The 121,896-nt window shown below is 38.9% G+C and overlaps 2 protein-coding genes across 3 annotated transcripts; one reads left to right on the top strand and one right to left on the bottom strand.

Moving 5' to 3' along the window:
- Positions 1-34,639: 34,639 nt before the first annotated feature.
- Positions 34,640-76,489, bottom strand: IBTK (inhibitor of Bruton tyrosine kinase). Of its 2 annotated transcripts, none has more exons than XM_032215011.1 (29): positions 76,277-76,489; positions 71,384-72,028; positions 70,519-70,615; positions 68,835-68,959; positions 67,784-67,894; positions 66,667-66,837; positions 64,559-64,676; positions 63,275-63,455; positions 61,204-61,327; positions 60,462-60,636; positions 56,649-56,820; positions 55,446-56,051; positions 54,737-54,823; positions 53,717-53,799; positions 53,589-53,626; positions 51,439-51,535; positions 50,738-50,839; positions 50,262-50,379; positions 49,530-49,590; positions 48,100-48,227; positions 46,937-47,049; positions 44,446-44,603; positions 42,543-42,706; positions 41,442-41,534; positions 40,908-41,051; positions 38,758-38,880; positions 37,460-37,531; positions 37,240-37,372; positions 34,640-36,772 (listed from the first exon to the last, which is right to left on the bottom strand). In XM_032215011.1, the coding sequence occupies exons 2-29, from the start codon at positions 71,729-71,731 to the stop codon at positions 36,647-36,649; spliced, it is 4,068 nt and encodes a 1,355-aa protein (XP_032070902.1). In that variant the 5' UTR covers positions 71,732-72,028; positions 76,277-76,489; the 3' UTR covers positions 34,640-36,646. The 2 variants fall into 2 exon arrangements, with proteins under 2 accessions (XP_032070902.1, XP_032070901.1); XM_032215010.1 differs by having other exon boundaries at positions 37,460-37,534.
- Positions 76,490-93,660: 17,171 nt separating this feature from the next.
- On the top strand, positions 93,661-98,705 carry TPBG (trophoblast glycoprotein). The gene is made up of 2 exons (XM_032216442.1): positions 93,661-93,746; positions 95,138-98,705. Exon 2 carries the CDS (start codon positions 95,378-95,380, stop codon positions 96,560-96,562), a length of 1,185 nt encoding a protein of 394 aa, XP_032072333.1. The 5' UTR covers positions 93,661-93,746; positions 95,138-95,377; the 3' UTR covers positions 96,563-98,705.
- Positions 98,706-121,896: the final 23,191 nt, after the last annotated feature.

The raw sequence follows: 121,896 nt of genomic DNA on the forward strand, positions 1-121,896 counted from the left end.
AGCAAGATGGAAATTGTTTTTGACAATTGAGAGAATTGAGAAGACTTTAATCCCCCATAAAATCTTTGGAATTTCAGAGGAATCCATAGACCACAGATGTCTGCCAAAGGGAAATTCTACTGAAAAGCTAACGCCTTTCCAGATACCACATTTAAACACATACTATTGGTGTCATCTAATGGGTGAACTCTTTCTTTGAAAGAAAATGTAAGATATTGCTGATGTGCCAGCCGTTGTGCCATATACTATAAGCTGTGTTCATAGCATCCTAAAGAAATGAATATTTGCTAATTCTTTATTATAAGGTAGAGTGAGGGCAAATTGGTACCTACTGATTGATTGATCTCCAGGAAACTTAACATTAAATCTCTAATCGCCTTTGGGTTCATATTTTCTGTTTAGGTCTTAATGTTGCAGAAAGATCGGTTCTGTGTAGAATCAGACTGTTTTAAAAAAAAATGGTCCTAGGCCAGTACAAAAATGCAGTGGATCTTGAGTGGGAAACATCCAGCAATCCTTCTTAATAATTCCTAATAGAGGGTTTGTGGTTAGCTTATAGCTAGACTTGCTGAGAGATAAGGGAGAAAGAAAACAGACCTTTCTTTCAGATGCATGAATCATTTCAAAATATTTTCTTGTGCCACTCATTAAAATTTTATTGGAGTAAGATTATGACTAAAGCAGACTCAGGATGAATGCAGGAGACTCAGGCAGTTGGTTGGGATAGTACATGTTTAACCATGTTACTTAAATACCTAGTTGCTGTGTTTGCAAAACTTGGATATTTTAAATTTGGTTCCTTTTTTTTCATGCCTTAGAATAAGAGTATCAAACTCAAGGCCCCGGGGCCAGATCCAGCCCGTGTGGTGCTTAGATCTGGCCCACGGGGCTGCCCTAGAAACAGTGAAGAACTGTGGTGCTTCTGTCAGCGAAAATGATTTCCTGAGTCCATTTTCGGCTGCCATGGCCTTCTGCAACCCTCTGCCAGTGAAAACTGGCACGGCCCTCCCAAGCTCCATTTTCATTGGCAGAGTGTTGCAGGAGGCGCATGCGCAGAAGTGTTGCACGTGCTTGGGAGCGCACCCTAACCAATAGTAAAAAAAAAATTGGCAACCCACCACTGAACTTATTGTATAAAAACTGGAAACAAACCCCACACTCACTTGCACTGAAGACGTTACCAAACAATCAAGCTCAGAGAGCACCAAGGACTCCCCAGTTCAACCCTGAGCTACAAATATTCTGTTTTCTTGGAACCATATATGGAGGGCCCTAGAGAGTCAGCAAGTGTTAGCATCGTGTCCATGGATTCAAGATATGTTGCAGGTTTACAACTTTTATTGTTGGCTTCTGCAAAATCAGTTGATTTATGCCTGTATATATCTACCCAACTCAATGTCTAGTTAGCCAGATAGAATTATGTTCCAGTCCAACTGGATAATTTTTCACTTGAATGCTATTTAGTTAGTATGTCTGGGAACCATTCCTTGTTTTATCCCTTTGCTGAGTCTTCTTCTTAGGAGGTCTTCATTCTGGTATTTTTCCATATACTGCTTAAGCTGAGACTTTCCAATACAACTTTTCCCACTAAATGGCCTGCTTGAGTAGTCTCATGATGTCACATTTTTCAAAGATGTCCATTCATTCAATGACAAAAATACATGACATAAGTATACGCCACCCCCCTCCAAATAACTACACTACCTTTACAGATTTTTAAAAGAAGACACGAATAACCTTTTTCATTTCTTGCCAGGACTGGATATGATTTGAAAGCAGAGTTAATCCTTCCAAGAGATTCATGGTCTGCCAAGCTTAAGATGAACAAATTCAGGGGGGTTTCACGCAAGAATGAGTTTTCCATTTGAGTGAAAATGCTAAATGCTATAACTTTTGTTTTTTAAAAAAAGTTTTGTATGAAAGTTTCAGATCTTAAAATTATCTCCAGTCCAGAATAAGGATGACCTCCTAAAAGAAGCTTGTAAAATTCTGAATGGATAAGTACAATATATCTTCAATGTCTCATCATATCTTTTCTTTTTCTCCCTTAGGTTTAGTGGGGGAGGGGTTTTCCAAAATAGTTAGAAAAGTGTAGGCTACATAAATGCTACCTTAGACAAGAAACCTGAAAAAAATCAGAAGGATGAATGTGGAGCTAACATCCAGAATTTTCCAAGTAACGACCAGTGGTGTAAGCTCTGTGATTGGAAGGTTTTAATAGAACTATCCATTGCAATTGGAAATCAAGCTATCTGTCTACTTCTAAAGTAAGTGTTCTGACCCCCTCCTCCATCCAGTAACGAAAGCCGAGACAAGCTTAACTAGAATTAGCAAGACCAGAATCTCGGTGGCTGACAGCCAAGCAAAACAAACAGATAGGGACCTTGGCAGCAAGTCCGACAAACCTTGGCAGCAATTCAGACAAAGCTTGGCAGCAATCCAGCCTGCCAAGGTAGTTACGTTCTCTTTAGTCAAAGCGTTGACTTCTGCAAGAAAGGCGTGTCACAAACAGTCTTTTTTATAGTCCAGAGAGGAGCCTAATGACCATCAGCTGAGCGCAATTACCTCCTGTAATTGCATAATTGTTCTTGACGCCAAGTAGCTCGATGGCGTGCATCAGGAACAACTCACTGCTGGTTTCTGGATCACTCTCCCTTGTCTCCTCCCCACTGGTCCAAGGCTCAGGCGCCACCTGTTGGCCAACCAGTCTCTCTGCGCCCTGCTCGGAGTCGGAACACTGTCCAGGGTCCTCCACATCCTCCAGGGCCGACTCATAGGGCCCCTCGCTGTCGGAGTCTGGTGGCAGCTCCAACGGCTCCTGCTGGGCCACAACAAGAGACTATAGTAGAGTATAGGTTTTAGTTCCTTCGATCCCTTCCTTTTCTCTTAACGCTTGAATTTTCTTTCTGTGAATCAGTTGGGGAGAAATAAATATATTTTAATGTCTTAAAATTAATAATAAAGCAACAAAACAGATCTACTTTCATTTGTGTGTCATATGAATCAGGCCAAATCAGATGAGGGATTTGTCCAAATCGATGCACTCTTTGACATTAACTCAACAACTATTGAGTTCCCTAAATGCCAAGGAAATTCATATATATATGCAACAGAAGCACCATGTAGATAAAGAACACTAATCTCTTTACCAAGGAGAGTCATAAATTTGATCATGAAAAACTCCCTGGTATGTAGTTACTGGGGGAAAATGTTGAAATTCTACTAGTCGTGCAGAATATGGCAGGATATGATAGTCATGAAGAATGCTAAAGTGAATAAATTGAATTGAATTGAATTGAATTGAATTGAATTGAATTGATTATATTTCTATGCCGCCCTTTTCCCCTAAGGGGACTCAGGGTGGCTCACAATCCAAGTCAAGGGAGGGGGTACAGATAAGGAATAAAAAAGACAAACAGAACAATACACAATTTAAAAGCACACAACAATCATACCATTCGAGGGGGGGGGGGGCAAGCTCTTTAGCCCCAGGCCTGTCGGAACAGCCAGGTTTTAAGGGCTTTGCGGAAGGCCTGGAGGGTGGTGAGGGTTCGAATCTCCACGGGGAGCTCGTTCCAGAGGGTCGGAGCAGCCACAGAGAAGGCTCTCCTCCGGGTGGTCGCCAGTCGGCATTGGCTGGCGGATGGAATCCGGAGGAGGCCTAATCTGTGGGATCTAATCGGTCTATTGGAGGTAATTGGCAGCAGGCGGTCTCTCAAGTACCCAGGTCCAATACCATGAAGGGCTTTATAAGTGACGACTAGCGCCTTGAAGCGTATCCGAAGACCAATAGGCAGCCAGTGCAGCTCGCGGAGGATAGGTGAACCGAGGTGCACCCACGATCGCTCGCGCGGCCGCATTCTGGACAAGCTGAAGTCTCCGAATGCTCTTCAAGGGCTGCCTCATGTAAATCATATCTGAGGATTTTTTAGAAATGTTACTAGGGTTTGTGGATCTGATTTAGAAATATAAATCACAGGAGGATTCCAAAATGTTCATCTCAGCTGCAAGTTTATTTCATTTATTTATTTTATTTTATGCATTTGTCAAACATGTATAAGATAACAGATATAAGTATAAACATATTATGAATGCATGAAATGGACACGAATAAATGGGGACATTAGGACAGGGACAGTAGGCACTTTGGTGCGCTTATGTACCAAAATCATTTTCCTTTACTTGGCTTCTAATATGTGGCAGAAAAGAGAGAATAATATATTACTCATATGCAGGTAGTCCTTGACTTACAACAGTTCATTTAGTGCCCATTCAAAGTTACAATGGCTCTGAAAATAGTGATTTATGCCCGTTTTTCACCCACGCTCACATATTTATGATGGTTGCCGTTTTCAGGAGTCATTTTGCACTCACTTCTGACAAGCAAAATCAATGGAGAACCCAGACTCACTTAACAACCATGCTACTAATTTAAGAACTGCAGTGATTCAACATAACAAATGTGACAAGAAAAGTCGTAAAATGGGACAAATTCCCTTAACAAATTTCTCACTTAACAGCATAAATTTTGGGCTGGATTGTGGTTGTAAAGTTGAGGACTACCTGCTCTATGGAGGACTTGAGAGACCGCCTCCTGCCAATTACCTCCTCGCGACCAATTAGATCACACAGATTAGGCCTCCTCCGAATCCCATCTGCCAGTCAGTGTCGACTGGCAACTACGCGGAGGAGAGCCTTCTCGGTAGTAGCTCCGACCCTTTGGAACGATCTCCCGTGGAGATTCGTACCCTCACCACCCTCCAGACCTTCCGCACAGCCCTTAAAATCTGGCTATCCCGTCAGGCCTGGGGCTAAAGATTTAACCCACCCCCACCCGAATGGTATGAATGTTGTGTTCTTTTTAATTATGTATTGTTCTTATGTGTCATTGTTTGTATCCCCTTCCCCATGAGTTGTAAGCCGCCCTGAGTCCCCCCAGGGAAAAGGGCGGCCTATAAATAAACTTTAAACTAAACTAAACTAAACTAAACTATGCTCTTCAGATCCCTCAACCATTTTTCAATGAGGATCTCATGGAGGAAAACTCAGTGACTCCGTATTGAAAAATCATCTGCACTATAAAGATGCTTTGTTTCTTAGAGGCCCGTAGCCATTACTGCTTGTTAACAGGAAGATCAACAGAAGGTTTGCGTTCACATTGCTTTAACAAAAATACATTGGAAATGATCTAATGTTGAATCAAGGTAAATATCTTCTTCCTTTGGGATAACATAGGCTCCAAGGCAATATTTTAAAATCAGCTGCAAATAAGAAAAGTTTATTGTAATGATTCTGAAGGAAACACACTCTTCAAAATTATGCTTAAGGTTTTGTAAATCTGACTCAATAATGTATTCATCCTGATTTACAGGAATTGAGAGAGAGAGGAAAAAAATACCTCAGGAATTAAACTGGGCAGGGAAAGAATCAATAGCTGAAAGTCAGCTGAAATTTTTTGGATATTTATATTGGAAAGGAAAAAAAACTCAAGAGATTATCATAACTTCCAGCCTAGAAATGCCTAAACTAACAAATGTTACAAGTGTGAAACAGTAACGATGAATGGCAAGCCTTTAGTTCGGATTCCAGAATGCATGTGAAATCTTTTCAAAAGAAAATTGGTTTAGAGTTAGCCAATGAAAGAATTGTGGCTTGCATAATACGATTAAATGAACTCAACACCCTGAGAAATCTTTCAGGGGGGGGGGAGCATCCAGAGTGCAATGCCAGCAGCGAGAAGTCCAATCTTGGCTTGATCGAAAGGCTCTCAATTCTTTTTCCAGATCAGTTCTAGTTTGCCAAGTATTTGCCAAGTAAGAACCCAATATGAGTTGCTTTTGAGAATCTCTTAGATGGAAGCAATCTCTACATTTTATAAATGCATTAATGAAATTAAGTGGATGTGGGTGACCTTAGAAATGACTGCTGAAAAACAGGATTTGTGCTCATTAGGCATTTTTATACATAATTTATTCTCAGCACCGAGGAAGCAAAAATTGCCTTTGTTAGGAAGGTGTATCATCTTGTAAAAAACTTAATTTTCTCTGCCAGAGGATTTCAAAAACAAATTAAAATATGATATTAAATGACTGATAGAAACAAATAACTAATTTTATATGGCTTAACAAAAGATCAAGGATTAAATCTAAGATATTGTAAGGTTCAAAAGAACGAAGTAGTTTTGCCGAACCAAATGTCAATATTGTCAAGCTAAGATAACATGATGAATCGTGTCACATTATTATTTATTCCTTCATCAAATTTCTCAGTTGCACAGCACCAAAACAATTCCGAGCAACCTCTCAATAATATATATATATAATATTAGTTATTACTTAAAAGGAATCAACACAGCTATACTTTTCCCACTTCTCAACCTGAAGGGGCTCAACCACCACTAAGCCAAGGTCTTTGGGGAAAGCCATATTTTAAAGGGTTGAGTGAGTTGATTATTCAGAGGAATGCTATTCTAGAAGGTAGGTACAACATAGCCGAAGCTCACTTCATGGATCCTATTAGATGATGTTATTTTAATGACAGGATTCAATCACTTCAAGCCAATTTTGGGTAAACATTAAGGAAGAGAACTGCAGCTTATGCCACGTAGGGCTTTAAAGATAAAGATACGTGGTGGCAAAATGGTTAGAACACAGTATTGTGGGCTAACTCTGCCAACTGCCAGCAGTTCGATCCTGACTGGCTCAAGGTTGTCTCAGACTTCCATCCTTCCAAGGTTGGCAAAATGAGGAGCCAGATTGTTGGGGGCAATAGGCTGACTCTGTAAACCACTTAGAGAGGGCTTGTAAAGCTGTTGCTATCGTGAATTCCACTCAAAATCTTACTGTTAAAATAGGGTCTTTTAAAGACTTCATATATGTGTTTTCAATAAAAGAATTGGATTCTACAACATTGACTTATGTGAATTTCATGACGGATCTCTGGAAACAAACAGGCTACATCTTAAAAAGACCGGGAGGGAAGCATTTGGCAGGTTCCTTCAATCCAACCTCATGGGTGTTAAATATGAAACTAGAAAAAAAGTATGTCAAACGCCAACAAATATAATCCAAGAATTGAGGCCAAGAAAGAAGAAGGCCAAAGGTGGGTCTCAGTGTGTCTCACAGGAAACTATAACAGCCAGTAGGTAATGTCACTCAAAGATCAGATGTTTCTGTATCAATGCCCAAAGTATGGGATAAACAATGGGAACTAGCAAACCTAATTTAGAAAGACAGTTATGATGTATTAGGCATCACTGACATTTGGTGGGATGATATTCACAATCAGCACAAAAACACTGGGGGTTATAAGGAACTAACTCATTAATGAATCAGTGGCACTGTATGAAAAGAAAATCAATTTCCATGGAAATGTAAGAATTGGAGTATGGAAATCCTGCTGAAAATGTTTGAATAAAATTAAATTTTACACACACACACACACACACACACACACACACACACACACACACACCTTTCTGTATTGCCTCAGGGACAGGACCAGAACCAGAAACCAGAGGCAAAATCTAGCAGGTTCTGACAGATTCTGGAGAACCGGTAGCAGAAAATTTGAGTAGTTTGTAGAACTGGCAAATGCTGGCCCCAGAACGGAGTGGGAATGGAAATTTTGCAGTATCCTTCCCCTGCCACGCTCACCAAGCCACACCCACCAAGCCACACCACGCCCACCAAGCCACACCCACAGAGCCAGTAGTAAAAAAAATTGAATTTCACCACTGGTTGAAACTATAAGATGCAATAGCAATAGCAATAGCACTTAGACTTATATACTGCTTCACAATGTTTTACAGCCCTCTCTAAGCACAGAGTCAGCATATTGGACCCCAAATCCTGCTGGCAATCAGCAGAATTAGCTTGCAATACCACGGCTCAAGCTAGATATTAGGAGGCAATTCCTGTCTGTATGAGCTGCCACTCAGGGTAGTAAGCTACTGCATGAAGTGGTGGGTTCTTTCCACAGGAAATCTTTAAACAGAGGTTTTCGAAAGTCACCTCTAAGAGATGCTCCAATAAAACTTGTTGGTATCTTTCAATTCTACAGTTCTAAAATGTAGCATTGACACATGCACACATATGCTGAAAAGGACGCCTTGGGCCCAATTGAGCTTAAAAATAGAAAAGGAAAGGAAAGTTTGCTTGGGGGAGAAAAGGAAAAGGGGATAGGAAAAGCAAGTTAGAAAGATTCACCTTTCCTGCCAGTACTGGTCTTTATTAGGGTGTTTGGTATACTTTATAGAGTTATCAAGGAAAAGGGATTTTCAGCAAAAGGACAACGGCTGGGAAAGAAATCACATTAAAGAACTGTTTCCAATCACCAGTTTTAGCTGTTCTTGGCTAAAATGGGGAGCTGGAAAACAGATTGCCAAGATCCTTTGGATATTGAAATAATTGCTATTCATAGGTGGCAAGTGAAATGACTGAATTAATTAGAGAGAAGAAAAATGTTTCCCCAGTAAAGGTGAAACCACATTAAAAATACATTTCACTACATATTAGGCTGGCTGGCAACATGATTTGGATGTTACAGTGAAAACCTAATTGTGGAATATTGGACATTTTCTCAGATAATAATTGCACTCCATTAGACAAAATAGCAAATATAATTTGATTTAAGATTTATTCAACATTATGATGGTACAGATTGGTTGAAACTAAATATGCTAAAGGCCATTACATTTAGAATTTAAGACAATTTATAAACTATTTTATTTTAAAATATATTTTTCAATTGTAACCAGTCACTTTGTTTTGATTTTCCAAACGTTCAAAATGAGAACTCTCAATTTCGGTGAACTGGGAAGAGTTGATTTTTGTTCCCCTATGTAATATGCATAGGAAATCCATTTCAATTTATTGTGGATGCTTCCAGTCTACAGACCAATGGTAACTTACATTAATAAAAAAATAGTTACAAAACAGAATCAAAATTAAAATATAAGATATAAAATAAAAATGGAAGAAAACAGTATACTAATAAAATTACAAAAATAACCAATCCCCCGTTCATTTGATACTAATGAAATAAAAAGATAAATTAAAATAAATATGGTAATAATAAACTGTCTATCAAATACTCTTTGAAAATGTTCTTGTGACTTCCAGGATGTTAAGAGAGAATAATCAAGAGTTTTCCCCTGGAAGTCAACATTAGATGGATCAATTAAAAATGAATTTGCTCAAATGAACTTTTAATTGAATCTCTTCATCAATCTCTTCACATAATCCAAGTGATTACATTATGCTGTAATAAATACTAGGAGAAAGGTCTTCTATATCCAATGGTAATTTTGCATTAGTAGAAAATAGATTCTGTGTCATGCCCCCATCGGAATCGGAATCTGCAGGGGAAGATGAGTGGAACAAGAACTGACAGAGATGGAGAGGCCGGCTCCATTGGCCTTGAAGGAAACTGGAGAAAGACAGAGTCAATCCAGGCAAGGCTTTTCTGAATTAGTAAGGCCTGCAGACAGGGAGAGCTCAGGAGAAGAGCAAGGACTACCCCCTCCTGATCCGAGAGCAAAGAGGGAAGAGAGAAGGCAAGATCAACGCTACGAGGGAGGAGAGTGGGGCACCCCCTTTCAAAAGGCACACTTGGGGACTGAGATGCAAGGAGGTGCCAGTGGGAGGGGCACTTGTTGGCAATAAGCATTGAATCTGTGGAACCTCATCTGCACTTGCCACAGCCTGGAGATTGCTGTACTCTCTTACAGGGCTTGCCAGTCTGCCTGCTTCGCTGAACTTCTTGCTCTGGTTACTGTTTAACTAACCTGTCTTATTGGATGCTGGCCCTGGTTGCAGTTTGATTAACCTGGCTTACTGGACCACTTGCAGCCAGAAGACTTCTGAAGGTGTGTGTGAGAGCTTTGCTTCAGGACTTGTAGTGAATGTGGGAACATTTGGGGGCACAGTTGGAGCAATAAAGGAGAGTTAGACTGTTCTCTGGCTGTGTTGCTTTCGTGCCACGCCCCATTCACATTCTGCTAAAATTTATCAAATTCAGTTTCTGCTACTATGCCTCAGATACTTCACTATGTAATGGGACAGAGGGGTTTCAACTTGTAAAACTTGAAGTATTTTCTATTAATACAAAGTCATCAGTTACAACATGAAGACTGGCTAGCCTGTGTAGCAAATCTCAGGTGACCTTTATTCAATCCAAAAAGGGGAATAAAAATGCCACATATTCACCAAACAGAATGTGGATAATCTGAAAGAATTATGGCCTTCAGTTGAATACAAGCTGAGATCTCCTGCTATCAGAGATTATACAGGTTGCAAATTACCAGTGATGCTGTCCATATTTTGCAATTCGCTCCTTCCCAAATTATGCTCGACACCTTCCATCAGCCTATATCAAAAGGCAGGCCATAAATAATGTTGTCAATAAAATAGCAATCACATGTTAGATACTGATGGGTGAAAGAATCAGTAGCTTTGCCATCAACCTAATTCAGCAAGTATATGCTGCATTCGTTACACTGGCATGTAGCAGAAATAATCTAAAGTGGCCATAATTGAATACAACAAGTGGAGTGAACCCAAGGCACAAGAATTCAGAGCCTATATATTGATACCAGATGTTTTCAGTTGGCAGATGTTCCTCAGATGTAAGAGCTGTCAATGGGTTTTTTTTTTTCAGAGTGAAGAGTATGCAATGTCTCTAAACACTTCCTGTTTTAAAAACTTGGACCTCAATTTTTTTAGCAGGAGTGTCACAATGAAAGTTTGACATTTCCATAACGGCTCCACTGAAGTAGCAGGGCACAGCCAAAAGTTTTCATGCCAACTACATTATTCTGCCGAAGATGGACAACAACTTTCTATAATGTAATGCGGTTATACGGTCCCATGTGTTCTACCAGTAATGGTAGAATAAGAGAATAGCAAGAAATATTTCACAGAGAGAGGGAGACAGATAGGCAGACACACACACACACACACAGAGAGACACACATTCTCCACATTACAATTTAGGATACCAATTTAGTGCCTCTATTCTTTGTCAAAGATACAAGTCAATCCAGTTCTAAATGAAGCTAAAGTCACAGCCCTTTTTCCTTCTCCCGAGGAAATAATATATAGCAATATTCATGTTGGTGTTAATGGTGTTCATGCAGCTTGGAAGGAAATAGGTTCTGTGTTTTGTTTTGTTTTTCCCCTGATAGGAGCTGTGTTCCTTCACAGCAAACCTTTGGGGGGTAACAAGCAATTTGTGAGGCCAGAGCTGAAAAGGTTTGAGATACAGTTTTCTCTTTGAGGCGTCTTCTGATTCTTTCTGACACCCGAATTTCTCATCCCCAAGCATTGAGCTTTAGAGCCCTTCCCTGATTCTGGAATCAGTCACTGATTCCAGAAATTTGGAGGAAGCCTGTATAAGACATTTATTTAGAATGTCTGTGTAAGGATGCTTGAAGACATAGCAATAGCACTTAGATTTATATATGCTTCACAGTGCTTTTACAGCCCTCTCTAAGTGGTTTACAGAGACAGCATGTTGCCCCCAACAACCTGAGTCCTCATTTTACTCACCTCGGAAGGATGGAAGGCTGAGTCAACCTTGAGCCTGGTGAGATTTGAACTGCCAAATTGCAGGCAGCTGGCAGTCAGCAGAAGTAGCCTGCAGTACTACACTCTAACCAGTGCGCCACCACGGCTCTTTCAGCCTGAGAGTTGCTTGTGCCTGTAACCAAGGGCATTCCCAGAAACTTCCTCTGATCTGGAGATGTTTAAGAAGACACTAGATAACCATTTGCTTGAAATAGTATAGGGTCTCCTGCTTGAGCGGGGGGTTGGACTAGAAGACCTGCGAGGTCCCTTCCAACTTTGTATTTCTGTTATTCCTCATGCTGAAAGCAGCCAAGCTTGTAAGAACATAAGGAAAATATAAAATCCGTCCCTCTTGTCTACAGATAGTCCTCAACTTACAATCACAATTGGGATCAAAATTTCTGTTGATAAGCAAGGAAGTTGTTAAGGAAGTTGTGCCCAATTTTATTATCTCTTTTGCTATAGTCATTAAGTGAATCATGCAGTCGTGAAGTGATTGCAACAGTGGTAAATTTGGCAAATACCTATAGCCACCATGATTTCACCAGATGCTTGCTACCTAATTGTTCACCAGTTCTGAAAATAGCCACAGCCAATGTCCAATATCCCTAAGAAGCTGGCAGAATAATTTTGAGGGATGACTCCTCCAATACTTTATAAATTGTTCGTTTGAAGTGTGTTGGCTTCTGCTTTCAGTTTCTAAAACTCAATAATACGGTGGGAATAAATAAGAAAGAGACACTTTGAACATTGAGCAGAGATGATATTCTCTTTTCCAATTGCCTGTGTGTACTTGGTATCATTCCTGGCATGGTAACTTGGAACAAATTTCTTGTTTACTAAATGTTTCCAGTCTAAATAAATAACTCTGCACCACAGTAGTATATTCTATAAATAAATACAAATTGAGATATCCTTGAAACTTACTGTTCTTGAAAACACTTGGTCAGGGAACAGAGATCATTTTTAAAAAATGGGGGGGGGGGGAACTAGTTTTAAATAAATCCAAGATTTTGTCCTAATTCATCTTCTCAAAAAAAAAAACCCTTCCAACAGATTTGCTGAAAATGAAAAGTTCTGGAACTATGATATTCTCAGAAAGCAGAAAATTGAAATATATAAAGAACACTTCTATTTTCCAGGCTCTTTTGAAGCTGTTTCCAATTGTCTTTTGCGTTACCATGTCAATTAGTACACTAGTTCCCTCTTCTTTTTTTCCAATACTTGATCACAACAGTAGCTCTAACATATAACTGGATAGGGCTTCTTTCATTTCATTTCCTTCCTTCCTTCCTTCCTTTCTCTTTTTCAGTTTTAGGTGTTCATTGTCCATAAATCCTCCTTAAACTGAACAGTTCCATAGCCTGACCAAAAACTAGAAGTCTCTAACATTTCATAAATAAAACATTTTATTCATCCCAAGAATCAACTGGGGTGCTTTATCGCTTTTCTGATAATACATGGTTCTAGGCTGTTTACTTGTTTTACAGTATGTTCCGCCTCCCCCAATCTGATACCCTGAGGAGGAGAAAGAAATCGTTTTCCTCACATTGCCCTCACCTGGAATCAATTCTGCCCCCAGAACTGGAGAGAAAAGCAGAGCTGCATTTCATATATTAGATGCCAGAGATTCTACCGTGGAGTATCTTCAAAAGGGCCAAGTTGGATTCCTCTGGGAAAAAACTTCCATCATTAATGTTTAGCGCCATAAGATCTAGAGGTATTGGCTGCTGGAAGTATGACCTGAAGGGAGGATTTGATTTTCTTTCTTTTTTTAAAAAGAAGGTTTTGTTTTTTTGTGGGGAGAAAAACAAACCTTTCTTAGATACTGTAACGTAGCTGTATTCATTGATTTTGTCTGTGATTTTGGTCACCAGAAATGAACTGAGTGTTATGATCATTAGATTTGTTTGTTTGTTTACTTGTTTATTTATTAAATTTATCTCACCAGTAAAGTGATTCCAGGAGGTACACAAATGGTAAAAAGATAAATATAAAAGCAATTAGAATTAAGAAGAGTTCCATAAAAATGAAGACCATTGGGACAAATAGAATGGGAGGGTGAGATCTTTTTCTTACTCTGGCAATCACCTAAAAGAGTGCCCTCTAGTGGCAGGGTGATACCATGGAAAAACAATACTTCTGAGCATTGGCCCTTTGACTTCCCCCAAGTGGGGAATAATCAGCTGCTTCTCCTGACAAAATTGTAAGATGGCAGCCAAGGCACAAGACATTGAGGTGTCTTTGTGTTAACAACAGCACTTTAAATTGCATCCAGAAGCTAAGTAAAAACCCAGTGTGAAATTTCTATTAAAGCTAGTTTTAACCAAAGACATGTAGAAAACATTAAATGAAAATTGGCAAAATTTGAGCCCATCAATTTTAATTCAACAGCCTTTTGCTCCAGGCGCATATAAACTATGCCAAGAAGATATTTTCTTGCAAAAAGCTTTATTTGTGTACAATTAACTCCACCTTTGTTGAAGAAGGTTCTCTCTGGTGGAATAAAAATCCTAAACAGCCAAAATTCTGTAAGAAAGATTTTTGTATTTGATACCAAAAGTTTCTTCTTTGTGACATAAAAGATCAATATTCCAAATAACAAAAATTCCTTGGTTAGTCTCCTGAATTATTGTAATTAATTATCGGAATCCCTTCCCCGCCCCCATGCTTTTTAAATGCAGTTTTGAATAAAGTTTTGTAGACTTGTTTATTCTTCTTCAAAAAGATGTTATAAAAATATTAAATTAATCATACATTTTATCAGTTAGACTTTTTACTTTTAGTTTGTCTGCGTTAGAAACATTCAATCTGCAGAATGAGCCAAGGTGGGGCAGTGGTTAGGGTGCAGTACTGCAGGCCACTTCAGCTGACTGTTATCTGCAGTTCAGCGGTTCTAATCTCACTGGCTCAAGGTTGACTCAGCCTTCCATCCTTCCGAGGTGGGTGAAATGAGGACCCAGACTGTGGGGGCAATATGCTGACTCTGTAAACCGCTTAGAGAGGGCTGAAAGCCCTATGAACTGGTATATAAGTCTAACTGCTATTGCTATTCTGAGTTTGCCACAATCAAAAGATATGGCGGTGGTAGTGGTTTGGTGGTTGTCGTCGTCGTCGTCATCATCATCATCATCATCATCATCATCATCATCATCATATCATCACCGTGTCCTGAAATGCTCTTTTTTTCCTACACCCCTCTTAATTTTGTTTTTAAATTTTCCTCTATTCAACAAAACCTAGGAAGCCGCCATGCTGCAAAGTAACAAACATGCCTTTAGCATCAACATTATTTGATAAAATGCCTCTTGTACATTTCTATTAAAGAAATATGCAGTCCACTATGGGAAAAATAATCAACAATAAGCCTTGGATTGAAGTGTTCACTGAAAAAGAGGCTATGCCTTTGATGGCGAACCTATGGCACGCGTGCCACAAGTGCCCGCTGTGCCCCAGCTCAGTTCTGCTGCGTATGCGCATGGGCCTCACACCAGCCAGCTGGTGTGTGGGTCTCTGCTGTGCATGCGCAGTAGGTGGTGCGCATACAGGGGTTGCATGTACATGCATGAGGGGTGGGTTGCACATGGGGATCATGTGTGCATGCACAGGGCGCAGGGGGGTTGCATGTGCATGCACAGGGTTAGGAGCATGTGAGGGGGTAATGCACATATTGCATTATGGGTATGTGCATGTGCACGTGGCGCCAAAATATTAGCCATCTTTGGGCTATTCCCTTTAAAGCAGGACACTTAGTCACCCTATATTCAAGATGAAAAATGAATAACTGAGGAAGGGAAGGGAAGCCACTCATAAGCAGAGAATGTTTCCTCACCTTATGCCATGTTGAAGCCTAACAGGGGCCAATTTTAATCAGAGTATGACAGGGCTGCCTGCTTTCCTAATCTGAGCATCATTCAACATAGAAATAATGTTTTCTCCTCTTTCCCCAACATCTGCGTATCCAATTTGAAACAAGTCAACTGTCTACCAGTAAGGCAGAAAAATTCCAAGCCTCCTCCTTGTGCCAGTAAAATCCAAGAGTTCTTTTTCGCACATGGAAATATATGGAGCCCATTTTGCACAAAATTTGTCTCCTTCCAAAATATTAAGATCGTCTGGCTAATAGGCAAGTTTAAAAATCCAATATTTCCATTTGGAAAGGTTTACTGGTGTCCCATTTCCAAAGGACAGAAAGATTCCACAGGCATAAAGTCAGGTGTTTAATAGACAGCTCCTGTAACCTGTCCAGTTGAGCTGCAAATACTTGCTGAAGGGGGCTGAAGACTTCGGCCATTCGCTTTTTCCATTTTAGGCATTTAAAGTCCCAGGAATCCTCTATGGAATTTTCTCTTCAGAAGCAGTCTCTGTAAAGATCTCCAGAGATGAGAATCATACACATTTTCTCTTTCATCGCGTTTCTAAGGATAATAAAAAGGGATCACAGAATGCAGCAAAGAAAGATTTAGAAACCTTTTTTTTCCCTTAAACCAAAGATGTCTTGCTTCTCTACAGAAGAACCATAGAACACTTTGGGTTAGATAATTATAATGACCAGTTTATAATCCTTTTGATTAATCCAAATTGTTTTTATGTAACTCAACATGTCCAGCCATCTTCCTGAAATTATTCTGGCAGACAAGTTCAATGCATTATTTCAATGGTTGAAGATGTGGGTGAGAGAGTATTTTCTTCAACACCTTGAAAAATATGTCTCCCATATTTGTCTCTTTGACCAAGACAACGGTACATGGGTTGGCCTCAAGAGCAAAAATGAGGGAGAATTTTATTACTCCTCTGATTTCATCACATGATCTTTCTAAGCCTCAGCAGACACCGCAATGTTACACAAGTCCTATTATAGCACATGATGTACTGGTGGCCTTTTTGCTCTTCAGGATTTCCAATATGATGGAAAAGAAGAAATTGCCTCAGCTTATAAAATGGCCACTATAAAGTTTAAATCAGGGATGTCCAACCTTGGCAGTTTTAAGATTTGTGGACTTCATGGTGTCTGAGGAATTCTGGAAGTTGAAATCTATAAGCCTTAAAGTTGCCAAGGATGGACACCCCAGGTATAAACTATAAATTCTATATACAGCTGCATCTTTATCAAACATTCTAATATTTCCAAGGCGATTCCTACTGATTGCAGTGAGAACGTTGAACAGGATTATTCTCCTGAATCTGTTGAAAAACTATCTCCCTTTCTTTTGTTCTTCTCCCTCCTCAGCCATTAGAAATAATTTTATCAAAGTAGCTGAATTATTTCCATCACAGATGGGAGTAATAAGAACTATGGCCTAAATTACCTTTTATACCCTCCTTCTCCATTCCTTCTCCTTTTACAGCTTTAGACTTTAATTCTGAAAGCACAGATTGTCTCAATTCATAATGTTCTATAATTTGTACAGCTTTTTTTTCATGGAATAGAAAGTCTCATAATGAGAATAATTTTTAAAAGAAAACTCAGCAAAATCTCCTATTAAGATACAACACTATGAACCTAAAAACATGTACAAAATAATGAAGAATATGAGAACCAAAGAAAATATTACTTAGACGCTAAGTATGACAAAAGACAAATGGGTCGTACCGTTTATAAATGTTCTTTATCAATCTACATTTTCTTTTTCTGTAGAATTCTGTTCTTATTTGGAATTTTACTTTAAACAAACCCCTTTCAGTTTTGACACAGTGAGATATGATTACGAAGTGATAACTCCTAATCAGCAAAACACAGAAGAAACTTCTATTGTTTCACTCAAAACTGATAATTACAAAATATTTTACTAATATCTCATAGAACCACATTTGTGGGTATACACTTAAATAAAATCATAGCAGAGACTTAATCCTTCACCTTTCTAAAGTTCTACAGGGAATTTTCATCTTGAAGTTGGAGAAAGTTGAGAAAGAAAATGTGTCCGAATCAAGAAGTGAATCAATCGATGGTTTCTTATTTCTCTACTCACAACAATAGTTGATCCCAGGGGTGAAATCTTCGGCTTTGAAATAGAGATGAGCACCGCCCCCTAGAGTTGGGAACGATTAGCACATATATGCGAGGGGTACCTTTACCTTTACCATTGTTTGAAGAAATGCTTTCCTGACACTGTATTAAATGCTGAAGAGGATACAACACTCATCCCCTGCTACATATAATGTGCAATTCTTTAGGTTAAACTTGTGTGTTACACCAATCATTATTTATTGATAATAAATCAATCTGTATTTTTATTGTCAAATCACAGCTAAATAAAATTATATAAATTATGGTTTTGAGCAGAGATATCTTTCCAAAAGTCCTCCACATGGGAATCAAATCATAATAGTGTTAAACTTTCTGCTATGACTTTAGGCATAAATTGATCCCTTGAGCATTTCTACTGCTGTATATAGAATGTTCCTGTTTCGCTTGCTCTCACAGATATATTTTTTTCAGACTGAATCTACAAAAGAAGAAAAAAAGAAGAAAGAAATGCCGTGACTAAAGAAAAATATACAAAACTCCTTTTGTAAATGTGATCTTTGTAGGCAGAAATGACTCACTGGCCAAAAGCATTAAGTCAATCAACAAACCCACATAGATAAAATGGAAGCATTTTGTCTTACTAAGATAATTCTGATATGATTTTAACAACTGGCAAAACGTATAGAGTGAAAAGGCCTTAACAACTGCAAAGAGCTCAGAAGAGTAAGTTTCATATTGTTCCGTTCAATACATGCCTTCATAGCATTAATGTAAGCACTGGAAACTGAGTCTAAAACTGTGCAAAATGATGACAATGCAGACAGCCATAGGCCTTAGACTTATATACCACCCCACTCTCTATTTGTTTGACAACATCAGCATATTGCCCTCAACAATCTGGGTCTTCATTTTACCAGCCTCAGAATGATGGAAAGCCAAGTCAACTTTAATTTTCATCAGGATTGAACTCCAGGCTGTGGGCAGAGTTCACCTGCCATACATACAACATTCTAACCACTGCAATGAGCAGAAGATTCCAGTTTAAGCTTAAATTCACAAGATGGCTACATTTCTCTCTTGGATCTATAAAGGGAAGATAAGCTGCTTATATATTACAGGGCTGCTGATAGGCAGAGAGAATTTTTGTTTCAACCAATCATACGAAGTTTTGAGTTTGTTTTAAAACTTCACAAACCTAGTTAAGGTTTTGTTTTGCAAAATTAACTGGGACAGGGATATAAAAATTCAAGGAACAAGCCATGAAGTTGGAGCCTGTATGAATTAATCCTTGTTGGTGTTGTGTTATATCTAACATCCTGGAATGAAAAAGTAATGCCTGGGCACCATTTCCCAAAGTATTAAAAAAAAATCAATTGTCTTGTCTAAGGAAATTGCAGAGGTTTCTGGGTAGAAAATGGGGGGGGAGGATATGATTGTTTATTTTATTTTTATTTATTTTAAAGCAGAGGTTAAATCTGTGAGTTGCACCAGATAAAGCTGTCAGACATTCATCATTGTTTAATGTTTGGAAATAAAGGAATACTTCAACGGCAAAATCACTTTTTGCAAAATATGTGAAATGCAAGCATTTTTTTTCCAAAAAACAAAACAGAAAACTGAGTATGTAATAATATTTTATTATGAGCATTCCAAATGTCATACACTCAATGTATTTTGCATTTTCTAAAAGGAGATTTGAAGGAGAACCTGCAGGAGAGAATATATTACACGCTCTAATTCTTTGGAAGAAGATGATTGCTTGTTATGTCACCTCCATACTGATTACATTTAGGCCACATGAGTAACTTGGTTACTTAACTTATACTGTGTATTGGCATAACTGAATGCATTGAATTAGGTGATACTAATACTAACCGTCTTAGTATTGTACCAAACTGACTCTCTTAGACAAATAGGTTAGGGTCACCGCATAGAAAAAAAAATAAAATAAACCAAGGTAAAACTAAAAGCTGTTAGGTCTTTAACTTGTCAATCTGTGTAAAGAGAGCTAGAATTTGGAGGAGAAATTGAAGGCTACATGGGCAAATCCCTAGGGACGATCCACAACTCAGAACTGTACCTTAGGAAAAAAAGAAAAATCAGATATTCCATATCCGGCCAACACCACAAATAGATCAATTTAAAGAAGCGTGACTTAACCTAGTAGATAGAAATCATCTCTGTTCTTAAGCTCAAAAGAACCACTTTCTCTGCTTTAAAGCAATCATATACATGACAAACATGACATGAACTTCTGATGAATTCAGTTGCGGTATTTTTTCCCCCCTGACAAGCTTTGTGCTTCCCGTACATGCTTCAGAAAGTACAGTATTACTGTACCTGGAATTAAATTTGGCACCATTCCCACAAAAGCCATTTTGCAGGACAAGCATAAGTCCTACCGAATTCACTAGGACTGTCAAATAAGGATGCGGAAGATTGCAGACGTATAGAACAAATGCATACTTTTTTCCCCCCTACCCATTGTGTTAATAGATTAGTTTTCTTTCCTTTTTCGAGTTCCTCAAAACCACAAGAACTAAAAATAGGAGAGTGGGACGTGACGGCAAGTTGATCACTGTGTTTAAGATGAGGGTTTTCCCTTTATTGCTGGTTTGTATGAAAAGGTCACTCCAAAGTCAACTCTTATTATACCTTTGGGAAGGCTAAACGATGCCACCACATACAAAAATGACAAGTTTTAATTGTTTGTCCCTTTTCTTGAGAGAAAAGGCAATCCATTGCAAAGCCTGTTGCTAGAGATTGGGGGGTGGGGTTGAGGGGAGAGAATCGGTCCACATTTTGCATTTTAATGGAATCTGTCATGGTGTGCAATTATAAAATGAGAAGCAAGATTAAAACATATTCATGCTATGTTTTTTGGTATGAGAATCTTATTTTCCCAACTTTAAAGTCTAACTTCCATTTTTAAACAAGTGCATTTACATATATATATATACAAATCACAAACATTTATGAAATCATCATACATGCAGTATAACAGATTTTTTTTTTGCAAACTGCACTCAGCAACATGTCAAATAGCAGTGATTTAATGGGTATTATCTAATTAAAATGAACATTTTCATGACACTTTTTTTTAAAAAAAAAAGCAAACTAAGATAGAAACGAGATGACATGCAGCAAAATATGTTGAACTGCCAGGAAAACTGGCATTTTCATATTTCGCCATCCCCATCACAAAACAAATATCAGATTTTAGACTGAAACTTTTAAAAAAATCTTTCAAGTATCTTACATGTAGCATAACCCTTAAAACAGTGTGTTACATCAACTTCCATGTTGGCAAATAGTAACCCACTTTATAAATCAGATAGCAATTTAGTAATAATGTTGCTACATGAATATTTTTTAAAGTGGGGATTTAGATAGACTATAATAGTTATATGTCTCCTAATGGATGGAAGAGACTTCATTTTTTGCTCTGAGTAATCCGATTTGACAATTCAAGCAGAGAAACTGCACCTGCGAAGCTCTGCTGATTTAGACGGTAGGATGAAGGCAGAGGTTATCTCCTATTGACGCTGAGAAACAATTCAATATACCAAGACCGGAGTTGGCAAAAAATTTTAAATTAAAAAAACCCTCTTGCTAATGGCAAGAGCATATTGACACCTGTGGGAGAGCTTTTGGTCCTTTAGATCCCAAGTGTCATTCAGACATAACTTGGTATTGTCCCTAGTGCAGCTGTGGCACATGTGTTGAGTCCAGTCACAGCATGTAAGAGCTGTCAGTGAGCTTTGGCTCCTTCAGTCTATCCTTGATAATATACCTAATGCAATTGGCAGTCAGGTTATCCGTGGGACTATCTTTCTTTAAAGACATCTACCTGTCATACTCGGTCAGTAAGGCGGGCATGCTCTGACTCAGTGGTGGGTTTCAAAAATTGTTCGAACCTACTCTGTGGGTGTGGCCTCCTTTGTGGGAGTGGCTTGCCACCCATGTGACCGGATGAGAGTGGCTTGCCGCCCATGTCACCAGATATGAAGATGCCGACAACACTTGTCAGAACCACCTTAAATTACCTCACACACAGCACTGGCATGTATAAGAATATAATGTAAACTTGTTTTTTGAAAGGCATCTTTGGTTTGCGTTAAAACAACTTCAACACACGCAATGTTCTGATCGCACCACAAACGCAGTAGTCATCCTTACCTTTCACAGAGGCACTGAGTTTTATAAATATGAGCATGATAGTGTAGAATAATCATATCCAAGGACCAGTGGTGGGTTTCAAAACATTTTGGAACCTCTTCTGTAGGTGTGGCCTGCTTTCCGGGTCCACTGGTGGAACCTTTTCTAACCGGTTCGGTAGATTTGATGAGCCGGTTCTACCGAATAGGTGCGAACTGGTAGGAACCCACCTCTACTCTGACTCCATTCTACGAAATATTGCCGTCCGATGGGAACTAAGAAGCATGCCTTTTCTGTGGCAGATCCTGTCCTATGAAACTTTCTGCCTGCTGACGTTTGTCAGGCCTCTACCCTCCTAGTCTTCCAAAAAGCTTTGAAGACCCGACTTCTCCCATGAAACACTGGGATGAGAGGCTGTCTGATTTGGTGCCAGGTTTTTGTTGTTTTTCATGTTTTTCATGTGCTTAGTTTGTTCATTTTATTATGGTTTTTTTATGTTGCTTTTACTTCTGATTGGGAGTCACCCAGAGTCGGTTATAAGATAGGCGGTTATATAAAAGTCTTAAATAAATGATGGACCCCGCTTCCCTGACTATAACTCCTTAAGGCCGCTGAAATTACCTTCCAAAAGGCTGTAGTTTGCAGATGGAAGCCTCTTGATTTATTTTAGAGCTATATCTTGACATATTCCTTAGGTTGAGAGAAATAACTGATTGAAATGCCTCCAAGAAAGCCACAAAAATATATAACAGGAATACATAGAAAACATGCCACTAAAACAAACCCACACTTATCCCTAGCCACTAAATGCTTCCTTTAGTGAATGACATCATTGATGCGAGGTCTCCCAGCTAAGTCTTGGTCAGACCCTTGGAAAAGAGGGTTCCAGAAGTGGAGAACAGCCAGCCATTAAGGAGGATGGACCACTGAAGGAAGAAGACTAGAAGGTATCATTAACTGGGAGTAACTTAGCAATTAGAAAGCATGTCATTATATTCATATCATAGTGAAGGTATGCACTTTATAGAGCAAGACAGACTTAACCAAAGGGAAGAAGAAAAGAAAGGCACAAGAGAACAAGTGAGAAAATAAAAGAGGGACTAAGAAGAGACTAACAATCAAGAACTATGCCCCAATCAAGGAGCTGCCAAACAAGCTAGCATTAAGCAACAAACAACCTCCAAGACCATTCCCACCAACACTGACTGGGCAGGCGATTGGAATATAAATTGAGAACAAACCCCACTAATACTGATGATGTTACTATTTCAGGTAATGAAACACCCGCAAGAAACCAACTAACCTCGGATCAAGGACCCCTCATTTGAAAAGGGAGGTACAAATTTTGTCATTTATTGGGACAAAGAAGAGCTAAAACCTATCTGGGAACTTATTGAGTTCTGCCTATGCCCAGGTGTAGCCCATGGTGCCGAGACAATTAGATCCTTGAAGGAAAAAGATTTCTCATGGTGCCCCAGGCATGGCAAGAAACACCAGAAGTTGGAAACAAGTTTTCACAAGGGTCCTAATGCCTAGGATCGTTAACCAAATGAGAATCTCACAATAGAATGTCCCACCCTGCAGAAGGAAGAAGGGAGGAAGAAACAAAAGATGGGACATTATTAGGAGAACATTGGGACTCATAGTTTAGAATGGACTTCAATTTTAAATGGTTTGTTTTCATTGATTTATTGTCAGGCCTGCATTTATATTCCTTTTAGAATTTTGGCCTGCCACACTTTCTCTTATTTCATTATGCTGTTTCTTTAGTATAGTCGATGGGAGGGGGGAAATAGAAGGAGTAGGATTGTGGAATGTATTATTTTCATTCTTTACTAGAAGCCAAGGTCATCCTTTGTCTCCGCACTTTCACACCTGACCAGAATCAGCTGGGTGGAGACGCCAGCAATAGCAGTAATAGCAATAGCAGTTAGACTTATATACCGCTTCATAGGGCTTTCAGCCCTCTCTAAGCGGTTTACAGAGTCAGCATATCGCCCCCAACAACAATCCGGGTCCTCATTTTACCCACCTCGGAAGGATGGAAGGCTGAGTCAACCTTGAGCCGGTGAGATTAGAATCGCTGAACTGCAGATAACAGTCAGCTGAAGTGGCCTGTAGTACTGCACCCTAACCACTGCGCCACCTCGGCTTCTTCCTCAGCGTGGAAGAAGAAGATTGGGCCATGTGATGGATTGTGGGTGTGGGGACAAGATCATGAACTTTTAACTGGGTGGCATTCTGATGTCATTTCCAGTATTGGGATTAACACAGATGTGCCTAAGATGTCTGTCTTATTAAATTGGAACAAAAAGGATCGTTTTGCCTTGGACTCTAATTTAATTCTGCATGATACTTGGAACGCTGACATTTATTTTGAATTAAGACATTTTAATTCACTTATTCCTTCTATTTCCATCCCATACATAGCTGAAACTACCTTCCCTGGCTCTTCATTGGAATCATTGGAATCAGAAATAATTAAAAAATTAAATACATTAAAGGGGAGGGGAGGGATGGAATGATAAGCTCATTTACCTATTTTTTTTAAAACAAACATACATTTTCTTCATATCTAAACTGGCCTGAATAGAAACAAACTATTCAGTGGTTTGTGCAGACTCTATAATGCTGAGTTTTGAAATTTCTACCCAGATGCTGATCACTATAATAAAAAGTTATGTGGAAGACCCATTTTCTTTCTTTTTTTGGAATCTGATTTTTTCCCCCTTCAAGGGCAAAAGCTCATTCATCCTCTTGATCCTCAGAATTAACCAGCCTGATGAAACCAAAACCCTGGTTTCATGTAATACTATTGGCAAGAATATGCACCAAATAGTTTTAGTGTCATCTCTTGAGCCACTGTGTCAGTCAGTGGTGGGTTCCGCATCCCAGTGCAACTGGTACGGTGCAACAGGGCCAGGCATCCACCACATGAACGTGTGCAGCACATGTGCACACCAAGCGCATGCATCCTTACTTCCTGCGATGCTCCGCAATGCCTCCGTGACGCTCCAGCGGCTTGCCGGAGCATTCCGCAGGTGCCGTATGCTCCCTGCACAGAAGTGCAGAAGAGCTCAAATACCAGTAAGGAACGCGGGCAGGCGGGTGCGCCCTCCAGAGCACCGTACCGGAACAGTATCTGGTGCTCCCGGCAGGCACCAGTACACCTGTACCAGGGCGTACCAGTCGTACCCCACCACGGCACTGTGTCTAGTGTCTGAGAGGCAGTAGCAGTTTGGAGGAAGGAGGGATCGATCAGGGAAAGAATGTAGGAGACATGCTCCCAAGAGTCTGAACTAGCTTCGAAGTCCTTATGCCCTTCCACTTGGTCTCCTGAATCCGTGTGCAATGCGACAAGAACTGAAGCACAATAGATTTTACACATCTTCAGGCTGTTCTGCATATATTGAAATATAACAGTCCTGATTTCAAATAATCACTGTAATTTAAATGGAAATATATTTATCTTAACTGAAAGATAGGCAACTCCAAGGCCTAATTATTTCTTAATATGGGCTTTTCCCTTTACAACATGCTTGAGACAACCTTTTGAGTGGAATTCCTCAGAGGATTGCTCTCTAGCAGCCATCACAGACAATTATTATATTAAAAAACCTCCAAAATATCCTCATAAGCAGGACAGGATAGCCAGAAACTCTCCAGTTGATTATGCCCAATATTAGACTGAAACTTTGCTTTATCCTGGTATCGTTGTCAGATCTATGAACCCTTGTTTGTCTGCCTTTCTGTTTAACTCCCCCCCCCCCACAAAAAAATCTTCATATCCCAAAGACATGCTAGTCGTTTGTCGCATTTTATTAAGAAAAATAATCTGTGCTTCCCCCCAAAATGGAAAATCCATATGGTGATTAGTGGAGAAAGCCAATTTAAAAAATGTAGAAATGGCTTTAGAAGAAATATTTTAAGTGAGTAGTGCAAGAGCTTTTTCGCCGATAGACTTTTTCTTTTCTAAAATGGGGCCATGTAGGCAGAAACTTCATGGCCTGAAAGTAAAGGTACAGCATCATTGCAAATGCTGTGATTCCTGTGCCCATACAAAGTTTTAAAAAATTATCAGGTGTGTGTGTGTGTGTGTGTGTGTGTGTGTGTGTGTGTAGAGGGAAATGAGCAGACTTGGGTTTTTTTTTGTCAAAATAATACATAAATAAATCAGACACAGAATGATCTTCCTTCTGAAAGTTAAGAAGAGAGGCTTGAAACTCATCTTAAAAAAATGTTTTTCAGTCACCTCTAGTTCTTCGTTTTTCAATGCTGGGGAAATCTGGGAGCTGAAGTTCACATATCTCTCTGTTTTAAAAACACAGAGCTAGATGTATTGGATTGCAATACACAAAATTCCCATACAAATGGTGTCGGCCCTGGTTTCAATGTTGAGCTGACACTATAGGACTGTTCCTCTTTTCACAACCAATAAGGGATTTGCACAGGCCAAGTGAGTGGACTTTAGAATATCTAAGTGAGACTATTTACACTCAAGTGCCCTTGGACTCAAACTCTTGAAGCTTCATTGGCAATAATACAGAAATCAGGTGACATTGTCACCATCCCATTCCATGCCCCAGTAATTCCCTGGTAATTTCCCATCCAAACAGGCCAATCCTGCTTAGCTTCTTAACCCACATAAAGCCAGCTACATGCAGCTATTTTGCAAAGATTATCTCTGCTACCATGAGTTTTTAATAGCCCAACATCATTGTCTTGATAGGAAAGCTGGCACCCCTAATTCTAAGAAAAAAACTTGGCGATTCCAATCAGACACTAGTTGCAAGAAAATATAATTTCCCTACTATCAGATAATGCTGGGTCCCATTTGAGTAATCTGGGACAAAATACCAAAGCCACACCAAGAAGGTAACACCCAAGAATCCAATCATTTTAGTAAGTTGTGGTTATTTTTCCCCAGCAGCAAGAACATGATTGATAACTACATTGGCTACATTACCCTATGAGTCATTTTACAGCACATGTAAAATCTCTTTTGGAAGGCCTTTCTTGACTAATACAATGTGAAGGTGGTTAATAATGGGAACATTGGTTCAGGGGTCATGCTGAAATAAATGTTCTGATGTAATTTGCCCAATATATAAAGAGAACAGGGGTTTTGAACCCTGAAAATATCAATGATAAAGATGGTGAATAAAGATGCACGATTGTAATCTCCATAGATGCTTTGGCTGAATGTGACACCTCTTGCAATATTGACACATAATTTTTGTCACCACAAAGATTTCAAAATTATTCAGGAATGAGCTTTGTGGGTGAGAATTCCTTTCTTCGGATTCTTGGGGTGTTATCCTTAGTTGGATAAGCTGTGGAGGGGAGAAACAGCATAAAATACTTTGGTGGCAATGTACCACAAGGTATTTCTAATGTAATTAATTCAAACTCCAATGCAAGAAAGCAGCTGGTGATGCTAACACAACTTTGCACAATTGTGGAGCAGAAGCAATTACTTCAGCAAAATTAGACTTATGAATTAAGATGTCCTGTTTTATACATAGAACAAAGCTTCTGTACTGGCTTTGGCAAAAATTCCTAACAGTCACATATACATCTGGACAACCCAGGTCTGCTCATAAACATAAAAGAAAGCAAGACAATTGGTTCCAAACTGAGGCTTTCCTTCAAAACCATCTTCTCAGATGATCATTTATCTGAAACATTCTTGGTGGCTCACTGCAGCCCTCCCTTTTTAAGTATGAGGAATGGCTAGGAATGTCACCTGAGCCTTTCATTTCCTTCACAGAAATCTATCCCAGGCAGGGACCCTCTTCCTAAATTTGTCTGATTATCATTTATTCCCACTTTGAGGAATGAGAGCTCCACATCCACAATAGTATCAAAGCCAAACTAGTAACCAAACATTGCAAACTGATGGGGCAACTGTTGAGGATTACCTTTATTTGACTGTTACATACTGCCAATGCGTTTGAATTTGTTTTGTGGGATTGGATAGCCCTCCCAGGCCTTAAGAGTCAGCCTTCTTATCTATCACCAGAGGTGGGTTCCTACCAGTTCGCACCTATTCGGTAGAACCGGTTCGTCAAATCTACCGAACCAGTTAGAAGAGGTTCCACCAGTGGACCCGGAAAGCAGGCCACACCTACAGAAGAGGTTCCAAAAATTTTTGAAACCCATCACTGGTGGGTATGTAATGTCCCGCAGTTATCTACGCATTAATAATGATCTACTAATATTTCCTTATACATTTTAGGGACCTTTCCTTATTTAATTGATGTTTTCTTTCATACTTTTGGATTTCTAATTTCTGTTTCCGTTAGTTGGCAATTGCTAAAACCAATCCCACATGAAAAAGTATTCAAAGCCTTCTTGATTTTAATTGTCAATTTATTTATTCCTGCACATTGCAATATTTATTCATTTACATATGTTTTTCCACTGTTGTGCAAACACAATTCCAGCTGCTGCTAACATGTGTAAAATTAAATATATATTATACTCCCTTTCAAATAGCCAACAAAATATTTCTGGTTTTAATTCCATATCTTGCTTTACGATTACTTCTAACCACTAACTTCTGAATAGCTACTTGGACCGACCTAAGTACTAATTCATAATTTCATATCCGGTCACATGGGCGGCAAGTCACTCCCATCTGGTCACATGGGTGGCAAGCTACTCCCACAAAGGAGGCCACACCCACAGAGTAGGTTCCAACAATTTTTGAAACACACCACTGTCTATCACCCAGCTCAAATGTCAGTTCAAGTTATACTCAGAAAATTCAACTCTTTCTCCCAGTATAGTTCCCTTTGAAAACAGGTGTTCAAAGCTTCCGGATGAAATCACTCATCTTGCATATAACTTGAACTGTACAAGACTATTTTTTCCATTCCAAGCATCTTTCCATTAACGTTTCTACTTTGGTCTTCACCTATTGTTTCAGCCTCTTTTATTATGAAAAAGCACATCACTTCTAATGAAGTGTCAATTCTGCTCACTGACATTCAGCAGATGTGGCAAACAGCTGCCTACATGAAATTGAGAGAAAATAGCCCTCAGGAATGAGTCATAATGCAGAGTGATACAGGTGATGATTCATACTGACTGAAGCAAAATGGTTTATGTTCTCAGTGAAAACTCACTTGCTACTATTAAAAAATTTGACTTTTTAAGTGGAGAAATGAAAGCAGTGTTCCATGATTCCTATGAATCAGAAATTGAGATTACAAAAATCCCTTAAAAATAGGCATATTTCCTTGGGCATATATTTAGTGAATTAAAAAAAATATTCACCCTCTTTGTTTCTCATTCCATGTATATTTTATTATGAGCATCTGATCAAAAGCTTCCAACTGATGTTGAATGGAAAGACAAGGGGGAAACAAAAGGGAATAAGATGAATCTAAGGATTAAAATATTAAGACAGTAAAGCCATGTACTAAGCCAAAAATATTTCCTGTGATCATCTCCAATTTAATGTGTAATTGTCAAAAGCTTCAACTTTCTAAAATGTTTATATATTGATTGCTTCACTCAGAATACCCATGTTGAATTACTATGGTTGCATTTTATCCATAGTTGGTAACAAGGTTCCTGTTCCGTTGCATGTTAATTTTAAATTTCTCCAACTAAATATACTGCAAAGTGTGTACTAAAAATGCAGATTTTAAAAAATAAATGTTATTAGCATAGCTAATTTATCACATCCCGCTCAAAATGGGAACAATGTGTAATTAGTTTCATTGTTTAGTTCAGTCTATAAACAATCTCATTGCCATGCAAATATGATCAGAAAGTCATATATCGGGGATGGTGTTGCAAATCCTAGAATGTGTAGGCGGTTGGATTCATGACCACTTGGCTCCCTTCCAACTCGGATTCATACAAATGTGTAGGTTCGATCCAAACTTTAAATATTTAATTTTTTCCTACGTAAATAAAGACATCTATATTGTGGTGAAATCTGCAGCTTGAATGGAGTGTGGAGTTAGGAGACTGACTAGCTTTGAAGCCAAGCAGGAGAGGAAGTGACAGATAACTGATCCCCCGTCTGGGGAACACAGAGTGGGATGGAGCCCATTAAATGGCTCATGTGATGTGTTGTCGCCAGGACGGGGTGGGGGTGGGGACTTATTTTATTATATTAATTTATTATATGATTCTTTTATTGTTTTTATATGAGGTTTGTATATTCTTGTAAGCCGCCTTGAGTCGCCATGTGCAAATAGGCAGCAATATAAATTTCCTTAAAAAAAAAATCCTGGAGCCCTATCTGGTTGTTCCCAAGAAAGTGCAATCAGTCTGGCAAGATTCTTGTAAACAGGCAAATAGCAATAAAGAAAATTCTCTAATTAACTCATGGTGTCGCACTAGTTCCTTGCTCCTGATAGAAATGAAATCAAACCATAAGAATATTTGTAATAGATTGCAAGCAGCAGCTTTTAAATACAAAAACGCCACATCATAATTTAATCAGAAGAAAGGTTTAGGCCAAAGATAAACACTGCTCTAAAGAGTAATTTAGTAATTTCAGAATAAAAGCAAACAAACAAAAACTCACATTGGGCAAAGAAACTAAAGTGCTATTTGGATTAATCTGACCCCCTCCCCCCCAAAACTACACCCAACCCAAAACTTAGTCACTAAATAAAATGGGATTAATACTGGGACCCAAACATGAAATTCCTTTTGTTAACTCTATTTTGAAAATGCTAGTAGCAGGAAATGTTGTAAATTCATAGAAGTGTGTTTTCTACCACTTGCACTATAAATTAGGATTAAAACATATAGCAATAGCAGTTAGACTTATATACCGCTTCATAGGGCTTTCAGCCCTCTCTAAGTGGTTTACAGAGTCAGCATATCGCCCCCACAGTCTGGGTCCTCATTTCACCCACCTCGGAAGGATGGAAGGCTGAGTCAACCTTGAGCCGGTGAGATTAGAACCGCTGAACTGCAGATAAGAGTCAGCTGAAGTGGCCTGCAGTACTGCACCCTAACCACTGCGCCACCTCGGCTCTATCAACCAGGAAACTGTGACAACCTGCTATTACCAATGGCTCCCTTACATCTTATCTCTTAACAGGCACTATCCTCTCATTACTCAATTAACAGAAGTAGTCAGTAATCTCCTTTAGGAAATATTTCACAAAGGTGAAGGGGGGGAGACAGCTAGTGTGCTGGCAGAATCTTTAAAAAAGAGGTGGGAAAAATGTCTGACAGAAAAACTGATGGCTGGCAAGATGGATTTGCTGCTGAAGACTGGTAGCTTGAATCAGCTGGTGAACCTGAGATAGGCTGCAATGAATTCCACTACTGAGTAGCAAGTCCAAGAAATGCCAAGCAAAAGTAGAGCATGGCACAAAATTAGGGAAAATGTTAAAGACTGGGGACAATGAAGGGTCAAGGGCTACCTGACAGTGTGAGCGGGATCCAAGGAGACCGTGTTCTTCTAGTCATGGAGACAAACCAGAATAAGAAGGGAGAATACTAGCCAGCAAGTTATATCCTTCTCTTAAATATAGAGGTAGGTAAAGGGAATTCTAGGAATGTGTACATGGAGTTGTAGTGGTAATGGTTAGAGTGCAGTATTGCAGGCTGACTGTGTTAACTGCCAGCAGTTAAGATTCTCACCAGCTCAAGGTTGACTCAGGTTCGATCCTTCCAAGGTCAGTAAAATGAGGACCCAGATTGTTGGGGGCAATATGCTGACTCTGTAAACTGCTTAGAGAGGCTGTAAAGCATTGGGAAGCAGTATGTAAGTCTAAGTATTGCTACATATGCATTCAGCTAATATAACAGCTTGGGAACGTTTTCAGCACAGAAAAAGTTAACTTTTAAAATCTCAGGTCATTGTGGGTACCTTCCAAGTGGGCAAAAGGAAGGCAACTATCTATTTGTAGATTATGCTTCCAAACTGGCTGAGGAAAGTAAATGTTCCTTGTTTGAGTTAATCTTCTAAGGTTTTTTGTTTTTAAGGGAAGGGGAGAAAATGCACAAGTAGTTGTCTTGCAACAAATCCTGTGCATTTACAAAAAGCTATGATACATACAACATTAAACATACCAAAAATAATACATCTTTTAATTGTAATGATGGAAAACTTAGACGTGCTTTTGAACAGAACTACAACATTGGAAATAATGCTTTTATTTTGTCCTGTCTCATATTTAATAATATTCAAGAATGCATGGGAAGGATTAAAAAAACACCGTTATTGTGGTTAAAATCTGATACACACATCTCTTTGAAATGATGGCTAATAAGATATCAATTATAAACCTATCATATTATGTTTATTTCAAACAGTGGGATATTTGTGGTAATGTCAGCAGTGATAAAAGTCCATTACTATCAAAAAGCGGACTGTTCAGTTTTTAGAATTTATATAACTATAACAAATGCAAAGACTAAGTAATTTTGTGCACCCTAGAGATTTCTATTCTTGCATGCCCTATAGATATTACTAAAACAATGGGGGGATCTAAGTTGGCATGCACAGCTGGGAATATTCTTTTGTGCTGCTTATCCTGATTTTAATGATTTATTTTCAACTCGGTATGTCTTTTTTTTTTTTAATGAATTTGGAACTCTATAAAGAAACTGCGACAGGCTCATTTCCAAAAGAACATTGTAATGGCAAGAACAGAAATGTATAAAAATTTTGGTAAGACTTCAAAAAAAAGAAATGCAGTAAACTTCAATCACTGAGAAAATTGGAACTATTTACAAGTACCACCTAATGCTTTAAATGGTGCAAAACAGATTTCTTTGTAATCCAGAGCATCAGTCTATTGGCAGAACCAATTCTTCTTCCTTTTCCCAGATCCCTCAAATGGCTCCATGTGAGATGGTCTTAACAGTTTCAGACAGGATGTCAGATGATGTGGAAATCCACTGTAATCTTCAGAGATACTTTTTTTTCATTATAAACATATATCTAAGCCACATAATCAACAAATGCATAGCAATCTTGCAGCTCCTTGCATTTTTAATATCAAAGTATAATATGAGCACGTTAACAATTATGCTCCGAATCTTGAGAACGAGGATAGCTTCTGTCTGAAGGATCTGCATCTTTATTTCGATTTTGCTGACATTTTAAAACATGCTTTCTTTGGCAAGTTTCTTTTTAAAAAAAGCATTTGTGTGGGGGCAATTTTTAAGATTTATTCATTTATGAATCTGAGCAGTACATACACAGAACACTCTTATTTCTTCAGGATTACCTTGTAAAATTAATCGCAAGCCCAAACTGCTTGTGTACTGTGATGCAATTCAACGTGACTGACAGGACCTCTGCTCATTCCTGGGCAGCACCACCCTCTTCTCAATCTGGTCTGCAGGGATCATCAATCTTCCACAATACATTTTGAAAGCACACAGAGTTTTACTCTAATCTCTGTATTTCATTTTGTGATCCTTGTACTGTATTTCCTACTTTTCATGTATTATTTTAGTAGATTTTTCCATCTGATGTCCATATTTTAAAATCCTATTTTGTCTGTGCTTCACAGAATAAACATGTCAGTTATTCCATTGCAGAAAATGACTTTTGCAAGAACACTTGATATCAAGTTACTTGTGAAGATGGGTAGCTATATAAATTTGACAAATATAGTGCATTCAGAAAGCAATAGCAATAGCAGTTAGACTTATATACCGCTTCATAGGGCTTTCAGCCCTCTCTAAGCGGTTTACAGAGTCAGCATATTGCCCCCAACAACAATCCGGGTCCTCATTTTACCCACCTCGGAAGGATGGAAGCCTGAGTCAACCCTGAGCCGGTGAGATTTGAACAGCCGAACTGCAGAACTGCAGTCAGCTGAAGTAGCCTGCAGTGCTGCATTTAACCACTGCACCACCTCGGCTCTTATAAAAGTATTCGGACCCCCTTCATTTTTGTCAAATTTGTTATGCTGCAGCACAATTCTAGAGTTGTTGAAATTCTTTGTTTTCTCATTAAATGATTAAATGTAGCGTTAGAAAAAGGTTTCTACAATTTGGTGTAGATTCAGCTTTAGTACTTTCTGCTACAGCTTGAAAAATATATTTTTTTCCTCAACTATGAAATGTTACATTTATAGCTTTCTCAGAGGATACTTTTGGCTTTATATGAAGACTTTCAAAAAGGGCCAATGGCTCTATACCAGGGGTTTCAAACTGATAGTCGGTGAGGGCAGGATGCGTCATGCGCAGGGCCACACCCACCCTAGCAATGCAAAGGGAAAAAAATGTCGCAATACGTCCTGTGATGGTAACATGACACTGCAGGTTTGACACCTGTGCTCTATACAGTCAATGTACTTTATTTGGCTGATGGAGTGGATATGCAAAAGTGGATACTTCTTTCAAGGAAGAGGATAGCAGGGTTGCCATTATTTTTTCCGTGAAAGTGCTTTCATAGCGAATCCTGTGACAATCAGAAAAATTACAATTGGGCATTTTCTGAAATAAAAGTGTTGAGGTTTTTATGCTGAAAAAAGGCTGACAGTAATTTTAAGGTATTATTGGCTACTAAAGGCAACTTAATTGTCCAATTGATAGGGAAAATAATTAATGCATCTAGAATCATTCTTAGGGAGTCCTGGATTTAATGAGAAGTTTTGGAATAAGTATTTAAATTACTTACAGATTATCTTGGAAAGTATGCCTTGCAATTCCTGTATTTGTAAGGAGCTTTTACAATCATTGTAAAAAAAAAACATGCTTTATGTTTTATCTTGAAATGATATTTACTCACTTGTGTACCCTTAGACAGAGTGGTTTAATAATGATAAAGCTGCAATTCACTTTGTAATCATTACGCTGAGCTCCATGGTGCTTAGAAATCTAGTGATTAACTCTGAACCCAAAGTATTTATTCATGATTTTAAAATTACTCAAAGGTCTAACTGTTAATTTTGCACTTTGGGATGAGAAACCTTTTTTTTTAAAGACAGTTATCACCATACTGCACAATTGAACTACAGTTTATTATGTCGGAAAGGAAGTGTGAAAATTAATGAAAGTTATGATGAATAAGAATATGTCACTACTACACCCTAGTGGTGTCCAAAATAATTCAGATCTGAAATGTCCCATTTTAAGTTTAAAATAGTCATTTCAACATCAGCTGAAGTGTTTTGACACTGCTATAACTCAGAGCTTGAACTGTCAGAAGCTCAGCATCAGAAAATGTTTTTGAGCTGCTTTTTGGGCCAAAACAACTGTTTCCAATCTGCCCCATTTAAGTTCACCCGGGTATACCACAGAATTATTTAAAAGGTGTACCTTTTAACTGAACATGATTTAAAAAAAAAAAAACGAAATCTAAGGAAAAAAATTATACTAGATGAGAAAAATGGCCTACTTAGAAGAAAGAATAATGTCAAAACAGTTTTTATAAGCAATCTGGTAAGTGCATCTAGCATGAACGTTTTCTTTTTTACACCCAAAAAAGGGGATTTCTGTAGAAAGATGAGTGCTGAAGCCATTATTTGTGAAGACATCTGGTGAAGGAGTAGTCTGTGGAAAAACATCGCCTTGAGAAGAGCATTCAAGAGCTTCTCCAGTCCTACTCTTGGGGTTGATTATTTAATTGCAAATGCAAACGAAATTAAATTCATTTTGTACCCATTTTGCTTGATCCTGCATAAGTACAATGAACACACTGAAAATTTCTGACACTGGCACAGAAGATAAGAACTGCTGTTTTGAGATTGCCTGTTGGAACTTGCTCTTCGCTCTTTATTGCAGCTCTGTTGACAGAGTTATTTTTATGGTTCAATCACACACACATCATTAGACAGAATTACATGATTATGGATAAAGATGATTTCTTCCAAGGACCATTAGTGGTCAGGAGGGGAAGTCCACTTGGCCACAGGTTACTATGGAAGAATCTGAAATAATGGAAAGAAATCATCCTACCCTTTTTCCAACTTCAGCCATAATTTACATCATTTTTTAGACTTTGCAGAAAGGCTTTTGAATAACAAAAAACCAACCACAATCAGGGCTTTGAAGACCCAGTATTCGATATTATACGTATACATCCAACACAGTGCTGATCGATATCAGCAACTTTTAAGATGTGCGGACTTCAACTCCCAGAATTCCCTGTGCTGGCTTGGTAACTGTGGGAACTGAAGCCCAAACATCTAAAAGTTATCGAGACTGAGAAACACTTAAGTAAATTGTCCGATTTCCTTTCGAGCTTTAACACTTAGCTTGCTTCTTCCTGAAAGGTATTTTTTTCAAGTTAACATGTGTATTTATCAGATCCCATTCTGTACATCCTTCTTGCAAGACCTCATCTGAAAATTAGCTTTAGAAAAAAAAAGTAGTAATAGTAATAATAGTAGTAGAAGTAGTAGTAGAAGTACTAGCAGTAAATAGTATCATCATCAACACTATCATTCTTATAACAATGTAAGCGCTTGCATTCCCGTAAGGCATGGAATTAAGAGCACTGTCCAGAAAAAACCAAAGACTATAAATCCACAAAAATACAGACATCAAATACCCGTTTCTGTAACAGCACTATTTTTCTTCCTTTTCCATACCAAAGCATTTTTAAATAATCTGAAATTCAGGTTGATCACTTTTAGTCCCGTTAATTTCACAAGTATACATGAGTATGAGAAATCAATTACTACCAACTGGAAAAGCTATTCAAAATATGGTACTTATTATTGACAACTAATTATATGAGATATATGACCTGCGTACTTTAAGTTTAACCATGTGTAATATTTTTCAACTCCAAATAGTGGGTTAAAAGCATCAGGTAAATGAGCACAATATAGTATAGCAATTTGATAAAGAAATTGCACATTTCAAAACAGATACTATACCGAAAAGCAGTAACACATCTTACTATCCTCATTCTTATTTTAGAATCAGCAGATCCATGCAAACAACAAATAGCCTCACATTTATGAACAGAAGAATTTTTTTTTTTTAAATGAGGGTGAGGGCATCAATGCTTATTCCACATAGGAGCTGCAATTGGCCCCTGTGGAGACCTTTCAACAACCACAAACTCATCAGGGTTGCCAACTGCTTGGTAGTGGATTAACAAATCCTGAATAGCACGTTCTTCAATCTGAAATGAGAAGGGAGGAAAGGAAGGGAGAAACTCTTAGGAATCTGTCAAAAACTGGAATAAGAGCAAAAACTCACAGGGCAAAACATACAGGGCAGTGACTAGATCTTTATACTGAAATGTTTAATGGGATAAATCACACCTTATTACTTTCAATTACGGATTCTGGATTCCACAGTTTTTGGGCAATCCATAAAGTTTTAACAAAACACAAGAAGAGAAGCAGCCATCAATTATATCTAGTTATGCTACTAAAAACCATGACAATTTAGTATAATCTGGGTATGAATTGCTAAAACTGAAGTTTAAATAAACGTATTGCAGCCTAAATCCTTAAGAATATTGTATTGCATGGCATTTTTTAGAAACATCACTAAGGTTTCTTGGAATCCCAAATGAAGAGATGAAAAGAAGACAAGAAACAGACATTTGTACAGTGCATAATTCTGACTTTTATTACTCTTTACCTGGATCAAAGCTAAAGGTTTTTCTCTACTTCGTATAAGAGCAGCTTCTTGCTGAAGTTCTTCTTCTACAATTTCTGCAAATGTGATAGGCAATGCTGCAGCCGGGTTTCGTAAGGGTGATGCTAACCAAGGACTGCAAGATAAGTTACAAATACAAAACATCACATTTTTACAACAGATGCTTTTGTACATAAATATTTGCACTATAAATTTAACTTACTTCTGATTTTCTGATGGCGTTGGTTCACAAGAATGTTCATTTTCTACTCCAAGAGCAATGGTATTTGTGTACCTGCTGACAAAAATGAGTACAAGAATTTTTAGAAACCCATGATGACACAGTGGTTAGAATGCAGTATTGCAGGCTAATGCTACCAAATAGGAGCAATTCAATCCTGACCAGCTCAAGGTTTACTTAGCCTTCCATCCTTCCAGGTCAGTAAAACGAGGGCCCAGATTGTTGGGGAAAATATGCTGATTCTGTAAACTTCTTAGAGGGGGCTGTAAAAGCACTATGAAGCAGTATATATGTCTAAATCTACTGCTACTGCTAATAAGAAATGTTATTTAAGGTACAAAAATTCAGAACGCAGAGTCCAAATAACTTGTATAAATGCAACACTCTATCTTCTACAAAGTAAATGGTTATGACCACATAGTCTTTATTCAGCAGGGACTAAAATGTTTCAATCAACACTTCTGTGAAGACATAAACAGCCATTGCAATATTGGGATTCACTAGTATAGAGTATGAGTCAGAGGAACAGTATTTTAAGGAGAAACAGTGATTAAGTAAAACAGAACACTATTTCAGCTCAGGGTGTTTGTTTTGACGGGACTGGGATTGGCAAAAAAAATCTTTTGTTATGGTAGAGTGACATATATCCAGACTTAAAAAACAGACTGCACATCAGGAGAAAAAAAAATAACAGACGTTCCATTCATTTGCTTTTAAGTAAAATGTTCTGCAGTCCTAACAGAATGATCTGTCAGTCATATTGCATTTACCCAAGGGCAATGGATGAAGGTTATAATGCAGCCTCCTAACCTTCCTTTGATATGATGCCATCACCAACTTTTGAGAGGGATGCAGGAACAGGTACAGATAGTAGCAGAAGCCAATTTTGAATCATTTCAGTGGGGTTGGAGGTGAGAATCCCTCCCATTCCCATCACTAAAACTTCCCAATTAATAGTGACCTAATTAAGAAAGATTTCAGCCTTTGGGATATTAGATCTGGAACGAATGTAGAATACACCCCAGGAGCCTGCTGCTCTTACCCTTCAGGTTTGAAAACACTGAAGCCATTCTGAAATTTGACTATTTTGTCACTGAATTTTGGCAGTGTGATCTCATGATGCTAGATATTTACTAACTGGCTGCCACATCTTTAGAGAATGTACACCAAAATAAAATAATACTTCTTTACTGACTTTTTTTATCCTTGAATATGTATCTTCAGTGTTTCTCAGAAAAGTATTTTATCAGAAATGGAAACGCAATTTGAAGTTCTCTTACCTCAAACATTTTTGTGCTGGTACATTCTCCATCACTTTAGCAGAATTGGCACCAACTACTTTTTTCTCTTGTAACAGGAGATCTCGGAATGATTTTGGCAAAGCAGAATGCAATGAAGAAGCCCTAAAGTAAAATAAACTAAATCTTACTATGCAACATTTACTGACATCCTAGTGCAATTCTTTTACCAACTAACCTATCTTTTCTGTTAGTGAAATGAACCACTCAGAAACATGAATCTTCATGACTGCTGTTCTAGAAGATTACTTTTCCATATCTTCTACTTCTGTGTTCAACCAGTACAATGCATTGAAGAATCTGCTTTTGCTAGAAATTCTGAAATCATTCAATCAAAGATAAGTTTGGCCTTTTGGGGGGTGGGGATGTTACAGAATTGATTAAAAACAGAAAATAATTTCATCCATTGAAGGATGTTATTGATCCCCTCAGGGCACCCGCTATAGGACACTGCATGCCAAAATAACTACACACAGAGACAGGGTTTTTTTTTTCCCCTTCGTGCCATCACTCTGCTGAACACATAATTAACATAGCACTGCTTTATGTCTAAGGATATTTTTTACCCATGTAGTATGGCTTTATTACTATTATCCTTCTCATCTTTTCTACTAACTTCTGTTATTGGTATCTTATGATTATATACTTTGTCGTTTGTATGTAGACTGAGAACTTATGTTGTAGACAAATTCCTTGTGTCTCCAATCACACTTGGCCAATAAAATATTCTATCAGTAATCTGACTGAACATAATATAGCTTGGTAAATATATAGTTCAACTATGCTAAAATCATACGACCAAAATCAAAAGTAAGTTGTAAGGTACACACAGCCTTATAAAGTTTTCCTTTCTACTGTCACAACATAAAAACCATTGCACTGTGGTTTTTTTCCCCCTGATAGATACAAAATGCTCTCCTTCTCAACAAGGTATTTCTTCTTTTCAGGCGTTGGAGAAATTGGGATGTTGTGGTCTGCAGCCCATTAAGTTTCAACATTCCAAATGAAGAAACACACTTACAACGTTGATGTACCATGAGTATTGCAAGTTAGGCAAACAAGCAGGTTTTTCAGTTAAAGCCACCAAAGGTCTTAAGCATAATATGAGAAATAAACAATACTCAGAAATGAGAACCTGCTGAACCTGTTAACTGGAAGAAGAAGAAAAAAAAAGCCCTGACCATCTGGCACTTAGGAAAGTAACAGTAAAAGGTATCATGCCAGAAGGAAGAAGTCACATCTCCAGTAGATAAATTACGTTCATACACAAAAAAAAATTGGAAATTATACTTCCATTTTCAAATGGAAAGATTAGTCTTTGTTCTCTTAGTCTTCTTCCCCGTTTCACTCTAACAGTAACCTCCACATATTTTATTTAACTAATCTTTAAAGATCAATATGTATCCCCGATTCCACAAAACTGTGAAACTGGATATTATTTTTGGCCAGAAAAAATAAAATAAAAGTATGCTTTAAGGTAGCCTGAATCTCCATGTCAACCAAAAAAAAAAAAAAATTCAAAAAGGTCTCACACCCTTCTGGCATATTGTCTTGCCAGAAGACCTGCTGGATTTCCAAGACAAGTGTCTTGTTTCACTGCAAAACAACACTTCCAGAGAATGCCATACATTGCAAGCACAGAAATCTCAATTCAATGCCAAACGCCATTCTCCTTTTTAAAAATTGGAGTCATACCACATCAACAAATCTCAACATGTTAAGTACACATCTTTTTTTCTCACTATTAATTAAGTACTCAGGAATATTCAGTGAATACTTTATTTACTAATACTATTTATTGATTCAAAAAGATAAACAAGCTGAGTTAGATTTTTATTTTAAATGAAACTTTAAAGACAAAAAATAAATACAGTTACTCAATGAACCATGTATAATCATAAACTTTTTAAAAAAAATTGTACTTCCTTTGGACAATCGCTCAATATTTCCACAAAACACCACCAGTAGTGATTCGTCATTTCCTACTTTTGAGATACCACAGATGAATAAAAAATTGACACTCAAATCAATACTCTAGTATTAAATTATTGCCCCTCCCATAGATGAGTCTCACACAAAACTGAAATGACCTCAATAAGCAGTAAACATTTAAAAAATTAGAAGGTTCATACCACACAGTCGCTGGTTTTGTAGTTTTGGGAGCTGTAGATAACACAACTACATCGGGCACAATCTCTGGGTTATTATCCTTAGCAGCCAGAGCCATCAATTTCTTTTGCTTCTGAGAAAGTTTATTTCCATGGGAAGTGGCTCTACTAAAATTAGACACAGAAATGTAAAATTACTTTACTAAAGTTTATCAAACAGAATGTAACAAAAGACTATCAGTCAAAAAACTAATGGCTTATATCCTGTGAATTTACAAAATTATTTGCCACTGTTAACCAAATTCATAATTAGAATAATAGCAGTTTTAAAAAGAAATATTCCTAATCTGTCATTATGTATTCATGTAAATGAATACATAAATGAAATATATGTTTGCAGGGCAACATGAGTTCTGCACTACTAATACTAATTTCTAATCCAAAACTGAAACTTCAGAAGCATTGATTCTAGCAAAGTTGTTTTTTTCAAAAAAAGATACACAACAAATTAGGACTTTAGTTCAGTGAAATTGATTGTATTGCACCCTTTTTACTAACCATGAATTTATTTTTGGCATGCTTTCACATTTCTGTAGATTTTCTTCACTTTCCATAATAGTTCTTAAATCAACAGCAGGAGGACTGGCTGGACTGAATAAGAAACAACAAATGGTTCACTTTTTAAGATATCCATTTTTACTTAGACTCCAGTTGCCAAACACCATTGTAGACTTCTATATGTAACCGGATGTATAATTTATGTCTACCTCCTCAATTATGGCAAACCTCAAATAGAATGTTTTCGAATGAACATTTTATTTATACATATTTTTCAGGAAATATATACACCAAGGATACTTTTAGGTCCACTGACAACACTGAGTAAAATATTTAAGATAGAATTTAGGTAAGATGTCTGGTTTTTTTTTTTTTAAAGCCTATCATGAATTAATATTACAGATGGAAAATTGAAACTGCAACCAAACATAATTAGGCTTGCAAGAGCGCTCACTGAAAGACAGAAATTAGCAACCTAAGCAGAAATACATCAATTTTTTTAGCAGAATGACCACAAACTAACCAGAAAGTCAGGTGATTTGATTCTTCAAAAATCATTTTTATGAAGGCCCTGCATTTTAATGGCAAGGGAAGCTCACATTCCACAGACAAAGGAACTATCTTGCAAGTATCTTGGTATTGGATCTGGGTACTTGAGAGACCGCCTGCTGCCAATTACCTCCCACAGACCCATTAGATCTCACAGGGTTGGCCTCCTCCGGGTGCCATCTACCAGCCAATGCCATCTGGCTATTACCCAGGGGAGGGCCTTCTCTGTGGCAGCTCCAGCCCTCTGGAATGAACTCCCCGCAGGGATTCGGACCCTCACCTCTCTCCAGGCCTTCCGAAAAGCCGTCAAAACCTGGCTTTGCCGGCAGGCCTGGGGGTGATGAGTTCCCTCCCCTCTCGACATGTATGGTTGTGCGACTGTTGCTTACTCTTACTATTTGTATTTCGTTTTTATGTTCCCCTTTTTCCCCTTTTGAATTGTTCGCCACCCTGAGTCCTCCCGGAGAAGGGCGGCATACAAATAATAAAATTCTATTCTATTCTAAGAGGACAGAATTTGACAAAGGCTAAAACACAAGAGAAAATGTATACCTAAAAGAGCTGGCAACCCAGTTGGAAGGACTCACATAGGTGCTTTTGTTATTAGGAATACTCTGTGGAAGAGAATGTTTTTGCACTGATGATCCATGACAGACTTTTAACTCTTTGTTGGCAGGAGAAACAAACGTATTTGAAATACCCATTTTCTCTTTCACCTGTAGTCAAAACATACTGCCATTACATTGTTGTAGAAAAAGAACCTTATGAACTTTTCAGATAATATATTCAATCTATTTTGGCTGAAGTCTACAAAGGCAACTACTCTCTCTGTCTCATTTTAAAAAGCCAGTTCTCATGTCACATTACAGTGCTTTTAATATTCTCCATCTTGGGAAATCACCTGAACAAACCTTACTTGACTTTTTGTGCCACTTTCTCAATTTTTATTTATCTCTTTAAATAATTTATATGGCTACCTGTGTCATGACAGTGATTCTGGGGAGCACATGAGAATTAAAGCATGAACTGCAGCAATTTAATGATTTCATTCTCCAAGAAGTTTGGAAATGAGGGTTGTTTTGGCATAAATATTGCATCCAGTTTTGGTCACCACATTATAAAACAGATGTTGAGACTTTGGAAAAAGTGCAAAGAAGAGCAACTAACTGATTAAAGGCCTGGAGACAAAAACATATGAAGAACGGTTGCAGGATTTGGGTTTGGCTAGTCTAAAGAAAGGAATGACGGGGAGGGGGGGACATGATAGCAGTATTCCAATATTTCAGGGGCTGCCACAAAGAGGAGAGGGTCAACTTATTTTCCAAAGCACCAGAAGGCAGAACAAGAAACAATGGATGGAAACTAATCAGGGAGAGAAGCAACCTGGAATTAAGAAGGAACTTCATAACAATGAGAAAAATTAACCAGTGGAATAGCTTGCCTTCAGAGGTTCTGGGTGCTTCATTATTGGAAGTTTGTAAGAAGAGACTGGACAGTCACTTGTCTGAAATGGTACAGGGGGTTGGACTAGAAGACGTCAAAGGTCCCTTCCAGCTCTATTCTGATTGATTGAGCTTTTTGTAAAGGAGTGTTTTGGCATGCAATACTCAAGGAGTTTTTTGCAAAGGGGAATTTTGCTGTGCTGCCACTCAGCCATCTTTTTTTTTCTGCAACTGAACCCAGCCCTGCCCATCCCAGCTGCCAGGCCAGATACACCTTGTCCGTAATGGCAGCCATGAAATGACAAAGGTGATTTGTGGCACTGGAGTGCAGGGCAGGAGGGGTCTCAAGAGGGAATAGTGGCAAAAGTGACTGAGACTAGGATTGAGTTGTGTCAGCTGCGGCTTCCCAGGGTGTGGCAAGCAGCCCAAGAGCCACATGATCAGAGTGGCCCAAAGGCAGAGATATGGGCGGGGGGGGGGGGCAAGATAGGCAGTTGGGGGAATTGGAATGTGGCTACAGTTTAAGTGCGGGTGAGCTGCCAAGTGCCCTTACATTTCAATCACATAACCACATGTGATTTTTGGGCACATGTTGTATGTCCATTTTTTAGCGCCTTCAAAATTTCAATGGTTGCTGAATGAATGGTCAGAGGACTCCCTGTAAATTATGAATGGTCAAGGACTCCCTGAATGAATGGTCAAGGACTCCCTGTAAATTATTCTGCACTAAACAAAACACTAATTTTATGCAGTATAATATTGTGCGGATTACAAAGCCACAATCTAGAGTAGAGGGTTAACATATGCAGAATTCAGGAAACAGCCCCAGATAAATGAAATACACATAAACCACCAAAGTCCAATTGACAGACATGGCACTTTAGATAAGAACACTTCTTCCCTTAAGTCATTTAACCACTGGGTACCGTTTATTCTGTCTCTAAAAAGCTTATTAAATTTTATGCTGTACTTAATATATCAGTATTAAGTAAAAATACTTAGAAAACACAAACCTCAATTTTATCTGCAGGGAGACCTGCTGTGAAATCAGGAGACTGCAAATCTCGGGGACTGTTCACTCCCACAGAACTGCCTTCAGAATCAGATGTCAGCATTTCAGGCAGGGATTCAATAGAATTAGTTTTATCCAGTTTCAGTATTCCTGCATGAACTGGAGTGGGCAAAAAAAAAACGCACACACAATCATCTTAGGACAGATCAGAAATGCGCCCAGGGAAGCAAAACTACTGATACTGCATTCTGTTATCTGGAGACTGGATCGCTATGCTGTACGACAATGTTCCTGAATCTCACCAATTTTTAAAATGTGTGGATTCAATTCCCAGAATTCCCTTTTCAGCTGGGGATTGAAAGCCATAGATCAAGTTGCTGAGATCCAGAACGACTCCTCTAGTAGTTAAGACTGCCTGTTTGAGTTCACAGAGAAAGGGATTGCCCCAAATCCTCTGTTTCAAGCATGCAGCAGCAGCCTTCAGTATTCGTTCTTTTATGCATAATTCTCGAGACTCCCACTGTTTCCCACTGTCATTTCTGGGGAATAAGATAGCAGCGGTTTGGTGCGGGCAGTTGGAATAGAAAACCTCTTAAACACAGATTACACTATTTCAGTCATTTTGAGGAAACATTTTGAAACAGCATTGCTTCAAGCATGGAATGATTTCAGAGTAGTTGAAACACTTGTTTCAAATTTTCAGTTCAAGATTGCATGCCTCAGTGATGTGTATATAAGCTGCTTGCATGAAAAAGAATCAGATTTGTATATTTTCTTGTAAACAAAATACATTTATCATTTGGAAAATCTAACCACAATCTTCCTTTTAATTTTCCTTTAGTAATAAGAGGCTAGGTGTTGATTAGGAGGGCTACAACCCATTTAATACTCAATTCAGAAATGTAGCAAAGCAATAGATCAATATTATTTTTACAATCACTATTTTTATACATCACATTTAATAGTCTTAATTTCACACAATTCAAAAATGTTACTTTGAAATGTTACTATAAAGCTATAACCAAAATGAGATGATGAAAGTGAGTAATCTGTTATGTGAAGGACTCTAAATGTACTTTTTGTTACAGGGAACTCTGAAATGCTAATCAATTTAACTCAGTATAAGCTAATTCTTTCTGACTGAAATACTATTACAGCCATTTTAATTAAATAAATTATTAAAAATAAATTTATTAATTATGATTAATTAATCAATCATTGTTTAATTAAGGAAATGTGTTTTTTTTTAAACCCTTCTTAAAAAATAAGGGTAGATTTTACTGGGAAAATGGTGGCTTTTTTAGGTCTTTGCTGTTGTCAACAAGGGAATTTTATGCTTATGCATGATGTAACCATTAAGATCAATGAGGCTGGAAGTAGCTGGTCATGGTCACTTTGGATAGTGAGATGAGCAGCATATAAATTTAATAACTAAATAAAATATTACTTCAAAATGGTTTCCAGTTTAAACCCTGAATGAAGTCAAACATTGAAGATTGAAAACTTCTGGAGTTCAAATCTATATTCACCATTTCTTGGGCTGTATGTTTAATCAGCAGGCTTATATCTTAATAAGTCTTGTCTTAATAAGCAAGCATTATAACTAGAGTAATGCATTCAGATTGGAAATAAACCAATCTAAACACTAAGAGGAAGAATGTGTACATGCACCTGTAACATGGTTACTAAATAATATCATGCAGTTCTTATGTGTTTGGATATTTATATTGTAATTTTTCAGATGACTATATCATTCTTATTTTCTCTTTTTACTGAGATATCTGCAAACTGCAGCCACCTCCCAGTATTTTGACCAACTTTACAGAAAAGAAACTTCAATCTTTAAATTTCACAAGGTATTGTAGTCTTTTTCATTTTACATTCTCCTTTTATGTGATCTCTCCATGTACTACTAGCATACACTCTTGTGCATAACATTATAAGAAAAAAGGCACTGTGGTTGTTGGATATGTATTAATTTCCGTTAGCTACACCCCCCCCCCTTTAAAAAATTTTTTACCTCCTTGAATGAAAATAAGGGGAAGATATATTTTAAAAAGTTGACAGGAACCTTGCTTCAGGTAATTAAAACAATGGCATCTTTCTCTGGTGCTCTAAAAAATTGTCTCCAATTCTCTGGAATTATCAACAAAGTAAAGTGGCTGTGCATGCACACATATGCAGAGCCAGCTTCCAAAGCCGCTACACAAGATGTTAAAAGGACATAGCTCCTATGATTCAAAGAGAGCTGCTTCGTTAATGCTATTGTGCATTGTGAAACATCTCTTACAAACCCTTTCTACAAACCTAGCACACAATACTCTTCATTTATGAAGTAATTGAACCTTGGGATACATCAAATCTCTAAGTTAATTCTGGCACTATTTAAAAAATCAGCCATTATAAGCCATGTGTTAGTGCATACATTATAATCATGCCATTATGGAGGTCATTCTTAAAAAAATAGATTAGCCCTGCTTTTTGCCACTAACCTGTAGTCGGTGGGTTCTGGATAATATCTGACAGATTATACCCTCCTGAACTGTCAGAACGTCTTCGAGGTTTCTTTTTAGCCTTTGCTTTAGCTTTCTTGAGGAGTGCTTCTCTAATTAAAAAACAAAACAAAACCAATATTGATTTCCATCTCACTAATTCCTTCAAAGTAATTACCGTGATCATTGGTACCCTGTAATCGCTAGATAACAGGCAGACTCCTAATTCTTTTTCAGACAATACATTGAAATTCAGTGGCAAGGTTTCCCATTATATTGAGAAAGGAAACACATAACAATTGTAGTAATTCCCCTTAACACAGAAAAAACTCAGTGTAAAATACACCTCTATAGGGAAGAATTCCACTCATTTTCTGCACTGCCCCATCAACTGAGGTAGACAGCCCCAGCCATCAAAGGTTGCGATCCTTGATCTGGAAAGACCTAAAACATTATTATTCAGCATTATTCAAACTTGGCTACTTTATGATGTGTGTTCTGCAACTCCCAGAATTTCCAAGCCAGATGCATCACACATCTTAAAGTTGCCACCTTCAGAAAACACTGATTTAAAATGTCCTTCCCTTTTACTACAGCCTCCCAGATTAAAATTTCTCCAAATTCAAGATCAATGGTTTTCTAGCCCAATTTAGAAAAGCTTGACATGTTTAATTTATTCTATTCCAAGGTTCTTTCAGTACTTTGCAATTTACCTTGTACTATAACACTGAAGTAGGCTTACCACTCATTATACAGGCTGACTAGGCTCAACTCCTGAACACTGAAGTTGCCTAAGCTTTTCTCTTCTTCTTCTTCTATTAAAGGATATTTAATTCCATTCCAAAGTAGACTGTTTCTTAAATATTGGAGCTACATGAAGTGTCAATGCTTCTCTGGAGTGAAACAGGACTCAAAATTCTGCAATCTAAATGTCAAAGTGGGCTACTTTGCTCAGACATTGCATTTCAGCATAAATGGTTTTATACATTTGCAAGACTGCAGACCAATGTAGCAGCAGCCCCAAGATATCTCTGAGACTCTCTTATAACATTCAGAATCAGATGTGGAGCTGCACTTAAACGCTACTTCACTGTAGACTCAATTGGAAGATTGAAGAGCTTCATTCAAGCCTATTACTTATATCAGAAGAAAAAAATTCTCACTGCAAAGCTTGCTCTGTACTCCGCTCCTCTTTTAAGAAGACAAAGATTTCTCCTTCCTCAGGCTCCAAAGAACTAATATCAGGACCGTCTTGATACGGAGTAATTAATCTGCGCTCCATAGCAGGAATCTGCAACATTACAAAATATTTTTTAATTTGACAATGGGGGGTGGGAGAGAAAAGCACCAAATTCGTATTTTTAAAAGGTGTTAGGCTGGTGAGATTCTGGAAAAAATGTATGGTTTAAAAAGTGCTACAATGTTCTAACAGTGTTATATAGTGCATGAATGAATCTCGAGGAGCAATATATAAAATATATTAAAAAGTCATACGTTAGCCTTCTTTATCAAAAAAGTAGAAAATGTTGTTCATGCATTTTTACTTATATTATACAAAATACAACATTGTTCTTTGGTGCCATAGGAATTTAATGCAATATAAAAAGAAAAGCAGATGAACGAAATTATTCTCTAAACCAACTTTTTCTGCAGAGAAAAAAAACAGCATCAGGGATGGCCAATCTTTTCAGGATGCACTCACTCCTAGGCATCCATAAACAACATCAAGGATGGCAAAACTTACAAATCAATTTACCAAAATCTCACAATACTTTAGCTCTTAATAGAAACACCAAATTTATAAGCATGAATGTTGAAATGTCATGGCATTTCTAGACCTAAAACCTGAAAGTTTTATAGAAAAATAATGAAATGTTGAAAAAGTTTCACAGAAATTGCAAGCATCTTTTACAATTAATTACAATAGCAGAGTTGGAAGGGACCTTGGAGGTCCTCTAGTCCAACCTCCTGCCTAGGCAGGAAAACCTACACCACTTCAGACAAATGGCTATCCAACATCTTCTTAAAGACTTACAGTGTTGGAGCATTCACAACTTCTGAAGGCATGTATTGGAGCATTCACAACACCGGAGTCAGTGTTGGGGCATTCACAACTTCTGGAGGCAAGCTGTTCCACTGATTAATTGTTCTAACTGTCAGGAAATTTCTCCTCAGTTCTAAGTTGCTTCTCTCCTTGATTAGTTTCCACCCATTATTTCTTGTTCTACCCTCAGGTGCTTTGGAGAATACTTTGACTCCATCTTCTCTGTGGCAACCCCTGAGATATTGGAATACTGCTATCTTGTGTCTCCTAGTCCTTCTTTTCATGAGATTAGACATCCCAGTTCCTGCAACCGTTCCTCATATGTTTTAGCCTCCAGTCTCCTAATCATCTTTGTTGCTCTTCTCTGCATTCTTTCTAAAGTCTCCACATCTTTTTTACATCGTGGTGACCAAAACTGAATGCAGTATTCCAAGTGTGGTTCCTATGTGTTCCATACTACCATCAGTTGTGCTGCTCAACTAGCTATACTATTTTTAGAGCTACATTGCTAATACTAAAACCATATTATTTTATGAGTGCAGAACTCACCATTTTTCTATAAGAGGTAGAAAGATCTTTCAAAACTTCATCACTTAGAACATCCAGAACTCTATGACAAATACAAATGAAAATGTGGTTCAGTAATGGCATTATACTCTGCAGTGCCCCAGTAATAATCAATGAAAGCTCAACATGTTGACTTCTGAATTTTTTTTTTATTTGGTGTCTTAAAGCATAGAGTATAGAGATAATAGACTTAAGTTCCAAAGTGACCGGAAATGAGAAAAGAGGTCTTTTGAACTTGGAACAAAACAAAACCTTGAAATGAATGCATTTCATTGGAGCAAAATTTGAAACATGAGATGTTTCATTTCAATCTCAAAATACAATTCTTGGAATGTGTATGCTCTGATATGAGGTCAGAACATTGTTTTGACTTCAAATCATTTCATACATGTAAATAGAATTGGTTAAATAGTATTTAAAGGCAGGGGGAATTGAAACCTGAAGAAGGTATATGTTCAACTTGCAGGTGATTTCATTAAATACATGGGTTATGTTATTAGTTAATATAATTCTGTTATTCCTATTTTTAGTACTTTTGTCCTGTTTCAATTAAAAAGCAAAAGAAAATCTTGCCGCTAGAGAGTTTGATTCTGGTGTAAATTTTCTATTGCATATTTATATAGCTTTCCAAATAGGGAAAAAATGGGGGGGGGGGGCACTAAAGGATCTGTAATCATTCATTAAGACATATAGATAACAAGTCTCTGCTCTTACCGTGTTTCAAGTATGGCTGCCATGTTTAATACGATGAATTGCAAGCAGGACTGTTTTAGCTGTTCAGCATTATATGTGGCTGAAAATTCCAGGAGCTCAGCAGCATTCTTTAAAGTCACTGAAATTTATAAATAGTAATTATTTATTTGGAGAACATGACACAGACAAATAAAATGATCACTTTTCAGCTGGTGCCAATCATAGAGGACCCATATACCAAGAAAACTTTATAACAATATTCCAGTGTATTCACAAGGTTCTATGGAGTTTTCTAAAATGCATATTATATCACACTGACAGCAAGAATTCATGCAGCATAGATTTAAAACTTTGGGTAACTGCACTTATTTTTTAAGAATGGGATTTGTTTTTCCATGTCTAATAAACAATATGACCATGTGCTCACTGTGATACAAGCTTCTACATTAATTTAATAGAAAATGAAAGTACAACAACAACCTGAAACAAAAACTCACATTTTTCTGTAATGGCTACTTCACAAATTTCTTTTAACCGTAACATAAGGAGCTGGTCTGCCACCACCAGAACATTGCAGATGAATTCCACATTTTGAGATTCTGGAAACCAGTGAAAATTGTAACTTGAACAAATTTTCAACTCACTCTTTTTACTGTCCATGGGCTAGCTGAACCAACATCACATTCTGCCACTTGTTGTATATTAACACCCTTTATACCAAATGGATAGGAATATCAAATTTTCCTCAAAAAGTTTCATTTTCCATAATGAATTATCTCTTTTACTCTCTTCCTCATTTCACCTTTCTGCAAGCATATTTTTAAAAATGAATTACTATTTGCAACAGCTGCTGTGGGGAATCTAGGATGCTAATTTTAAAGGAGGGGGTTCCTTCCTCATGTAATCTTAGCCTTATTTGCAGTGGAGTTTCATACCATAGTTTGGAACTGTCACTACTACTTTCTTTTTTACTCCCGATGTCTATTCCCTGCTACTCCCAGTTTCTACTCCCAATTTCTACTCCCGATGTCTATTCCCTGCTACTCCCAGTTTCTAATCCCAATTTCTACTCCCGATGTCTATCCTGATGTCTATCTATGTGCAAACACGAATTTTCTCAAAAGATACTACACTCCCTATTCATTCCTAACACTACTTATTTTTATTCTAGTGAGGTAAGAGATGTTCATGCCCTCACCATTTACTGCAACAGCTTCATCTGCATAAATATAATCCAGGATGACCTGCAGGATTTCAGATGGGAACGGCAATTCTAAAGATGAACAACATGATGCCTACATGAAAAAGAGTTTACACAAACATTTTGAGTACAAATCCACTTTATGATCCAGGACAATTTTGCTGTAAGAATTTTTTTTAAAAATCTTCAGAGTTCAAAAGACATAGGCTGCCCATACAAAATAACTATTAAGAAATAAGTATCTTATGATTTTCAAATAATGAGATTATTTGCCGAGTCTGTTGGTAGCCCATACTGGTATACGTTATATGAGAAATTAGGTTGTTTTCATTCTTGAAAATCAGGAGGGATTTTCCCAAAATTGTTATTATCCAAAGCATGCTTTTTTCCATGACAATCGGATTAATGCTTCTTACATTTTAGCATAAGAAGTACAACAGAAGCAATATTTTTAACCATCTCCAGTTTCTACACAAATTGTGCTTCTTAATATATCTCTTATCGGAAAGATGATGGAAGCCCATCCGACAAAGAGGCTTCACAGAATTATCTTTCCAATGAGATCAGTTGCCAGAAGAAAGCTAATGCATAGAATAGAGCTAAAAAGCATGGTTGGCATGCACTTCTGATAGCAACTATAGATAGATGCTCTTATTTTCTTACAACATATTGTATGGGAATTAGAGTACATAGAGTACCTCATCAATTATTCTGAAATCTCAAGCCAAATGCAAACAAGGGGGGAAATCTCACATAAACACAATATCCTGAAGACATAACTGAATTATTTCAAAAATTTTGGCAATGCTCCATTTTGGAAAATAACTGTAAGGGAGTCTACTAAATGCTCCATAGCTATTAGTCATCCACTGGCAATTTCAATGTACACTAATTTGAAAAACACTTGTTCTGACTTCATGCTTTTAAGATTGAATAGAAAAACCATTGAACATTCACACCACATAAAGAATTCCCCAATGCAATTGAGGGGGCTTGGATTACTGTTACGTAACACTAATATATGCACACTATTAGTAATACAACAAGCCATGCGCATTCAGGCACAGCCCTAGGAAATTAAGTGCCAAATACAGTAATAAATCAGTTGCCTCTGCTATCACTGCCAATAAACCACAAAATCTCTGTTTTATATTTTATTATATTGGATGTTGTTTTAACTTCCAGAACTGTTTATGAATTGGGCAACTTTAGAAAGTTGAGTGATAAATTAAATAATAAACGTGCAACAGTTAAGCCTATAGAAAAATCTCTTCCATTGCAATCAAGAGAATAACAACGTAGCCAAGTGTTTCTATTCAGAAAAGAAAGCACAGTAAAATGGAAATAAATGAAGTACAAGAGTAAAGAAGCAAATAATCTTCAGATATGAGATCAGGGGGTTAATAAATGCTGCAGACGGAATGCCTAATGGCTTAACCAGATACATGGACTTGAATACAAGAGAGTATGTGACGATATGTAACAGTGTGACCTTGCTCCAAGTTCCAGGTATCATCTGGAATTGCATTGGCTGGCACAGTATGAGAAAAGAATGGTTGTTGTTGCTACAGTTGTCACAAATACAATTTTTATGAAAGTTAACTCATCCTATTATTTTAAAAGTATTCTCAACCAGAATATTCTTTTTAAATGCTCCTTTATCTATTAAGAAATTACTAAAGTCTACTAAGGCCATTTTTGACAGGCAATGAGGACATTTTAATTTTCTTCTGTATGAACAGTTTTATCATTAATGAGCTTTTTAATATTTTATTTTTCCTTGAATATCCGAAGTTCCTCCCACTGAGCGAGGTCCTGCTTCCTATTGTTTTATATATTTATATACATACATACATACATACATACATACATACATACATACATACTCATTAGAGTGCAGTTAATAGTTAATACTAATTGTAAGTATTAAAATGAAGTAACTATACATTCTTTAATCTTTACAAAAAAGGAAATACTGCTTTATTCTTGAATGATTTTTATCTTCTGGAAAGGATATAATCCTCTTTGGCATTACTTTTATTTACTTCGTAAGAAAATAATTTTCTCCACATAACTCCCAATAAATACGTTCGCACCTTTTTTTTTTAATTTTAAAAAAGGGATTGGTAACGGATCTACAAACTCACCTCAATCCAAGAGTTGCTCAGCATGCTGTGAAAGTAGTCTGCAAAGGAGAGAGATTTCATTCTGTCATGTATTAAAAAGACCCACAACCATTAATAAACTAAGAAAGCCACCTTATATTAATACCTACCAAGTCTGGCACAGAGCACACATTTGTGGCATGGGAATTCCTTTCCATCTTTAGACTTGATAGTCACATCACAAAGGCGTGAACTAGAAAAAATTAACAGCATTATATAGAATACAATATATACAAATATTATACTAATTAATCAAAAAAACAGCAGTTTATTGCTTACAGAGCTTAACATGTAAACACACAACATATTTATTTGATTTTACAAAAACAAATTTGTGATTGACACCAACGATCAGTGCCAGATTTTGTCCTTGCTGACTGAAGAAGCTTGTAGATATCAATTTGATTTCATCTTGCCTATCTAGAAATGTGCATTTGTAAAGCCATATTTAGGTTGTTTGTAAAACAAATTTGGAGAATTTGTTATAAATATTGAAATTATTTTCACAGAATTCTTATCAGTTACAATCCTGTTTTATTTTATACAACAAAAGCCATTTTCCCCACTACCTCAGATGGTATTTATTTCCTCCCTCAGCTCTTACATATCCTAACATTAGCATATCTCTTTTTTGGTGGTGTTGGTGTTGGATCAGCAAGATATTGCAAGCTACAATACATGTGTCCATCTTCCAGCTCCTCTGCTTCTATGATGGAAGTGGTATCATCAAATTGCTGATTGGTTTGCCTAGCATTCAAGTTGAGACTATTCTATCATTTTTGAGTTGTATTGCAGAACTGACTTTGACTTCTATGGAGATTGTCAGCCATCCAGGTCATGGTTGACCCAAAGGAGCTTCTAGTATAATATTGACATTGAATGGGTTGCGAGTGTCCATTTGGTTTTCTTGGCAGAATGATGGAGTGGACTGTCATTTTCTTTTCCAGTGGATCTTGTTTATTCTTATTCCCCATACTAAGTTCAGCCTATCATGGATGACTCTTCTTGGAGTGTATACTCTGAATACCATAGCCATCATAGCCATCACTGAGATGTGAAACACCTTCACCACAATTCAGGAAAAGTAGTTTCTGGATTACCCCTACCTCTTCCAAATCCTATAAACTCACCCTTTTTTCTGACTGAACTTTGGTTTGTTGCCATTTTTTCTGTTCACAACATTAACTCTTCCATTTTCTATCCTGAGTCCATCTAGCCTGAATGAAAATTTTTTAAAAAAAGGTCACAATTGTTATTACAACAATTTATTTTGAAAGCAATAATAAATAACCAACAGAAAATTTATCTGTTCAATATATGGCACTTTTCCAGTAGCGGGTGCACTTTTTTTCAGAATTAGAAAAACCTCTGCTTTTGCATGCAATTTGTTTGTCTGTGCCAGCAAAATAAATAGACTATGAAGGCCTCCTAGAAACAGGAAAGGAAGCTAAACAGGATTATGGTAAAGTCCATAACTAATTTGTATAATTTTGTTATTATATTTTGAGTAGCAAAGTAAATGCAGTCAAATGTACACTGTCAACTTATACAAACAAGATGCTACTTCAGTTGTTAACTTTCTGCATATTTGTAAATTAGTTCAGCTGTATGGTTCGAACAGCAATGTGGATCCCTCCTCTTAAAAATATTTTCTGTTCATAAAACTTAGATACAACACTGTACATAATTATATACAGAAAGCTTCATGTTTTCAAATATTTTTCCCTGAATATAGAACAATATTGGGTCCAGATATTAACCTGAAGATTAAACTCTTGTGTGTGTGGAGGGGGGAGGGGGGAAATCACACATACAAAATCATAAAAAGGCATCACATACCTTGAACTTAAATTACTAAGACCAAATTTCTTTGCAGCAATTTGCAACATTTTAACAAGATTCATTTCTTCTCCATCTTTGCATTTTTTAGAAGTGGATTTTGATTTACTTCTCTGTTTTTCATTCATCTTCTGCACTTGGTTGCGTTTATAAACCGCAAATGCAGACTTGTTATTAACGTCCCCATGAACAGCTATTTTATTCAAGTTTGTAATTAAGTTATCTTCATTCTCTTCCACTCTTTCTTTGTACACCATTCTGGGCCTGTAGCCATGAATCAGCAGATCACATGAGTCTGTGTAAATGTACTGGAGAAGGTACATAAGCAAGTCTGGATGAAGTTTCTCCATCACAAAGAGATCACAACCAACTTCGTCTTTATCTTTACGATACAGGTCAGCAGAATCTAACCAGTTTGGGTCTGATACAAAGAGTTTCCGGAAAAAATCAGAGCGCATTGCCAACATGTATTTGTGCACAGGAAAAGTCCGAGTGCCAACCTGGAAAGTAACATCATGGATAGTGTCCATAACTTCAGCTTCTCTCAACAACTTTCCAAAATCTTCAGTAATGGTGGATCTTGACACATTTGGAATTTCATACAAACTGGAACAAAAAAGCACACAAGCATTAATTTTTTCCAAACAAATCCAGCTTTTAATATATCCTATAAAAATCTTGAGGTGTAATAGAAAGAGAAAGCAACAATTTTAAAAATAGGCATTTTAACCTGCTGATGAACATGAAACAAAAAGACAATAAACACAATCGTGTCCTTGATATATACAGTAGGTACCTTTTAGATATGCTCAAATATATCCTATGTTTTGGAAGAGGGAACGAGGGAAGCTCTCAACTGCTAACTGTACGTATCTTGAATAAAGAACATTCATTCTTATATATGTTTTAACAATTAAAAAACATGCTCTCATTCTAAAGATTTAGTACGCTATTATTTCTTATTGTACTTCAACCCATATTTTGCTTTAGTTTTTGAAATATAGCCCAATATTTCCTCTGCTGACAGTAAAGGTGGGTTAATTACTCTTTTCTTAGTCAGATAAGAGTACAAACTTGAATGCTAAATATTAAAGATGTAAGAGCTTGAGTAATTTGCATAATGGCATAAATAATCAGTTGGGCGAATTTTCAGTTCGGTCCAGAAGTTGCACAGGGAAAGGTTATTGCAATATGTACTCAAACCTTGTTTTGGGATCTGACTGTAAAACAGCAAAATTACATCCATTAGGATCTGTTGTAATACTGACTGCTCTGTGCACAAAAGCAAGTTTCTCAAGTTGTATTCGTTCATATGTACTGTTTGCATCATAGGATGAGATATCACTTGAAGAATTATGAAGGTTTGACAGCGTATCTGTAAAATAAAGAAAAAGTTAATTAGGCGATCAGGAAAGGCTGACAAATATTTTTATTTGATTAATTTTACTGAGCCCACCAGTGCTAGAAGTTTATGGATTCAAATTTCTATTAAGAATCATACCTCGTTTGCTTTCTAAATTGTTTTTGTAATCAGGCCCAAAACCACAAGAGGACTTGGCTTGCTGTCAAGTTTCCTCTACGGGCTTCTAAATTTCTACCCATAATTTAGCAAACTAAACTAAACTTTGCAAGGATCTTAAGAGTAAATGTATAAACAGACAATGATGATTCTTTTTTTTCCCTTTAAGGGTTCTTAGATTTGAAGGCTACATCTTTTTCCACCAAAGACACTGCTTCCTCAGAGATTTTTCATCATGTTGGATTTTATTTACATATTTATTTATTTAAGCAAGATACAAAAGTACTAAGCACTTGTTAGCTTTAAGCACAAGACAAGCATGCTCCATCTTAGGCTTCTATGGGGTTTGCAGCTCACACCAACTCAGACATAGCGGGCACCTTCCCATTACCAGAATGCAAACTTCTTTAGTCCATATTTGTGAATGGGGCAGGGCTCTTGCTCATCTGCACTACGAAATATCTCTTCAGAATTCTTTAAGTGGTATCTCACCATATGATGCACAAACCATGCACATGAACAAATAGAATATGAGAAACTTGCTTTTGTGCACAGAGCTGTCAGTAACACAACAGATCCTAATGGATGTAATTTTGTTGTTTTAGATCCCAATCCCTCTCTCTAAGCAAGGAAATGGAGACCTGTTTAAATGTTTTTAATTTAATTTTCAATCTTGCAGAAGAACTGGAAGTGGAAATAGAGAAGCTTGGTACTATGCCTAGCAAAAGAAAAAAAAAAACCAGCACAGTTCTCAGCCTAATGGAGGCTAAAATCTGAAAGATGCTGGAAAAAGCGGAGCAGAGAATTTTGCTTCAGGAATCTATTTTTCTCTAAGGAAAAAGATAAACAAACGGAGCAAGAAAATTTCATTAGAAATTTGATATTTATCTGTCTACGTGGTATTAGTCAAGCCTTGCTGCTGTCTCTTGTGCTTATTTTTGCTGTGGAAGTAGGATGTGTATCTCATTTTTCCTATCAAAGGCTATATCCAAGATTTGGGGTGGGGGTACTTTATTAACTTATGAGCTAAAAGATACACTATAAGCAGTTTATATTTCAATCATATTAATTGTAGCATACCACTGCCATCCTGTGGTAAAACTGGAATACTGCATAAAACCTGCACCACCATAGTCTCATATGATCATTGAAAATAAATGGGGAAAAGGACTAACTTTCAAGTTTAGCACATGGAATTTTATTTTAAAGGTTTTTCTAATATAAATAATATTATTGAAAGATGTATCCTCCTTAAATTATTATCTTTCACTGTATTTTTGCCAACTATCTAAAAAATATATTATTTTTTATATTTTTTAAAATAAATCCTCGTGACCTCAAAAAAATATTCTTAATTTGCCAGGAATAAATTGAATAATTCCTAACACGAGCACTTTACCAGATGAAGAAAATGCTGAATCTAACCTTCATCTACTATATCCATGGCTGCTTTGGAAATAAAATTTATCACTGTAACATGACAAATACAGCTGATTTTCAAAACCTTAACATCAAACTCAATAATGCACAACTTCACTTTTTTATCAAATCCAAGAACTGCAGGCAGTTTTCACTTAACAATGGGTTGTTTCCAGGCCTAATTGTGGTTGTAAATGAAGGACTACTGTATAATGCCTAGCTAAATAGAAAGAATCCAACATATCTTGGTTTAAGCAGTTGAGATGGTTAGAGTATCAAATAAATATGCTGCATTTGGTTCTCTTTGTTTTTTAATACAAGATACATTAACTGGAAGCAAACAGCAAGAAAAAAGAAAACGTTTTTCCAAGCATACAAAGTTACAAGCCCTAAAATTTGATTGACTAATTTTCTGGAGCAAACAAAGAAAAGAATTAACAGGTGAAACTAATCAGAAAAAAATTGTGCAATGGTCATTTATAAAATAACATTTTGTTGGAAGTATACTGCTGAAGTAACCTATAATTAAAGAAAATACTAATATTTAAATATAGTTTAGTTTTTTGCTGCACAAATTTTAGTATAATAACCCAGGATCTACTTTATGCACACTAAAAGATACAACCCAACATTGTACACTGACTATGCATCGAATTCCAAGTTTTCAGTAACAGGCTAATATGTCATATATGAAATAGTATGAATATAATTCTTAATTTATTGATGAAGATTATGTTGCAATAAATACATAGAATGGCAAGATAATCAGGCAGAAACTTACTTTCCGTAATTATTCTGAAATATCTATGAGTTTCAGAATCAGAGACGTATGTATATATGTCTGCCCAAAGAGCTGCCAATTCTGTTCTACAGAGAAATTATTGAGTCTGTCATCTGAACCTCTATAACTGTCTGGTTTGCCTCTGCAACCAAACAAGACAGACACAGACTTCGATGGATAATTAGAACTGCAGGAAAAACAATTGCTACCAACCTGCCTTCCATTGAGGACTTGTATACTGCACGAGTCAAAGAGGGCTCTGAAAATATCTACAGAACCCTCACATCTTGGACATAAATTGTTTCAACTTCTACCCTCAAAACAACGCTATAGGCCAGTGCACACCAGAACAAGACAAAAGGACAGTTTTCCCCCTGAATACCATCACTCTGATAAACAACTAATTCCCACAACACTGTCAAAATATTACTAAGATTGTACTACTATTATTCTTCTCATCCTTCCTAGTACCTATCTCTTCCCACTAATGACTATAACCCTGTTGCTTGTATCTTTACAATTTATATTGTTTTATCTGTTTCCTAGTTTGATTTGATTGCTCATTAGTAACCAAGACTATCACTAAGTGTTGTTATCTTATGATTCTTGATAAATGTATTCTATTTTATTTTTCTTTATGTACACTGAGAGCATATGCACCAAAGATAAATTCCTTGTGCGTCCAATCACACTTGGCCAATAAAGAATTCTATTCTATTAGAGTACATATCTTGTTTTTTAAAACTATCTCAAAATATTTAGAATCAACCTAAATATGCTTACCCTGTATTTTTTGGAGTACAAGATGCACCGGAGTATAAGACGCACCAAGATTTTGAAGAGGCAATTTTTTAAAAAAATGTTTTTGCACTCTACAAACCTCCAAAAACAGCCCATTTTTTGCAAAAACGGGACCATTTTTTTAAAGGGCATGAATAGCCTTTAGGAGGCTTGTAGAGTGCGCTCGGGGGGGGGGGGGCGCAAAAATGAGAAAAAAACAGGCCCGTTTTTTGTCAAAAAAAAGGGCATGCATAGCCCTTTTTCACTGAGGGAATGGAATGGCTTCTGTTAGGTAAACCTATTTGCCACTTTCACTGCCACTCTCTCATGTGTTCCCAAACCCTCTCAGGACAGAGAAAGGACAAACCAGACTATAAAGGCAGATAAATGTTGATTGCAGGGGAAAAGGAATGGGATGCATTCTCTTCATTTCATATCCAGAATGTTCATGTTGATACATACCCAAAAATGATTTAAATTTTAAGGCTTCAGTTTTGTCAAAAGGTTGTTAACTGACCTCTCTTTTCTGAATGTCTGTTCCCATCCATCCATTTTCCCTTAAAAGCTTCACCATCCTGTGTAACAAACATAATTTCATTCCTATTTAGAAAAACATCAGACATATACACTTGGCGGCCATAGATCCATCGGCACTGTTTCATTGGACTGTTGGCAGATTTCCAGCACAATACCTAAAACATAACATTTAAAAAAAGGGAAAGGAAAATATGTCTACATTAGTAGCTCTCTATATCTTCATTCTGCACTTATTATAGCAATAGCACTTAAGAGTTATATACTGCTTGACAGTGCTTTACAGCCCTCTCTAAGCAGTTTACAATGTCAGCATAATGCCCCCAACAATTTGGGTCCTCATTTTACCCACTTCGGAAGGATGGAAGGCTGAGTCAACCTTGAGCCTGGTCAGATTTGAACTGCCAAATTGCAGGCAGCCAGCAGGCAGCAGAAGTAGCCTGTAGTACTGCATTCTAACCAATGCGCCACCAAGGCTCTGTACTTATTTTCTGTACTGAGAAATCAATAGAATCTATCTGGCTTCAGAAACTTAATTATTTGGTATTTGGTATTTATTCGATTTGATAGAGTCATTATCTCTATGACTCTATTGATGCAACTGTACATAATCATTAACCAATTCAAAAAGGAAATTTTCAGTGTTAGAAAGGGAACAATAAGCATACTTATTATATGCTGTCCAGATGCAGCAATGGAGTGGAGAAGAGGAAGAGACAACTTACTCTTCCAGCTTGATCCAGTGCAAGAATATAAATCCTCAGACCTCCGTTTTCTTTAAGATGTTGAGGATTCACCCTGTAATCCAAATGGCCTCCGCTTACGAGAACCTTTTTTAAGTTAAGTTGCCTAAACAAGGACACAAAAGAATTTATGCTGACATAAACAAGAATAAGAACAGAAAAAGAAATCTCACTTGACAATTTAAAAAGTGAGTTATTAATGAAAAAATTGCAGTGTTGACAGAGCCCAATGACTAAACAAAGAGAAACATGATACAATAACCTTTCTTACTCCTAAAATATCACATCTGTACAATAAGCCAATGTGACATTTTGTCCTATTCTGTTGCTAACATTTTGCTTCACAAATCATGCAATATTTACCATATAACTTTTTTAAATATATATATATATTGTGCATCAATAAAAACGTGACAAACTATTGACTCTAAGATAGTATCTGAAAAAATAACTTGTAATGCAAAAGGAGAATAGAACGATAACTTTCAAAATTTCCTTACAAGTCACAGCGAGAATTAGAAAGTGCACTGGCTTAAAATCCTTAACCTTGGAGACAACTGGAGAGGTAAAATAGTTAAAATCTAGATAAGGCCATTCTGGGTTGAAATATCAGTATTAAAACAATCATTTTAACAAACCATAATCATTTCAGCTTTCTTTATACTCAATAAATCAAACTAACTGTACAAGTTGCATTAATTAAATTGTAAAGATTACTGACAAAAGTGCATGCAAAGTTGCTTGGGTACCTGAAAAGAGAAAGTTAAGCATTATTTTTAAGAGAGCATTCTAGTTGCATATTCAAGTAAGCTGGAAAGAATTTGATGATAATGATTCAAATGTTAGTCAGGATCTAGGAAATCAAAATTTGAGAAATCCCAAAATCCATATACAGTAGTATCAAGTTATAATTTAAAAAGAGGATCATAGCATTTAAACATTTATAGAATTTCCATTTTCAATTGTATAGCAACTTAAGCTAAACAAAATACAATTTACATTATCTACACTATCAGCATTTGGAGTAACATGTTGGAGATGTATTCCAAAAGGACAAGGCCTAGAAAAAGCTGGGGTTTTTAATATTGAAATTTCACTAAAATTAAATACTGATTACATGCAGTTGACAATATAATATTACATTTCATACAAAAAAAAATGGTACCATACATTCTTCAGGCAGAATTGATGCAGCCAGCCTGTTATCACTACTATTATTAGGTGAGATGGGCCAAAACTGAAGAAGGACCAAGTCTCATCCAGATTTCATTCCAGAAGATGCTCAAAACTAAGATTCTCCATATAGTGTTTGGGTATTGACTGATGACTGGTTGGTTTCTAGAAAAATGCATCAGGCTGCTTGCCTGCAATAAGCAAGCCACCCATAGCTATCACATGGCTACCCAAAACCAAATCAGCCTTTGGCCAAAATTATTGACCCATCTCTGCAACAGGATTTTGAAACTAAAAGCAGCAGAATGATTTCTATCTGATTTACATTTTAACTCTAGGGCATCATCATTCATTTTTACTGGGCAAAATTACATTATTATCACAATATTAATCTGTAGCACTTTAAAAACTAAAAAAAAGATGCTATGCTAACATAGGTACTATTCAGAAAATGTTAAATATTGGGGGTTTTTCACTAAAATTCTTTCTCTTGGGAAAAAATGTTCAAAAGTTGCATATTTTTAAAGGATTTCTATGTTTACAAATTAGATTTGCTTTATATTGTGTTCCTCCAGTACTATATTAAACAAAAACAGATTGCATCCAGGCCAGTTCTACGTGCAAAAGCCTATTTCACACAATTGGCAGAACAATCTAGACAAAGACTTGTACAACTATACAATGGAGCAAACAATATTAGTCCTTCCACATCATCACAGCTCAAACAGCCTAGAATTAGATGTCAGCAATATCGGTATGCTTAAAACAGAAGATTTTGGGGGGGGAAACCAACAACCACAGCCTTTCAATCTGTTGACATAGTTTAAAAAAATCAGAAAGAGAAGCTTAGACAATTCTCTGGGAAGAAAAAACCACTCACTTGGAAGCAATCTTCTTGCACTGATAGTCACTAAGCAAATAGATGTCTCCTTTTTCAGAAACACAAACTGTGGCACCATCACTTGCAGTGACAAAGGACATATTGATGTCCTTATGATGTAGAGCAGAGACTTGGCGAGGAGAAGTTACACACTTCTCTCCATTAGGATCTAGCAAGTATCCTACAATGTAAGAGAATACCCTAAATGTCAAGTTTTCCAGATCTAGAATTATTTGGCATTTAAGCACAATTCTTTTCTTATTAAGAAAGGCAGAAATAAGTATTTTCCATTCAACCACTTGCACTTGCCTGGAGGATCAAAAAAATAATTTTAAACATGCCAACATATGAAGCAGCCTTATAATGAATTAGTCCACTATCCCACCACACTCAGCACTTTTGTTTTTCTGATCGGTAACCATGTTCCAGGAGCTTCTTGCCAAAGAGGCTTTTGTAATGAAACCACATTAAAAGAGAACACTGGAAAAAGTTACAGATTACATCATGGAAAGAAGGTCACAAATTCTGTTTATTAAATGAATAATTGTGCAACATTCTGTTTAGCTTATCACTGAAAGCCAACCTTATAGGCAGGATCCAACTGAATGAAAACATTTTACAAACAAAACTTTACTCCTAATACAATTAATATGTATACCTTTACTTGGAGGGTCTTAAAACTCTATGGTTTCATACAGAGTCATAATGCAACCTTTTACCAGTCTGAATCCATTGCTAAATTTACAGATTACACTCACATACTCTTTCAAGGATCCTTGTAAGTTTTTCTAAAATTTGTACCCATGTTCCTTTGATTATGTAGGTCCTAAATTGATAAATGTTCGGGTTCAATTTCATTTAATTTAACATAGTGTTAACATACTAAAACATTTAATTACAAAATACTGTGTTTTCAGTATTAAATATATTAAACTTAAATATTAATACTTAGGTATTAAATATAATAAACTTGAATATTAAACTTAGAGGAATTCTTTTAGTTTGTTAGAATAATCGTTGTTTTTGTGAGGGTGGGTAGGAACATTCATTGCATAGGCAAGATATAGAGAGAGAGGGCTAGAAAGTAAAGGAAATCAAATAATTAAGAGAAAAACTGCAATATGAAAAATCAACAATTTCCCAAGGGCATAGTTAACTTTAACCATTAACAGCACTACTTCAAATACATGTCAACTTTGGCATCTCATGATACTGCAAGTAGATTGTAAAATTTAAGCAACGATTAAGACCCACAAACATCAAATGTTTTTTATTCCCTCTCACCTAATTGTCCACCATTCAGTCCCATTGTATAGACTGCTTCTTTGGTCCATAATACTGAATGGAATCTCCCTGCAGCCACACCAATCACTGTCCTTCCCTTAAGATTTTTTGCTTGAATCTGTTTTTAAAAAGCCAACAGACATACATACAGGTGTCATAAATCAAATCAGCTTAGCCCTGAATCTAAAGAACAGAGAAACAACATAATTCAATAAAGACATTTTAATTCGTAAATAAAAAATAAGAACATATATTATTTAATCAGTCATTGCAAAGGAGATGATGAACACTGCCATGGTGACGCCACAACTCTGAAATTCCCTTCTCAGGGAAATTTGCCAAGCAATCTTTTTTTAGTTTTACATGTCAGAAACATTTTAATCCAGCAGGCTTGGACACCTTTCAGTTATTTCGAAGAACTCTTAATTGTTAGAGAGCTTTTTAATAGCTTGTAATATTCCTTTAGATTGCTATGTTCTTTAATATTTTATTGTTGTCATCTGTTTGGCTCATATTTAGATTAAAAGCACCAAGAATGATGTTAATCACAATAAAGTACTTGTTTAATAGAGTTCTGCAAAGCCTTCAAAACAGAGGCTCAAGCAAAGCCTTCAAAGCACCTTATCCTTACTGTCTTTGTGTGCATGTTTGCATGCATGTAGTCACTTCATTTGCCTGTCAGATCCAGCAGAAGTGCACACACATGCAAAAGCAATCAGGGAAAACTTTGAAATAGCCATATCAAGCCTAGCCTTCTAGATGATTCTTTAATTTTTTTCCATGTAATATTACATATTTATTCTGCCTTTATTTTTATTAATTAAAGGCAGTTTGCATACCTAATATATACCTGAGCTGTGGTGGTGCAGTGGTTAGAATACAGTATTGCAGGCTAATTCTGCTGACTGCCAATTGCCAGCAGTTTGGCAATTCGAATCTCACTAGGCTCAAGGTTGACTCAGCCTTTCATCCTTCTGAGGTTGGTAAAATGAGGACCCAGATTGTTGGAGGCAATATGCTGACACTGTAAACCGTTTAGAGACGGCTGTAAAGCACTGTGAAGCAGTATATAAGTCTAAGTGCTATTGCTAATGTTCCTTCTTCTTATATTCCCTACAATAACAACTCTGAGAGTGACTGACCCAAGATTGACTGACCTTTACAGGTTTAAGGGAGGACTAATACTCAGCCTTTTGCTTTCTAACTAAGCACCTTAATCACAACCCCAGTGTCCTTGGCCACATTATCACAATTTATGATCTTCACAGCCAGCTTCCAACAAGAACTGTCAATTGGAAAGCCTGTAGGAAGTGTAAAGTTGCAAGCCTGTCACATAACATCAACTTAACCGCAGTTCAGCGGTTCAAATCTCACCGGCTCAGGGTTGACTCAGCCTTCCATCCTTCCGAGGTGGGTAAAATGAGGACCCAGATTGTTGGGGGCAATATGCTGACTCTCTGTAAACCGCTTAGAGAGGGCTGAAAGCCCTATGAAGCGGTATATAAGTCTACTGCTATTAACTGCAGTAGGAACTGACAATTGCTATCTTAAGTCAGGTGTAAGCATGTGACTTTTCATTTTTCAACCGTGTTGCTTAGCAATAGTTACCAGTCCAATGATGGATGGTAAATGAGGACTACCTATAACTTCTGTTATTGAGAAACCTATTAAAAGTTGGTCTTTCAGACATGATTTCATAAATTAACATCTAACTGGTGTGTTTCATTTTAATGTGCCGTATGTTACATTTTAATTCTGGATTTTATATACTTATATAGTGATAGAACATAGTTTTAAAATCCTTCTACAAGCAGGCTTTGGGAACTGCCTAGAATTTTTAATAATAGAGCAGAATATAAATACTGTAAAATAAATAATAAGTATCACACTATATCACTTGGCACTATATCTGATGTATGAATGTGCATATATATGATTCTGAATTGTAAGGATTGAGATGGGCAGCTATAGAAATTGGGAGGGAGAGGGGGAGGGACAGATGGACGATAGAGTATGTTCATGCTAACAAGATGTGCACACTTGATGCATGAATGTACAAATGTATAGGCACATCTAAAACACTTTCTTAGTAAGGAGATTAATTTTACCTGTCTGGGAACACTGCAGTTAGGAGGAGGAGGATGTATACCAAGTTGATGAAAAGTATTAATGCCAAAGGCATATAGACATCCATCTTCTGTTAGTACAAGTGTATGATCTTTAGCTGCTGCCACTTGAGAACACTGATGACCCACCAAGCTTTCTACCAGTCTAGGAATCTAAGACAGATGAAGAAGAAAAATGTTACCTTTAATATTTCAAGCCACATCTCTCTCTATTAGAAGGTTCATTATCAAGAACTCAAGCAAAATCACCTTCAAAAGGATTATGTGTTTTCATTCATCCTTTGTCTTGTAGGACACCTTGTAACAATACTATTATTACGATATAAGTTTTTGTGGAGAAAATAAAACTCTCTCAAAGCTGTTACTTTTCCTGAAATAGTAAATGGAAACTGACTAAACAAATTTCCTAATAGTGTTTTGATTATATTCTAATAAATTTGTTAATTTTAAACTATAGGATTCTGTACCTGTCCATGGCTACCTTTCAAAATATTATCCAAGATTATTCTTTAATTTATGTTCCCTACCAGATAGTTTGAGAATTCATTAATAATGAAAGCAACTCATTATTTATGGAATCAACTACCAACACAACTTTTAACCATAGATCAAAAAAGCTCAATATGATCTACCCATTAAAATTAGAATTACAGCATTCTCTAATTGCTTCAGGAAATATATATGTAATAATATGCATGTACGTGTATATATTTGCTTGTATTCTATTTGTACATGTACGTAAACAGTTAAAAGTATTAAGAATGGTATTTTAATATTATAAGATAATCTTATACCCCCCAACTACACTGGACTATTTCCATCATCATTTCCATTATTTCATCATGGAATAAAAGTCTCAACCTGTGGATAATGGGGGAGTAACATCTTTGTACATGTACTGTGTACATGACATTACGGATATGCAATCAGAATTATAGTATTCATATTTAACATAGACTACATTAAAGAGAAACATGTTTTTCAATATCTGCTGAATAGCCACTTTTTAAAAAGAAATTAGGAGTCCTACCATGTATATAGCTTAGTGGATCTAAAAATCAATATTTTTTCATAATCTAAATTATTAGTTTTAAAATACCAAGCAAGTCTGCTCATCACCATGCCCCAAGCGACCTCCTTGACCATGCCCACAGGTATAAACCTGCCCTTTCTGGGAAAGGAACACCGAATGAAATTTGCAGAGTACCACCTAAGAAAAGAGAGATATTTTAAAAAGTAAGAACTTGAACTTTATCTAGCTAACTTTTGCAAAGTAATTTGATATTTAAATCATTTACTTTGTAACAATATGGAAACAAATCATGCCTCATTTTAAATATATACTAAATGAATTTAAATAAACTGCACAGTGTACATTTATACAGTAATACTAGATGCCTACACAAAAAACCACTTACTATATTGACTGTATTACAGGAAAATGTAACGTAAGAAAAAATATATTTTGAAAATAATTGTCTTTATTTCTAATATTTTTAAATGAATTTTAAAAACAACAATAATTATCAAGATAAAGCATAACTTTATGCATGGTTTTATGTATGTAGGTCATTTCCTACATATCCACCTATGGAAGAGCGGACTGTAGCATAAACTCTGCCATTTCTGGTGGTATTCCATGCCAAACCTGGCTCCTACAGGTAAGCCCGAAGATGTGGAACATTAGAAGTGATAAGTGCTTCTTTGAGAGAAGATGAAATGCCACCTCCTTCCTGGAGGTGTGTGCTGTCTTGAAGAAGCCCTCTCTCACTTGAACCATGCTGAACAACTACTACTGCCTAGTCTCCATCCTTCTCTTTGAAAAGAAGGTTGTTGAGAGAGCAGAGGAAACCATAGAGGAAAGAGTGATATCAAAGTACTAAAAATCATTTCTTGCCAAGGATTTTAGGATAGGAATGGGTCAGACACTAAAGTATTTATGAAATCAGAAAGAAAACTGGTTTAGCCACAGATGTATAATAAAAAATGTGGGACAAAAGAATATGACAGCTCTTTTCAAATATACCTGTTAAGAAGAAAGGGAGTGGCTATGTAAGAACTCCTCCCAACCTCTATGGTCAATCAAGTGTTTACCACTGCCGCCATCCTAGTTTCCCACTTTCCAATACTTTCCACAATGCCTACATTACCTGTTTAATATAAATCCCATTTCGAGGAAAGAGATCCACCAACTCAGGATGATGTCTACTCTGTTGACCACCATGGCCTAAAGTAAAATTGATGTTGTTTCCCCAGGTATAGACATCTGTGGGATCTAAAGTAGAATGGTAAGTTCTTCACTGCAGTGTCTCATTTGACGTGTGACTGAAATGCATTTACTTTTTTTCTACTTATGAATGCTTTTCATATATTCCCAAAATATAATTTAGGAATATTAATCCGTATTAAGGTATTATTGCAACAAAATTATACACTCAATAATTTGCATAATCAAAATTAAGGTAATAGCATCTTAAAATATAGACGCATTCAGTGTACAACCAGACATGTAATTCTATCAAAGCTGAATCAGACATTATTCATAATAGCAAGTGTTGTATTTTCAATTTTTATATTATTTTTATATTTTATACTAGATAGCCCATGCCCTGTTGTGTCATCACTTCAGGGATATTTTCTTGCTTGAACAGAGAAACACAAGGACTAAACACAGGCAAAAAAAAAAATCTGTGAGAGGAAGAGCAGACTACCTGCCTGCTTCCCCATAGAGTTTCCTTGTGGGAAACTGGCAGGGGGATCTCCTTCTCTTTCTAGAGTGACTGCTGGAGGGCAGGGAACAAGGGATTGCAAGACTGTTGGAAAACTGAAAATAAAGATCATGTGACCACTGCAATAGCAGCAAGTAGCAATGAAGCAGGCCCAACTTTCCTACTCTCAGGAATCCTAAATCCCAGATTTTGGTACCTCGGTTCAAAAATTATTGCCCTATGATACACCACTTTGCTTGGTTAAAGAGTAGATTATAGATAGAAATACATTTTACCTTACAAGTATATTACTTAATACTTTACAAGTAAACTATGTTTCCAAAGGTAAACTGGTACTATAGTTCATACCAAACCTGATACTATTTTATTACAAAACAGAACTTTAAAAACAGTGTTTTGGAGGAAAGGGCAATTTATTTAAATCATATTTTACTAAGAGAATAAGCTGAGCTTACAAATTCAGAAGAATGAATTAGTATATATCACCACCATATGGCATGTAAAAGAGTACAGTAGTAAAGATAGTAGTTGTTGCTATCATTAGATAAAGTTCATCGATTATTCCATTAAAAAAAAAATGTAATTTACAAATTTAATAAGGTACAAAAATGCAGCTTCAATATGCTAAGGTAAATTAACATAAGATTACTTTAAGCAAATAGATTATAACCTCATCCTTTTTAATAGTAGCAATAATATATACACATGATGGCCCAAAATAGAAGATTTAACAATACCCTCATTTTGGAATAGTCAAATACTGAAGCTTTAGGATAAAAGATTTATTCTACAAGCAGAGCAGAAACAAAACATTGGCCTCTGGGTTTTCTACCCACCATAATGGATTGAAAATGGACAAGTTAAAGTACCTAATAATGCCCACACATTATAATTGTTTTTAAGAGGAAGATGTTCAATATCTACTGGATTGTTACATTCAAAAGACATTTTTATATACTCACTGACTATCTCTTACCATCATCCCCAAAACAATCATGTTACATTCAAAAGACATTTTTATATACTCACTGACTATCTCTTACCATCATCATACAATCATGTTTATGTTTAAGTGCATAACAAGCCTCTCAGTGTATTCACCAACCTGTAATCTTGAAGGTAACGAAGGCTGGCCTGTCTTTCATAACAAGATCCAAAGCAGACAAGCCTTCTTTATCCTGAACATACAAATTCACTCCGTGCTGAAAGCAAGGGGGAAATAAATGGGAAAAAAATATATGAGACACTTTGCACAAATAGAGTAATGTATACAAGCCCAACCCCGCAAGCTGTGATGTCAGACTAAACACTCCCCAACTTTGTCAAATGCAGAAATAATTTTTGACCAACTATTACTACTACTTTCTTCATTTTTACATTCACATATTGTCTTTTGTTTTCTTTCACTTTCTCTGGCAAGTTAAATTCAATTATTGCACCCCTAAAGTAGGGATATTTAATAAAGCAGCTATCAAATAGTCAACATAACTGTAATCTAGAATTATTCTCTAATTTAAAGCCATTTTAATAGATAAGAGACAAATCTGAATCTGTTGTCAGATATTTCTCTACTTCACTTGATTGAGAATAAACTTTTTTCCAATTATTCTTAATTCTTCAATGCCATTTTAACAGATATAATAGGGAAAATCTGAATCTGTTATTATCTCATATATTTCTCTACTTCACTTAACTTGATTGAGAAATAAATTTCTTTCCAATTATTTTTAATTCTTTAACATTTGGGGGTGGGGGGCTTTTTGCTTAAACATTTTGTCAAAAGACCAATCTAGTTACTTTATTTAGCACTTCAGCAAACAGCTAAAAGCTATGTGTAAATAAAAGAAATACTAACTACATGGGGTCTGTCAACAATGCAACCAGCATCTGTCTATACATTTTTTTCTTTTGCCACCATTTGATTATAGGCTTGGCATAGATTTGCAATGTTAATAAAAGCTGTGAAATACCTTTAGTAATGACCATGCACAATCTATATGGCCATAGAAAATGCCACGATGCAAAGCTGTCCATCCCGACTCCTTGTCCTTTGCCAACAAATCCACTCCGTTTGTTTCTGCCAACCAGTCTAGCACTCCTTTTTTACCACAAGAGGCGGCAATATGGAGGGCATTCCTGCCAAACATATCCTTGCTTGTTGCGGCATTATAGCAGTGAGAAGTGAGGAAGGCTTTGATCTGACCTTCATTTCCCCGGGTCACTACGGAAACAATATCTAAAGCATGCTGTAATGAACGACACTTTGAGGTACAATCAGGCACCGAAGAACTCATCTTATTCCCTGCTGAACTGTTCATTTATGCAAGACGAGGCACTGCAAATTTTCCCTTTGTTCTTTCTTCACAAAAGGTTCATGATTTCCATGTTTCAGGCACCTTCCATGGGAATCTTTGTGCTATTAAGGCTTGATATTTAGAAAAATAAATAACTTTATTGATATAAATTCAGAGTTCATTCCACATTTTAAATCTACAAAATATATTATTACTGTCCAGAAAAAAATATGACTTCAAAAAGCAACACACGGAGGGTGGAGGGGTGCTCCCCCTCCACTCGTTCTAGTTCTTTCAAATAGCCATAATTGCGAGAGAGACCTGTAAGAAGAAGAGTAAAAGAAGAAATATATTAGACTAACATAATAGAATTGCAGTTTCTTTCTTTTTTCAGAAAAAAGCAACATTTTCAAATCAAACATCCTCCCATAGTGTTTACCCATATTCTATACAAAGCTTGGAGAAATACCCCCGTTTTCAGGGCTCATTTAGGGTGTGTGCACACAAAAATATGAAACTGATGGAACACTTTTCGGGGGGCAGGTGCTGTGATAGTGAAGGACTACTTCTTTTGTCCCATCAGTTGATACTGTTTAATAAGGGGACCTGAAGCAGGCCGACTTTGCCTGACCTTAAGAGTACAGAACTCCATCCTCAAGTGAATTTATTTGACAGAAGGTTATGTCTCCTTTTAAGAGAATATTAATGATTTAAATTTTATAGTAAATATATATACTGCATTTATTTGCAGATAAGCCAATCTGCAGATAAGCTGACTTTCAAAGTTTTAATTAAAATATTGTGAAAAATGTGACAACTGCAGATAACACAACCCTCAAAATTTTCATATATTTTAATTTTCATAATTGACATCCATAATGGGTGCATTTTTCATAATATTTTAATAAAAAATTGAGGGTCTTATTTGCACATGGGTTTATCCATAAGTACACTCAAAATATGTGGATAGTTTTAAAAAGCATAGACAGATTATAGATAGACAGAGAGACAAAGTGACAATATAAACACATTTCCAACTTCCCTTTGGACATGAGATGTTTGCAAACAATAGAAAGAGAACAGAGTGTATCACAGAACAAAGAAACCTGCAACAAATCTCATGACTATTTAAAATGAATCAACAAATAGATTGCCAAGTAGCTTGCAACAATGCAAGTGCCTGTGTGTACCAGAAACCTCTCAGAACACTGAATTATGGAATAAAGTAATTACTGGTGCAATATACCTTAAAACCTTATATAATTCTAGTATATAATATCATTGCAGCAGGTATTCCTTAGCAACTCTTTTCTTCAAGGCAGCTTATCCTTAGGATTTAAGGGAACAGGGCCAACTCAGATTTGAAGTAGTTGCCAACACAAGTTACAACTTTCCAAATATGAACTTCATAACACCTTTTAGCAAACCAATCTCTGATTCGTAGCAGTACAGAATGATTGTCATGAATTTTATAGGGAAAGAACCAAATCACAAACAAGATTATCTAAAGCTATGTGGTTAATTGTTAGCAGATGGGCAGATTAAAAAAAAAACTTTGTAGAAAAAAAATGAAGCAAGCAATAAATTTTTGATTTTAAAAATAATCAAAGCTTCGCTGCTTCAGACTGCATATTCAGACTGTATCTAACTGAGATACCAGTTAAAGAAAGTAAGTAGTTTTAGACATACTAGTACTAAAAAATTTCACTTACTTAAAAAAAAAAAGCATGCAATTTAAAGCATTCACAGCACAGTATTGCTGGTTTCTAATGTCTCATTATTTTATTCTGCTACAGAACATTTAGATTCATCCACATTTAATCATTAAGATTTTATTGAAAGTTCATATTATTGAAGAATTTAACTATCTTCTTTTCATTTTAAATAAGATATATATGTAGGGACTCATTTTAAGGTTTGGCTAAGGAGACAAACTAATGAGAAAATTTATTTAGACCTCCAATAAATAATTATTTTACTAAGTTCTTAGGAGCCACAAACTGCTCTGAAACTAGCATTGTAAAAACACTGACTCAATTCTGAAACTCAGTTAAGAGCATTTTGTAAGTGATAGTTGTAATGACTCAGGAAAAAAAACAAGAGCAAATGACAAAATTCAGAGTTAGGCAATAAAAAGTGGCACAAAACAATGAATAAACTTTTGATATTTTCCTGAATTTTTATGAAAGGAGAAAAATGAGAAAAAGCTTGTAAATTTCAAAGTCACCATTTGAGCATTTAGTCACTGTACAGTCATGGCCTAGAAGAGAAAAATAAGATCTGAAGAAACTGTGTGAAAGCTGTTATCCTCGTGAATGCAGACAGACAATCGCACTATTGCATGCCACCTTGAGCTTTTGAAAGATGATGAGGTAAATGAATCTCATAAATAAACACATAAAACGACTGTGGAATGCATTGGAAATTTTGTGGGGGGATTGACAGATCTCTTCAGATTTCTTCCCCTAAAAATACACTGCATTTCTATTAATCCTCTTCCCATATATAGGTAATGTTACTTTAGCTATATGAGGACTCGGTCTTGGACAACATCAGCCATTCAAGCTAAGCCAGGTCAAAAAACAGACTGTATAGGAATAGTACTTTACTGTTGTAGGGGATAATAACAGAACCTTGAAAGCCAGTCCAAGTTTATCTCTGTCCCATCTTATATTAAAGAAAATCAATGTAGAATTATTTTTTCAAGCATCTTTCAATTTTGGGAATGTGTAACTCTATGAAGCATTCTTAGATTTCTCTAATAATTTCCTTAATAGCTTGTACCTTTCCCCCCCCATCTTTCATACTTTCCAAGGCCAACTCTAAATTCCTTTACATACTCTTTGCTAATAGATACCCAGTGCTATATATTTTATAAATTTTTATCCGTGTTTCAATATTAGTACTGTTAACACTATTGATGTCAGAGGGGAAAAGTATAAAAAGACGCACATCAAAGTGCTTCAGTCACCCAACCCATATCAAACTTCCTTGTGGCTTGTAACTGGGATTCATTTTAAAATCTTTGCCAAGAACCAACAAATTACAGCTAACTAGTACTTGTCTACTAATAGTTGACCTATTTGGCACAACACCAACCATGTTTGGAACATAGTTCACGTAGCTTCTTAATCATAACATGCAAAATTTTATTCTGATGAACCACATTACAACAAACAAAATAGTGAGGATGCCACAGAGAATCAAGAAATTACCAAGACCAGCATAAAAGGAACACAACCCTAAACAATGTTTGAAAGTGAGATGTGCATTAGATACGATAGATCAGTGTTGGTGAACCTTTTTGGCACCAAGTGCCAAAACAGGAGCATGCATGTGCATGCAAGGGAGCATCAAAAAACCGGAAGAGCAGCTTCCTAGCATGCACATGTGGGAACGCCAGAAACCGGAAGAGCAGCTCCCCAGCATGTATGCGTGTGCCGGAAGTTGAGCTTCTGGTTTCCGGCATGCATGAAGACCAGCTGGTCGAAACCCAGAAGAGCAACGGGCGATGGCTAGCGTCCCCAGCGAGATGGCTCTGTGTGCCACTTCCGGCACATGTGCCATAGGTTCACCATCACAGCAATAATAGATGGTTGATAGATGGGATAGACACACAGAGATGTACATATGCACACACTCAGTATTTTACACTCATTTCTTCATTTCTAAAAGCCATCCTACCTGTGGATTAAGGGGCCTGAAAGCTAATACACCTGGCGATCACAAAGCTCAAGAAGGCTGATAAAGTGACTGATCACTCTAAAGTTGAAATGTTTCCATATGAGATATCTTTATCACAATGTAGGTTTTCCTGTATTCTATCAAGATAAACAACCTGCTAATGTGCGGCAACCATGCTACAGTCAGGGTAAAAAAAGCCAGGAACTCCTGACCTCACCAACACAAACATCAGAGAGTCAGGTAGTATTTAGCATTGTCAGTAAGACAAACAATCATGCAGTGCAATTTTACTTCAGGGTCAGAACCAGAAGAATGACAGCACTGCTCTTGGCAACTGCATACAAAAAAAAAAATACAAAATACAAAAAAAAGGGGGGGGGAGGCAGGGCCCTTTTTTTGCTACCATAATCCATAATTTTTGGATATGCATTACTGTAACCCAAGCAACACTTAATCTAAACTAATCTCCAGAAAGAAGAGGAAGGACTTAACTCCCTTTCCTTTTATACACCTAATCTTTCTCCAGCCATTTTCACCATTGCACTGACTGCAGGCTTCCCTCTTCCCTGCCCTTTCTTCTTCATCTATTGGGATCAGCAACACACACACACACACACACACACACACACACACACACACACACACACACGCTTTAGTATCTCCGTGACGTGCAGAAATTTAATCCGGGCACCTCGTTCTTCTTGCCCATACTTGGAAACTCTGCACCTGTCGGATTTCTGCCTGCAAGACGGTGTGAAAAACAGAAGCCCAGAATTGGGAAGCGGGTGTGCCGTTGTTGAAAGTGCGCTCGCCACTCCCGCTCCGGCCACCCGGCTGCCCCCACCCTCGCCCACGATGGGTTTTCCCTTTTCGGGACTGCCTCACCAGTCGCTAGTTGAAGGAGCTAGAACGGTCACAGAAGGACGCGCGTTGGAGGGCCGGGAAACTCATCTTCAATGGGTCCGAAAGGCGCCGGGCCGGGTCAGGACGAGGCCGCGGGACGAGGAGGAGGAAGAGGAGGCAGAGACGACCCGAAGAGCCGCCACGGCTACAACCCTTCAAATGCCTCTGAGGGTGACGAAAAAGATAAAGGCAGCGGGGGACACGGGAGCAAAGGAGCGCGGGATTGGGCAGCGTGCTGAGTATTCCGAGTGCTTATTGGCTGGCGGGAAGGCTAGGCTCGCCTCCGGCTTGTGCCCGGCCCTGAAAAAGAGGCTGACGCGTAAAAGGGCGCTTAGGGCAGGAGGCTAAGGCACAAGGGCGGCGCCTGAGGTGGAGCTGACAATAGCGGCTACGCTTCCCCTTGTTCCACCTGAATTGCAGGCTGGGTTGGTGTGATTTGTAGGTCCAGAAGCCCTTGTGTTTCCTCGCTGAAATGTATTCTTTAGAAGACTATCCGGAGGGCTCCTGGGTGCTCTCGGGCTTCCTAGTTTTATTTATTTGTTTATTTGTTTTGTCAAGCGTGTATAAGATAATATATATATAAGTATATACAAGATAATGAATACACGAATAAATGGGGTTGTTAGGACAGGGACGGTAGGCACGCTGGTGCGCTTATGCACGCCCTTTGCAGACCTCTTAGGAATGGGGTGAGGTCAACAATATAGATTGTCTAAGGTTAAAGTTTGGGGGTTTTGGGGAAGAAACCACAGAGTCAGGGAGTGCATTCCAGGCATTGACCACTCTGTTGCTAAAGTTGTATTTTCTGCAATCAAGTTTGGCACGGTTTTCTTGCAGGCGGGCCATTACCCAAACTAGGCATCAACAGCAATAGCACCTAGATGTATATACCCCTTCACAGTGCTTTCCAGCCCTAAGAGGTTTACAAAGTCAACATATTGCCCCCAACAATCTGGTTCCTAATTTTGCTGACCTTGGAAGGCTGAGTCAGCTTTGATCCTGGTGAGGACTAGGGGAGACATGATAGCAGTGTTCCAATATCTCAGGGGTTGCCACAAAGAAGAGGGAGTCAAACTATTCTCCAAGGCACCTGAGGGTAGAACAAGAAGCAATGGGTGGAAACTAATCAAGGAGAAAAGCAACTTAGAACTGAGGAGAAATTTGCTGACAGTTAGAACAATTAATCAGTGGAATAGCTTGCCTCCAGAAGTTGTGATTGCCCCAACACTGGAAGTCTTTAAGAAGATGTTGGATAGCCATTTGTCTGACACAGTATAGGGTTTCCTGCCTAGGCAGGGGGTTGGACTAGAAGACCTCCAAGGTCCCTTCCAACTCTGCTATTGTGTAAGATTGTATAAGATTCAAACTGCCAAATTGCAGTCAGTCGGCAGAAGTAGTCTGTAGTACTGCATTCTAACCACTGCACCGCCACGGCTTACCATCAGTGCTAGTCTGGAGCTTGACTAGCCCTGATAATGTTGCCTAGTTTGGGTAATGGGATGTCTGCAAGAAATCCAGCCAGTTCAGAGACCAGCAAGGACCTTTCATGTCGCCCCTGAATTACAAATATTCTCCTTTATTGAGACTATCCAGAATTAGCCTACAATTGAGCGAGCATGCCTGCTAAGACACAAACAGAATAGAGCCTGGATGTCTAAAGGGACCTTGGAGGTCTTCTGCTCTAAATCCCTGCTCAAGCAGGAGACCGTATGCCATTTCAGGTAGTTGTCTGTCCAGTCTTTTCTTTAAAAACCCCACTGATGAAGCCCCCTACAATTTCTGAAGGCAATTGTCCTCATTGTAAGAAAGTTTCCCCTTAATTCCAGGTCGCTTCTCCCTATTACAGTGGTTCTCAACCTTCCCAATGCCGCAACCCTTTAATACAGTTCCTCATGTTGTGGTGACCCCCAACTATAAAATTGGTGTCTTGGTTCCTAAGACCATCTAAAATATGTGTTTTCCGATGGTCTTAGGCGACCCCTGTGAAAGGGTCGTTCGACCCCAAAAAGGGGTCCGACCCACAGGTTGAGAACCACTGCTCTATTAGTTTCCATCCATTGTTTCTTGTCTTGCCTTGTGGTGCTTTGGAAAATAAGTTGATCCCATCTTTTTTGTGGCAGCCCTCAAATACTGGAATACTGCTATTCCATATTTGAATATGAATTCAAAGGGCTTGCTCTGCAGTAAAGATCTGCAAAGATTCCAGGTGGCAGGACAGGAATAGGAAATACCTTTTAAAGGAAATTGCAAGGAATTGTATACTGAAGCTCTAATGCTGTACAAACACGTTTCAGTGGGAATACCTACAGTTTTATTCGAGGCCCGGGGCTGATTTTGGAGAAGCTATGTGGGATCAGATGAGAAACTGCTCAGAATCCCAGAGAGTAGGCTGGTCTGGGAAGTTAAAACTTCCCAATTTGAGGGAAGTGTAAAATTCATCTTCTATAAACTCAGCCAGTTACGGGCTTGGGTTTCAGTTGCTCAAATGGAACAGGAGATGGGGGTGGTGGTGGTGGTGTTTATCTAAGGTGGGCAATTAAAAACATGAAATATGCAATTTAGCTTTAAAACAAAATTATATGAGCATTCTTCAAAACATTCCGCTAAGTTATTATTGTCAGGAGTGTGTGGGCTATTGAAAACAAACTGTTCAAGATGAATAAATCATCTCATAAATAATCCAAACTTGGGAAATTCAAATAATGTCATAATCAAAATTATGCCATCAGAAAATTCAGGGTAAGAATTGCAAACCTAATGGTTTGCCCTGCAAAAGAAGAACAGGCATTATATTGTTTGCAAAAATAATAAGAACAGACTTCAGCATCCTAAGATAAATAACACTTAACACAGGACAATGTTTTTGTTGTGAAGAGTTTTGAGTCTCTTTGTGTAGAAAAGAGTTTTTGCCATATATAATTTAATAACAAATTTAAAAAGTATTCCTAGTCCATTAAAAAGTTTACAGAAATAGAGACTAATCTTATTAGCTAAGCTGTTTTCTTATTTTTATTGATGACATTATAAATATAACTTAAGGGGGAAAAGGCTTTGTGATTATGTTTTACAACACTCAGCCACACCCTCTTTTAATATTGTGCTTACTTTGAATGCTGCAGATGTCCATATCAATGTTCATTGAAATCAATTTGAAACATAAAATTAATATCCATAATTATCTACATCAAGGTGATATAACACTATCAGATTGAAATCCCCATTGTCACAGAACACAGAATAGAACAATTTGTTTGGCTCCAATAGGCAGTTCACTGATAGAGCAGAAAGGATTATGTTTACATTATATACATGCCCAAATTAAGCAACCCCATTTTATTTTTTGCTGTATGAACCCAGCCCATATGGTTAATTGATAGATCAGCCGTTCGTGTGACCCAGAAGGTTGGCTAGATTAAACCGGATAAATTTATCATGGCTAAGGATATGATGTGAACACAGCCAGGGTTTCAGGGCCAATAGACATATACTGTACAAGATCATTTTAATGTTCAGCTTTTGATATATCATGCAGCTGAAAGTGTAAAATGATTCAACTACAGGCAGTCCTCAACTTATAACAGTTTGTGTTCTGACCAAAGTTATAACAGCATTGAAAAGGGGGATTTATGACCATTCTTCACACAACCATTGCAGCATCCCCATAATCACTTGATCAAAATTCAGATGCTTGGTAACTGACTCATATTTATGATGGTTGCAGTGTCCCAGGGTCATGTGATCACATTTTATCATCTTCTGATAAGCAAAGAAAATGTAAAAGCCAGGTTACAGAATAACAGAATAATAGTTGAAGGGATCTTGGAAGTCTTCTAATCCAACCCCCTGTTCAATATACTATTTCAGACAATGAGATTGGTTATCCAATCTCTTCTTTAAAAAACCTAGTGATAAAGCACCCACGGATTATGAAGGCAAGCCATTCTCCTATTTAATTGTTCTGTTACTAACTTAACAACTGCAGTGATTCACTTGACAACTATGCAAGAAAGGTTGTAAAATGGGGAAAATTTCATTTAACAATTGTCTTGCTTAGCAACAGAAATTTTGGACTCACTTGTGATTGTAGGTCGAGAATTACCTGTATATGATTTATCCTTCAAGCACTAAGCTCTGCTAGCTTTTTCATGGTTTCCTTGCATGAATGCAGTGAGTATTGCAAAAGGGACTGTGGACTTTGCTTAATTGGGACTGAAAATGGCAAACTCTCCAGAAATATAACCCTGCCTCACAGAATATAACAGCAGGAGGGACAACATAACTGTGAAGAAGACACTAAACACAACCCAGAATTTGCAGTCATCGTGTACAATTTGTGTATTGTAGTCCCAGCACAGTTAGAAGGATGGCTGACCTAACAGAAAAAAAATATTCAAGAGATGTCTTTGTTTTCATAACTGAAATAGAGCTGACTTCATACATTTCAGTTTTAGCCAAGGCTCTTTAGAAAAAGTATAGGCAGCTGGAATTTTGGGACCAAAGCAAGAAAGCAAACAAAAAGAGTTTTGTGAGGACCTTTAGCAGAGGGAGGAACAGGACAACTCAAATCTTGCCCCCCAAAATTGACATCTATTGACCAGCTCTGGTGATTTACCAGATGAGTGCTAAGTTTCCAAACTAGAAGAGTAAACTAGTTACTCCTATTGCAAATGCTAAGCTTGTCTTCTTATTGGAGGACAAAGTAAAAGGACTGTAGCCCATCTTTTTAAGGGTTCCACTACAAAACCGCGCTCGACTAAACCGCGTCCGACTAAACCGCGTAGCTGATGTCATCAACAGGGCAACAACAGCATGGAGACAGAAGCACACTGTAAACCCTAAACTTAAAATTAACCCCTAAACCTAAACCTAACCCCCCTAAACCTAACCCTTAACCTAACCCTAAACCTAATCCTAACCCTAAACCTAAACCTAAACCTAACCCTTAACCTAACCCTAAAGCTAACCCTAAACCTAACCCTTACTTTTAAGTTGAATCGGCTTGCTTTCAAAGCGCTATTTAAAGCGCCCTTCTTTCTCCGCACTGGCTGTTGTCGCCCTGTTGATGACGTCAGCAACGCGGTTTAATCAGGCGCAGCTTAGTCGAGCGCGGTTTTGACGGGTCACGCTTTTTAAGGACATCAGAGAAGATGCAGCATACAATATCACACGGAGAACTGTCCGCAAAGGCCAGTAGAACAAAACCTTCAGATAAAGACAGGACTTAGCAATAACAATAGTGCTTCATATATCATTTCATAGAGCTTTACAAATGCCAGCCAGTTGCCAAGCACCCAAACTGATCACATGACTGCAGAGGTGGTGCAACAGTTATAACCCTGAGGATGGCTGGTAAGTCACTTTTTCATGGACATTGTAATTTAGAACCATTGTTAAATAAATGGTCATAAGTCAAGGACTACCTAAACAATGTTACCTTGTGTTATGTTGAGTAAAATGGGATTTTAGTTAGCATGATTGATTTTGATAAATGGATTTACATTCTTGTGACAGTAAGAACTGTCATTAATCCATTTGTCAGATAAGAGTAGTACTGTTAATACAGTAGTAATGCTCTACAACTGTTTGAGCATCTGTGTATTATTTTAGCCACAAGATGTCACCATTGAGATACCTTATTTTCCAATTTCCAGTATTGAGGGTGAAGCTTCAATGCTATTATCACATATGATTTTTTTGCTGAATTGTTGAAAATACCTACTAAAAGTAACTCTCTTTCTTTGGTAGATCCAGAGCTACAGCAATCTCTAAATATAATGCCACAAACAAATTCCAAGACAAGAACATTCTGAACCTGGAATCATAATGATTTTATGATTCACATCAGTGTAGTGTGTATAAAATGACAAAAAATAGGCCAGCCAGACAATAGACTCTTACCGTTATTGTTAGTGGCATGCTTGTGCATTTTTTCTTTTTCTGAAATAGCCAAAATATATATGGTAGAAAATGTTTGCTCAAAACATTTTGAGAAGAGTATTTAGGTACCTATTTATTATAAACCATGCCAGTAACATTTTGCCGCATCTATCCAATCAAATCTATAGACCTTATCATATTTACTAATGTGACTGTAAGCTGAAAGCGGTGGACAAATTTCATTTATTAGTATTAAAATACTGCAGACTGAGCGCAAGACAAATGCAAAATCTACATTCTCTGAGAAAAGTTCTTCTACTTTCCATATAACAAAGCTTCACATTCATTACTGAAAAATATTAGGCTGAAGGGATTCAGCAGCTTACAGTATTCTGGTTCAATTCTCTATATATGTATATTTAACAAGCTAAGATAGTGAAGCTGTTTGATCCTTTTGGCCATGGTGTATGTTCTCGTTTCTTTCATTCATCTTTCCCAAGGTGATGTTCTATTAAGTGGGATGAATAATAACCATCATTTCAAACCAATATCCCATGCTGACAGAGGATGAGGGCACTGTAGGCAGTAGGTTGGAGAAAGCTGGTCTAATCACAGTATACCTTTTTGATCAATTGGCCAGTGTTCTTTTTTTTTTTAGACTGACTTATTACCCCTTTGTAGCACTTTCACTTTTGTTCAACTAGGTCAAATTCCAGCTTTCTGCTGGGGAATCAAACTGGCTAGGAGAGTAGTAAAATCTGTGTGTCCAAGGAGAAAGATAATGATATGATGTTGCTTTCTTTCTAGGGAAAAATGATTTTAAATTTTTTTTAAAAGCAATTCAACCAGAACAGGAATTTGTACAAATAATATGGTATCCTTTTGCAGAAATGTGGCCGAATTCAACAATAAAGATTGATACAGTAAGACCCTAACAGTCTTATGAATTATATCTGATTTTGACTTGACTCTGGTCACCATTCAATTAATTAATATAGTCCGCCATTCCAAATAAAACCTTTATATCAGTTGAAAAACAGGCTATGGAACTGAAGCTCCTCATAGTTTGCACTGACATTGGAGAAGAACGGCCAATTAAAAATTCCTCTGTCCTAGAAATGGACTGATCACAATATTCCACAGTTTCTTTTTTTATTCGGAAGCTAACATTGCATCTGTCAGCTTTTTCTTGTTGTCAGCCTGCACTGAGGAGGATTTTTACTCCAAGGCAAACTGATATTTCTTTTCCTTATAAAAGCTGCATCGCAATAGATGAGCCACTCATTCTGCATCACATCACAGGAACCTAATTGGTTGATTTCAGAAGCGTCTTTACTACCACCCAATCCAACAGGTCTCCGGTTTAATCAGATCTTAGTGGATGCGTGTTTTTTAAACAAAATCTTGCAACTGCATCAAGATTAACCAGTTTATTAGATATCACTTTATAAAATCGTGTATTGTCTTAGATTCCAGATATATTTTCAAGAGCAGGGATTCTAAATATGGAAGGCAAAAGGAAAGAAAATGTAGAAAGTGAACAGATTATGAACATTTCACTTTCATAAAATTGTTCATTAATAAAACTGTTTAGTATCAGATCATAGGACACATATCCAGACAAAGGATGAGCAAATGTAAAAAATTTTTTAAAAAAGGTAAATTTTTCCTTAAGATAAGTTGGATTCCTAACCAGGTTCAAGCCTGTGTAGCCTCTGGGCACAGATAAATTATCAGAAAATAAACCTTTTTGCTTTAATCAAATTATTGGGGGGAGCTAATTGATTGGTTGCTTTTTAACTCAACTATTATTTCTATTTTTCAGTTCTTTTACATTAAGTACCAGAGAATTCTTGTTGTTTTGAATAATACAATTAATTTAAATCTTTTTTAAAAAAAATCTTAATTTCTTTTTTTTCTTCTGCTTTTTGGTCAATTGAAAGAATTTCAGAACCAAATTGCAGTATAGTTCTTTTTTTGTAATAAATAGAAAAAGAGAGAGGGGTTAGGAACCGAATACTATTCTAGGGGCACATTCATTTATTTTTAACAGTATATGTCTTTCAAGATAGAAAGAACTCTCGGGGCAGTGTTCTCATTACATTTTGACAACACTTCTTTTTCTACTTACCAAAAACCCTACAATTTCATTACAAGTTGTAAGAAGCACCTATGGGATCAGATCAAAATTCCATTGAGTTCAATAATTAATAGTTAATTCAACACCCTTTGAAAGCCTACAAACAGGGCATTGGTACGATGCACCATCATGTTGTTTTATCCAACGGTAATTATGCTGCTTTTAATATCAATAGAATACATTATTCTATTCTAGATTAATAGTTAGCTTTACTTTCATCTTTCATCTGATTCCCACTTAAAGTTGTTCAAAATCATGTATGTTTGGGTCTGCTATAGTTTATTGAATGATTCCAGCCTTGCGGTTTTATTAAAGAAAATGAATTAGTGCAATGAACGAATCCAGTCAAACTCTTCTGACATGTTACTAAAATTCCCATTTTAGCAGTGTGCTGTACAAAGAATTTCATTTTGTCTGACCTGAATCTCCAACTATTCAGGTACACTGAATGAGCATGGCTTCTATTAGGCAGAAAAATATTTTTATTTTCTTTTTCCACAGCATCATAATTTCATTACCCTTATACCTTCATGATTGTATCTTGCTGTGTTTCCTAAAATATACTCTTGACCAGTATTTTTAAGAGGCTCTAAATTTTCTTTCTCATCCATCAGTTTTACAAGCAATAATAGAATGTATACTGTTGGATGACAACTCAGAATATGCCGTTGTGATTTAATTAATCCCCTTTCCATCCCGTTTTGGATAGATGACTGAAAATTTAACCCATTATTTAAACTTAATAGTTAAATTAAAAGATAGGAATAGCAGCTGTGCCCTTAGTCCCATGCTCTACTTTCATTCTGTCATTTGGGTATTCTGCACATTTTCTGTCTTTTTTTTTTTATCTTGGTTATAGGCATCCAAGAAGTGGCTGATGTCTGAACTACATAAGAAAGATAGAAAACTAAAAGATCTAGTAAACAGTTTCATCCAATTTTATTTCACCTTTCCAGGATAGATCCTAGAACTGTGATGGTGAATCTATGGCACCTATGCCACAGGTGCACACAGTGCCCTCTCTGTGGGCATGTGAGTCGGCGCCCCAGTTCAGCTCTGCCGCGTATGCGCCTCCTGCCAGCCAACTGGTTGTTGAGTCTCTGCCACACATGTGCAGGGGTGGGCTGCATGCAGGGGGCACCTGCGGGGGGGACACGTGCACATGCATGGTGCTTTGGGCACTTGGTCCGAAAAGGTTAGCCATCATTGTGTTAGAACATCTGCATGAAAATTTTCTGTTCTTCTCTTCTGTGTTTCTATTCCCCCCCCCCAAACTCTATAGCCACCCATCAACCCTTTGTCTTCCATTTGTTTGTCTAAGGCATAATAAGTTTTTTTTTTTGAAATGGCATCACTTCTCAGATTTTTGGAGGCATCTCAGAGCCTCTCTTTTGCTAAGAGAATATGAAGTAATAAGGCCAAAGCCAAATGCAGCCCTTACCCATGCAAAGCAGTGGCTCCCCAAATCTTTTCACACAGGGTTTTTTCCTGCTCCAAAAGTCTCAGTGCAATACTGGCTTGACTTGTGGCTCTGCAGCTTAGTTAATCTTGCTGGCTCTTGCTTGGTTGACAATATGACACTGGTTAAAAATCGGCAGCATGTTAGAGGAGTAGAGGTCATCAGTTGTAAACTTACATTCATACATTTTCTCCTGGATAAAGAAAGAACAAAGAGCTCATTTGTTCCAAGAGCAAAGTAGCACTAATAAGGCAGAACTGTAGAGATCAAAGAGGCTTCTATGTTGAGCCATTTTCTGAAACACTGAGGGTATTTGCTTATTTAAGAATCCAGACAATGTCTTTTCCAAACTTTAGTGTGAATTTTTTTTTAAAAAAAAATCTGCAATGAGTACACTCTTTTCAGGTGTTAAATAATAATTAATTGCTTAGGAGGGAGGGAGGGAGGGAGGGGAAGAGAGAAAGAGAGAGATTCCACTATACTGCTATATATTCATTCCAGATATTAAAATCCATCAGTCTTAGTTCATGATATGATAGCTTTATTAATTAGCCTATAGGCCATATCAAAGCACAAGCTTCAAACATATCGCCAATAAAATCTTATACATACAGATGTTGAAATCCGTCAGTCTTAGTTAATAAAGTGGAAAGATGAGCCGTGCAATTCAACAACATCTGGAAGACCCAGGTTACCCTTGCCTCTCCTATCCAAGAGGATTATTTTGGGGGAAAGATAAATATGAAGTTTTCTATGCAAGAATGCTTTCATATTTTCCTGCTGATAATCAGCAAGGAGGTTTCAAGTTAATCCCTAATTTAAAAAGCACAACTACCTTCTCGCAAACAATCACTATGACAAAAAAACAGGATACAGAACAAGATTCACCCCATTGCCACCAGCCCTACTGCCAAGAAGAACAATGTATTTTAAGACCTGGTCTTTGAAAAAGACAGATCCAAAATAGAGTTAAAGAAAACTGGCACTTTAATATTATGAAATGATTGCAAAAGGCTGACTTGTAGAAGCTAGCAGGGGAGATTAATGCTCTCAGGCATTATTGGAGCTGGTCCTGCAGCCTTTCCAAATAGCTGACAAAACCCTTTGTCACTCCATGGAACCTAGGAAAGCAACAGATTTGAAACAGATCTTTGGAATGTCTGCTTCCAAGGATCACTATTTCCAAAAAAGAAAATAATGGACTCATTCAAAAACTTCTGCCTGAGACTCTATATATGTGACGGTGAAAGTTCATTCTCCGAGTTTGTGGGTTGGTTTCCTAACGTTTCTGTTATGTCTTAGCCTTGGAGACATGGCTCCATCTCCGAGGCTCGCCATTGGTCGAGGCGCGCAAGTGCCAGAGCGGGAAGTCAACGTTTTCTGATTGGCTAGCCACAGGACTGCCTGCATATAAATTGCTATCAAGCGGGAACTGTTCAAGCTCACTGGTTCTGGAGTTGCTGTTTCGTTAGCTGTTTTAATAAAGCCTTGTTGTCCGAGTCCTGCCTTGCCTCAGTCATTGCCACCCCATCGAATTTAATACTGGCGACGAAGGTGGGATATTCTGAGGCATAGGAAGAGCTGTATCACGTAAGGAAGATTTTTTATTAATATAAGGCTTCCGGCCAATCACTGATGCAATCTCCTCAGAACGTGTCTCCCTCAGAATGGCCACTTTGAACAATTTTGCACCGTTTGCACCCGGGTTAGAGTCCTGGGAGGCATACATTGACTGTTTTGAATGCTTCCTCGAGGCAAACCATCTGGCTAACTTGCCTAGTGAGGGAAAGAGGGCCCAGTTCCTGAATGCTTGTGGGCGCGAGATGTTCGGAACAGCCAGGGCTTTGGCCGCCCCGCAATAAGTCCAGTCCCTTTCATGGGATACTTGACGAGACTGCAGAACCATTACGCCCCAGCTCTCTCGCAAAGCTAGGTGCTATGCATTCCAACAAAGGCTTCAGAAGGAGGGGGAATCAGTGAACCAGTACATGGCTGACTTCAGGGCTGCAGCATTGCACTGCGATTTTCCTAATCTAGATGACTCCCTACTTCAGCAATTCATGTGCGGGGTGACCGATTCGAGGCTGTGTTGCCATCTTCCTCACTGCATACAATTATAAACTTATCGGCCCGGAAGCAGGTGGAGCATGCAGATGCCCTAAGCCATTGCCCTCTGCCGGCGTCCGAGGCTGACCTGGATCCTGTCCCTCTGGTTTTACTGATTGAGGACCTCCCGGTTCCCTTTACAGCCACATATGTTGCCACCCCTTCGGCTAGGGATGCTACTTTGGCTCAGGTTTTAGATTGGGAAACGAGGGGTTGGCCGCAGACGCAGCTTACCTCGGCAGTTCCTGCCGTTCAAGGACAGGGGGCCATAGGTTGGTCGTTCCTCCTCAACTTCGGGAACCTATCCTCCACTGTCTGCACGAGGGGCACTCTGGGATAGTAAGGATGAAGGCCCTGGGCCGGAGCTACGTGCGGTGGCCTGGTTTGGATCAGGATATTGCACAATGGGTGGCTAGGTGTCAGGAATGTCAGCAATCCAGGCCAGTTCCCCCCACGGCAAAACCTAGGAAGTGGGAGGACCCCAAGACTCCCTGGGCTATGATCCATTTAGATTTTGCAGGGCCGTTCCATGGACAGATGTTCCTGGTGGCGGTCGATGCATATTCAAAGTGGGTGGAAGTCATCCTCATGCCATTGACCACTACCGAGGCTCTGATTAGGGCGTTGTGAAAGATGTTCGCGACTCATGGGTGCCCGGACGTATTGGTATCAGATAACGGGACCCAGTTGATGTCTGTGTCTTTCCAGATGTTCTTAGCGGGATATGGCATCTGCCACGTCTCGGTGGCCCCTCACCATCCCTTCAGCAATGGCATGGAGCGGACGGTGCGATCTGTTAAGGAGTCCCTAGCTAGGCTAGGTCCAGGGGATTGGCATGCCTGTATTGACAGATACCTGTTAGTACAGCACACAGTCCCATGCCCCCTAACTAACCGCAGCCCTGCAGAGTTGTTAATGGGCTGCCGTCTCCGGACTAACCTTGATCGACTTCACCCCAGCTACTGCAATGACAAACCTATTGACAACGATGACCACGCCAGGGGTTTTGAAATGGGGGATCTGGTTTTTGCGCAAAACTATGGGGGTGAGCCGAGGTGGTTACCGGGGCGCATTCTACAATTAATGGGTCCCTGCTCTTACAGGGTGGGCCTAGGCAATGGGTGCATTTGGTGCCGCCACATTGGTCAGCTGCAACCGTGGATGGCCTCGACTCAGACACCAGCTGATCTCTTCCCAGTTGGTCCTATAGACCGCCCCCCCTTTGCTCTGGACATCTCCACTGAAACGCAGCGTTGCCCGACGGTGGTCTGGTGTTCCGGTGCCAGACTCACCTGGGCCATCAGAGTCGCATCCAAAGTCGCCGGGCGGAGAGTTAGTGCAGTCGCAGGCAGTTCTCCTGGAGAAGCCTCCTCCTTTTCCTTCTCCAGCATCAGTTCTAGCCAAGCCAAGAAGATTGGACCACACGCACAGGCGGCCTGCATATTTGCAGGATTATGCATACACTTGAATGGTGGAGAGGAATGTTATGTCTTAGCCTCAGAGACGTGGCTCCATCTCCAAGGCTTGCCATTGGTCGAGGCGCACATGTGCCAGAGCGGGAAGTCACCGTTCTCTGATTGGCTAACCGCGGGACTGCCTGCATATAAATTGCTGTCAAGCAGGAACTGTTCAAGCTCACTGGTTCTGGAGTTAGCTGTTTTAATAAAGCCTTGTTGTCCGAGTCCTGCCTTGACTCAGTCATTGCCACCCCATCGAATTTAATAGTTTCACTACCAGGCTAGGTAACATCTTCAGTGGAGTGTGGAATTATTCAGAAGCTATTACCAGAACCAAAGACAAGATTCAGAAGGATGAAAGAAACAATGTAATCAATGTAATTCCAAGGGGTTGGAAGATTCTGGCTGTCATTTGTGACATACACAAAAGGGGTGTCGGAAATGACAGCAAGAATCCTCCAACCTCTAGGAATGGCAATAGCCCACAAATCCACAGAACTATCCAGAACCAAAGACAAAATACAGAGGGATGAAAGAAACAATGCAATCAACTTTAACCATTGCAACCATTTCTACATGGGACAAACATCACATCAATTAGAAACCAGAATCCACGAATACCAGCTGGCAGTCAAACACCATGATACCAAATCCTTAATCTCTACTGACACCGACACCAAACAGCAGCAGTTCAATTGGAATCTGCCACACTACCACCTGCCACGCTCATGAGTTCATCAAAGTTTGGCACTCCACTAAAGATTCCATCAACAGACACATTGACCTACAACCAGCCTATAAACTCCTCAAAATCCAAATCAACCGCACAGCCAACCAGACAGCGCCAACCCACACAATCCCACCCCCACCAGTTCACCTCCCAATGACCCTGACCTGATGTAATCTCATTACAAGACCCATCACAAGACTCACTGATGACTCAATCTTGATCCATCACTAGACCCTCACTTGACACACCCACACCTGAAGCCCTTAGAAGAAGAACACTGACTCTGGCATCCCCTAAACTCTGCTGAAGATGCTACCTACCCTGGTAACGAAACATTCAGAAACCAACCCACAAGCTCAGAGAACGAACCTTCATTTGATTGATTCAGCTGCCTCTAGAAACACTCTAAAAATATTGTCACTATTTGTGACAAGCAAAACATCGCAAAAATATCCTCTTTCATGAGGATACCAAATAAAATTCCAATACATGGACAATACCTTATATATATTAAGCAAATCACAATTCAAATAATGAATCTTCTTTTTCTCCATTCACATAAATATTGGAAGATTCCCAAGAAACACAGTGAGTTTTTAACTCATTGTAATTGTTAACTGATACAGTACATGTACTTGCAATGTCTCATGTGTAACGTGAAGTACATAATTAACCTACCTTTCTCTCTCTCTCCCATTTCACCCCATTTAAGTCCTTCATCAGTCTAGCTACTCTATGCGTCTAATGCAGTGATCTGCAGCTCATGAAAACATACAACGTTTAATAAAATTTGTTAAAAGGTGATACAGTACTAGATAATTTTACTACCTGAAACAGTACTGTTTTTTACTACCGTAGACTACATTTCTGCCCTCCCTAATTTCTTTACTTCACATATACTGAGATAACCTACATGTCCAATAATAAACCAATTCTAGCCAACTGCAAGGGACTAGTGGCATGGTGGTTAAGGCGTTGGATTAGAATACGGACACCCAGTTTAAGTATGGAGATTTATTGAGCAATATTAGGTAGGCAGGTGGACAGAGGACCAAGTATTCTATGCACCACTGTAAGCTCTGGAGGAAAAGCAGTGTAGAAATCTAATAAATAAGCTAATATACCTAACTCAGAAGAAAGAAAGTGTTTTGTTGTAGTTCCATGATTCTATAGACGGAGGTTAGAAACCTTGTTATGTACAACAAATTATCCAGAGACATCCTAATGGGTCCTGATTTATTTTCCTTTCATCTCTGTTCTGAGCTGCATCTGGTTACCTTTTTCAGAAATGTAGCCTTTTTTACAGTTTCGCTTTCATTACTCCCAATGGGATCCGAAAAGAGAAGAACAGGGTATTCGCAAAGACATTGCCCCCAATCTGCCAGCGCAAATGTTCAGTGGCTCACTCGGGTGTCAGCCACAAAGCCTTTAGTATACAGGCAATTCTCAGTACAGCAAAAGCCCCCTCCCCTTACCCTCCCCCAACCCCCCCCCAGCCTTAATGGGATTTTGTAAAATGACCAATCACCAGTCAGTTGATAACTCCCCAAAGTATAAAGCAAGAGCCATGTTCATTAAAAATGGCTGTGTTAATCTTGTCATAAAAGAGCATAACTGACTCACCATGGATCCATCTGAATAGCCAGGGACATCCGCAGCAAGCCAAGATATTGTCAAAATGATGAAATGTGTGTCATGACAGCACAACATATACGTACTTGCAGGCAACACTGAGGCAGCAGTTCTGTTGTGACACATTTTATCATTGTCCCCCATCTGCCACTCTCAACCGCTCCCCCCAACTGATACCCACATATATAGCCAGGCTATCATTCGACTTTCAGATGATAAAAGATTGGTAATATATACATTTTTCCCCCTCCATTTTTTAAAGATAGCTGAAGAGCAAGACAACCTTTGGGGCAACTGTCTGTCAAATGAGGCTTGAGATGCAGAGGACACCTGTCACAGATTAATTGTTCAATCATTCACTTAGGGGCTGAAACGTATATTACCCTCTATCAGCATTTGCAGATCTCAGAAATTGAATTAAAATACCCAATATTTTTTTAATCTGTGACAAATACGTATCTATGTCCAAATGGTATGTATGAAAATGGCTGATCAGAACTACTACTTTGAATATTTCCTCAAGTGACCCCATCTCGTTTCTGAGACATCAATATTTCAAGAGAAACTGATATTTTTCTTTCTTTCTTTTTAAATGTCCTTTAAAAATCTTACTCTCTTCCCTTGTATGAACCAGGAATAAGGTTTCTTCCATTATATCTTTACACAGGGTTGGATCTCTTTTGTGACAAACAATCAGATCCATTTGTGTAAACTCATCTTCTAATGTGGAGAGTCAGTCATGAAGGCAAAAGTGTGAAATAAGACTAATTGGTGTTTTTTTTAAAACATGGTCAAAAGAATGGAAAAGGAGTCACAGAAACCATTTCTCATCAGGAGGATCACTTGGTCCTGAGCTGACACAGGCATTATAATAATCTCAGGCGTGCATAAAACTTGTCTTCTGATATTGGCTGAGGTTAGCAGCAAGTACCGGCTTTCTGTCCTTCAGGAAACAGGAAGAAACTGGTTCCACAATTACAGCTTAACCTTATCCTTCACATCTCTGGATCTCGTAGAAATTCTTCAGGGCTTCTGGCACAGGGGAAATCTGCTCTTATGTGTAAAGTTTAAGATACAACAGCCACGGGGTATGCTCTGCTTTTGTTTTGTTTAAACAGCTCCTTCTTCCATTTTTCCCTAGATAAAAAAATAAGAGCAAGAGCTGTGAAATCAGTACAACATCTAACCAAGCATCATTCATTGCCTTATGTCTTCAATCAGTCCAATATCTTCACCACCTCAGAAAACTTCCCAGGTCAGAGTTAGACTTCTCAGCAGGGTTTAAAAGGCTCCAGCAAAAGTTGTGGCTACAAAGCATGACAGTACCAGCCAGGATGTTGCTTCGAGCAGGATTAAATTCGCCCAGCTTGGGATAGCGCCCAGCCTATTGTGGCAGTAACATCCTGGGTACCACAGCTGGCTGGGTGCCTCTCTGAATCAGATGCTCAGTTATCTTTTGGCCAACTTAACCTACCCCAGAAGGACCGCTGGGAAGAGAGAGGGAAGGGCGTTGCCGTTGTGCCTTGTTGTGAGCACGCTGAGCGCAGCACTGAACTCAACACACAATTGCCCTTTTAGATGCCAGAGTTGAGCTGCCATGAGTGCACATAACGAGTACCTCTGAGATCGTGCAGAGGGCTTTCCGGCAGCCTCCGCTGGGGGAGGGTCCTCTAGTCCGCGATCTTTCGGCAGTCGGACATAATAGCGGGGAAAACGCGGCGCCACCGGTGGTGGTGGTGGTGGTGGTGGTGGTGGTGGTGGTGGTGGTGGTGGACGCCAACTAGTCGCACCTGCCGCCGCTTCTTTGCAAAGTAAACCGAGCGGGGAGGCGAGAAGAGCCCCACCCGCTGCCGCCGAGGGCGTGGTGCGCGGAGCCGGGCTGCCTCCCGGAGGCCGCGCCTGCCATTGGCTTCTCCTACAGCGGAGGCTGGTCTAAGCAAGCCGGGAGGGCGGGGGGCGTGCAGGGAAAGTTGCTCCCTGCGCCATGCAGTTCCCACTCGGCCCGGGAGTTTGCGCGGGACTGGCGGAGCTGAAGCCCAGGCGCCAAACAGGTAAGGTTATGCTGGCTTGGCTGGGCGAGTGCGGCGCGGTCCGGGGCGACGGACTCTTCTCGCCTTCCACCCCTTCCCTCGGCTGAGCTACGCAAGCTCCAGCCTCTCCTCCGCGTCCTCGCCCTCCCGGCCCAGAAGGCAGAGGGACGAGTCCGGTCTCCCGTTCAACTCCCAGGTTGAATCATCCCACCCCGCTTACGCCCCACCCGAAGGTGCGGGAGGGGAGGGATGTCTGGCCCCGACGGTTCGACCCCCGCGCATCTTTCCCTGGCAACGGGCAGCCCCGGAGCTCGCGGGCTTCGCCTGCCTCTAGGATAGGAGGTAGCCGTAGGGCATGGCTGGGGTGGGGTGGGGGAGTGAGGTGGTTGCTTCGGAAACGTGGAGGTGGTTTTTTTAGGGTGTGGCGGGGAATTATTTCTTGGAAAAAGTTGGAAGGGGAGGGGGATGAAAAATGAACGCCGCGACTTTCGGTTTGGGGCAACGGAAGGGACTTGCGAAAAAGTTGCACATTTTCTCCCAACAACTTTCTTAGGTTGGAGCCGGGTTGAACAGAAGCCACGAATCTTGGTAACTGTAAAAAGCGAGCGCGGCTTAAGGCTCGGCGAAAAGCATGGCCTCCATAGGGACTAGAACCGCAATAACTTGCTGGCCCCGTAGCGAATCCTCTGAGCCCAATGCTGCGTTTCCAGTCCTCCGAAAAGGATACCTGCGGGGGGTGGAAATCTCAGCGTTTTATCCAGTAGCCGCAATTCATACCCACGTGTTTTTGTATCCGTAGGACGTTATAAAGGAAAGAACGTGTGGTGTAGTAGTTAGGGTAAGAGGAGGCAGGTTCAAGGCCATTCTTAGCCAGGAGAAGCTGGTGGCTCTTGGCCAGTCACTGCCACTCTGAACCTGGCCTACCTCACAAGATTGTTGGGGAAGTGGATTGGAAGAGGAAGTATTGTAGACATGGGAGTTCCTGAGCAAAGGGAGAAAAGGAATCTATTACTATTAAATCTAATAAACCAGCTTACACCAAACAGAGGCCCTGGGGTATTTGGACTACAATGGCCATTCTCCCCTGCTGCTCAGGGTGATGAGACATTGCTATTAAACCCCACTGGGTAAGGTTGCCCAACCAAGCGGGAGACTGTCGAGACACAGGCAGGTTGTCTGTAACCAGGTCAAGAGGAATCCAAGGACTGTTCTTTCCCCAGGCTGTTTGGTGGTTTGACTCAAGGGTGGCCCTTGGGTAGGGGAGAAATGGTCTTGAGAAGCAGGAGTGCGTGGGCAGCATCCAGGAAGGCAGAGTCTGAGAAGAAACCATGATCTCTTCCTCATCCCAGCTTGGTTCAAACTCCTCTCCTTCTCCTCCTCCTCCCATTTTTTTTTCTGCTTTTTTTTTCAAGGGTGGCAGGACGTGAAAGAGAGCTGGTCCGTTCCTAGGGCTGTTCTCTCCCTTCCAAGACCGTGGTGGAGTCCCAGCCTGGTTGCATGTGAGAATTGCACCTTCTCTCCGGGCGTCCTTTTCTCTGCCTTTCTGCTTGACCCAAGAAGATTGCTTTCGGAGGGCTGGAGCCAAGGATCCTTCGGAGACGGAGACAGCCCAGGGAGCACCGCAGGAGAACAGTCCCTGACAAGAGGCGGTGATGCTGGGGGGATCTCGTTGGGGCTGTGCATCCCCTGTGCTAAGTGGGGAGAGGCGAGGAGCTGGGGGGCTGGAGCTGTTACTCCTGCTGGTCCTTTCGGGCTGGGTTTGGGCTCAGCAGCCACAACCACAAATCCTCGCCTGCCCTGCGCTATGTGAGTGCTCCGAGACAGCCCGGACAGTGAAGTGTATCAACAACAACTTGACGGAGGTGCCGCCTGAGCTGCCGTCTGTCGTGCAGGGCCTCTTCCTCGCCCATAACTGCATCAGCAACCTCTCTTCTGCCTCCTTCCTCTCCGCCTCCCTGTCGGAGCTCACCATCCTCGACCTGAGGGGAAACCAGCTGAGCTGGGTGGGCGCGGAAACTTTTGCTGGGCTGCCCCACCTAAAGCAGTTGGACCTCAGCGACAATTTGCTCACTTGGCTCAGCCCCATGGCCCTGGGCAACGTCAGCAGCCGCTTGGAAGAACTGGACCTGAGCAGCTCCCTCTACAACAACAGTTTTGTGGTCCTGGTGGCTGAGCTGCTCCAGACGGGCACGCTCCTCAACTTGAAGCGCTTGGACCTCTCGGATAACAATCTGATTTATCTGCCGGCCAAGATGTTCTCTGCACTGCCCAGACTGGAGCACCTAGACGTGCATAACAACTCCCTGGTGAGTTTGCGTAATGTGTTCTTGGGGAGCCTCCAACAGCTGCATACCTTCAATCTCGGTGGCAACGGTTTCAAGACCCTGAGGAACGACACCCTCCAGCAGCTCCAGGGCCTCCCTTTGCTGTCGCTCAATCTCAGTGGCAACCCCTGGGTTTGCGACTGCCACATCGAGGACTTGGTGAACTGGCTGAAGGAGAGCAAGCCGGTTGAGGCCAAAGATTCCTTCGAGTGCTCCTACCCCCAGGAGTTGCAAGAACGCTCTTTGGTGAGCATCAATGTGTCCGAACTCGACTGCCCTTTTCTGATCGACGACCAGACCCCGCTGCAGACTTCTTACGTCTTCCTCGGGATAGTCTTGGCCCTCATTGGTGCCATTTTCCTCCTGGTTTTGTATTTGAACCGAAAGGGGATCAAAAAGTGGATGTATAACATCAGGGATGCCTGTAGAGACCACATGGAGGGCTATCACTACAGGTACGAGATCAACACAGATCCCAGGCTAACAACCCAGAACTGCAACTCCGATGTCTGAAGAAGTACTACGGGGAAATGGACCTGATGCATAATAGCCCTGCATGAAATGTAGACTTTAATTCTTTCCCTTAACCCCTTACCTGCTTCCACTCCACTTTTCACCTAGACACCAGAGACTTCACTCGTGCAGAGAATTATGTTTCCCTGCACAACATTCACATTATTGTTGTTATGAATGTGGTGCATGGTATTAGGCAGCCTGTGCCATTGCTACTTTCCTTTGCAACTCGCTGCCAGCTTGTTCTTGGATATTTCTTAGCATCTAAACAGATAAGGAATGTTCCCTCTTTGTTTCTCCCTCTTGATATTTTCAAAGAGTGAGCGTATATTAAAAAGCACCATTCAACAAAGACTGCCTCAACTTTTTTTGAGAGAGAAACATGCTACTGATTGCTGGCAGGGTTGTTTTTGTGCCTCATAATTTGTGAAAAGATTTATAGATACCATACATATTTAGAAAAGGGGCATGTAGAGACAAGCAAGTAAACAGCAAGCATGCAAAAAGGGAAAAACCCTTAGCCCAAGTAAAATCGTATCCCTCAGACAAGTAAATTGGTTATCTGCATGCTTGCTCTTTCCTTGGTTGTTTGTACAAACCACTTTATGGGTTTGCTTTTGGTAAAAAAATACAAGCATTTGCAATTCATTTGAAAACGTGTTTTTTAAGCAGTTCTCACATAAATTGCGTATGAAGTGAGTTTGCACTGTTAAACAAGTCAATAACTGTTTCTGTTTTGCTATACAGCAGGCTATCTTCTTATAATAAGGAAATTAAGCCCCCCAAATGATATTCTTCCCTTTTTGATTAGAAATTGTGCAAAATATGAAATAATATCCTTTTTTTAAAAAAATATTTGTTTGGAAGAATGTCATCAATGTAGTTTAATTTTAGACAGACTAGAAAAATGCAAAGTTAACAATAATTTGCACTTTTTTGGTTAAACTGCATGTGAACTACCATTTCTCTTATTATGCAAGCTCATTTTACACCGTCTGTTGTGACCTAGGAGTGGATGTACAACAACTCTTAAGTGGAAAGAGAAAGGATTAAAGGGCAGTGGTTTTGGAGCAATCGCTGAAATTGGGAGCAGGATCTTGCTGCTGAATAATGGGCACTTGTACCTTTTTTAAAAAATCTATGCAAACATTACTTTTGGCAACTGGGTGGGAATTACTCTCAGATGCATGTGATAAATCTTAAACTGAAAATGCATATTTCGTTGAATTAAAATATGGATTGTTTCATTGTTCTCAGCTTATGTAAACCCAGTAAATTGTGATTTATTCAACAAACTATGATTAAACCAATGGTGGCTTGATGATGAACACATGAACCCAACCATAATGTAGCACGAGTTTCAATGACAACCCATCTCTGGAAAAAGTAGTATTCCAAGTGTTTAATTGGACTAAATTATACCTAATGTATCTAAGCTGCAATAATTAGACCATGGATCTAGAAGCACATACTTTTAGAAAACTAATATAATGATAGTATTAAGCCGTAGTCCTGTGGAGTGGCTTACTCCCATATAAGCATGCTTAGTTATATTGTCTGATTATAAAACAACTTTGTTGAAGTCAGCATGGTCTTAGTTTTCAGTTGAGAAATTGTACATCTTCAGACCTCAAGGGGGGAGGCTGACATAACTGTTCACCAAACTGGAGATAATATTATACAAGTCTAGTCTTCAAACCTTAGCTAATATTCACAAGGAATAACATAACATCTGTGCAAATGTATATTTTATGGTTTAACTTGTGCATGGCTATGACTTTATGTGTATCTTTGCACATTTATAGGGAAGAATGCTTTGCAAACCATAGTGTCACCTTCAGTCTGAGCATAGTGATAGTGCAGGAAGTGTATTAAACACATTCTTCTTTGATAAAACTGGAATGCATGAACTGTGATGCCAATCTGCATATCAGCTCTAAATAGATACATTTTACTTTCTGTTAGCAATTTTTGGAAAGTTGTATATCACATTCTTGGTATTGCTTGTGAAGTACTAGGTCTAATAAATCACAAATAAGTTTACTATAGCAATAAGCAATCTTACCCATATTTCCAACTAAATCAATGGCATGGAAATCTATGTATGTATAAAGTAATTAACATTATTCAGAATGTTTATAGCTTAACTCTACCACTGTTTATGAAGCTTCCACTCTCATGCGCACACACCATTACGGTATTGCAAGTTCTGCTGAATCTCTTTTTGCAAATTCATTTGTTCCAATTTTGGGGGAATGAAGAGAAATAAAATCTGTACTACTGATTATGCTTTTATTTCACAAATATAAATTTTCTGCATTTCTTAGTCTGTAATATTACCAGAGTTAGTAATATAATTCTATTGTGATATAAGCTCCTTTAAAAAATAAAGTAACAAAATACAGCAGGTACTAACTAAAAATAGCATTTTCAGACAATGCTAGTGTTTAAGTCATTTTTTTCAGTGTTTTCAATTGAAAACGGCATTGATTAAAAAAAAATACTGGTTTTGGAAGGCGCGCTGCATTTTCTTAAGCAGTTGTGCAGTGCAAGTCTTAATTTGACCAATGAAAAATGTACTGACCAAACAAATGAATAATGTTAGCATATATTAATATTACAGGAAAACATCAGGTTCTTAAGGTTCTGAATGGGTTGTATGACATATCTTTATATTTGAATCAATTTGAATCAAATAGTCTTTCATTTTAAAAAAAAAATCCAAGCACATTTCCATGTTTCCTAATCAATGAATATTCTGAATCGGAAATAATCAGATTGTCTAAAGTGCAATAGACTTTTCCAATAAGAGGAAGACAATTATAAAGAATTGTTTCTGTTTTGCAACTCAGCTTTTCTATGCATATGTTAATACAGGACATGTTGAGATGGGCATATAGTGCTCTTAAATCCTTTTAGAATTGTTCACCAATAGACAGATATTTTCATGTAATTGTTATGTTAGTTTGATATAGAATTAAAACATACAGAATATAATTCTATAGCAGCTGAAACCAATGCAACATTCAACTAGAAAGTATTTCTCTCACTTTCTTGGAGCTGGTTTTTCTGACATTGGAGCCCCTTGGCATATTTCACAATTTCTATTTCCTTAGCAGCTGATAGTGTTTAGGGTTTTTAAATGTCCAGATTTGTAGGGTTTATAAATGTCCAGATTTGCTCAGGAAATCTTTTAGAAAGGAAGTGTTTCAAAACAAATCAATGCTATTTTGTCTTTATCCAAGAACTTTATTCAAAGTCAAGCGTTAAATGGAAAATGGATCACCCCAAGAGATACTGACACACTATTCCATCCCAATAGGTTGTGATCAATTGGTAACTACATACTACCACCATGGTATTGAAAGGAGACCAAGGTTAATATGAGCTTTCTCCAGGAATCCTTGGGAGTCTTCATAACTCAAAACATCTCCAAACCAACGCTGCCTGTACCTTAAGGCTCCTTGCTTACTGTAATACTTCAATTTTCAGACTATTAAGATATGCCATCTACACACCAAAGGCAGAACTACATTATGATGAGAGAGTAGCCAGCCATTTAGAAAGAACCCTACGTGTGAAAGACTATTGCCAGCTTCACTTTTGTTCTCTTTCCTTTATATCGGGTGTCAAACTCGCAACATCATGGCATTGTCACATGATGTATTGCAGCTTTTTTTTCCCTCCTTCACTAAACAGGGTGCGGGCTGGTCAGTGCGGGATTCATCCGGGCTGCAGGCCTTGAGTTTGGCAGCTCTGCTTTAGATGGATTCTTACCATTGAGCAGCATTTTCTCAGGAAAAGTAGAGAGGACAATAAGACAGGATACTTGTGTTGTACTAAATCAGAAAGCCTGTCCTGTCACGTTCTTTCCACCGAGTCTCTTTTCCATATGGCAATCTATTAATAGCAATAGCAGTTAGACTTATATACCGCTTCATAGGGCTTTCAGCCCTCTCTAGGCGGTTTACAGAGTCAGCATATTGCCCCCAACAATCTGGGTCCTCATTTTACCCACCTCGGAAGGATGGAAGGCTGAGTCAACCCTGAGCCGGTGAGATTTGAACAGCCGAACTGCAGAACTGCAGTCAGCTGAAGTAGCCTGCAGTGCTGCATTTAACCACTGCGCCACCTCGGCTCTCTAATTCAAACCAGGATGGGAAGAAGTGGACAAAAAGATGAAGGTGATGCCTATAAAAACTTTTAGTTTTTAGCTGTAGTTTTTGCCTGTTTTCAACCAAAACATGGTTGCCTGTATTATCTTTTTTTTTCCAATACCTGAATAAATAGCTCACCGCACTTCACGTGGTCTGCATAAATGGTCTTCCAGAGCTTTCCTATATGAACAAGAGGCCAGAGACTATCTAGGATCTTTTGCATACCGTAAAGATGTTCTTCTCTTGAGGACCAGCTGTTTCTCAAGTCATCTGACATTTCAGTAATCCTATGATATGAGTTCTAAAACCTTTGATCATTTTACTCCCCTATGTTTTTTTTTCCTGCATGCCAACTATATCCGTGTAATTATTAACTTGTTAATGTTGTGGATACTTGCTTAATGTGCAATAATAAATAAGGAAAGTGCACTTTGATGTAATGATTGAACCCCAATCCTCATTTCCCTTAAAACTATCTGGTAGTCCAGGCATGGATCAAAGGCCTGCCCATTAGTTTCAACATGCCTAATCCATTACAGTATAATGTGATTGGACAGCAAGACTGTTGATAAGGTTTCATTATGATTTAGTAATTTGAAACTCTCTTATTTTTTAAAAATCTGTACTTCAAGAGTTTTTTTTCCCCTCTCATCCCACCCTTGATCTGTTGCCAGTGGACTGGATAAACATCTGCCTGGACTGTTGCTCATTGTACTTATTTGCTAAATTTCATCTCAGATCAAGATACTTAAGGAGCAGCAGTTACAGCTGGCAAGATCAAAAATCTGATTTAATTTTATCTTTCTTTTTTCAGTGATTGAATGAATTCAACCAACAAAGAAAACCTCTCTGTGGGAGAAAAGAGAATAAGGCTTGGTTCAAGAGAGTTTGCAGTTCCAACTTCCATATTTCACTCTTTATGTACTGCAAAAGCAAGGTGGAGCTTATGTCCTTGGCATGAAGTGGACAACAGTCTGCTAGACTGAAACAGGGCCGTGTCATTCTCATGGACTCCCCTGTGCCTGCTGTGTGATAGATGAAAAACCCTACGGATGGTGGTTCTTTTGGAAATATCTGTAATACGGGCACTGTTGTGCATTTTCCCCTCTTCATGTCTTAAAGTTGCACTGTAACTGCAATTACATACTGGGGAAAATTGGAAGTAATTTTGATTTAGGGAGTGTTAAAAATGGGCTTTATTTGGCTGACTGTGAAGAGAGTTTTGGGAAAGATCCTGATTTTCTTTCTATTCTCTTAACATGGGGGAAGCAACCTGATATTCTCAAGATATATTTGACAATTTGTACATTACAGAGTGGATGGGAGTTGAAGTTGAAAAACACCAAGTTGCCTATGGTTGCTCTTAACATTGGCAACTATGACGTGTGTAATCTTCAAGCAAGCTAGCAACATAGACTCAGGGATAAAAGTATTTCAGAAGCACCACGGTTTGTGTGTGTGTGTGTGTGTATATATATATATATATATATATATATATATATATATATATATATATATATATATATATATATATATATATATATATATATACACACACACACACACACAATGTTATATATATATAACATTGAGAAAGTGCGCTGCCCCGCTGGTTTCAAGAAAGATCTTTCAAAGTTTGGGCAGTATTGGTTTTCACAGCATGATTGTTCTTTTCAGTTAAATAGCAGCTAAAATCTATCAGGGAAAATGTTTGATAATTTTTGACATCCTTCCCCCATTCTATTTCAGCACCTATTAGTGGCTCTTATTATTATCCATTATGTAAAGTGACTCTCAAAAATACCAGTAACCTGCCATGCAAAGCAGCTCATTCAATTACTGGCTTGCCTATATTCCTGCTTGCTAAAATAAGCCTTCATTTATTTGACTTTGGCTGCCCAATATAGCCTTTTTTTCCCCTGAATTTTAAGTTTGAACTACAGGGATCAAACTCATGAACGCGTAGGAAATATCATTAGCTGGTTTCTGAAGAGTGGTAAGAAACAGGTTTGGGGAGGGAATTATTAAGTATTTGGGAACTTACAGTATTCAGACAACCTGTTGGAAGGTTCTTAAGGAGTTATTCCATTGAAAGTTTGCTATAGGTTCAAGACTGCACTGGATTACTGGATGAGAGTAAAAAATACTCAGATCTAAATCCTCTGAATCATCAATTGAAAGGTTTCTGGGAAGAAAAACTGTATACAGGCAGTATTTAAGTATTACCAGCTGCTCTTTATTTTATTTTGAAAAACACATGAAGGAACAAGGGCTGTTATTCTGTCGTAATCCAACAAAACATTTAAATACATCAAATGTAGAGTATCTTGAATTCTGAGGCCTGTCTACTGAGACACTTTTGGCTATGTGTTTAGTGAATGCTCAAAGGTTCAAGACTGCATATATTATGGGGTCCTTGGTGCTCTCTGAGCTTGGTTGTTTACTTTCAGATACTTCATTACCAACTAGGTAACATCATCAGTCATATAAGTGAATGTGGGTTGGCTTTCCATGACTTTTTCTTCTATTGGTACTCTAAATATTGGCCCATGTAATTCATCCATTTGACCTGTGATCCCCATTTTGCACTCTCTATCCAAACCTCCGCTGGAAAAATTTTAGGGGAACATCTGCAAAATAAACAAGAGACTCACAAAATTTAGAACCGTCAATATTTCAAAGTCAGAATTTCCTGAGACCCAAGGAACATATGCAATGAATGCCATTGCACTCCTATCATGCTTGGGATTTTCCCATAAGTCTCTGTCAGCCCTTTTAAAAGTCAGGATGTTCTATTAGATAAGAGGACTGGACAAATCCTTTAAGTGGGATGCTTTAGAACAGGTGGGAGCCCGTAGGAAACATCAAACCATTAAAGCCACTGCTTTCAGCTGGAGAACATCAAGAGCAGCTTCTGAAGAAAGATACAGCTGCTTTAACACCTGCTTACATCATGTGTTCTGAGCAACCTCTTTTGAATAATTTGCAGAGTTCTGTTAGAAAGGCTTTTGACTGCTCCAAAGAATTCTTTTCGCATGCTTTAATTTAGCAACATTCCTTGAATTCAGTACCCAAATTTGTATCCTGCAGAAATAATGTTTTAAACAAGTGTAATCCGGGTTTAGAATAGGTTTATTTAACTACTGGAACATGATCTGTCAAGAAACTTGAAGTGAATAGGAGCCGCATAAATGCAGGATTATCTTCTTGTACAGTCCTTGAAGAGGAGAATTGGCCTGTGCCCAGAACCCCTTTTAAGTTTTGCAATGATGGGAATAGATTGCTGGCATGATGAACATTTGAGGTATCCTTTTCTTACGTTTGCACTCCCTAGAAATGATGCATGAAAATGTACATTCCGTGACTGAAAAATAACAATGTTTATATTCAATGCCAATTACGTCCTTTAAAACTGCACAGATTTCCATCATATTCATTTGGAATGCATATGGCATGCAGGATTCAATGGAACTACAAGTTAAGACAGCCTGACAGGCACTGAACTAGCTTCTATTTAATCTTAAATCTCCTATATAGTTTGCAGATCATGTATTGTTTGAATCAAACATGTACTGTATTAGCATCTAAAATGTTAGTTGTGGTGCATGTATCTCTTACCTATTGGAGACAACTTTATGTACTGGTCTAAGAAGTTTTAAAAGTAAAATTGACAGTTGGCCAAATTGGTTTCTGCCTGTTTTTGTTTTCCTAACTATAGTTTCATTTTTTTAGATAAAGCAATGCTGATATTTTTTAAAAAGATAAATATGTTCGTCCAAGTGATACAATAGAGCAGGGGTGTCAAACTCAACTCCTGCGGAGGAGGTGGCCAGGATGGCGGGGCGGGGCCTGCACGCGCATGTGCCTGTCGACTCCTGCACACACATGCACCTGCTGGCTCCTCCCCCCCATCCTCTGCCACCAGTCCACGGAGGACAATTAGAACGCTGAACTGGGCTGCCAGAAATTGAGTTTGACACCCCTGCAATAGAGGATCCTTTTTTACATAGCTGCTTAATTTCAGAAATTTTCTTTATATTCTGGGCTTTGGGTGAATGTTGTGTGTGTTTTTTAAAATCAGCCATGATTACCAGTTTCATAATTCTTTCAAAGAGAAGAAAGTCAAAACTGAAGTTTGGAGGGAAGACTTCACCCCTTCCCCAGCAATCTGAGCATGGATCTGGATGCTGCATACTTGCTCCTGAGAAGTCCCCTAGTGCAGCTGCACACAACCTGAGTAACTGTACTTCATATTTGTGGCCCAGCAGTGAGGGCCACCAGAATTTCATTCAAATAATAGTCTAGCAGCTGCCTTCCAAAATAGTTTTGAGGTCTTCTTTCCATTCTTCCACCTGCCAGAAAGGGAATTTAAGTCTATGTAATGATAATTGGGCTTTGATGTACATCTGAACATTTTCAAGAGAGTTATGGACCCATCTAGGTTTAACTATTTTAAATCCCCTCTGTGGAAATGGAAATAACGACATAGATTGGCATATTTAGAAAAAGTCATGTTGTGAAAGGCCTCTCAGATACTTTGCTTCCATTGTTAACACTGGAACTAAAAATAACTCTAAACAAAACTGGATTAGTTTGGTACTACATTTAAGGTTTTCTGGTTTAATTAGCTGAGAATGCAATTTTGTTATTCTCACAGTATTTTTTTACTTTCCGTGTTCCAGATAGAACTAATAGGTAATTTCTTCTCTCAAATAATGGTTGATCAAAGATCAGGGAGTCTTACCCCTCTAGCTAAATGAGGATTTGAACCAAGTCCAATTTTGCACCTTTAATAAAATCAAGTAGGCTCACACACTATATAAAGTAAAGCTACGGCATGTTAAATCAGTAGACTGTACAATAGTGGCTGAGCACATCATGTGCAAATTGCTTCTTTTGAGACAAACCCATTTCACAGAATTTTACCGATATTTTATCCACTTCTACACCGTTTGATATAAATCTCGTAAAGCACAAGCAAGGTGCAGTATTCCAGATATTAAACAGAGAACAACATGGTGGTGGTGGGGGGGGGGGCAATAACATGTCTTGAGGAAAATAATGTGATAGATAAAAACCCACTTGATAAAAAGTGTCCCACGAAAGAGACCTAAAAGAAGATGGATCTATGCCATCAGCAAGTATTGTGGGCCCAATTGGCAAAAGAAAGCTCAGGACCATATTGGTTGGACACCTGAGGAAGAGGCCTTCCTCCTGCAGTGGATAGACAACGGCTAAGATGATGATGATGATGATGATGATGATGATGATGATGATGATGATGATGATGATGATAGAGATAGATAGGTAGATAGGTAGGTAGGTAGGTAGGTAGGTAGGTAGGTAGGTAGGTAGGTAGATAGATAGATAGATAGATAGATAGATAGATAGATAGATAGATAGATAGATAGATGATAGATAGATAGATAGATAGATAGATAGATAGATAGATAGATGATAGATAGATAGATAGATAGATAGATAGATAGATAGATAGATAGATAAGCATCAGACATAATGCAAGTACTAAATTACATCCTTTGGACTGTGGCTTCAATAACAATAAGCACTTGTTTGATCTTGTGGCTTATTATATATGCTGCTATGTTGAACTGCATGATTCATTGTTAGCCACAGTGGCTAGAGGTATATGTTGCTCCACGTTTGACTAATCTTTGTCATGACATACATCAAGTGAATCTTACCTTTCTCTAACTAATTCCTTTCCGAATGGCCTTATTCCAATATTTTCACCTAAACAGAATTGGCTACTTCTAAACCTAATATTTCTGGAGAAGTTTCAGTATTTTGATCCAATATAGGTTAAGACTTAAGGATCAAAACAATGGCTGGGTTATAGCATGCTAAATTTGGTTGTTTATCCATCTTTTATTAAGTAATCTAGAATTGATTGCAATCAAAACACAGTAGGATAGATTATAATCACAGGGAAGACACTCCAGTGATTGAGTTTACAAAATACAGTAAACCAGAAATTAACCATTCTATGGCCCGATGCTCATCCTTTTTACCCTCTAACCAGGGTAAAAACATGTAATGCTAATCATTTTTAAAAGTCACGATGACACCTTCACCTCAGCCCCAGTCTTTCACAGAGGCAGCTTAAATTAGCTGCACATAGCAAGATGGGATGGGTCTGGGTTTGGGGTCCCCTCTCCTAAGGAGGTGGGACCAAGAAGAAGGACCTTCTCCGTGGTGGCTTTGTCCCTCTCATACATCATTCCCACAGAAGTAAGATTGGCTCCCACTTTGACAATTTTTCAGAAGGCCCTGAAGACCTGGTTTTGGCCATTTGCTAATGGGCCTAGGGAACACAGTATGATAGAACCAGAGGTGGGTTCCTACCAGTTCACACCTATTCGGTAGAACCGGTTCGTCAAACCTACCGAACCGGTTAGAAGAGGTTCCACCAGTGGACCCGGAAAGCAGGCCACACCTAGAACCACAGAAGAGGTTCCAAAATTTTTTGAAACCCACCACTGGTCCTTGGATATGATTATTCTACACTATCCTGCTCATATTTATAAAACTCAGTGCCTCTGTGAAAGGTAAGGATGACTACTGCGTTTGTGGTGCAATCAGAACATTGCGTGTGTTGAAGTTGTTTTAACGCAAGCCAAAGATGCCTTTTAAAAAACAAGTTTGCATCCTATTCTTATGCATGCCCAGTGCTGAGTGTGAGGTAATTTAAGGTGGTTCTGACAAGTGTCGTGGGCATCTTCATATCCGGTCACATGGGCGGCAAGCCACTCCCATCCGGTCACATGCGCAGCAAGCCACTCCCACAAAGGAGGCCACACCCACAGAGTAGGTTCGAACAATTTTTGAAACCCACCACTGGATAGAACCCATCAACTGGCTTATTTAATTAAGTGTTGTTATGAGGGGAAGGGAAGAAGGTTATTCCTTTTTATTGTTTTATATTAAGTTTTAATCTTTCCAAGCCACCTGGAGTCACAGAGAGTGAGTTGGACTGCCACATAAATTTTGATAGATAGTAATGTCCTTGTTTTTCTGACTTATATTTTACATTGTAAACAATGTGCCCCAATGTATTGATGATGTTCACAGTGAAGCAGATGAGAGCTGAGACCTACTCCACTGCCTACCATCTATTGAATACTATGGGCTACTGCAAACATAGTCTCTTTGGTAACTGGGCACTACCTTCATCACTATTGTGGCTTGGTCTGGCAAAGAGATCAGACGCTTGCAGATGTCTGACGGGCATTTTGTGACTTCTTATATAGACAGGTTTAACACTCTTTTGGAAGAGAGGTAAACCCCTTTTTAGCACGTGTTTAGTGATCTTCTGAAAGTCGAGTAGTGAGTAGTATACAGCCACTGTGATAGATACATAGACAGCGGAGAAGAAGGGAACCTATTTTAGTTCAAGAGGCAAATTTATTCTTGGTTAGCCTGAGGGAGGTGCCCTTTTACATGACTGAGTTCGCATATCATGATATCCCATTACAGCATGTGCTTTGCTTTGGCTTAATGTGTGTAGTGTTTGCTTAGCCCGCGATGGCGAATCCTTTGGGCTTGGCATGTCAAAAATTCAAATAATGCCTAACTTGAAACTATTGGCATATCTATCTCTCTCTCTGTCTCTGTCTCTGTCTCTCTCTTTCTCTCTCTGTCTCTCTGTCTCTCTCTCCCTCTCCTTCCCTCTCTCTCTCCCTCTCTCTCTCTCCCTCTCCTGCCATCTCTCTCCCTCCCTCTCTCCCTCCCTCTCTCTCTCCTCCCTCTCTCTCTTTCTCTCTCTGTCTCTTTCTCTCCCCCTCCCTCTCTCTCCCCCTCCTCTCCCTCTCTCCCTCTCTCTCTCCCTCTCTCTCTTTCTCTCTCCCTCTCTCTCTCCCTCTCCCTCTCTCTCCTTCCCTCTCTCCCCGCTCTCTCTCCCTCTCCTTCCCCCTCTCTCTCCCTCTCCCCCTCCCTCCCTCCCCCTCTCTCTCCTCCCTCTCTCTCTGTCTCTCTCCCCCTCCCCCTCCCTCTCGCTCTCTCTCTCTCTCTCTCTCTCTCTCTCACACACACACACACACACACACACACACACACACACACACAAAGAGAAACAATTATCTGTCTCCCAACCCCCAATCTAGGCCAACCTTAACAGCAGCCCCAGGTGGTTGTGCCAAGATTAGGCCTAAAGTGGAGGCCCAGGCCTTGACTTCAGACCTAGTGCCACTGCTGCTACTTAAAAAGCTGGCGGTGCAATTGCCCCCATGGCCCAGCACGCCACAGGATCTGCTATGCACTACTTACCTTCAGACGGTGCTATCTTTATGTTGAGGGACCCCAGTGGCTTATCCAAGGCTGCTTCAGCTTGCACAAGGCCTTTGTTCTTGAAGAAGCTTCAGAAAAAGCTCTTCAGCGGCCTCCAAAAACTGCATAAAGGCATGCCTTGTTCTTGCACGATCTTCGGAGGCTCCGGAGGCCACATAATTGCCAGAAGATCCGGAGGCCATGGGAGATCACACTCCTTTGTCACCCAGTCTCCATAGCCTCTAAAAATCAAGCAAGAAAGCAACATGTTTCTGAAAATGGTTGTCATCTATTGGCTTAGTGGCTAAGCATCATATGTGAATCATGTCAGTAAGGCTTTTTCATCAAATAAATTAAAGCGTAATGCAATGAGTGAAACCAGCAATAAATGTTACTTCAAGTACTTTTTGATGTCTCCCATTGTTATTTCCAAATAACTACTGTCTCAGAAATATTTAAGGAGCGTCATTTTAGCCCAGCTCTTCCAAGTATAAAATGTTACTAATACAGAGGCTGTACAAGAAGCCATCAGAAAATCTGTTAAGAATAAGTGGACTTTTTCTACACAAACAAAAATTATGTAGACTTTTCCAAACCTGATGCTCTTTAGCAATGCTGACTTCAACATTGCAGTAGACAGAGATCATAGGAATTGAAATCCAATACATTTGGAGTGCACTGGGATGGAAAAGGTTGCAACAGATTTATTGCAAAGTTTCATGCATTTGAATTCAATCTTTGTGATCAGGGACCTGTATAAAGAGGCGTTCTATTTATTCAGCCTCTCATAATTGAAATGGTTTATATGTGCCCTAAAGCAGTTCAGATAAATGGGATTGAACAATGCTTAAAACTTATCCCAGGATCAATTTTAGTTGCTAAATGTCATGTTAAGCACAAAAGTGACAGAATTAAAAATAGCATGGATGTGTAAAGGGAAAGTAGATGAAGTCTCCAGCATTCATTTATTATCTATGATATAATGCTATTTAGGAAAATAGGCATTCAAAAAGTAACTATATATTGCATAGTTTTTGCTGTAACTTTTACTGCCATGCTTAGTGAAACAATAGATTAAGACAGATTCCCAAAAGTAAATTCATGGCTCTATCAGGGAGGATGGCAATTGCAAAAATAATTACTGTATATACTCGAGTATAAGCCTAGTTTTTCAGCCCACTTTTTGGGCTGAAAAAAGCCGCCTCGGCTTATACTCGAGTCAGTGAAAAATTTGCCCGAAATGGAGGAGAAAAAGGGGCGGGGCCATGCCGCTGGGTGACACTCGTGAATGGCCCAGTGCCCCTGTGAGTTTCCCCTCCCTCTGTGTCAGTTTGCCGCGCAGCGCGCACCGCACCATCCCCCCTCCTCACGTTCTAATGTAATGCAGGGCTGTCTTACGATTCCCCTTCCTCCCCCTCCTGCCGCTCTGCAACAATGTCCCACCTCCTCCTTGTTATGGCAAGCAGCCACATAGCGATGTCCCACCTCCTCTGGTACAGTGATCCAATGATAGGAATCACTGTGCCGTGTGTCATAGGAGGCGGGACATCGCTCCCGCGGCTGCACGGGACATCATCATCACAGCGGGACATCAGCATCATGAGGTGAGTGAAGTATTTCATTGAATACACCGCTAGTTTACTGTTTTTCTTTGAAATAAATATTCAAAAACATTATTGGTATCTATTTTTATTTTTGAAATTTACCGGTAGCTGCTGCATTTCCCACCCTAGGCTTATACTCGAGTCAATAACTTTTCCAGTTTTTTGTGGTAAAATTAGGTGCCTCGGCTTATATTCGGGTCGGCCTATACTCGAGTATATACGGTATTTTAAAATGCATTAAAAGATCGGGTGCATTCAGAAAAGGATGCCCATGGAAAGCGGCAAAAAAAACAAGATGGTAGCCATAACTGTATGATTGAAAATGTCACTTTAACATTTTGCACATCTCCATCGCCTGCCAGCCTCCCTGGATGCACTGTTATTTGTAATAGTTTTAACAGTCTCGACAATAAGAGACTGGTTTTTTTTTTATTGCCTTACTTATGATTCACTGCAAATGTGATTTTATGTTTATATATTGATAAATATATAACAATATTTGGACTAGAATATCTTTCCAATTGGGTATATAATTTGGTATGCGTTCAGGAATGCACTTGACCTTTGAATTGTCTGGCCACCAAATAAAAAATGGCTCTAGGAAAATTCAATTAGATTTCATTTCATTTCCAACAACGTGTAAATTACATTTAAATATTGTTCATTTGATTACTTTCTAATGATATACATTTTGTCAGATTAAAAGTATGGTAGTTCTCTGGGATTACTTCTAAGATCGAGCTGTACGTGGTGCCGGGGCTTTGAGTTATAGTTGTTTCGTCTATATTAATACAAAGTATTTTGAAGGTAATTCAAAAGTGCCAAAGCAACACCAGAACATCCCAGAATACTCTTAATTCACATTATTAGTGTTTTTTTAAAAAAAACAAAGTTAGCTATAGCAATAGCACTTAGACTTATATGTCGCTTCACAGCACTTTACAGCCCTCACTAAGCGGTTTACAGAGTCAGCATATTGCCTTCAACAATTTGGGTCCTCATTTTACCGATCTTGGAAGGATGGAAGGCTGAATCAACCTTGAGCTGGTGGGTGGCAGTCAGTAGAAGTAGCCTGCAGTACTGCATTCTAACCACTGCACCAACATGGCTGCTATGTCATGGGTGTCAAACAGTGGTGGGTTTCAAAAATTTTTAGAACCTCTTCTGTAGGTGTGGCCTGCTTTGTGGGAGTGGCTTGCCAGGCATGTGACCGGGTGGGAGTGGCCAATTTGTAAAATGTGGTGAAACTCACTTAACAATCCTCTTGCTTAGCAACCAAAATGTTGGTTCAGAAACTCTGGCATTTGAAGCACGCAAGTCTTAAAGCTTTCAAGTTACAAGACCCTTGCACCCCTAACCCTTTAGAAAAAAAAACCCAGGGGTGTTCAAACTTGACAGCTTTAAGACTTGTGGACTTCAACTCCCAGAATTCCTCCTCTCACTCTTCATCTTGATGATGTGCGGACAGACAGGGGGTGGGAGCTGGAACCAGTTCTAAACGGCACTGTAGATTTGTGGAACCTCTTCTATAGAAGAGGTTAGAACCGGCAGGAACCCACCCCTGGTGTCAAACTTACAGCATCACGTTGCCACCATGTGACATTTTGCAACATTTTTCCCGTTTGTGGAGCTGGGGTGGTTTTGGCCACCAGTTTGACATTCCTGTATATGAACTATTGAACTTTTGAAGAGCTATTGAAGATAAGAGAGCAAGTTTGGAATAGTGGTTAAGATGATGGCCTAAAAACCAGGAGACTATGAGTTCTAGTCTTATCTTAGGCTTGAAAGCCAGCTGGGTAACTTTGAGCCAATCATTCTTTCTCAGCCTAATTCATCACAGGGTTCTTTTTGTGGGGAAAGGAGGAAGAGAAGGAAGGAGTATTAGGTATGTTCACCACCTTGATTTACTTATAAAGTAATAAGTCTACTAAATAAAAGTTTGGCTGTTAGTGAAAACACATTTTGGCATGCTTCCAGCATCAAAACACCCTAATTATGGTGTTATCATCTAGCAAACCTACTGGGTATCTATAAAAAAACCGTTTCTACAACAGAAATGGACCACGTGTGATCCTCTAGATAACAGTTGCATACCAACTCTCATTAATCCTACCCAACATGACAAATGGTTGTAAGAATGGAAGCTGCAATCTCTACATCTAGAACACTGCATCTTGCCTTTTCATGAGCTAAAGCTCAAGGGGAATACTGTATATGAGAAATGATGTAATATACATCTGACCTGTATCACATTGAGTTTTTAAAGATAAAAAATAAGATTACTATGAAACAGGGTTTTTTTTTCACATGGACTAGCTCATTCTTGTTAGCTACATGAAGATTCATTGTAATACAAAGAATCACAATGTTTGCACTTGGCACCCAAAATACTTCTTCCATTTGTTTTTTATTTCCAGTGATCTTCTGTATTATATTGTATTAAGCTTTCTGGTATGTGAACATTTTGAGAAATAGTAATTTTAGAGATTACTGCTCGGGGAGGGGACTTTCAGTGAACTATGAAACCAGCTGCTTCAATGCAACTTTAATTAATAAGGAAATGCATTGCCCTTTCAAATCAGAACATAAAAGGAACAAACACAGAACAAGCCTGCATGGAAATTGAAACTGTTTACCTTTTCAGTCCAGTAAATGGTTAAAAAAAAAAACCCTTCATTGATTCATTGCATTTATGTCTAGCTGCAATCCCACCACTCTCAATGGTAAACATGCAGCAAGAAAGTTTAAAGATCCAGAGTTTGATTAAAAATACTAATAAGATACTAATAAAATCCCAACTGAAAGGGGCAATTTAGCCAAAATAAAATACCTGAAATTTAAAAGAAAAGCAAGAAGAATGAAAGATGGCACCCTGCATGAATTCAGTTAAAAAAATATTTGCAAGAATATATTTTCCTGGAAGCTAGCAAGGAAGAGGCTAACCAGATCTCTACTGAGAAGGTATCCCAGCACTAATAAAGGGAAGTGGTATCTTTCTGGCAAAGGCTCCCTTCGTTTCTTGGAAATATGGGACAGTCAGGAATTTCTCCTCAGATACAAGGAGATCAGACTGGTTTTGTTTCGGGAAGCAGTCTTTCAAGTTGCCAGATGTCAAAGCATTTGTAAGGAGCAGGCGGGAAGTCTGTGCAATTTGTCCAAAGTGTGAGGATTCAGAGTCAGCCATATTAATAAGGAGAGTGATACAGGTGCCTCAGGTAGCAAGTATAAGTAGCATAAGGTTGATGGCAGCATGTTGAGATGCGGAACTGTGGGTGTAAATGCTGAGCCAGTCTTGTCTGTTCCAGTTACTTACACACGAGTGACACTAGATTGCTCTGTTCCAATTTAGTCACAATTGGTTGCATCCATATGCAGATATGGATCGAGCAGGATCACCCCCTTCGTCTTCCCCTCAGACAACAAAGTGCCTGATACTGAACTACTGTTTATGTAGGAGAGAAAAGCAATTATGCAGAATCATAAAGTTGGATAGGGGCATTTTGTCACTGAATCCATCTGCCCTGTTTGACATAGGAATCCATACGAAAGCACCTCCAGCAGATGGCCGCGTAGCCTCCATTTGAATGTATTGCCTGGAGGGATATCCATCACCACAGTATATTTACTTGTTTGGGCATCTACAGTGCTTGCAGACGTTTGACAGCAAATCAGATTTTGATGAGCACAGTGATGGGTTATTGTTGTTGTTTTTGCCACCAAGAGATTCTAATCTATGGTGTTTTCCAGCCCAGATACAGTATCCTTCTTACAGACATATGCCATGAAACTGAAATAGAACTCAATAAATATATTACTTATAGGCAACATAAACAAAATTTATAGGCAGTTTTCAGCCATGAAAAGACTTAAAAGATTTAGAGAGGAAAAGGGGGAGATTCTTAAAGCACTTTTCGATTAGCTATATTTTCCATTGCTTAATTTTACTCAAGTTGGAGTTATTATGCATATTAGATATTGAAGATACTTTAACACTGCTCTCTTGAAAATGTCAATAACACTGTATGGTTCCCTCACATGTGCCTTCTTTCTTTCATTTCTATGTGGGGAGGGGGTGTTAGAAGTTGTATCTAATCACAATTTTCACCTTAGGCAACTGTTTGCCATTTTTGTGTGCAGCACTGTGTGTGTGTGTGTGTGTGTGAGAGAGAGAGAGAGAGAGAGAGAGAGTGAGAGAGAGAGTGAGTGAGTGAGTGAGAGTGAGAGTGAGAGTGAGACAGAGAGAGAGAGAGAGAGAGAGAGAGAGAGAGAGAGAGAGATTGATTTGTGTCTCATGTTCCATTTATCTTCCCTTAATGCTAATATAACCTTAAAAGGACAGTCTATTTCCCTAGTTGGAAAGAATTCTGAAAGAAGTCTTCTGATCACTGCAAAATTCCCCCAAATACAAAATTACATAATTGTTTCATCTGTAAGGGCTTTCTTTAAGCCACAACAATACCCAAATATACTCGGTGCAGATAGCTTCTGCATTCTAAAACACTCTGGATCCATTTAGTTTTCTGCCATTTAATGAATGAGAGAGATTGAAAGATGCATTCATTTTCTTGAGTTTTTTTTTAAATCAGCTGTTGAGCAATGTACATATTAATCACACAATTGCTCTACTCTGAGACTCATTTTTAGACTGTTTTATTTATTTGGCATATATTTATGTCGTGTGTGTGTGTGTGTGTGTGTGTGTGTGTGTGTGTCTCCTTACTAATGCCTATTGTGGTATGTGTCTTCCTCAATCTTGGGTCTTCTCTCAAAGGCCGTGACCCGTCAAAACCGCGCTCGACTAAACCACGCCCGATTAAACCGTGTCGCTGACGTCATCAACAGGGCGACAACAGCCAGCGCGGAGAAAGAAGGGCGCTTTAAATAGCGCTTTGAAAGCAAGCCAATTCAACTTAAGGTAAGGGTTAGGTTTAGGGTTAGGTTTAGGGTTAGGTTAAGGGTTAGGGTTAGGGATAGTTTTAGGATTAGGTTAAGGGTTAGGTTTAGGGTTAGGTTTAGGGTTAGGTTAAGGGTTAGGTTTAGGGTTAGGTTTAGGATTAGGTTTAGGGGGGTTAATTTTAGGTTTATAGGTTAATTTTAGGTTTAGGGTTTACAGCGTGCTTCTGTCTCCGCACTGTTGTCGCCCTGTTGATGACGTCAGCGACGCGGTTTAGTCGGGCGCGGTTTAGTCGAGCGCGGTTTCAAAGGCCTGTGACTTTGAGAGGTCTGCACAATGATCTTGGTTGTTCATAGTACTGACTCTTTTGGACGGAGAGCTCTGATGTTTTTCCTGTGAGCTGCTGGAGCCACTCTCCCAGCTTAGGAGTCACAGCCTTGAGTGCTCCTACCACCACTGAGGCCACTTTGAGCTTTGCTTTCCACATCCTGTCTAGTTCCTCCTTCAGGCCCTAGTTCCATTCCGGCTTTTGATATACCTTCCTGATGCTGCTGTCTCTTGAGATTGCTACAGCTATCACCATTGTTGCCTTCTGGTCCTTGTTTATTTCCATCATGTCTGGTGATTGATCAGTTCTTGCCTGTCCATTTGAATCTGGGAGTCCCATAAGATCTTAGCCCTGTTATTCTCCATGACCTCCTGTGGAATCTCCCATCTGGACTTGGAAGGATCTAGTCCTCTGATACTGAACCTATGGCATGTGTGCTGGAAGTGGCACACAGAGCCATCTCTCCGGGCACGTGAGCCTCCGCCTGTTGCTCTTCCGGGTTCCGGCACACCGGCCAGCTGGCCTTCACTCATGCGGGAGTGCTTGAAACCGGAAGAGCAGCCGCCCGGCGTGCGTGGGTGGTGGCCTTTCTGACTTCTGGTGCATGCATGCACACCGGCCACCTGGTCTTCCAGTTTTTGGTGCGCATGCACATGTGAAGAAAACCGGAAGATCATCTTCCTGGCATGCGCATGGATGCCGGGCGGCTGTTCTTCCAGTTTCTGGCACACATCCACGTCCACTCCCGTTTCGGCACTCAGCACCGAAAAGTTTCGCCAACATTGGTCTAGTCAATACACTATGCAGATGTTGCTATACACAATGACATTCAGTGTATGAATGTCACTGCCACTATATGTTGGACTGTTTCTAAGTTCTCTGCATGTTCTGTGCTTCAGATTCTGTGCTTCTGTACATCTGGTATTGAGTTCTTGTGCTGCTGTGATTAGTACCTCATTGCTGTCTTTTAACCCAGTCCTTTCCTGCCACTGGTAGGATTTCCCAATGTCAGCCGTCTCAACTATCAAGGACAGTGGCTTTGATGCTATCAGACTGCATCCACCTTCTTTCCATGTATAATCTCTGGTCTTTGAACTTTAGGTCTTTACATTACATTGTGAGCAGGGGTGGGTTTCAACCGGTTCGCGGCGGTCCCCGCGAACCGGTTGGTCGGCGAACCCGAAAGTAAGTAACTTCTGGGAACGGCGAAGGGCCCACCCGCCCGCCCGCACTCCTTACCGGTCTTTGAAGGCTTCTGCGCTTCCACGCAGGCGCATGGCACATACAGCGCCTGCGCGATTCTCCGCGAGCAGCTGGATGGCACATACAGCGCCTGCACGAGTCTCCGCCAGCAGCTGGATGGCACATACAGCGCCTGCACGAGTCTCTGCGAGCAGCTGGAGCATTGCGCAGGTGCTAAGACGCATGCGTGAACTGCGTGCATGCACTAGGACGCCGCTGGCCCCGTTCCAACCAAACCGGTTTTGGAACGGGATTAGCAACCCATCCCTGATTGTGAGGAACCTCCGGGTCATCATATTGGAAACTCTTGCAGTTCTTTTGGCAAGATTTTTCAGAAGTGGTTCATCGTTGCCGCCTTCCTAAGGTGGAGAAAAGTGACTGCCCCAAGGTCGCCCATCTGGTTTTGTGCCTAAGGCAAGCCTAAAACTCAATCTCGCAGTTTGTACCCTGGTACCTTAACCACTACACCAAACTGCCTCTCATCAGTGTGCTTGAAAGAGCTACAAGTGGAAAGAAAGCAGGCAACATGGAACAGCTGAAGAACCACTGGCTACTAATGGGTGTTTCATATTATTATTTTTAAATGTAATGTCTCTGCTACTCCCTAAGCTTTTTTTTTTTTTTTTGCAGACATTTCATTACCAAACAAAATAACATCATCAGTGCTAGTAGCGTGTAAGATTTGCTCTCGTTTTATATGCTCGTGGCTTGCCCTGTCAGTGTTGGTTGGAGTGTTCTTGGCAGTTTCTTGATTGAGCTGTTGTTACTGTTAGCTTGTTGTCATTTTTAAATATATTTAAATATATTGTTCATTGATTGGAGATGCATTGTATGATAGGTAGGGAATACTAACTTTCTCTCCTACAAATAGTTTAATTTAAGAATGGGAGGATCATCTTACAATCCCTGGAGGTATAGGGAAAGAGACATATTATTTTGTACTCTGATCATCATCAGGTAGATTATGGAAGGGTTATTTTAAATTCAGGATCAGTAACTACAGCTTTCTTTATGCAAATGTATGTACTATAAATATTTTACACTGTAGGTTCTATTTATTCATGACCAGCAGCTGAAGATGCTGGATGCTAAGACATTTATTATTTTATTATTTATTTTAAAAACAAATTCATATGGCCACCCAACTCACACATGGTGACTCCAGATGGCATCTGACTTTTAAAAAGGTGTGGTGGTGGTGGTGAGGGTTCCAATCATTAGAAATCATCTATAGTATTAAACAACAATCACGAAGTCTCCCCAAACTTCTGTCAGAACAAGAGTTTTCTCATCAGGCACAAGTCTTAAAAGGCTTCTTCAAGAGAGAATTGCATTCTGCCTTCATCAGAGAAGCCAAAACACAAAGCTGCTTTCAGGAGAAAACACTTGGAAGAAATGATCAAAAGACCTATTTGGGAAGGCAGGAGAAGAATTCTGTAATTATCCCTGGCTACCTCAGCTCACCTTTAATGAACAGACAGGCTTCCTGGTGGCAGCCATTTTTTTTTTTTTTTTAGATAGTGCTTCATGAACTCCAAATATGCCCCATGTGAAAGGCTCCATGGATGAGTGAAGATGAGCGCTGAAGTTGCAAAGACCAAGATATAGGTTGGATATGAGTCTATTCCTGCCTGAAGAAACTTTTTAAAACAGATTCTGTACGCTGTAATATCATCCCATTTACAGGTAGTCATTGACTTACAACAACAGTGTGGTGCGGTGGCCTAGAGGTGGAGTTCTTGCCTGACAATCAGGAAGGGGTGAGTTCGATCCCAGGTAGAGCCAGATATTTCTCTCTGGGCACAATGAGAATATAGCTGCTGAATGAAACTCTGCATTGGCAACAGGAAAGGCATCTGGCCAGTAAACACTCATCTCCATTCAGTTGCCCAAGGGATTATAGCTGTGAGGATGAACCTATGGCACATGTGGCCAAACTGGCACGTGAAGCCGTGTCACCTGGCACACGCAGCCTTGCCTGTTTGTCTTTAAGGTTTCTGGCATGCATGCATGTGTGACGATCAGCTGTCCTTTGTGCACGGCAGTGCCAAAAACCATGTGTGCATGCTGTTCAGCTGATTGTCGGGTGTGCATGCGAGCCAGAATCTGTATGTTCAGCTTTTCTGGAGTGCATCCCTTTGTGCGTGCGGCACTGCTGAAAACCAGCCTGTGCATGCGTGCCAGCCAGTTGATTGTCAGGCGACCATGTGCGCTAGAACCTGGAAGTTCAGCTTTTCAGGAGTGTCGCCTGACGAGCATGCACACGAGCGTGCAACGTTTCCACATGACTTTTTTGGCAGTCCGTGCCGAAAAGGTTCACCATCCCTGGGTTATAGGGTCATTAAAAGGAGATGATTGCCTTACAATAACAATTTGGAGCAGAAGTTATGTCGCTAAGCAAGGTTAAATTAAGAGTTGTTCCCAATTTTACGACCTTTTTGTCACTTTTGTTCGGGGAATCAATGAAGTTGTTAAGTGAATCACATGGTCCCTAAGACAATCCTCTCCCCACTGACTTTGCTTGTTGGAAGTTGGCTGGGAAAATGGCAGTCATGTGATCCTAGGATGCTGGAACCATCATAAATACATGCTGGTTGCCAAACACCCAGATTCTGATTACTTGGCCATGGAGATGATACGACAGTCATATTGTGAGGATCCATTGTAAGTCATTTTGTAGTGTGCCATTGTAATTCAAATAGTCACTAAACAAAGGCTTGTAGGTCGAGGACTGTTGTGGCCCAGCAGGTGCCGTTGGAGCTGCCACCAGACTCCAACAGCGAGGGGCTCTCTGAGTCGGCTCTGGAGGAGGTGGAGGACCCTGGACAGGGTTCTGACTCTGAGCAGGGCGCAGAGAGGCTGGTTGGCCACCAGGAGGCACCTGAGCCTTGGACCAGTGGGGAGGAGACAAGGGAGAGTGAGCCGGAGGCCAGAAGTGAGTTGTTCCTGGATGCACGCCATCGAAGAGCTACTAGGCGTCAGGAACAATTACGCAATTACAGGAGGTGATTGTACTCAGCTAGTGGTCATTAGGCTCCTCTCCAGACTATAAAAAGCTACTTGTGCACACAGCCCTCTTTGCAGAAGTCAACGCAGGATTGAATGTCGGAGGACAGTACTGTGAGCTTGGCAGGCTGGATTGCTGCCAAGCCTTATCTGTGTTTATTGCTGCCTGAGTTTTTCTGAGTTGCTGCCAAGGTTCTTATCTGTTTGTTCTGCTTGGCTTTCAGCCAAGGTTTTGGTGTCTTGCTATTAAAGTACATTCCAGTTAAGCTTGTCTCGGTATTCGTTACTGCACAGAGGAGGGGATCAGAACAGAGGACTATCTGTGTTAATTGTCAGAATTATTACACTGACAAGGAGGCAACTGTGATGGTTTAATTGATCATTTCATAATTTATCATGTGTGGAAGTCAAAGTTTTCCAGACATGATGAACTGCAGCACTGCTCATCACTGCAGCATGCTGGGAGGGGGGGGGGGGGCTGTTTATGAAAAATGTAATTCAAGACATCTGTGGAGAGTATACTAGTTTAGGAAAAACAGTGCTTAACATCTGAGATAATAACATTTCTTCTATTCCTGCATATATAAATCTTCCAAAATTCTCTTACTGTGCTCACTCTGAGAAATTTAAATTTCTATAGCGGTAGAGATAAATGCTTTTTTAAAAAAGTTACCATATTTTATTGTTCAAGAAAGAGCACCCTTCCTCTATTTACACTTATTTGCCTCTATTTATTTATTTTCCTAAAGTCCCAGAATCCCTTCAGCACAAATTAGGCTCTATTTATTTGCCTCTATTTATTTATTTATTTGCCTAACGTCCCAGAATCCCTTCAGCACAAATTAGCTGCTTCTGCAAAGCAGTTCAGAATCAGATGATAATATAAAAAATAAACATACTAAAATAAACCAGAATCTTGCCAGGACAAGGAGAGAAGAGGATGGGAGGTGGGGGGAAGGGAATTTGAAGTATTAGTCAAAAACTAAAATGTTCCATTGTGTGATCATTTGTTTACTTCCAGAAACATGGAATCATATCCCCATTTGTTAGGATTCCTCTCCTGGGTGTATTAAAAGGTCTTAGAAATTGTGATTTAAAGCATACAGGTGTGTTATTTTGATCAGTGGATTGCACCTTCAAAAGAATATTGGTTTCTGCCAACAACTCCACAATTTAGGGGATGGACTTGGTCTGTAATTATGAGTCCTCAAGAACTGTCTAGATCAGCGGTTCTCAACCTGTGGGTCACGACCCCTTTCAGGGTCAAATGATCCTTTCACAGGGGTCACCTAAGACCATCAGAAAATTGCAAAATTCACAATTCGCAATTCGCAATTTAATGGGTTTATATGCCGCCCAATCCCAGGGGACTCCGGGCGGCTTACAAATACGAAATGAAATAAAATACACACAGGGTGAAAATACAAACAATACAAACAATTTTAAAAAACACAACATACATTCGGGTTAATTGGGGGTTGAACCTGATTCGAAAATCAGCAACCCCGGGCCTGTCAGAACAGCCAGGTTTTGGTGGCTTTTTGGAAGGCCACGAGGGTGGGAAGGGTCCAGATCTCTGCTGGTAGCTCATTCCACAGAGCCAGAGCAGCTACAGAGAAGGCTCTCCCCCGAGTGGTCGCCAGTCGACATTGTCCGGTCGACGGCACCCGGAGGAGGCCTAGCCTGTGAGTTCTTATCGGACGTTGGGAGGTGTGTAGCAGGAGACGGTCTCTCAGATATCCAGGTTCAGTGCCATGTAGGGCTTTAAAGGTAATCACCAGCACTTTGTAGCGCGTCCGGAGACTAATAGGGAGCCA

Source organism: Thamnophis elegans, chromosome 4 (genome assembly GCF_009769535.1).
Source record: "Thamnophis elegans isolate rThaEle1 chromosome 4, rThaEle1.pri, whole genome shotgun sequence".
Classification (NCBI taxonomy): Eukaryota; Metazoa; Chordata; class Lepidosauria; order Squamata; family Colubridae; genus Thamnophis; species Thamnophis elegans.

Bases quoted from the DNA above. Each gene is read 5' to 3' on its own strand.
- TPBG (XM_032216442.1), top strand. From the start codon at position 95,378: ATGCTGGGGGGATCTCGTTGGGGCTGTGCATCCCCTGTGCTAAGTGGG.
- IBTK (XM_032215010.1), bottom strand. From the start codon at position 71,731: ATGAACAGTTCAGCAGGGAATAAGATGAGTTCTTCGGTGCCTGATTGT. The intron at 48,228-49,529 runs GTGAGTTCTGCA...GTAATGTTGCAG, and splicing joins CTACCTCTTATAGAAAAATG to ATTCCTGCTATGGAGCGCAG. The intron at 41,535-42,542 runs GTATACATTTTC...TTTCTTATTCAG, and splicing joins TGGGTTGCCAGCTCTTTTAG to TCCAGCCAGTCCTCCTGCTG.